At 44.8% G+C, this 144,179-nt stretch overlaps 2 protein-coding genes across 4 annotated transcripts; one reads left to right on the top strand and one right to left on the bottom strand.

Annotated features, from left to right (window-relative positions):
• Window positions 1-24,871: 24,871 nt before the first annotated feature.
• Window positions 24,872-28,167, top strand: LOC118502430. Its single transcript, XM_036034658.1, has 2 exons — window positions 24,872-28,023; window positions 28,101-28,167. The coding sequence occupies exons 1-2, from the start codon at window positions 24,872-24,874 to the stop codon at window positions 28,165-28,167; spliced, it is 3,219 nt and encodes a 1,072-aa protein (XP_035890551.1).
• Window positions 28,168-41,234: 13,067 nt separating this feature from the next.
• On the bottom strand, window positions 41,235-106,321 carry LOC118506469 (titin). 3 transcript variants are annotated; one of them, XM_036043645.1, is made up of 17 exons: window positions 105,086-106,321; window positions 86,252-87,111; window positions 61,457-61,798; window positions 60,903-61,013; window positions 60,597-60,800; window positions 60,364-60,515; window positions 57,275-57,419; window positions 55,079-55,209; window positions 52,242-52,401; window positions 48,768-48,937; window positions 48,390-48,513; window positions 47,747-47,907; window positions 46,290-46,431; window positions 44,255-44,378; window positions 43,860-44,095; window positions 43,504-43,694; window positions 41,235-42,961 (listed from the first exon to the last, which is right to left on the bottom strand). In XM_036043645.1, exons 2-17 carry the CDS (start codon window positions 86,502-86,504, stop codon window positions 42,719-42,721), a joined length of 2,889 nt encoding a protein of 962 aa, XP_035899538.1. In that variant the 5' UTR covers window positions 86,505-87,111; window positions 105,086-106,321; the 3' UTR covers window positions 41,235-42,718. The 3 variants fall into 3 exon arrangements, with proteins under 3 accessions (XP_035899538.1, XP_035899537.1, XP_035899539.1); XM_036043644.1 differs by having other exon boundaries at window positions 42,719-42,961; window positions 105,400-106,321; XM_036043646.1 differs by having other exon boundaries at window positions 42,719-42,961; window positions 105,648-106,321.
• Between the last annotated feature and the right edge of the window lie 37,858 nt (window positions 106,322-144,179).

Here is a 144,179-nt window from a genome sequence, read left to right as displayed (position 1 = left end):
TGTGAAGCTTAAAGTAAACATAGGATGCGGAATTATTTCAAATGAATATATCCCACCACCCATTACGAAACGCTCCCAGTACATTTGTATTACAGTATTTATCAAAACAAACAAAGCACACCCCCCGCCCATTTGCACTGTGATACTAAATTCTACTTCGCCTTCCCCCATATTCCACCACCATAATTGTTTACCGCGAGTGGATGATTAAAAGGTGGAATAATATGCACTAACAAGCAACACTAACCAGCCAGGGAGATCGCGAGTTGGAAGAAAAAGCAAACCATTTTGTGGCAAAATCCGAGCTGCAAATAAATCATACACCATCGCATCTCGTAAGCATCTCCCATCGTGTAAACAATCCAAAGCACCTTTCGTCATCGGAATGTTGGGCTGGATTTTGAATCGGTGAGAGAGAGAGAGGAGCTGAATGAAAGAAAAAAAAGGTATAAATTACCATTTTCTTTGCCACTCCGGGTGGCTGCAGCAGCTTTGCCGCCCACCGATCGGATGGTGGCGAATGGTCCACCCCTAGAATCAAACCACAGAGAAACGATGGATGGATGGATGGTACGGCTGCTGGCTCGCTCTGGCCTGTGCAGTGCGGAAAATACGAAAATGCTGGAAAAGATCATTCGACGAGAGCAGCGCTTAATCACTTCACGCCTCATAAGCACCTTGCAATTAATATTCGTTAGTAGTAATTAATTAGTGTAATAAAATTTTCCAACCTAGTGAGTCCAACCGGCCCTTGGTCGGTACATTTGCACCCTCGTTAGGGCGAGATACTCTCCATGGTGGTGTGTGAGCATTTTTCCTTGTTTTCTTTCCATCCATTTTCCTGCTGCCCACAGCAACATTCGACCATCGGGCGAGCCGAGGAAAAAAGAACCGAGAAACCACACGGATACTTCAAAATCAAACAAACCATTTAAAATCCCTACGTGGGGATGTGTGTTTTTCCGTTCTGGGCTCCAATACAAGCGGCCGGAATGTCGGTTTGTTTTGCTGTGCATAAATCGTAATAAATTTCGAACGAATCTTAGGTCTGTAAGTAGCAACCGAATTCACACCGACACGGATCATCAGAGCGAGGGAGTGCCTCGCGAAGCATTTCACAATGGCACCCGGGAAAACCCTCAGCTCGCGAGAACTGTTGCTGAGGGGTGTGAAAAATAATTGAGTTTTCTTTTAAAGACCGCTGTGGCAACTGCGGGCGAACCGTTCACGCGTTCACTGCCTCTCATTAATAAACACTTCAATAGGATTTTGCGTTTTCTTTGGCGGGATCGCTCCCGAAAAGATCTGTGGCCATCGCCCAAGACGTCGGTATCGAGCAAGACCCCCCAAGCATTCCACCACACGATTGATTTCCTCCTTTCATCTCGAGGGCCTTGCTTTGCTTCTCATCAACGCGCTTAAAGTTTGCGCTTGAACGAGCAGCCATTTCGTTCACGGTGTTGAACCAGTCAGGCAGCAGCAGCTCTAATAATGCGAGGGCCAAAAGTCCTTTGGAAGAACTCAGCTTTCCTCTTCTCATTTTCTTCGGTTCGATCATAAATTCATTTTAAAAATTCAATAACCAGGCGTGAGATAAAAGAAATGTGCGGGGAGGCGCAATTCATCGCCAGACGATGGCACGAGTCGTTTTTCGCCAAACGACGGTGCGCTCTCTCACGCTAGAACGCATAAGAAAACGGTTTTTTTTGCAATCCTCTAGGTGGGTAAAAAAAATTGGGAAATAAATTGATTTTGATCAATCGCGCGGGAAAAGCGCGAGTGCGGGTGGATACGCAACCGAGACCCGTTCGCACCAGCATACTTTCCGGCTGTGAATACATTGCACGTCACTCGAGTGAGCACTCAGTTCGCTTTGGTTGCAGTTAATGTGGAGAAGAAACAGCGAAAGCTCTTCAACGTCTGGAAGGAGAACCTACAGAAACCTTTTCTTTATCTTACGCTCGCCATCACACTATCATTCGGTCGATTCGGAACTAGCTAGTGCGCACCAACTAGCCCCCCCCTCCTCGCTACTATTGATGCCATAATTGTGCTCTATTGTATTGGTTTTGTCAGAAGGGACAAACACAGAAACTGCACAGTTATTTGTAATGAAATTTCTACGCTTTCCCCAACCCGCTGACAGCATGGCAAATGAATGGTGAATGGGGAGAGAAAAAAAGAGCGTGGAAAATTGTTTCCACTTTACACTGTCGAAGTGACAACACGAGGGCGAGACTGCTGAGATCGAAAGGGCGACCAAAATGGCGGAAGCGGAAGGATCTAAGCAAACGACCTCATAAACGCGAAAGAATGGATGCCACCCGCTCCCCTTCTCAGTATCGGAAAAGGGTGGGAAGAAAATCAAATGATTATTAAAATTGATTTCCCCATCGCGCCTGGGCTGGGCTCGGCCAACAGTTTCCTGTCCCCCACGTTTGGTACACGGTCGCTCCGATGCCATTTATTTGCACCATCGAGTTCTCCGTCATCTTATGAGCGAGCAATGCTTTTCCGTCGAGGATATTCGCAATTAGTACATGCGGCGGAAGGAAAAAGAAATGACAGTGGTTGGTGTGTGTTTAGGTGTAGGGTGTTTTTTTGTAGATTGGTGATGTACCAAAATTCGAAGCTTTTGGATTGGATTTTATCGTTCCGGGTGAGTTATCAGTAGCGTAAGTAGGTTTAAATTGACAGTTAAATTATGAAGAATTTTCTTTTGTGTTAGATTTAGGTCAATATCGAGCCACATTTATAAGGCTTTCCAAACGATCCTGATCCACTCATCTATTCAATCCATACTACTATTCCTTTTCTATAATGTTTTTTCGGTGTAAAAAAACCTTTCCCACTTCTGCCGAAATTGATGTTGGATCTAGTATTTTTGAAGAAAAAATTTTAAATAAAGGGCAGAATTGTACCATTAACTTGTTAAACCGTAATACATGGCTTTTTCGTTGTAAAACTTTAATCGAGGTGTCAAAGCATTTGTCAGAATGTCAAAGAATGCGCCGGACAAGATGAATTTCTTTGTAAAATGTCATTACCCATGTCTGAGATCCAGTAATACATGTGGCAATCTCTTAGAATGAGTGGTTGACCTGCCCTTATGACAAAAATTCTTTGACCGAGAGTATCGATTGACAAGACTCCTAGCAGCTCTTAGCATCGATCAACAGAATTTTGGGTCAAACATCTATTGGAGGACCTAGGGCTAGGAAAAAAAAAACTGAGCCAATGAAGTCTTATGTGATCATTGTCGTAAGGTTGCTGAGGACTTAAGGTCTTGCATAATGATTGTCGAATGGAGGATATTTTTATTTTAATTATCATTAAGTGTTATGTAAAATATTGGTAAAAAACGGAAAAAACAGAAGAGCAGGAGGTCTAGGTCTGGATTTGGACATATTATAGCTATACAAGAAAACATACATTTAACGTAAGATGAATAAATAAACAAATGAATAAACAGCCACTTGGAACGTGGAGCAATCGTCTGAAGGGCTGTGTTGTTCGTTGAGAGATCGGTAGTTATTTTATTCTGCGTCTTCTCTGTTATTATATCTGGTAGTATATTGCGTCTTCCCTGTTATTCCTAGGCACTACAACGTCGAGAGGTCTTGGCCTGCCATTTCTGGCTTTCTGTGACTTAATTTTACCCATAGTTAAGTAGTCAGCCTTACGTACGCGGAGGCGGTCTGGATGAGATTTGAACCCCGGTCCTGCCGTGTGAAGGCCGGCGCCGCTGTCGCCTCGGCCACCGGACCGCCCCCGTTGAAAATATTAAATTATACTATTCATAACGTTCTATTCTCATATACGCTTGCAGATTATTATTTTCATTCCTTGTAAAACAGAACTAGCTTTTATCTCATCTCTCGCCTCGACGGTTTAATTTATTTTTTATTTATTAACGCAAATGTGCCCCTCAAATGCTGTCCACAACTGTACATTAGAGCCATTGTTGTTGTCAACTCGCACTTCCCTCGCACGTTCGTTTATTCATGTTGTGATTATTTTGCAGCCGTTTGCAGTCCGCCGCCCGTGCTTTTTCCACCCCGGAAACTCTTCCACCCCTCCGAACGCCGAACCGAAGAACGCAGAATTAATAAACTCGCGCTTTATTAGGTTTTGTGTGTCTGTGTGTGCGCGTGAAGAAGCCGAATGAAACCGGAATCAAATCATTCGGTACGGAATTGGAAAAAGCTCACCGGTTCCGGCTTTCGTCCCGGTGGTAAGAGGTGGTGGTTTTCCGCTTCGAAGTGAGCACAAGTTGTTGTTTTTTTTTCTCTCGTCACTTTCTTTTCCACCGCTTTTTCCTCACCAAAACATAAACCGAACATGTGAATCATTTGCGGTTGAGAGCTGCTGGAAAGAATTTCTAGTTCCGTACCGTTCTTAGAACGCCGGGTGGTGAAATATTTCATGGCAAAACGCGTCAAATCATTAGAAATATTGGCAAAGAAGAATACGGATCGCGAACGGTGTTGGTCGCAGGGTAGCTTCCTTGTTACACGTGGGAGGTGGAAAAGTGTGTGTGTGTTTTTTCTTCGTTTAGTTAAATGTTTCCAATCACCGTTCCTCTATAAGCGACGACGAAATACGAATGGGAAGCCAAATAATAGAACAAAAAACCCTGGTAGATAGAGAAGGGAAAGGGAGAGGTATGAACCTGTGGGGGAGGGTGAAAAAAAAACACCGAATCCTCAAATAGAAGGAAATAAAATGAAATTGAAATGAAAAAGAAAAATCAATGATTATTCATGCGCAACAATAAAAAGGGAAAAATGAATAATCGGAATAACGCTTTGAGCGATATTCATGAAAGTTTTACGCGGTTTTCCGCCATAACGAACGGGAAATTGCTTTCCCCCCTTTTTTTCTGCGCTCTTCAGGCCCGTTCTTCCACCCCATCTTCCGCGCCCCCGTTTCACTCCTCTCGCCAATCCGACGTTGATGAGAACGCAAATTGGAATCGGCGCGCACCAATAGCGCCGGGGAAAAGCTTGTTCCATGGATTTGTATAGGTGTGTGTGTGTGGCTGGGTGGTAAAGGGTGTTTTTGCTTTGGTTTGGCTCACCGACACAGTCCTTTTGGCTGGCCGTTGGAGTTCCCGGGATCGCTGATTATGGTGTTGTCTTGTCGATTGTTTTATTCTCTTCTCTGTAATATCGCTAATGCGTAACGCGCGCGCATCGAGCTCGCTTAGCTCGGGCAAAAAACACCCGATTTTCCGATCATTTATTCAACCAGTTCGCGGGAATGCTTTCAAGCTTGAGATTTTTCAACCATACTTAATCCGCCAAATTGTGCTAAATTTACCACGCAGACAAACACAAGTTTCGTCGGGTTCTTTTTTCCACACGCACGAGGGATTGGTTTGGTTTGTCAAACTTCTGCGAAAGAATTCGCAAGAAAAGGCGGGAGCGTACGCGTGCCTATAAAGCGATGAAATACCGCATTCATGCCAGCCCCTTGACAGGTTGGCACACGATCCACCCAAAAGGACGGGCTGTATCCGGTGTAAAAGATCGGTAAGACAATTTCTGACGCACGCACGTACGCCCGGCACTTGGAACTACACCGTAGGCTGAGGACTGTACGTGCGTGTGTCTTCCTTCTGGCTCACGGCCGGCTGACCGACCGACTGACTGACTGACTGTTGGTGACGTACCGTGCCGTAACAGCAAACAAGTAAGCGCCTACAACTGGAGAGAGCGAAAGACAAGGCAAAAATCAGTCCACCGGGCTGACCAAACATATAATTTATCACTTATCGTGATTTATGGTTTTTTGATTCATTCGGGGGAATTTAATATTATTTATTTATTTAGGGCCGCAACGATAAATTTCGTTTACTAGGGGTTGTATGCCGGTCTTGCTTTTTTCATTGTGTCCCCTATATCTACCGTGTGTGTGTGTTTTCTGTTCCGTGTGGTGATGTTTCGTTTTTTTTCTTCGGTGACGATACTTGCTGTGCCGGGACAACGGTTCACGACGCATAAAGAAGGCGCACTCGGGGGGGAGCGCACAAAAACGTAGAGGAGCTCAGGAAAAAAGCTATCTCCCAAATGAAAAGGTATTTGGTGACCTGTGAATGGAATGAATGGCACAACAACACACCCCAGGTAACGGACGCCGATGACAGTGAGCATGTGATGGGGCCTACGGGGTTCTGGCTGTGGAAGGCACCAGTGACCATGTCACCCGGACCGGTCGGTAGGTGGAGCTTTATTTGGCTTTAATTGATCAATGGTCTTCCGTGGGGGGTCAGTTACATGTCGAAATAGATTCGGGTGAAGGGATGCTGTGACCTTGGACGGCGATGGTCAAGGTTTTAATCAGTTAGCTGTCAATAGCTGTTTATTTTTAGCTACCTTTTAATGTACTTTCAAATTGTCAATATTTATGTTTTGTGAAGATAAATCAAAATTGAGAGTTTTGAATGAGGACTTTTCATTGATGAAATAGGAACCACTTTTGAGCTGAGTTTGTTTTACAGTTCATATGTTAGGTTCATTATTGCGAGCGCTTCAGCTCCATTTTCATGGTCAAGTTTGTTGTCAAATTGAAGTGAACGAAACAAAATAATAAAAGTTATGAATTTGACATGTTCATTAGTTTGCCCAGGCCGTTATATGGGTTTTTATTACAAAGGTCCAGGTGTGATGCTCAGTAAATAGAACCATCGACTTATTTTTGGCTAACGACCCGTTTGGCCCTACCAAGCATTTGGTTTTTCTTTGAGATAAAGAAGAACCACGTGGAAGTAGCCTGAGCTTCGAAATAAGAGTTTCCTGGACTTATTTGCACCTCGAAGCCAGGTAGACAGTTTTTGCAACCATTTTAGATGCCTATTCTGATTTCTGGCTGGTTCTTCTGCTCTTGCTCTTCATGATTATAGATTTATTCTTATTAAGAATGTTTTCACAACACAAAACTGTGTTTACAGAATCAAAATAGCATTTCGCGATGCTTAACTTCAGGATGTAGTCGAGCCAAGATTTTTAAGATTTTATCTGAAGATGTGGATCACGTGATGCCTGACTTTAGGATATAGCCGAACCAGGATAAGGTCGAAGATCCTATCTGAAAAAAGGTAAGAGGATGGATGTTGGTAAGTTAAGGTCACATGTCAGAGCTTCTTCTTCTTCTTCTTCTTTGGCACTACAACCTCGAGAGGTCTCGGCCTGCCATTTCTGTTTCTCTGTGACTTCATTTTACCCCTAGCAAAGTATTCAGCCTTACGTACGGGGAGGCGGGTCTGGATGGGATTTGAACCCCGGCCCTGTCGTGTGAAGACCGGCTCCGCTGTCGCCTCGGCCACCGGACCGTCCCGATTACATGTCAGAGCTAGACGAATTTATTCTTCCTCTGTGGTACGACAACCTCGGGAGGTTTCGGTCAGCGATTCCTGGCTTTCCTGAGTTATCTTGCAATGTACTTTCCGGTTATAGAGTTAAGAACAGTCATATAAACCTTGTCTATAACTCTGAAGCCTATGGGCTAGTATTGAGGCCTTCAATGTCTGAGCAGGATAAATTTATCGAAAAGTTTAAAATTATTTGTCCTAGTCATCATGAAGAATGGAACTACTTGAAGTTTGATACGACGTACATCATAAAAAAAGGATAATTTAATTATTTGAATGAGATATCTAGAACCTTTCGAAGACTAATGTCCTTTTAGCGAACCTTTCACTCGCAGCGGCTCTAAATCTCTGTGCAAAACTAGGCATTAACTAAGCACTGAACATGTACATATTATATCTCATCTCCATATTCGCAAATCGCTAAGATAAATCACTTATCACTCTATTCTTTCGTCACCGTTGCCCGATGTCGCACCACATGCTGGATTTTAAATCAAACCCACGCTACTTCTCGCCAACGCACCGCAGTAAGGTGGTGACAGCGCGTTTCCCGTATTAAATTGCGTGCTGCGTCACGCGCTGTATTTTTTTGCTTCTTCTTCGCCATGCAGCACGAAGAATCGTTTACATTCACTAATTACAAGCTATCTGCCAAACGACCGCAGCTTCAGCTTGATTACTTCATTAATTTGCTGCAGTAAAACCTGGGTCTGTGCAGTGTCAGCCCGAGCCTTCCCGGTAGTGCTCGGCAAACCTTCTTCCGCCCTCCTTACGCTCCGCCGTGTACAAACACATGTATAAAGTGTCTCGTTTTTCTCTAATTTTCCCCTGGCCCACCACGATCTTTCTCGTTCTCTCTCTCTCTCGCTGTTGTTGGTTGCCCACAGCAAGGCGCGTAATGAAGCCAGTGATCAGGGACACCGACGCAACCGTATCGGTATAATGGCAGCCCGGTGGAAAGCGGTGTTGGTAATTCAAATCAACGTCCACCCACAACAAACAACGCCCCCCCCTGTTCCTGGTGCATGCCGCGTCCGAAGCTTTTGCCGAGCGAACGACCAAAGCCACATCCAAAAGCCCGCATTAAGAAGTGAAAATGGCCTGTCTCGTGACACATTAGTGGGAACGTTGGATTTCCGCGAAAAACCCCGCTCCGAAACGCACCGCTCAACTGACGGTGCCACTAAATGCACGGCGATCGGATCCCGACCAGGTTCTGCCACGCGAGGCACGCAATGCGAACATTAAAAAGGAACGAGCCAGATCTCCCCAAGGAATAGCGCACTCGAGCCAAAAACCATGACCTGGGCGACCCCTTTAATGGTGGGATTAGAGAGACAAAGAGAGAGAGAGAGAGCGAGAGAGAGAGAGAGAAGGAGAGAGAACAAACAAAAAGGAGTAACTCAAACCGCAGACACGAGCACCGTTTCGTGGTGTGGCATTCCGTAGGACATTTGCCGAACGTTCCAGGGACAGCGCCAACGCCAGCAGCCCTTGTACAAACCTCCTTCCAGCTCTACCTGGTACCTGGCTTTTTGTTTTGTTGCGAAGAATTAATGTCGCTCCGAAACAATTCGGACACTTCCGGCGGCCAGTATCAGTAACAATGGGAAATGGGAAAACGGGAAACAAACTACAAAAAAATGGACGAGTGACATAAAAAGCGCCGGCCAGTTGCAAAGCACAGGTCCGCAGTACAGCGAGCAGCAACATTCCACCGCGCAGGCCATAATCGTAAAGAGTCCTAAATTAAAAAGGACCTCAAGATACATTCGTGAATTAGTAATTGTTTCTACCTTTAGCAGATCTTTTACTTTTTCCGTCAGCCGTTTCCTTTTCCTCGATGCTGTCCCGTGCTCAGCTACAGCGCTCCCCACCTCAGGACAGGAGCGAGCCCCGTCGTTGGGTTTGTTGCTGGGGAAGTTTAATTTTACTGTAATTTCCACTTCTTTATTTCGCTTCCGCGTATCTGGCCGTATCGGGTGGTGGCTGACGGGGGTTGACGTATCTGGTCCGGCGTAGCGCGCGGTTTTGCTGCCCACGCAAAGAACAACCCGGGAATGAAAATTAAGCTAACCGAAGCGGCCACATTGTCTCATAAAAAAGGGACGAAATGATTTTCGGCGGGTATTTGGGGGTATGTGGTGCAACCTTTTTTTTGTTCTGGCAGCATAACGGTGTGATACTTATTGCGGCCCAGAATAACTAACTGAATTGTAGAAATAAATTCATCTGGTGGAATTTACAGGAACGAACGAAAAGAATCCACGAAAAACACGGATTAAAGCAGTAAATGGCTTTAACAGCTGGGTTGTTCTCTTGGCGCGTGTGGCACAGGTAGGTGACTGGGTGATCTCTCTCTTCACGAAAAGGTGTTTAGTTGCAATATTTTAGAATATTAGTTTGAATGATTGAGTCGAGGTTAACTATCAACAACCTTTCGCAAAATTCTGATTTTTAAAAGAATTATTCTGAAGTTTAAAGTGTCTTTAAAGTGCTACATGCTCAAGGATGGGTTCCTTTCAGTCGTACTACAGTCTGAGGAAACTTCTTTGAGGAAACATTTGTCGTGAAAGGCAGAATTCTCATACGCCTCTTAGACACGTCAGTCCAACACTGACGATACCCTTCTTATCGCACTGAGAGGAAGATGTTAAGAATGCTTTTTAGCCTCGCATGTGTTGAGAAACAAAATGGCTAGTCATGTCATGAGAATGCTACCGGACGACTAAGCTCGAAACATCTTGTTATGCCTTCCACTAAGAGAAAGGAGTCACAGTAGGCCCAAATTGAAAAAGCGTGGAGACGTCATTGATTGGCAGACGATGGATCTTAACCGTGGTTAGTATTGTGGACTTCAGGTGCAGACCAAGGCTACAAAGCGATTTAAGTGTCTGATAGGAAAGGAAGTATTTCGCATCAAACCTTGGGGGATTATTAGGGTTCGTTTGTGAATGTTAGTGTGAGCAAGGTCAAGCATGTGTCTGCTACGTACTGAGTAGGATATAGGAACTCGAATTAAAATTCGCTACTATCAGGATCATTCCAGATGTGATGATTACTGAGATATGCGTAGAACATTAATTGACCCCAAAGATACTCTTCACCAGCGCTTTACAGAATGATCAATCGATGGATGTCGCCTAACCCGCTTTACTAGGGAATTTGTGGTGCAATTGGCTATCAAGTCTACGATTCTTAATGGCAACTTAATATTGAAGTGAAAGGTTAAGCCGTGCATCCCAACTCCCCGCTTCAACCCCGGACGACTTACTTCGGAAGAGCCAAGACGCTACGCTAGTCATGGATAAACCAGGTCTTTGCTCAGTATTAAGTGGATAATTTGGAGGTTAACCTGGACTCTGTTACATTTTATTGATACTCCTCTAGTTTAAATTACGAACCATGTATGTCCAGAATCAAGTCATCCATAGAGAAATAAATTTAGTAATATATTTAATGATTTGATTTTTTTTATTCATGAAACACGCTGTAGTACCCTATTAGTTTTGGTAAAATAGGTAATACTTGTAAACCCTATACAACATCACCGATACAGTGTTAAATTGTGAACGCTAACGCTAACCAACCATTAAATAACATTTGCCTACTATTCGAACAATACCAAACGAGTCACGGGCCTCGCTGCCTAGTACCATCGCCCACGAGGGACCGTAGTGTGTGCCACAATCGAAGCCAAACGAAGCCCCCGAAAAACCATCTGAACCTTCACGAACACGGTAAGTGAGATGTTGTTTGCCGTTGATGGGGTAGCTAGCTGGCTCCCTGGTTGGTTGGCTGGTTGGTGTTAAATAAAAAGTCGCCCTACCACCCTTCCACGAAACACGCAGCCGGGTTCGAACAATCGGAAAAAGTTGATTGATCTGCCGCTGGTAACGATAATTTCAAATTATAGTTTCCATTTCCCTACCGTGGGTAGGGGCCATCGTTGCGGGTGGCGCAGGTTTGCTTTTCTTTTCACGCTGACTATCATCATCACATGCAATCACCGGGGGCTCACGGGGTTTGCACGGGTAGTCGCGATGCAAAATTGCGATTCCGGGTGGTGGTAGGTTGTGGGACCGAATCGGAGGTTCGATTCATTCTACTTGGCCGGTGCGGGTTTTGATGAACGGTACATAGTTCGTTTGATTTTGTGAGCCGGATTGTTTTGCACTTTCTTCCCCCTCTTGTGTTACGGGGCGAGTTTTTTTTCGCGAGCTCCTTTTCAACGCGCCACCGGAAATTGCCTTTGAACGTCTGACGATTGGGGTTGGCGTGAAAATGTCGATTGCAGTTTTATAATGAAGGTTTTAAAGTTGTTGGCAGAGTTGAGGTGCAAAAAAACAACCTCCTCCAAATTCAAACAGTCCTGTGTGCGCGGTGCTTGATCGGTTTGATGGACGGGTTGAAGCGTTGGCGTTAGCGGGAATATGTAGTTTTATTTGTGTAGTGTGGCATCCATCGAAACCCCGCCGGCCAAATAGTACATCGGGCTCCAAAATTAAGTCGTCACAGCCGGTGAATGGTAGGGCGTTGTGGTACAGAACTTCGTCCCCGTTTATAACTTCGTACGCTCATAAAGTTTGCTGTAATGTTGAAACTGTTGATGAAACGAATCGCTTAAGGTTGTGTGTGCATAACACAAAATGTAAACAAATTTGTTTGGACAACTTTAACGCGATGTTCGCTGGAAGCAAAATTCCTCGCCCAAAAAAACGCTATTTTAAACCGGCTTCCATCAAACGCATTACACGAAACGGGCCGATAAAACTCATTCAACTCGAATAAAACGGGCGAAATAGGAATATTGTATTATCGAGATGCGTTCCTCCATCTGCGTGGGCCTGCGTGGCGCGTAAGTTCGGCAAACGACCGACGGGGTTGGCCCAAAAGTTCTAGCTCAACGGCACCCCCAATTCTTCGGAAAACTGTTTAAAACAGGAAAATGGCCAAAGTCAGAGTTGGTTGTAGCGCGGTGAAATGAAATAACCGCAAAATATGACACAACGATGCGTTCGGTGGCGTACGACTCTGCATCTGCCCTTGGGGTCGTTCGACGCTGTGTCTTCGTGGCGCGGTTGACTTTTGGCACGCGGTGTACTATAGCTTTCGGTCGCTTTTTCGGTTCCACACCTCATTGCGATGTCTACCGATAGGGGCACTGATGTAGATGGCAAGATAAGTAATTTAAATTTTACTGCCCGACGATTGTGTTTTGTGTGTTGAGTTTCTTTAGCCGACCAGTTTTTCCTCGGAGGAGTCTCGGCGGTAGAGTGAATTCTGTGGGTGGGGTGGGATGGAAAATTTAAGCGAAATTCCATAAAATGAAAATGGTGAGTACGGTGAGCGGCCAGCTACAACAGACAGTACAACTTACGACCGGGAGGATGTTTTTGTTTGCGGGCCGTCTGCTTGCAGGGTTGATATGACACGCTGGAATAACAATGTGATGTGATCTTTGATAAAATATTTAAAATGGTAGGTTTCGGTGTGTTTCGGCAGGTGCACACGGCATACACATCGGTCGTGCCGGAGCTATCATTTACGGAGCTTTAACGAGCGGTTACGAACAATGCCATCGAGCAGAGGGGTTATTTGTAGAAGCGCTGTGCTTTAAGCTTCAACAGATGTCCTGTAAGGATGTACTTTAAGGGCCAGTAACAAGTGTCCTTTTGAATTTCGTTACTGTTTCGTCATTGCTTTATTGTTTGCCGATTCCTATTTGTCCAACAGTTAAATTCATTACGTAAACATTCGCTACGTTGATGCTCTGTCTGTTGTGAATTCTTGAAGCATATTATCTGTTGGTAGATCTTTAAGAGCTATGCAATAGCTTAAACATCTCTAGAAAAGCAACGTATTGTACCAGTGACCTAGTTACGCCTTTCAATAGACTCTTATAACTAGGATTTGCAGTTGGCTTTCGCTTGGTGGTTAATCAAGTAAGAAATAGTTTAAGACAACTCGTTTTATGGTGCTTCAATTAGCTTCGTTACGGATGCTGTTTGTGTGTTCTTTGCGGATAACAAGATACGTCCTGGATCAGGTCTTAGGTCTCTTAGTCTAAACGAATGTGGACGACGATCTCGAGGTGGTGTTGTAACCTTGGTACGATCATAGCTTCGGATGAATTCTTGAGCACCAAATTCCCGAAGCTCAACATTTCGGGACATCCGGTACGGTAGTCTTCTACGAGCATTATCCTGAGAGAGGACTTATCCAGAACAAATATCCTATCCGAAAATAAAGGCTTATGAATTCCATGGTTGGCCCTCGTGAGGAGCATGTTGTACATGTTGGAGACCCAACAAAAAGGTGCTAGTTAGCAAGAAGAGTAGAGCAGTCCTGCGAGCTTTCGATCCTTAGCGATCTAGTGAAGCCGAAACTGCCAGAGCTCGGACCATGTTTCCTGGAATATGATTACCAACCTGGTCATCTCTAAAAGAATAGCTTACATCGAAGCTGGTTAAAGAAAAATAGATATTATGTAGGCAACATTGTTAGGAAACGTGAATAGTATGAATCTTAGCATGAAATTTCAAATAAATCTTCTTCACATGACCTTCATACTTACTTACTGTAAAATGTATACAACTTCATAAATTTAGCATTACTTTGGAGTTCTAATAGAGCAACTCTAATAGAGAGCAATCGCTTAAAAAATTAGTTTTGCAAAAGTTTATTTATTGACGTATGTTAATAACAACAGCCACTTCTTTTATGCATGCTTTTTAGGCACTTAGGCACCACAGTCTAGGTGCTGTAAATTGCATTGGTCGATTAACATTAGCACCCGATTACAATGGTGCCTAAGCCGTTCTTGTCTAAAAATACCAAAGCCGCTTCCCCAAAAGGATGTTGGAATTTATGGAAGGGAAAACACACACACACACACACACATCAACAACAACAGCTCTCCAAACTCCCAGGCCGAATACGCAGTAACTTTGCCGTTCATCGATTTGCTCCATTTACACAACTTCTTCTGCAAGCGCATCCAGTCTAAAATTGCCGTCAAAGCACTCAGCGCCTTATCCCTTATCCCGGCCAGATTCTTTGTCAAAATCTTTTCCATAAACCTCCGGTCCCGAGGTTCCGCTTCCAACATCCCCCATTATCGCTAGTGTGTAAAAGCTTCCTTACTTACTCACGTGTTCCATTATCCACATGCCCAGGCAGCCGAGAGCGGTGTTGCTGACTTTACAACATCACCCCTTGCCGTTAGCTAGCTGTGCCTTCTAGCCAACCCGACTTACCGAAAATGGTTTGGAGGAAAACTTTTAAACAAACTTTTCTCACCAACTGCCGTTCTTCGCGTACCCTATCCACCCTACCGGTTCTAGCCGCGCGTGCAATGCTCGGCGGCCTCAATTTTGACGTTTCCCCCAAAACCCCGACAAGAAAATCATCTCCGAGCTCGGAGCAAATCTGATCCGCGAAATGGAATGTGCCAAATTCGGTGTCTCGCAACCTTAGCGTAATGAGTGGGAAATTCGGTGGAAAATGTGTGCTCACCGCCGGGGGATTAGCGAATGTTGCTGGATGGGGTGAAGCTTTTGCTTTTTTTTTCATTTTGCTATCCACCCGGTTGTCTCGTTGGCTCTTTGGTTGGAAGAAAAAAAAAATCCCAGTCATCCCTAAATGTGAACCCTCATTACGATGTCCTTTGTAATGGTGGTGGCCGAAAGAAAGCGCTTTATCGTGGTGTAAACGAGTTCGGGTGTGGAAAGTTTTTGACCCCACGATGCAGCCCGCTGGTTTCTGTCTGGTTTTTATGTTCTTCTGCGTTGGCGAATAGTTGGACCGGCACCGGCTTCTGTTCTCCTGCACTGTGATGAATTTTCTGCATAGGGCATAACACACGGAACGACGTTAATGCACCTCGGTCCCCGGCCGGTCGTAATCAGTTTTTAATCAAAGCCCACTGTAGCGAGTTGAAAGCGTTCTTTGAAATGAAATTTTGTACCGGCTTCCGGCTGAAACAGGCTGGGAGTAACGTTGGACGACCGTGTGATGATTTTGTTTTGTTTTTTGGGGTGTTGTCAGTGACTTTTTGGTTACTTTGTTTTACTGTTGCACTCAGTTATGTACACCATCTTCACCATGGGCGAGCCTATTCAAAAAAGGCGACTAATTAAGCCACTGATTCAACACGACACAATGCTAATAGCTGTTGGTGTAACGGTGCCTGTGTAATCATGATGACCAGCACGTGGATTATGCTCCCTCCATCATGCAGTGATTGAAAGAATTTTAATCACAGAAAGATAAAAGAATGAAAAAAAGTGTGTGTCCGGTGAGCGGATTAATTGTTCCCGGTCTGTTGTCTGTTTCAGCAGGTGTGTTTCCAATGTCATTGCAGTAGTAAGCTCGAATATTTTGGAAGTAAAGTCCAAAATACTGCGCCGGTACTGTATCGGCCACCGGACCACCCCAGATCGGTCTAGAATCTAGAAATTCGATTTTGAAAAGTCATTAGAGTAGATGCAGGATCAAAGTAAACGGTGTTTCGAGCTTCTTTGGCATGGTATGCTCAAGTTGAAGACGTCCTATAAAATGATATCAAGAAGTATGTGGGTCACGGATGAACTTGGGATATTCTTATATTCAATCACTCCCAACGTGTCCTTGAAGCTTTAGTACTACCAGTGGTGGGTCAAGATATTTAGAGGCCCCAAGCGGAAGAGCAGTATGGGCCCCTCTCATTGTGATATTAGAGAGAAACAACAGGATTTCCTTAGCCGACGAGGCCCCTCTAACCCACGAGGCCCCGCGCGGCCGTTCCATCCGCTCCTAGGTTGATGTGCCACTGAGTACCACGGCATGTCATGAGATCTCCGGTGTTAACAAAACAAGGTCGACTTTGAGACTCGGATACCACGACATAGATCATCTTCTATGGTCATAGATCACCTTCACCTTCTTCTATGGTGGGCTAGGAGAACGATTGACTCGCCTTCTTACGGACTGATCAAAACACTCGTTCAAGCACCGGTACAATGTGAATGGACGTCGGTTAAGAGCCATGCTATAGAAAAGACTTCTTTGAGTAAAGAATTATGGAATATTTGCCAAAGAATCGTTCGAATACACCCGGAATACGCCTTGCTCGATACAGACCCTGCTTGGGACAGTACTCTGCTCTTGAACGACGGAACAAACGAATGTAAAAAATTCACGTAAAAAAATTCTTTTGGATCAGTTAATACTATACGGATACACTATTTTCCTCTTTTATTCAATCCAGAAGGAAACTTAAAAAAGCTCTTCTTAGTATAGTATCTAACACATTCAATTAGAGAACCATTAAACACTCAAGCCCTTTTTATTTGTGTTCCTTTTCACCGGAAGAGGAATCATTCACCTGCCATCAAACCATCGATAAACTTCAAGTACGTGGTACGAGCTTATGCTGTGCTCTTAATTTGGGTTTTTTTTTTTGGGGGTCCTTTTTCCCATCTCCTGTCCGCGTGTAGCCCGTTACGCGTTTCAAGATCCTTTCGACGGTAAATAAAACAAGTTAATTTCATTAAATTTATAGCGTGGATATTTTATTAACCGGGCCCATTTTAAGCGAAGCGTCACAAGCGGCCGGTTTGGGGTGCAAGTCAAACAGGCGAGGGGGAAAAGTTCGAGCCCCCGTACAGTGTGTGTGTGTGTTTTAAGGTTAGGTTACGCTGAAGTTTATTTTTCCCTGTTTTCCATTCGCTCGTTTACCACTGTTTTCCTTTAGCCGCCCAGTGGATGAGGTTCTCGGCACTAACTGTGGCTCATCAGCACTTCAACACACAGCAGATCGACCGACCGAGGCCAGTGGAAGCAGAAGGTTGGAAGGATGATCGGAAAAGTTTATTGTTTGAAGTGTTTAATAAAATTTGATCCCCAACCGGGGTGACCCCACACCCAGTAGCAGTAGTGGTGGTGCTGAGAGTTAGCGGAGCAAACACACTTCCACTAGAGTACTCACAGCATCATCGGATATGTCCACGGAGCGTAGTGGATGGGCAACGAAGCCATTCAATTCAAATCCTGCCACACAGCATGGTTTTGGGGCGTAAATCAATTCAATTAGATTTAAAGTGAATTAAAATTTATAGCATCAAAATCGTCCTGGGTCGTAAAACGGCTGGACCGGCTTGGGAGGGAGTCACCATTGTCATCGGGAGTGTGTCCTGTGGAGGTGGCACAGCGAAAGAAGACACACTCCTGCTGAGTTGTTCAACGGTCTCAGCTCCCCCCCCCCCCTCCCATTTTTTTCTTCGTTCGTGTGGCTTTATTTGGTTTATGTTCCTTGCAAACGTCCCAATGTACGAATCCAATAACCACCACTTTCCACCCTCTTAGCAAGAGAGAAAAAAGAGGAAGCCAAAGCAACAAAAAAACACCCCTTCACTCCGAATGAAATGGTCGTAAAAGTTAAGCCTTTGCCTTCTGGTCGAATGAAGCGGGTCACATCCTGTTGGTCCTACCATATTGACTTCCTTCCTGGGACACTGTGGGAGAATCACGACACCGGCGCTCTTGATGATCGAAAATTCCAATATGTTTCGCTGCCACTGGTTCACTCCAGCGCCGGTGAATGAATGTTCGTGCCCAATCTGCATTAATGGCGCTCAAGGGTATGAGTGTGGGATCCACGCGGACACCATGCTCGCTGCTGGCGACGAATGTCTCAATCAAAACTAGACGTTCGCCATCAACGACGCTAGCGCACACCGAACCTAATCCGTACGGTGCCACAATATTGCGGCTTGTCCATATTGACAGGGTCCCTTCGCGTTGGCAACTTCATTTGTGCTCGGACAATCAGAAAAATTGTTGTCCCGTGTAGTTATTATTTGAGTAGCAGGGTGGGACGCCACGACAAACCGGACGTATTATGGTTCCCTTTCCCTGGGGGATCGAGGAGGAAATGGGTACGCTCAGGACGCCATTTCCTTCCCTGCTTACCAAGAACCTTGAGCGGTTGACATGAATGACAGCTCGCACTCGTATGCCGCGGGAATAATTCACCTTATGCTAATGTTATTAGAGTTTTGCTTTTTTTCACCCGTTTCTCTCTCTGTACACTCCTGCTCCGCAAAAAAAAAGAATGCGTCTTACAGCAAGAATAAGCGCTGGGCCTAAAGCCTGGTAGGACCCAGGTTTAGCGATACGTGATTGGAGGTCCATAGCTATTGGATAGGACTACCCACCGGTTCGGGCTAACCGTTCGGTTATTTCGGCACGGCAAACGCTGCCTAATATTGTGCGCCACGCGTCTAATTGTGTCCCGGTCCCGCGCAACAACAATCACCTTCTTTTGCTGCAACATATTTTTGGAGCAATTTATTAAGAGTCGGTGGAGTCCACTGGTCGATATTGTACCGGCGGTGTACACAGTGTAGTACACAGTGCTGTTCGGTTCGCACCTCGCCACCGAAAGGAACCTACGCAAATGGATATCAATTTGTTATATTGACACACAAATCTCTTCTCATGAGTAACGGCATAATAGAAGGAAAGTGGGTGGGAAATTGGACGTACCCGTTGTCCTCGTGCCCCCGTTGCTACCGCTGACGTCAGCATTGGATCAGTGAGCTTTTTTCTTTGCTTCCCGTTGTGGATAAAGTTGGCTGAGTTCAGGTTGGAGTTTTGTTGGGTTTTCTCGGTAGCTGTGAGGTAGTTCGGTTCAGGTACGTAATTAGTGCTAATCACTCTTGCCCAGGGTTCCAGTGGAGCGGGTTCCTGCGGTGGTAGGATTAAGCTAAAGAAGCTTAGATATTCTTTTGCTGCTTCTAGTTTATTGAGAGGATCGAATAACAATACGGTAGCTTGTATACTGCGGGATACAGCGTTTTGGAGTTCCGGAGGGCTTCAGTAGTTATGATTGATGCTGGAACTTCTATTGCCTTGCATTACCTATGAGTTGTAGATCTCAGATACAAATTAGATTTTTACTCTCTTAGAATCTCTAGAATTCTAGAGACTTAGCAGTGGCAATATTACTTTAAGTAGCCTCTAAATCTCGCAAGGTCTCATTCACAATATCCCATTAAACCAGGAGCATATGATAAATGTTTGTAATGGAGGAATCAATAACCCAATGATCAGTTTTTCACCGGGATGGGACTTCTATTCACCATATGCGGTACACCAATGCAAAAAAAAGCCTGGAAGCCCTTTTATACTTGTTGACCCACTTGCACAGGACAAACGTCGATTTTTTATCACCCCAGCTTAGGATACCACCCTCCACGCCCGGTGATGGTGGTTCATGGCATCGTAACCGAACCCACATCCGTATCCGCCCGGGAGGCGTTAAATTTGGCATGAAATTAAATCACATCTCACTGCCACTTCAAACAGAATCCATCTCACCGCGCATTGAGCCGTGAATATTTTTCCCATCCACCCTTCCGCTCTTCCTTTTGTCACTTTTCCTTCCCCGCTCCCTTTGCTACCACATCCGAGGTCGCCCGGTCTGACCATCGACCGTGGTCAACCATGGTCTACACTGCTGCGGCATCGGTCGGTTCAGCTTTGCTGTCCTCTCGCATACCATAACCCCGGAAACCAGCTGAAATTGATACCCAATTTGTCCCGAAAGGATAACGTTCGGATGCCGGTAGCGGAAGTTGGAACCAGGAACCCGCCAGGGCGGTGGGGCCCGGGTGTGTAATTGGCTTCGGATGACCTTTTCGGGCGCTTTGCTGTTTGTCGCTTTACGATTCTTGCGTCACGCAAATGTCACCGACGACGAACGGCTCAACTTTAAGCAGAAACTGGTCGCATGCCAATCTTCGCCCGGTGGACGCCAAATTAGAGATCTACCCGTTCCGCTACAGTTTGGCTGTTGGACTTTCGCTCGAAGTGACAAGTTCTGTTTTCCGGCCAAAAAGGGACAATGAGGACAGATCCGCAGGTGGAGTAAGGTTCGCCGCCAGAAGGAATAATAAATGGAAAATTTAATTCAACTACGAACAAGAATTTCCTTGTTGCTGTTCTGCTGGCACCGTGCTTGGGCGAAAAAGCCGGCAACATTTGCATATTGAGATAAGCGAACATCTGCCGAGGCTGTGAAATTCTTGTACACCGAGGTCCTCTCGCACACAGCTCCATACAGCTCCTACGCACATATACACATCCGCCTATCGTGCACCTGCCCTGCGAAGACGGAAGGCAGATTTTCTGAAGAAAACTTAGCCATGCCTTCCCTGCGTTGCCCTGCACAGACGGAGGGTTGGCTTTTTCGGTGGAAATAAATCACCTGACTGCGAGTCGGGCGGCAACTTTTCCCTGTGTTTGTGTTTATTGGGGAACAAGTTTTTCGCCTGCCCGGGCATAAAGTTTGCTTTGTCGTGATGTGCGCATGGTGTGGTGTTGTTCGCTTCGTGGGCTTCCAATAGTCATTCCGAACATGTCGAATGTTACCTCGCATTTCGGTTGAAGTTGTCTATTTAACGGGCCGGGTTGTATTAGGTTCCTTCCGGAGCTGCCGGTCTTGTTAGACCGCTGAGAATTGTTCTAATGTAGTTGGGTTCGTTGTGAGCGTGCCGTGTGCTCGTGAAGTGATGCATTGCCGTTTTATTGGTAACACTATTGAAAGTGATACTTTATTAATTTGTAGGAAAAGCAGAATATAGTGAAAGGTTTCTTCGTATTTTTAACAGTAAGCTTTGTTATTAAGCCTTCCATGTAGTATAGCCTATCTGTGTGAAGTTGTGCTACTTGAGTAGGAGCGATTTAATTGCTTGTACTTTCTGTGTATTTCTTGATCTCTGCGTATACAGATTATTACTATTGCCCCACTGTTGTCTTCTTGAAAAAAAAATTCAATGTAATTCGTGTTGTTTCACAATTCCTCTAGAAATTTACCGCCATTTCTCATGAACTGAAGGTCAGGAAATGTTGAACAAACGGAAGGCATTCTTTCAGAATGGGTTCGTCCCGGGGGATGAGAAGTGGATTCTTTTGAGCAATTCGTAGCGTCAAAAAAGCATTTAAATCTTCTGATGAGGCAAATATACATAGTCCAAAAGTTTTGTGAAGTTTCTGATGATTCAAGACCGGTGTGCTTTATTACGAACTCATCAAATAATGGGCCTCAAGTCAAATAATCTATTGCCGAAGTAAAATATCAAACACATTTGATGAGACTGAGTCTAGCATTGATTTGCAGAATTAAACCTAAATTTTATATAGTGAAAAACGTCACAGTATGACTTTAAATTCTTCAAATTCCTCTAGGATGATAAAATCAGCCATGGGGAACCTTTATTTGACGACATTGCTGAGATTTCAACCGAGCGCTTTAAACGCTCTTTAAGTCATTATTCCAAGGTCTTCATATACTAGGGGTTGAGCCGTCTCATCACGGGTTTTAAGTTAATAATAGTAGATAATCATTTGATTTCTCCCCTTTTTTTCTTTCGCAGAGTGCTTCTAATGAAATTACTTATTTATATTGAGCTGATGCAGCTAGATGCATCTAGACCCGGACATAGCGCCGACTCTGCCGAACCTAGAGACGTTTTAAACATGTCTTTAGTTTATCAGAACAGATTCAAAACTTTCAGGAACAGGATCAGTATGAAGTGATAATAATTGCATTGTCAAAACTATGTGTGTATGTATTGGTACGGAATAGAACTCCAACTGTAGTCTGTCTAATCACCTCGCACTGTATAATATGACGATTGACTGCTGGTGGTCATTACTGTCAACTTGTCAATTTAGTTCCCATTCACTTATAGTCGACCGTTATGTCAAAAGCTGAACCATTTCAATTCACGATGTTAAGTTTCAAAGAATAAAAAAAAAACACCCAAAGACCCTTATTTACTATGCAATCACGCTAATTGATCGCTTTCCAATAAATATTGTTCTTAGTGAGGCATATAAGCACGTTATTATAATCCAGGATTTCGTTCCATTTGCTCACAATGGAACGAGCGGCTCCGGCCGCTTAGCAGCAGCGGGAGCAATTGTGGTAGCAAATCTTCCACTTGGAAAGTTAATTGTGTCATGTGAGAGTAAAAATGAAAACAAAAAAAATGAATCCAGCATCATTGTGGGCAGCACTCGTATCCGGTCCGGAGGCACGAAATAAAAAATAATAAAACCCGGTAGATTGCATCCAACTGGCGGGCGAAAAACCCGGTCATCCCAGTTCCACTTCAATTACGGTTACGCTCAGCCTGCCTGCCTGTGTGTGCGATGAATTATTCAGTAATAATAAATATAAATATCGACATTAAATGAAAATGGAAAATTAACGAATTAGTGACGCAACCGTTTTCGCTACTTTTGCCAACGCTTGGTACAGTAGGTGGTCGCTAGCACCGTGTCCGTTTCACCGGAACGGGGTCACATAAAGCATCCACCCAGCCCTTGGGTAGGACTTGGGTTGGGTCGGTGGAACATCTCGGGGTGTAGGGCTGAAAAAAGGGCTGAAAAAGAGGGTGAGACCAGAATATAAAAAAATTCCCAAAAACCCACAGCAAAGGAAATGTGAGCTGCATCCAACCGACAGCACATGCATGCAGTTTTTCGGCCAGAGGATAGGGAAAATGGCTCATATAACAACACACACTCGCCCGCCCGGGTTCGGTGGCGCAGTATACACACACAACGACCACAGGATAACATTTGCTGCGTAAAGTGGAATCCTTCCAAGCATGAATCAGGAATTAATAAATAAAATCATATCCACAATATTAATTGCAACCTTCATTATTTTCGTTTCTTGCATTTAAATGGCATGGTGTGTTTGTTGGCATGCGTGTGTGTGCGAATCATGGCTCGAGTCATACATTTCGGGGTCGAATATGTATGCGTGTGTGTGTGTATGTACACCGGTCCCAAAATCAGTCGGGACGTATTTGCGAAAACAAACGACAATCATCATTTATCATTAAACGGCCGGTGTGATAATTATTATTTTAATTATCATTATGATTACAGGCCTCAAAAATGTGTGTGGGTGTGTGTGCGTGTTTGTATCTCTGTTTTTTTTTATCCGCCTCTCATACACTTCGAAGATCGAATGTTCCCGTGATGCACATAACCACATGCAAATGAATTCAACACGATCAATGATAATTATCGTAGCGGTTAAGGGATGTGTTTTGTTTTGCTGGATGTTTTTTGCTGCTCTTCCCTCTTAATGTGTGAAGTTAAGCTTCCTTTCCGTTATTATTACTTTCACATATCGGCCGGGGGAGGAAAAACAGTAATTCCATTGGAGAATCTCAAATCACCGGGTTTTTTTGCCACCGGTGATTGTAAATTATACGTTAATGGTGCGTAATTCAATTGAAGCGCTTAATTTAAAACAAAATTAGTGCAATCGCGCTATTAAACGTTTATTACGCTCATCATCAAGTACATGATTTATGGTAAAGTGGTAGGATTAGAGGAGATTTTTTCTCCCCGTCCTGTTCGCTACCGACACGCTAGCTCCGGTTACTAGTGAAGCAGATGGGCGTGACCACCGACTCTAACGAGGCAGTGAGAGAGAGTAGCGGCGACGAAGATAGCCGAACGCGCTGCAAGCAAGGCCGAGAGAGAGAGACACCCGAGCGCAAACTATCATCATCGTCATCATCAACCATCATCGAAACACGAGGATCGAGAAGCGACACTCGCAGAATCTTTCAGGAATGTTCTAGAAAGCGACGCTCGGAGATCTTTCTGGAATGTTCTAAATATTTGCGGGTAGCACTTCCTCGCGTATAAAAGAGCGCGAGGATCGCCGTAGAGTTCAGTTGGAGACCACCAGCCAAACGATAAAGTGCAAATATAGTACTACTACGAAGTAAAGGAATCGACCACGTCCTTCTCCAATCTGAAAGAAACCCTTTTGAGGCAACCCGGCGCCCCAACATTTGGTCCATCCCGAACCGGATACCGGCCTACAGTCCCCGGTATCAGAAGCCTTCCCTGGTCAACCAGGCGACTAGTGGAAGCAAACCGTTCCAGATTACCGATCCGATCGGTACCCAAGCCTTCTCTGGTTAACCAGCCAACCAGTAGAAGCAACCTCTTTTCTGGTCAACCAGGCGACCAGTGAAGTGGTGTCCCCAGATTGCCGAGCCGATCAGTACCCAAGCCTTCTCTGGTTAACCAGGCAACCAGTAGAAGCAACCTCTTTTCTGGTCAACTAGGCGACCAGTGAAGTGATCGCTGACGATTAGTGCGCTAATCGGCCAGTTCCCAGTATCAGCCTTCCCTGGTCAACTAGGCGACTAGTGGAAGCAAATCCTTCCTACGAAACCATCCGTTCCCAACCTCTTTTCTGGTAAACCAGGCAACCAGTAGAAGCACACTATTACTTCTGGTTCAAGAAGTGGATAGTAAAGTCGTACTACACCCTATTATTCCATCCAACTCTAAGTGAGAAGCGTTAGCGTGGCTTTGAACAACGCTAAGTGTTGAGTGTAAAGCGTGCACGTGGCTTGAACAACGTGAAGTGAAATTATCAATACCAGTCGTCTGTGCATGTGACAAAACACCATGGGTCTGGATCATACACCAGAGAAAAAGGACGAGGAGACAGACCTCAAGCTCCGGATCCACCAGCGTGGCCAAATCAAGCGGAGAGTCACGCTCATCAACCGAAGCTTGATGGAAGCCGAAGACGACGCGACAAAAATGTCATTAACGCTGCTAAAGGTGTTCCAGAAAAAACTCGATGTACACTACCAAGAGTACACCGCAGTGCATCGGGAGATTTTGGAAGCATGTCCAGCATCGAAATTTGAGGAGCAGGACGAAATGTTGATGGCATTCGATTCCCTCCACATCGAGGCTTTGGAGAGAATCGAGCTTCTCTCCGCGAAGCTGACACCAACCCTTGCTCCCATCCATAGCACGGTCAACGCCCCGGTTATTGTGCAACAACAACCACTGCGAGCTCCCATTCCCAGCTTCGATGGGAAGGTCGAAAACTGGCCAAAGTTCCGGACAATGTTCGAAGACATCGTCGTTCGCAGCAATGAATCGGATGCAATGAAATTGCATCATCTGGACAAGGCGCTCATCGGTGATGCTTCTGGATGGATAACAGCAAAAATCATCCAGGACAACAACTTCCATCAGACGTGGAAACAGCTGAAGGACCAGTTCGAGAACCCCCGCGTCATCGTCGATACCCATCTGGCTGGTCTCTTGGAGCTGAAGCCTATCCCGAAGCGGAACCACAAGGACTTAATGGAGCTGGTAAAGACAATCCACCGGCACATTGGAGGTTTGGAATACCAAGGCATCCAAGTCGACGCCATGTCTGGTCTGCTGCTGACGAAGATCATCACTGCACGGCTAGACGACCAGACTCTGCAGCTGTGGGAACGAGCACAGGAACATGGCCAACTACCTGACTTCAACGAGACGATGAAATTCCTACAGAGCGAGTGCCAAGTACTGGAAAGGTTCCAGAATCGACCCCAGGCAGCTACCGGAAAGGAAGGAAGTCCCAAACCATCAACCAGTAAACTTCCGAGCCAGCGATCACACGCCGCGTCCCCTGCACCTTCATTACATTCCTGTTTCATATGCGGAGAAAGCCATCGCCACTTTGAGTGTCCAGTCTTTAACAAACTGGAACCAGCGAGACGCAGCGAGAAAGTGAAGGAACTAAAACTGTGCTTTAACTGCCTTCGCTCCGGCCATCGATCTAGGGAGTGCCAATCAAACAAGACCTGCTCAAAATGCCATCGAAAGCATCATACGCTGCTGCATGAAGACACCAACCCAGTACCTGCGAAGCCTACCATCCCCATGCCAAGGGTGACTACAACTCCAGCCGTGCAATTCGAGCAGCATCCAGTACCATTTTCCCATCCTTCAGCAAACACCGCCGTACCCAATAACCGACCGATTCAGCAGAAAACTGCGATGCTTATGACAGCCCTGGTAAACTTGAGGAACTCCCACAATTGTACGATACCCTGCCGTGTGCTGCTGGATTCCGGTTCACAAGTCAGTTTCGTCTCAAAGACACTCGCCGACCGCCTGTCACTGCAAAGGATTCCAACGCTTGTGCCCATCACCGGAGTGGGTGCTGTCAGAACCTGCGCCCGCGAGAAGATCAACGTTGCAGTGGAATCCAGATGTTCCAGTTTCTCAACTACCGTTGAGTGTCTGGTGATTCCCAAAGTGACAGGAGTCATCCCGACGACCCAGTTGGACGTTTCGAATTGGCCAATACCCCCAGATGTGTTCTTAGCTGACCCTGATTTCCATACGCCTGGCCAAATCGACATGTTGCTAGGCGTGTCCCACTTCTTGCGTCTGCTTAAATCGGCAAGGATGCAGCTACGAGATGACCTACCCGAACTTCAGGAGACGCACCTTGGATGGGTCGTTGCAGGAGACGTCGAGGAGCAAAAAAACGACCAGCAATGCTGCATCGCAACCACCGCATCACTTCCCGAGACCATGAAGAGGTTTTGGGAAGTAGAAGAGCTCGAGGATGCCGACGAACCCACGGAGCATGAAGTATGCGAAAGGAATTTCCTTGCCACCCACCGCAGAGACGAAGACGGAAGATATGTTGTTTCCCTGCCCTTCCGTGAGTTTCCGCCTCAGCTGAAGGACAACCGAGAGCTGGCCCTGCGCCGCTTCCTGTCACTTGAGAGACGTATGAAGAAGGATCATTCTTTGAAGCTTCAATATGCAAAGTTCATCGATGACTACGAAGCCCTCGGCCACTGTCATGAAATTAAGGAAGAATTCGACGCACCAAACCAGGCACGCTACTACTTGCCCCACCATGCAGTTCTACGGCCATCTAGTTCCAGCACAAAGCTCCGAGTAGTCTTCGATGCATCAGCAAAGGCTTCTATGGCCGATGCAGCACTCAACCAAGCGCTCATGGTAGGAGCAACGGTCCAAAACGACATCTTCGTCATCCTCGTGCGGTTCAGGAAGCACTTCATCGTGTTCACGGCCGATATATCGAAGATGTATCGGCAGATCAAGGTGATACCAGCTCACTCGTGCTTCCAGCGCATCTTTTGGCGTTCCGATCCAACACTCCCTCTGCGCGTTTTGGAATTGACCACGGTTACGTATGGAACAGCATGCGCCCCTTTCCTTGCAACCAGATGCCTGCTACAGCTGAGCAACGATGAAGCTACCTCGTTCCCATTGGCCGCCAAAATCATCCGAGAAGATTGTTACGTCGACGACATACTGTCTGGAGCAAGCACCGTACCAGAAGCCATCGAATGTCAGACCCAGCTCCTTAGCATCCTGAAAACCGCTGGATTCCCGGTCCACAAGTGGAGCTCTAATTCACCTGAACTGTTACAACGCATCCCTGAAGCTGATCGAGAGGAGCTGGTAACCGTGAGCGATGGCTGTGAAGGAGTGCTGAAAACATTGGGACTAACCTGGAGTCCACAACGGGATGAATTTGCATTCGTCACAAATCATCTTATCGAGCAGTCAAAGACACCTACAAAACGATCCGTTCTGTCGGAAATAAGCAAGTTGTTCGATCCGATAGGCCTGTTGTCGCCAGTGATCATAATCGCCAAGCTCATCATGCAGAAGATTTGGATGGCAGGAATCCCATGGGACACCTGCCTGGAAGGAGACCTGCTTCAGGAGTGGCTGCAGTTCCGGTCGTCCTTGCAGAACGTGAACAGCATTAGAATCCCGAGGTGCGTCGTGTCGCCGAATCACATCGCTGTGGAGATGCATGGATTTTCGGACGCTTCTAAATCGGCCTATGGAGCAGCATTGTATCTACGTTGCATCTTTCCCGACGGAACTGCGAGTCTTCGTTTAGTCTGCAGCAAATCTAAGGTTGCCCCTGTGAAGAAAGTCACCATTCCCCGCATGGAGTTGTTAGGAGCTTACCTTCTGGCGAAGCTGATTTCGAAGGTCTTGGGATCGTTCGACTTCAACATTCTTCACGTCGTCCTCTGGCTAGACAGCCAAATAGTCCTCGCCTGGCTTAAAAAGCCGCTTGCAACCCTGCAAGTATTTGTACGGAATCGCATCGAAAAAATCCGCCAACTCACCGAACCGTTGGGAATTCAGTGGAGATATATCTCAACGAAGGAGAATCCAGCCGACATAGTATCCCGAGGACTATTGCCAGAAGCCTTGCGGACAAACGAACTCTGGTGGATGGGTCCCAAGTTCCTCCAGAGCGCTGATTATGAAGTGGATATACCAGAAGAGTTGCCTGATGAAGTCGTCCCGGAATTAAGAGCAACACCCATTATTGCAGCACCAGCCATGAACCAAGACAAACTCCCGGTATTTTCAAAGTACAGCTCGTTTCGGAAACTCCAACGGGTGATCGCTCTAGTTCAACGCTTCATCCTGAATTGCCGAGAGAAGAACACTTCCAAGCGTGTCACCAGTCGTTGTCCCACTGTCTTGGAACTTCGAAGAGCCCTGGACCTGATTGTGAAGACCATTCAGCATGAAACCCTGGCTGATGAAATCCACCGAGTAGAAGCCAACGAGCCATGTAAACGGATTTACGCCCTGCACCCCATAATCGTCAACGGCATTTTGCGTGTCGGAGGAAGACTTCAGCATTCCGACCTTCCATCTTCCAGTAAACATCAGATTTTACTTCCAAGACATCCAGTTTCCGACCTCATCATCCGGGCGTATCACCAAGAACTTCTACACATCGGACCGTCCGGACTGTTAGCAGCTCTGCGTTTGAAGTTTTGGCTTCTTGATGGAAGATCATCAGTGCGAAAGATCACCAGATCCTGCGTTCGTTGTTTCCGTTCAAGGCCACGAACTTCCAATCAGCTCATGGGAAATCTACCATCTTGCCGAGTTACCCAATCGCATCCTTTTGAGAAAACTGGGGTGGATTACGCTGGTCCCGTATTGGTCAAAGAAGGGCGGTACAAACCTCGTATGGTTAAGGCCTATATTGCTGTATTCGTGTGCATGGCAACAAAGGCGATTCACCTGGAGTTGGTGTCAGATATGTCAAGCGATGCCTTCCTTGCAGCATTTCATCGCTTCACTAGTCGACGTGGATTGAGCAAGGAGATTTTTTCGGACAACGGATGCAATTTCAAGGGAGCCAAAACGGAGCTGCACGAGCTGTATCAACTGTTCCAGAACCGAGCAACCGTCGACAAAATAGAGGAATACTGTCAGCCGAAGGAAATCGTGTGGCATTTTATACCACCCGAAGCACCAAACTTCGGAGGTCTTTGGGAGGCTGCAGTCAAGAGCACGAAGTACCATCTTAAGCGAACGTTAAAGGACGCCAAGCTAACGTTCGAAGAGTATACGACGGTGCTGACCCAGGTGGAGGCGATCCTGAATTCGAGGCCGCTGTTTGCTATTTCTACCGATACAACGGACCCAGAAGTGATCACTCCAGGTCATTTTCTGGTAGGTCGTCCGTTGATAGCAACACCAGAGCCAAGCTACGACACCATCCCACGGAATCGACTATCCCGGTGGCAATACCTGCAGCAGCTAAGGGAGAATTTTTGGAAGCAGTGGAGGAAGGACTATTTGCAGACGTTACAACCCCGCAGTAAAAACCAGCAAACACATCCCAACATCTGGCCTGGAATGATCGTACTGGTCGAGGAACGAGATTTGCCATCCCAGACATGGAAAATGGGCAGGATAGTCAACATCTATCCAGGAGCAGACAATCTTGTTCGAGCCGTCGACGTGAGAATCGGAGGAACAATTTACCGACGAGCAGTTTCCCGACTGTCCATCTTACCCATCGAAGACAACTGCAAACAGGATTGCAGTGCTTCAAAGGATTCTTCTCAGCCCGGGGGTGCATGTTCGCTACCGACACGCTAGCTCCGGTTACTAGTGAAGCAGATGGGCGTGACCACCGACTCTAACGAGGCAGTGAGAGAGAGTAGCGGCGACGAAGATAGCCGAACGCGCTGCAAGCAAGGCCGAGAGAGAGAGACACCCGAGCGCAAACTATCATCATCGTCATCATCAACCATCATCGAAACACGAGGATCGAGAAGCGACACTCGCAGAATCTTTCAGGAATGTTCTAGAAAGCGACGCTCGGAGATCTTTCTGGAATGTTCTAAATATTTGCGGGTAGCACTTCCTCGCGTATAAAAGAGCGCGAGGATCGCCGTAGAGTTCAGTTGGAGACCACCAGCCAAACGATAAAGTGCAAATATAGTACTACTACGAAGTAAAGGAATCGACCACGTCCTTCTCCAATCTGAAAGAAACCCTTTTGAGGCAACCCGGCGCCCCAACACGTCCTCCATCGTCCTTCAGCGGCGCGCCTTGAAAGCAATTCGAACCGGGCAGCAATCAAGTGGAGATGGCACATCATCTGGCAGTGGAATTAACATTTTATTACGTCTTATTTATCTTCCATTAAAAACACTTTCCTATCGGTGCCAGGTCCGCAGATGCTTGGAAAGCTGTGGGAAAACGTCGATAAGGAAAAGGAATCGATCGTAATGCATGTAAAACCCTGAATGGAGGATTCACGAGCGAGCGAGAGTGAGTCGATCTAATTACAATTATTGAAATGAAATTTTATACTCACACAAAAAAAGGAGGAGAAGTGATTGAGTAGCGGGCAGAGCGTGGTTCGATAATAATCGCGCGCCATTTACTCGATTTTATGCTTTGCTTTGCTAAAGGGAAATCCTAGGATGGCAATCTTTCTTTATCGGCACTGAGTGAAATAATTGTAGCACCACCATGGTTGTTGGGGAATATTTTCAAAATTTACCAACCAATTTTTACATTAAAAGGACAAAAATAACGACCATTAATAGCACCACTATGTTCAACGGATGCTAATACTCATATCAAAAAATTACATTAAACTGCATTTTAAGGATATAAGAAGCAAGTGTACGAGTAATTATTCCAAATTATGATTTGCATATACCATATGCAAGGGGTCATTTTCACTTTTTCTAGGATATACAGCTCAATTACAGCACTGTATCCACAAGTACAATATTATAGCTTGTTAAAGCTTCCCAACTGTTTCCCAACTGTAATGGATAATGATCCTTAGCATGTACTAATCAATCATTACCCATCAAAATGTTTTGTAAAAATCATGCTTTAGTCAGAGTTGTGAATCGTGCTAAGTGCCTGCAGCTAATTGAAGCTTGGGCTTCTACCAGATTGTTTCTAACAGTCATTGCTAATGAATGCTTCCCTTGACATGGAAAAGCTCAATGAATTATCAGTTTATGTTCCAGCTCACATCAGAACTGGGTTATTCGCTCCGATCTTGTTAAAAGTGTTGCCAATTTTCTAAACTATCAAGATTGAACCTCATTTCATTGGAAAAATCCATAATTTTCGCCGATATTGAACCGATTTGAGTTATCAACCTCTCTAAAGTTGTACTGACAGAGCGTCCAAGGCCGCTCCAAGAGCTCGTTGCTTAACAGAATATACTGAACATATCTTGTGATTGCTTGACATTGCAATTCTACAAAAGTTTGGGATGCTTTTCTCTGCTCTTTATTCCTTTACAAATATCTTTTTATACTGCAACATAGATTAGCTGCTCTTCCGGAGCATCGCAACCCTTATAGGCAATTTCCAAGTGAACTCGTCTGGCTTGATATTGCACGATGTTTTTGTATATTGCGACGACGTAATTATCCAAAGCGCTTAAGGTGCTGAATTCGACTTATTTATGTAAAGTTAGATAAAAAAGTGGGTTTGGATGCCAACATTTGAGTGAAAAAAGAGAGGGAAAAATTGTTAAAAAATAATAAAAGTGATGCTATTTTTATTTCACTCAGTGTAAAAAAAAACTCATTTCAATGACCAAATGATGTGAATAAAAATGCCACTCGCCAAGACGGGGATCGATTTTATTTCACCGTGAAGCTCATTAAAACTATTTTCTGAGCTGCTGCCCACCGAAAGTGGTAACAATAATTCTTCTTTCGCCCACGGTGCAGAACGATTGGGTTGGGAAAGCTCACCCCCCCCGCCCTTCCCATCGAACCAGGCATGAATAAACATATGCAAGGACTTTAATCCAATTACAGTATCCGTCAGCACGTATGGCCAGATTGCGCAAAGGTAAGCAGTGGAAAGTATGAAAAATCGACCATTCCGACTGTCGGCGATCGCTCCAGCTGCATCTCCCACGGGCTGACGCCAAACAAAAAAAAAAAAACCTTCACTACAAACAAACAAACAAGCAAACACAATCGAACGTACCGTCCCGTTCGTAAAATAAACATTTTCCATAACTTTTTCTTCCAATACATTTTTTCCATGTGGGCTACGACCGACAAAAAACGGAACCCAGTTAAGTGAAAAATGATTAAAAACATTTTGCACACGGATGAGAGGCAACTTTTTCCTCGTTGTTTTTTTTCCACACTGCTGCTGCTTGTTTTGGGCTGGAAAATAATGGGTGAAAACCGGCAACCCCATCGCCAAATCGATCGAGCAGCTCGAGTGTGCGAACGGTTAGCCAGAAAATCAAACGACCAAATGCACAAATCAAAACATAATACCAATCGCAACTAACCACACGGATTTTTTTAGCCGATCTCCCGCTGGGCTGGGTGGAGAATAAAACAACCGATGCAACAAACTATCAAAACCAAGCTCGGCCGGCGAGAAGAAAAGAAATAGCTAAAAATTAACGTACCCTCAGAGAATCATATCTCATTTGTTGTGTGGTGCTCGTTTCCTTTTCCTTCGATATTCGTTATTGTGGCCGCAAGCTTTCGACCGATTTGGGATGGAATTCGGTACGGCGATGCATCATGCATGGCCTCACATCGCATCACACCACACTCCATATGCCTGGAAATTGGGTGGAGGAATGCATAATAGGAAATATGTTTGTAGTTTTATTTAAAAGTTGATAGAGGGAGAGAGAGAGAGGGTGGTTGTGAGAGAAGGATAGTAATTCCGTGGTAAAGCCCGAGGGATGAATGTCGATGTGTTACGCTGGTTAAGATTCTGCATTAATCATGTTTATAGTTCAGAGGGAAAAACGCAAAGACATAAGGGACTTCATTCCTCCAGTGAGGGAACACGCACGAGCCGGAAAGTAATCCGGAAGAATGTTGGCAAGCAACAAGGTGGCGAAGGTAGGTGTTATAGTTTGCCGGCGGCTTAAGACACTCTTCGCAGTGCTGGTGTGGTTTGGGGTTTTTCATTAAGATACGGAAGCATGTGGGACACGCCATCAATGCAACGATTATTCCCCGAACGTTGGAGGAAGGTGTCCATGGAGCAGATTAGATTTTATCCGTCATTTTATTAATTGAAATTGAAACTTGTACGCAGCGTCTTGAAGTGGGGATTCCATGAAAAATATCTGGTTGATTGGACGCAGCGCCTACATCAAGCTATCCGGAGATGCTCGACTCATGTTCACTGTTATCCAGCGAGTTCAAAGAGTTTGTGTGAGTACTTTAAACTCAACAAGAGAGTTCAATTGAAGTAGACATTAGTTTCTTAAACTCATTACACCCACAGGATTGGAATTGAACCCCTCAAAATGGAGGACACGCCTCCATCGTAAGTTGAACGATGGATCGCGCTTTGGATCTAACAGGGGCGGACGCACAGATCAGATATCAGATCCCTCTCAGATGTTGTTGTTCCAAGTTGTGCCGAAGAATATGCATTTGAAAATTCCGATGAAAAAGTCAGGTCGATTGGCCAAAAAGAGACTTCAGTAGGGTCCTTCTCCGGTAGGAATATCCTACCTCAGTAGCACATGCGTGCCTCACAGTCTCTCTGCATGGCTAGGAGGCAGAGTATGTGTGACATAGAAGCTCGGGAGGTTTCTATATTCAATCACTCAATCACACAAGTGTTATTGAAACCTTGGCTTTATGACATCTCAGGAGACCATGCATTCATTCGAAGGTTGGTCTAACTATTTCGCATTGAACGCTCATCTCCACCGTTTAGGGCAGAGCGACTCCAAAGTATCCAAAGAGGCTGCTCTATCCACCTTGTTAGACGCAGTCCAGGGCATTGAAATGTTTATTTATTGATTTATTTATTTATTTAGTTCATATTGTCCGCCAATGGTTCAACAATGTTCATTAACACTTAAAGGGAAAGCGAGGATGACAGTCAGGATTAGGTGGCAAGGAAAGATACTTCTCGAAGACGGACACGAAAACGAGACAAGGAGACATTATAGTCGAACAGGTGATAGCACTTGTTGAAAGCCGACAAAGCTCGTAGCAGAGGAAATGTTGCCGAACACTCCGATTCAGGACCCGCAGAAACAAAGACTAAGCCTACCTGACGGCCATTTTTTTGCGTGCTAACAGACTATAGGAGTGATCCCGTCTATTCCTCGATAAAAGCACGTATCAGAAAAGTCAGCGAGAAAGGAGAAGGAAGTAACCCACGAACAGAAAACTTCAGGACACATCGTATCCGTTTATACGCTATGATCAAGAGCTCGAAAACGGATATCGGAATACTGTGCAATGAAGCGACCTTATACATCCAAGATACGGTGTCTCCTCACGATAAAGAATTTTCGCTAAGAACTGGTGAGATTTGAACCACCGATTAAGACTAATTCTTTAATATTACAGAAACTGTCATAAAATCTCTGGGTGATCCTAAAAATATGTATGAAAGAGTTAACTTCCGTAAGGATTTCCTATATACACGTCGATGAAGCAATTTTGAAGCATATTAAAACGATTAGAAAATAAAGAAAATAGCTGCACCTATCAAGGATTTTTCTATTACGCTCAGCGTTATAAGCAGTTAAATGGTTGGATGGCAGTTGTTTAAAATCAGAAATAACTAATTACAATTAATTTTCTTCTGAACAGCCCACGGTGTTTTCTATTACGAATCAACGATAGCTATTTTTCTTCGTTTTATTCACTGGTATAACCATTTCACGCTTTATGCTATCCCGGAACCTGGAACTTCTTTGTGTGGGCTCATTAACGTGGAAATTGCTAATTGTTGAAGACTGTGCACTGGGACAGGACTGGCACAATAACAACAATAGTACTATGGAGCATTTTAGCGAATGATTAACATTACTGTTCGATGAATTCCTCTAAACATTCATACGAATTATGGGCAACAAATGTATCTTTGTGTTCTTTAAGCGCTTCAGAACGATTCTATTTTCTATGGAACGTCGAATGCATTGAGCCCATGGTGCAGCAGACCACGAGGTGTTAATTAAAAATAGCGTTATTTACCATTTTGTACAATAAAGCAGTAACAGTCACATTGAAATGAAGACAAACACACGCAATCATAGAAAATGGGCAATTGTAGAACGATTTGTCAGGGAAATGATTTGTTTTGCCCAGGGTCCACACCCAATAACCTCATCCCCCCTATCTACCCAAAGGAATCAAGTTGATTTGATTGTTGATCCTTTCCTAAACGTCTCTCTCCCTCTCTCTCTCACCCGTTTTCCAATTTTTCCAACCCGCCAACCATCGAATGGCCAATCAAACTTTAAATGAAAGCAGTGTTGTTTATTGAGTTTCCGGTTCTTCCTTTCTGTTCCCCTGATGTAAGGCACTCTTCCTACCGGGAAAAGCGCAATCCAAACACAATACGCCCATGCACATACACTCCCCAAAACGCTCGGGCTTTCTATTGTTATTGTTTTTTTTTTTCGCTGCCAACCAGCTTTTTCTCCAGCATTGAATGAGGTGTGAAACCCTGAGGGGTGTAAATCGAGAAGGCTCCGATACGCGTTACCGGCGCCACCACACGGACCACCGATATCCTGCCTATATGCAATGGAACATTCGGCGCGTCTCAAAACCATCCGCCCAACGTGGCCTGGTGGAACGCCACCAGTCACGCAAGTGTCGTAATTGAGTTATTAAAAGTTGCAAGTTGTGTAGGTAAATTTTCAACTTCTCAATTTTGCCGACACTTGCCCACAGTTCCGGGGTTTTATACCCCACGCAAACACACACCCACTGAAGCCACGGAAGCCCAAGTAGCGTTTTGCCGTTTTTGAAGTTGGAATTTCCGTCAGGATGCAAAACTGTGCCACTATCCACTGACGCAGCTGTCCGGGGCTAAAAGTGCATACACTCACCGAAGTTTTGTAGTTTATCGCGCGGTATAGGATGTCGAACTGTCCGTCTGCCACCCGATGGGTGGTAAAGTTATCGTGAGCTGCTTTAGCACGGCTGGTACGAAGCGGCGGATGAGTTTGGACGGTGTGGTTGGCTGGATTCAACTGGCTCGACCCAACCTCGAACGCACGTCCGTATCGTCCGGAGGCGAGATTTCTTGAAAGGCAATTAACACTCGGCAATTAAAACTTTTCCATCGGCTGGTTGATCGACGCAGGAGTTTCCTCCGGGTTTTTTTTTGCGTTTGCGTTGCCACGCCTTGCCAAGCCGCCAACTGGCATACGGACGCCGGATTGTAACTGTTGAGGGGTTGCAAACAAATCAAACGGTTAAATAGTTTCTACCGGCGGGGTGTATGTTTGCGGGCAGTCATATGCACAATCGCATGCAAACGTTGGTTGAAAGCAGGATTCGTTCTTGATATGTTAGATTTTTACTTGGTTTGCATGATAAGTCAATGTACTGGGGATACAATATGAAGAATGTGTTTGAGCCGGATTGTCTCCTCAAACGCTATTTAGAGGCGAATGAGGTCTTAGAGGTTCCAAAGCCTTTTAAAATATCTTATATTAAAGACTTTTATTTAAACCAACAAAAATCTTAACTAAAAAAACCACAGCGCTTTAACTACTATTTATACACCAGGCACACGTCAAGTGTCTTACCAGCAGTCAAAACTTAACTTGCCGGTACGCTAGGCCAACCCATACCGGAGCGGGCTCTGTGAGCAGGGAGACAATGGAAAGCTGCACGGAATAATTTATTAATTATCGGAAATTGAAGTTTTCTTCAGCTTTCTTACAGAGAACCCCGGGTTTTTGCGCCTTCAAACAACCAACCCGCCTTGTTTGCCGAGCACGGAACGGAAAGCCCTTCGGTCGGTACGTTAAGCTGATCGGTTCGTTCGTTTGCTGCTAGCCCACCCATGTGCCACCCCGGAACGGAAGGCTTTGGAAGGAACTCGCTTGTGCTTCTACCTTCTTGTGTTCAAAAAGTGTTGTGACGAAATCGTACGATAACGACTAATTCTGGGTGGCTAGGGTGTTCCAGGCTGAACCTGCTCTCGACACGCTAGAGCAACGAGCGATGAGAAACGAGCGTACCAGAGACTTCATCTCAAATTCACACCGGGGTTGTACCTTGCCGTGCCGTTAGTCACCGAAAGATTGCTGCGTTCTTCAAGGGCTCAACGGGGACGCCTGATCGGAGGCAGGCTGGACTGGTGGAATGCTGTGGTGTGGAAAATTTGCAAAACCCTCGGTACGGTACCGGGCATTCAGGGCTCGTTCAGTAATTTTCTCCCCGAGAAGAAAGCTGATAAATAATTCAATGTATCGTCCTCCCTGCCGCCACCACCATCCCTCACCGTTCCTGAGGTCTTTTGGACCTCATGCGTTAGCTTTTCAGGAGAAAGTTTTCACAGATTTTGGGAGGTTTGTTTTTATTTTCATTCCCGTGCTAGCAAACAGGCTCCCGTTCGAAGCAGCAACAAAAAACACCGGAAATGGAGAGGAGAGTATGTGTGTATAGCGAAAGCAGCCCGGTAATCAATAGGCAAAGTGATTTTGATTATAACTCGATATCATTGATATGGAGCAGATTTCGGGCAGACCGTGCTTACTAACGGCAGACCTCGAGCAGGTTGTTACTTTGGAAGGGCGTCGGGCTTTTTCCGACAGCAAGTTTCCAACGTTGGCGCAGAGCAGTTTGAACAATCAAAGGAGTTTAATTAGAGGCAGCTTCTTTGCGGTACTCGGTGGAATCGGTTCTTTGAAGCAGGGTAAAGCAGTGCTTGCTATCTTGGGACCTGGAGTGGATGAGATTTTCCTTCGGCTGATAGTTAGTGTGCGGTAGCGGTAAGAGGCTTATCGGGAATGGTTTTGTGTTTTTTGTGGAGTGCTAAACTCCGGGTAGGGGCTGCCTGTTTGCTGAAACAGTAGCAAGCGGTGAATTCAGTCGAATTCGAGTGGAATTATAATGCGACCAAAAATTAATAGAAATTGTACGGGATTGATGTTGACTATTTATAGGAGCAGAGGGCTTTGTTTTTCTCGTTTAATGGTGTTTTTTCGCGTTGATGGTACATGGTTGGAAATTTGATACAAATTATGCAGATGAGAGGTAACACTGCGCAATATTAGAGTAGATTATGAATTGTTTCCGTGATAATCCGTGAAATTATAGAATTAAATTTAGATCAGTATGCATAACTATCTGTATATCTATCTGTCTGATGAGTTCATGATTACGAGCTTTTAGTTTTGTTATAAAGAGCCATCGCTCTGAACCTCCTGCAGATCAATGCAAGCTTTACAAGGTTTTGAATCATATAATGGAACTTTTAAATCACTCGGTGGAATGTTTTTAGCTGGATAAAGAAACATTGCAAGCCGCAGTGGAAAGTTGCAGGCATATAGTGGAATGTTGCGTTTCAAAAGTTTAAAATCCTGAAAGGTTATACAAATAAAGAATTTAATTAAATTCGCAAAGGATCCACGCAAAGGAAATAGTTTAAAATGATTAGTGGAATATTGTAAGTCTGTTGTGGAGCTTTAGAATCATATAGTGGAATCTTGTATACTGTTTGGGGAGATTGCAATGGAATCAGCAAATGAATCTATTAAATTTTCTGCCAAGTGTTTGATGTCTTGCTGTCATACTGTAAAATGACCACGCCCTATCATGCAAATTCGAAGGGACTTTAGGTGAAAATAAGTCGAAAATGTTATCCTAAATATACCTATCTGATATGCTCACATCTGATTAATAAAGGCTTTGTGTCTCTGAGACATCATACGCTTCTTACCTGTCTATGGTTACATATTTAGTTCAGATATTGAGAGTATGGCTATTGTGCTATGAATTTGAATTTCTCGGTACATGTTGTTGATCGGATGATAGTATGATGGCTCGGACGGTATCAAGTTCAAGTTCATGGCAATCGGTAAGGGTGTGGCAAACCGTTATATCGATGTCAAAGAAGCTGAAAAATTGTGAACAAGAGCATACGAGAAGGTAGGACTGCGTCAGGTGGGTGTGATCGATGCGAAGGTGGGAAAGGACTTGTTGGATGTGGCTGGCATCAAGATCGTCCTGGGGTCTGGTGGTGTGCTTGTTGGAGTGGAGTTTCGTTCCAGTGTTGGGCAACTGTTGCGTTAGTGAAGCGGATTGCGTCTCGACGTACTGTGTGATTTGGTTAGACGAAATCGACCTTCAACAGTGAGCCGGATCACACATTTTTACCCTTATAGTTTGCAAAATTCCACACTGGCGTTGCAAGTTTCCCCTAACTGAATGCAAACACAGACTTGCATTATTCCGTTATTCATTTGCAATCTCTATCTCTCTTCTTGGTTTAACGACCTCTTCTCTTAGACTATACCAGCCATTTCTGGCTTACTAGACTTAATGATATCACTAAGTTGGATAGCAAGTCCTCATAATGGGGTCCAGATAGGGTTTGAAGCCGTTTCGTGTGTTAAACGGAGCCGTTTTTACCTCTACCACCAGGGACGACCCCTTTGAGATATCTTCTCCAGGAATTTAAAAATTCCATTGAATGGATATAAGCCCTGAATTCTCCAATTTATTTTGTGCTTGCTTTGATTCAATCAACTATTAAGTATAAACAAGCTGATGTAAAAAGATGTACTTATGGATTTTTTATGGCATTTTTTTCCTCAATTGTATTAACAGATATAAGATAGGCTGTGCGAGCATTACAGCATTCCTGAAACTAACATTTACTTACCAGAATTAAGGTTTTGAATTTCGAACTAGAGTGTTTTTTTTTGGGTTTGAAAGAACGTCTAGGCCTACCAAAAAAGCCCACGCAAAAGGTAGCAATATTCCACCGTGCCCTGGGGTTTCGTTTATTTCGAATGTGTGAACGTTTACACCTCGCCTGAGAAGACCTGTGGAACTGTGGAGCTAAACTTTTCCCTCACATTCCCTTCCGACACAGCCACCGTTACCGGTTTTCCCGGTGTGCTTGAGATTTTAACATTCATCACCCACCCAAAACTTCCAACCACACATCACCCGGTTCGCGCAAACACTCGGGCCAAGGTTCTCGGCTGCTCAGCCGGAAGCGCACAGCGATCCCTCGGGATCATGTCCGTCCCGCAGCTGAAGTCAAGTGGATATATAGGGATTCCCCATCTTCCCGGAAGTGTGAGAGGTCGCACAAAATGTGCGCTTCTGCGTTCGTTTCGCGGCAAAAGATAACAAAAATAGCGCCGGTGTTGCTGCTGCGAAGAAAGCAACCACCATCCATCGGAAAACCGGAGTCCGGAGCGCAGCAAAACCGGAAGAAAATTCCACGACGCAACGATGCTCGGTTCTTGTGCTCAGTCCGGGGCAAAAATTGCTTAGGGCATTGTTTAAATTTTCTGGCGCATTTTTTACCAACTTGCCGCGTTGTCGTCGTTGTTTGTGCTGGGACCTCGGCGCACCTACCAGACATGCACGGGATGACGGGGTTTTCGTGTTGCCGTTGGTGTTTTTCTGTTCGGAGTGTGTGTGTTTGTGTGTGTGTGTGTGTGTGAGGCATTCACTAAGAAGGTGTCGTTTGGTTTTTGCATAGACTTTTTTTTTCCACGCCAGTGTTTCAGGGAATGGTTGAGATGAGCCAGCTGAGCAGAGGAATGTTTGTACTGTGGGAATAGTCTTAACACAATGTCCAGCCGGAAGCCCACTTGAAGCTGCGGTAGGCTTTAAAGTGAAGCAATTCTCAGTTTCTTTCAAACTAATGGCATTTTCTAAGGTAGTAAAACAACATCACGAAATTTGGAAATCATACACTTGTTTTGTTTTATTTTTCTTCGTTTATCCTTAAGAATGTTTTCCTTGTACGCAGTTGTTTTCTCTTTAATTTTTTTCTCCATTCTCCATTCATTGTTTGGTAGTTTGTCTTCCTCGTAGTGGAAGGTTTTTACATTTTCTAGCGCTCGCGCACTCCTAACGCTTTCGGTCGTTGATTCATTTCTTCTTTGTCTAATGTTTGAAATCATAATCCGGAACGTAAAGCAAACACAAGAATTTGCCTAGTGTTTCTTGGGGCCGGCAAGTAGGCAGCCTACTCAGAGACCGACCTTCCGCCAGAGATAGACTTCCGTCCCTTCCGCTCATTCGCGCTACTTACTTCCTATTTGTCTACGTACATTCCTTAGTGTGAGGCGGTCTATGTACAGTGAGTAGAAACAACGCGTGTTTGATACAACATCTGACCGGCACCGGTTTGTGTGCCGGTCTCCTGCGAGCCTTGGGTGAATAATTGAGACCTCTGTGAATTGAATCTCTTTGGAATTTTCACCGGCTCTCTGTGGTTTGTGTGCGAATATGGAATCAGTCAGTCGAACCTTTTCGCTCCTACAGCTGCTTGTGTACATCCTCACCCTTACTCACGTTTCCCGTGCACAACCAACACGAACGGAGAAATTGGTAGAAAGCTGATTGAACCCAATCGCTTTTGCTTGATTTAAGTTATGAAAAGTTGTTGCGTTCCAGAATGAAAATGTTCGGGGCTTGATCAAACTTTAGACACTTAATTAAAGTTTATTGCAGGAAATCAACTTGGAACCTTGAGGCAGTGGTAGTTTTGACGGATAAAACAAGAGAAAGACATCGGAACGATTTGCTAATTTTACTAAACTATTTTTTCATGCTTCAATCACTCACGTTCGTGTGGCTATGCTGCTGCCGTATCTATAACTTCCATCCAGGTTTTATTGTCCAGTCATTAACGCAATGTCTTGGAAACGTTTCGCTACTTCGATATGTGGCCGGCGAATGTGTGCGTGATTCTGCCGTCCTGTCAATCGGCGACAGTGTTGGCGGCAGACCTTGGAGGTCGCCCCTCAAACGCGTCCTCCACTCAATCAAAATCGACTTGGCTAAAATATGTACATCCTTCGGTATTAGGGGACCCCCTTCGAAGGCCCCTTCGAACCCTCTAATTATGGCGCTACAGTTCCGAAAAATTCGTTCCATTTCACTGTTCTAAAACAAAGGCTCTACGATAGCTATTCTGGGCTAAACTTACACGTACATACACTCACATACTCGCTCACGACGACGATGATGACGACGACGAAGGGATGAGGGGGGTGAATGGGGCTGGGGGGGGGGGGGATATGATTCGGAAGGATATGGTTTTTGACGGAAGATTCAGCAAAAGGGATATGTATGGCTACGGCTGAATATACGCTTCAGCCCCCGCTCTCAGCAAAACACTTACACTCTAAGCGGCGCCGGCACGCTCTACACACGTTTATATACAACTTTCCTGTATTCGGTTGGATGTGGTGACCACCTCGGGCCGAAACCGATACTCGTTCAGCGTCGACGTGACCAGCGACTGGGAGGCCGGACTGCTCAGCAGGCTCCCCACCGCACCGACCCCGGTAACGGACATCGACGGCAGGGGCAGCGTCGCCGTGGACGCCTGCTGACTAAGTGGACTGAGCGTCGAGGTGACGCTGCTATTGTTTGCACGGCCCAGCGTGGCATAACTCTGGGAGAAAAAAGGGGGAAAGAAAGCAGAATCGTTGTAGAGCTTTCGTGCTGAAGTTCATGGAAGAGTTAATCAGGAACAGAGATAATAAGGATCAGAGAATTTTAGGTGAAGTGAGTTCGATTTTCGATGGGTGTCCTGTATCAAGTTAATAAGCTAGACCGAAAGCATATTTGAGACCTGGAGTTAAAATTCTGGTGGGCTTTGAGCTAACTATTGATTTCAAAGTTACAGAACTGTCGATAAGTCTTTTTGATGAGTTATTTGACGCAAGACTATCAGACTGGCTAGCCAAGTATATTTACAAGTTGAACTAGAATCCTTCCCACTTTGATGAGTTTTTTGCAAGAGGACCTCAATTAGCTGAAACCGGATTTGACGCAGGTTCGGACACGGTAAAAGGTTCAAATTAAAAATTTTATTTTAAAAATCTCATGTCACGAACACTTGCAAAGGGCCTTCATCTCACTTCACCTAGAAAATCCAGAAGCATAAAGCGAAGATAGGCAATCAATAAATCCCAACGGGTAACGGTTACTTACGATTTGTTTACTAGGCTTAAACGAGTAATGATGTACTTCAGTGTTCGACCCGGTCAGCGACGCCAGACTGGATCCATCACAATGTCGCTCCTCCTCGTGGAGCAGATGCTCACCGCCGTTGCGGTGTATCAGTCTTGCTGACGGGCTGCGAAACAGCGGCGTAGGTAACGTCGTCTTCGGTGGCCTTCGCTCTGCATGCGCATCCCAGGCAGGTATCGAAAGGATGAAACAACAACAAACAAGCGAACATATTAAGATTTATGACAGATTGGTACTCCCCGACGACGATCCTCGACGATCGTCCCAACCAACCAATCGCGAGCCGCAGGACACGCAAACCGAATAGCACTACTTACCGTACTGATTCGGTATCACATCCGGATCAGTTTCATCCCCATCCGGAGGTTCGCCACCCATCGTGGGACTACCCCGCCCCCGACCCATACCGCCTACCCCACAGCTGCTGTCCACCAGCGGCGTCTGGATGCCGTTCGGATCGTGCGTCTGATGATGTACGGTCGAGTCGAGCTGGCAGTCGGGCGTCGACGTTAGCTGGGCAGTTTTGGTGGGCTTCAGTTTTTTGGTCGTGTTCCTGTATTCCGCGCGGGCAGGAGATAAGACCAAGGGAACAATGGGAAAGCAGATGAGGTGAGGTGTTAGTTTACCGTACGGGTACTGAAGCCGGATCCGATGGTATCCGGTAGCACTGAGGGGAAGGATATTTTACACCGGGTGCTCGGTAAGGACTTACTTGGTCGCATGTCGCCGGTAGATGGTCGCCAGTACGATGCAGACTACGGCAAACAGGATGGCCACGGTGAGTGTTAATGCGGCTAATACCGGTGATAAAGGAACATTCATAACGTTGGACACGCCTGCAATAAATCAGTGGGGAAGCTTTGAAAAACCTGGGATCGCAAATGGGAGACCGCTCGTAAGGCCTCGGAGGCTGCCAGGAAGCGTTTGCACAGGTATGCAGAGAGCTTTACAGTCGTAACGCAGTAGGCTACTGTTGCTATTGGTTGACGGTAGCAGCAGTAGCAAACAGAACATTTGCCCATTTTATCTTATCAAATTTATGTCTTTTTGGGTTTGTTTGATAGCTTAGAGTTCCTGGTTGGTGAACAGTGTGGCAGTAATTGGAGCAAAAAGTTAAACAATGTTTTATTAATAATTCTATCACAGTTTTAAAATTGCTTTTAGGGGTAAATTGCATCACCTTTTATGCTTCAATCAGATCGATTCTCACAGTATAACTATGATAGACCATATCCACAGTTCGCTGATCCAGCAGTAATCTGTTACGAAACATTTTATCACTGCAAATCTTTCGTCAGCTCGTATATCTTCGGTACGCACCCCGCCGAGCTAAATCTCTACGCGCACAGCACACAAAAATCCCACCAAGCACACACACACACACCGTACTGATAGGCTGCCCCGTTTGCACCAGCCAACATATGTCGCCAGCCGGTAAGCCAGACGGTACGGTTTGCAATAAACTATTTAGCCCTCGGACCCGGTGTCTAGCAGCTCGCTAAACGCGGCCCGTGGCTCATCTTCATTACCCTAACAGCACCCGGGCGACCGAAGCAAGCGAGCGTACCGTGTGGACGTGTTCGTGTTCGTCCCATCTGTCCGGACCTTTAAGGCCGGATAAGTATCAAATTTATTATTAACGTCCCCGGAATCTCATTAATTTCGCAGAGGCCTTCCCGAAGAAATTACCTTAAACACGGGCCCGGGACAAGATTTCAAACCGTTGGACCGAACGGCACGATGAAACACTCTAATCCCGGGCACAAACATGACTCCATATCGCCTTCCATGGCGCCCCCTCATTCCCGCGAAGCTGTCTAGTTCCGGTGGCGAAACCATTCATCACCGTGCTTTCTTTCACCCGTTGGCCATTGGCAGTGGCTCCCAGGAGCAGGGGATTTTAGTGGCCAGAATCAGAGCAAGAGATCCGGGCCACTGGACGGAGGCTTCCTGAAGGCCGAGGCAAAAATCGCTATGACAGTGGGTTGTCTCGCCCGGTCGGTGTGGAGCCGTCTATAATCTCTTTCGAGCCACCGGGAGCTTTTCTCAGGTGGCTCACAAACAAAAGCGAACCAGCCTGGACACGAGGTGTGAGTGACCGGTGGCCACTGTCAGAGGTCATCAGCGTGCAGGATTTTGTGCCCGAGTGGTCTGCGAGGAGAAGGATGGTGTGCGAAACCGTACCAGAGTTATCGCTACCGGCCGGCAATGGCAAAGCGGGTCCAAAAAGCTGGCCGCACATACCGTACGTTGATAGCGTACACGAGTAGCCACGACTTAAGTGTACGAAAAGATGACACACACACATGCACAAAAAAACACAGCCTCGTTGGCTCCTAAAAGTCTCTAAGCTTCTTTGGCGAAACGCACGTCAACCGTTTTTCCTGTTTGCGTTTGGTTTCTTTATCGCTGGGTTTGCCGGGTTGGCCGGCTGTCGTACGTACGTACGCCTTGGCCGATTCCGGCCGGTGGAAACCCACGGGGCTCGGGAAAACGTACCGGGTGTTAACGGATTAAGATGCAACAATGACTTTGATGTTCATGTGAGCAAATTGTAATAAGTTGCGAGCAACGGACGAGTACGGTGTGTGACTTGGTTGCGCTTTGCGGTATCTTCTGTACCGGTGACGGGAGTGACTTCCAACCTGATGCAATAACTGCTGAAGAGTTGCTAGCACTGTGACGTCTATTTTCTTGCGCACCGTGTCGCTACTATTGTTTGCGTCACATCCGGTGACCGTGCTTACCTGTGTATTTGGCCACACCCTTGAAGGTGATATCATCTATTATGACCGGCTCCGAGCGGCCTTTGGCGTTGGCGGCGAACAGTATGATGCGGTACGAGCTGCCCGGCTCGAGGTTATCTATGAAGAACTGTACCGGCGGATGCTGCAGACGCAATGGAAGGCAAGAAGAGAAAGCGAAGCATGAATAGAGCTGTTTTGCTGCAGATGGAAATAGAATTCACTGTGCATCGTCGTCGTCATCGTCCTCGGAGCATCAGCGTCGATTGCAAGCGGTATCGGTGGCGCTGAAGATTACAACGCAACCCCTCAAAGGTTTAGACAAATTGAGTTAAGATGTATGCATAATGTAGCTCGAAACGAACAACTGTAGCTTTTTTTTTGCGTTGGGAGATTTTTTTCCAACTGCGTAGTCAACTACACATTTTAGTTTTTGTTGATGTGATGATATTAGACTGGAATTTCTTGCGAACGGATTCCTAATAGTCGTTAACGCTAGGACTTGAAATGATGTTGCCCATGTATTGAATTTATATCAATGTTGGAAGTAATACTTTTCAACCTATAGAAACTTGATAAGATATATCTGGTCAAGCCTTTAAGAACTCTATCACAGCTGTTGTAAAAAAACACAGCTCTTCAGAGCCAGCTTTTATACACTAAAGCCCTGTTGGGAACATATCTAAGTAATAGAGTAGAAGCTAGAAATTCTTCGAAAAAAACTCAGCCAGTCTGTGTTGGTGGTCCCTTTCAAAACAAAGGTTGTTAGGTCTGTCCGTCTGCTTATGCAAACAATCGTTGGCCGTACAGAACTCCTTACATCCATTTTGTGATGACTTTCGGTTGAGCAAGTATCACAAACCACTCCCCACGTTTTTCATTCTGGACAAAAAAAAAGCTGGACATTGAAACGCTAGTACCAGTACAAGCACCCCGAGGCCACTTGTCACAGTGGAAGAATTTTACGTGAAAAAGAGCAAACCCATACAGGTAGCTGGTTCCAGGGAATTCTACCGAACCAAACCCGTGGAATGTTTCATATTTTACAATTTTTATGTTCCACAGTGCCCACACACACACACATCCGGGACCGGGGGAAACATAGTTTCCGAAACTCTGCGGAAGGGTTGCACAGAACAAAACGGGGCAAAAGTTTTAAGAATCATCTCAACAGCAAATGAACACTCTCGTTCCCACAGGTTCCTCTAGCCCCTGGGATCTTCCCCACTGCGCTCCTATTATTACTGTGGATGGATGGACTTTGTGCTGGGTGCAGGACGGATTGCAACCCGGTGCAGAGATGAAAATGAGATTTTTGCTCACCCGAGCAGAAAATGTAAGTGAAACAATCGACAGTGACAGTGGCTGCGTTGGATGGAAAGCACCGGAGTATCGATTTTGTTTCGGTTTGGCTGATGCGCCAGGTGTGATGCACGTGTGCTTTCTCTGCCGGTACATACCTGTAAGCTTAAATTTCTAACTAATCGCAGGACGGGCACCTCGACCAGCTCCAGCAGGAACATCTGCGGCAACCCACCGTCGAACCCTTCGATGCACTCGATGTGCAGGGAGTCGGCTGATTGATTCGACACGGAACAGTTCTGCAGTGCAAACGGGCGTCCTGTACACGAAATATATACAAATTGCGTTAAGCAAACGGTATGCGAGGGTGTCGGGCTTTACAGTGGGCGAAAGAAGACTGGCTCGATGGTGGTTGGAAAGGTTGAATGCAAGAGTATCGGTTGCAGAGCCGAACCCGAGTTCCAACCATTCTTTCGCAAGCAAGTTCGATAAGAATCTGAGCCCCGATGGGTGGAAAGCGATGGCTATCTTGTGTCTGAATGTTGGGCTTTTTTTTTGGGGGGTGGCGATCGAAGACTCGAGAGCCTCCCTCGTGCTCCTCATCGAAGCTGGTATGGATTATTCGTTATGTTTTGCAAACACCTTTCACTTTGCGCCATCCTTCGCCTGGCGTTGTATGGCGTTTTAATTAAATTCCAGACTCGTCCAATTTTTGCTCCCGAACCTTCGGCAACCCACTTGACCGGAAGTTCTCGACTCGACTGGACACTTCAATCCTTTAAGTGGGCCTTCCCGCCTTACCTGCAGCGACGACTTGGAAGACGCAAGGCGACTTCTGCACACCGATCGCGTTCCGTCCCCAGCACGATATCGTCCCGTAGTCCAGATCGGATGTCGGCGTGTAATTAAGCCTCGATAGACCGGTCTGTCCGAGTGGATTGGTCAGCACGGGAACACGGCACGCCGTTGGAGCGCGGGAAGAAAGCGAGATAAAAGGCAAAGAACGTTAGCGAGCGCTAAATTTCACCATCCAATTATCCGGCCCACAAACCGGGGGGGGGGGGGGGGGGGGGGAGGGCTGGTTTCCGGTGTCAGGGATCAAAACCGGGGGTCGTTTTCATTATCGCATTTTGAGATGTTTTCTAATTATTTGTCGGCCCCATCAGGGGTGTCACTTACCTCGCTCGAGTGGAGACGGGACGGCAGCTCGGTTTGCTCGCCGGACGAGTTGAACGTCCAGTGGAAGGATTCGGCCGGTGGAGACGCATCGACTTCACACTTCAGCTGCAGCGTTTCGTGCTTGAGAGCGCCCAACAGTTCCTCGCGGTCCACTGCACACACCGGCGCATCTGTTGTCGAACGGGCAGAAAAAGTGCATCTATTAGCCAAAGTGCATACCGAGGGAGGAAGAGGGGGGTTTCAGGGGGTCAAGAGGAGGTTTTTAGTTCGATTGGGTACATCGGGTGAAAAGGAAAATCTAGAACTCGGAATTGAGTCCAGCTGTAGTTGTGTCGTGAGATGTATTTTGTTTCGAGCGAGTAGTGTTTTGGTGTCTTCGGAAAAAGTGACCTCTTTGCTAAGTCTTGTTGTAGATTTAAAATTCATTTTAGCATAATTCTGTGTTCTTCCGGACGACAGTATTGCAATCTGATCTAGTTCTAGTGTTGAAGTTCGTCAGTGTTCTTTCTAACTTTTCAAGCAATTATTTAGTATTTTTATGAGTTGGTATCGTCGCTGGTCTTCACACGGCACGACCAAGTACTGAATCTCTTCCAGACCTGCTCCAAATAACAAGGTTTGACTATCAGGAACCGTGGGATCAATAAGTGTAGTAAACCAAACCAAATAGAAGAAGAGTGAGCTCATCGAGATTTCACCCTGCTTATCATCCCTTCGCTGATCATCCCTTACTATCCTGTCCGTTGCTGGTTGGTTAACTTTCTGTCCTTACAAGATCGCCATTATTTTTCGGAAGTCTTTTTCTAAGGAGGCTTGCTCCGAAGTCTCAACTCGCATCATAAATTCCTCTATAGGGCACGTCTCGTGTCCTCGAGTCTTACGAGACTTTAGCAATGTTTCTCATGAATGCAATGTTTGATTACCATCTTTCTCCTCAAATGTTCCATCGCTTCGTTCAGTAATTCCTTGATTTACTTATTTTCTATTCTTCCTAGTTCCTTTCTGTGTATTGTTTTATGTTAAACTAAAGCCTAATGCATGCTGTCAGGTTGGATACTAGTTACAATTAGTTTAGGGTAAGTAATACTCCTATAGCACCTATGTTCTAAATGACGGTCTTAACACCAAGATTTTTAGCTTATAAACGTAAACAGTTTATTACACCGAGTACCTTAGAGAAGTACCTAGAGAGAAGTAAGTAGAATAGACTAAGAGAAGTGTAGACTAGAGTAAAAACCAACAATCCCCTAAACGTTCTTCAATTAGTTCTTTGAAATTAGTTGAGAGCTTTCCAACAGTCCGTAAATAGTAACGCAAAGAATTACAGATATAAAAATCCATCCTCACAATACTGATAACTTCCCTACGCACAGCTTTCACACTAAAGGCTATTTATTATCGCACACAAAAAAACCTTCCCGTCCTACTACGATCAGCTCACCAGTTGTGTGCCAGTTTTGTGTTATGAACTAATTGAGTGTGAAATGTGCATCGAACCAAATCAGTGGAAATTTCATTTCAAAATAAACGAATTTTCATCGTTCAAAAGCACGGGCGCACAACGCTGCCCAAACTCGAGTCGCGTGTGCGTGTGCATGTGGAAGGGATGAAAAATCAAATGGCGTAAATTCTGATTTACAACCATTTCTGACAAACAAATTATCAGTCAATTGAGAGGGAGCGAGCGATCGAAACGCGAAGCTGGTTCCAGGCAGGATCAAGCACCCCAACAAGCACGCCCGGTCAAAGCTGCACACACGTACACACACACACCTGCTTCCGGCGGGCCCAGTACAACCCCCTTCCCAGCCGGTTGGAGCCACCAAGTATCCGTGGCACCAATGCGTCGCTTTTATTTGATTATTGTGACTGATTGCGGTACTATGCGAGGGATGCGAAATCAAAGCATCCCCTCGGTCCCATATGGAGTTAATGGGGTTGGTGATAAAAAGGGGGCACGGGAGGGGGAGCGGGGGAGTAGAGAAAGAGAGAGAGAGGGTGGAACCTTCGCCATTACAGTGAACACATTCTCAGGAACATCGAACATCGAAGTGCGATGCTTCAGCACACTTGAGCGCATCGAACAGCCAGGTTGGACCGGGTGCTTCAAGCACACATTTCGATGGTCATTGCCGGGCGATGCCGAAAAGTAAGTGAACCCTTGGCATTAACAATTATCGGAAAGAGTTCCAGAAAGAAAACAAGAAAATAAAAGAAAATTAATTTTTTATTTCCGTTCCTTGATTCTAGGAAGCAATTTCTTGACATGAGGTACTGTTTTAAGTTGAAAACTTTTAAAAAGCTCGTTAAGCGTTCCTGTAAATTTTACCATACAATTTTGACCTCATCATCCCACTGTGCAATGCTGTGGAGGCTGGAACGTATCGGCACTGGGTGCTTTACCGGGAGCGGGTTCCGTGCGCCATCGTTTGAAATCCCTGGACGGTTGTGACACTTCAATTACATTTGCACGAATTGTTACGATGCCCACAATTGACTACAAAGTGGAGCCGATTCCCTCCCGCTGTCCCGTCCTCACCCTCCTCCTCATGCTCTTGTGGAAGCTTACCACGTAAAAATACTCACACACATACAAGCCATCACGTCTCATCCATCCAATGAGGCAATCGACGGGGCTGGGCCGGAAAGAGTCGGCGCTCGTTTGTTTGCGCGAAATTTACGTAAAATACAATTTGAAATTCCCACCAGCGCGGTTTCGCGCCACCCGGTTCCCAAAAACTCGGCAGGGCTGTGCAAGCGGGCGTAAATCGAGCCTTTGTTGCGCCCGGTTAATATTCATGTGTGAAATTAAATTCGATGCGAGAACAAAACGCCGACCGAAGTGGTTGCAATTTGCGGAACATGATGCGGTTTAGTTAAATAAAAAAAACAGTTCACGCATACACACACACACGCTTACAATTGCTTAAAAAATAGGAAAGCTTTTCCTGCCGTGAAGTGCTGTCGATCGGCGTGAGAAAAAAAGCGGCAGCAAACAACAGAACCAGCCTGAATCCTCACGACGACGAAAGCCCCACCCCTACCGGTGGGAAAACCCGGTAGCGAAGGTGCGAGAAGTTAATGAAATTTCATTTCATTTACAATAATGCGTTCGCCAAATGAGAATCCGTTCCAGCCGTTTGGCCCCACGGCCCGACGGGTGACTTCATTCAATCGTGTGCCACGGTGGTGCGACAGGATCTGGAAAAACGGGACGAGAAAGCCACCTGAAAGCGATTCATCGTACCGAATAAAATGCGCTGTTTGCTCTCGCTAGTCAGCGGTTCCCTCTTTTTTCCAGTTCGTCAAGTGAAAAAAAAGCTACGGAATACACTGGAGAGGAGTCATTCATAAAGAGGAAACAAAATATCTCACAGCCGAGCGAAGAAAATCGAGGTCGCGATCAGCTGGGACGGGAAGGAGATGGGGAAGGGTGGGCACCTGGATCAAGCAAGGAGACGGAAGGATACTTACAGCGCACGCGAAGTGTGACGTGATTGCTCGTACCGCGGCCCTCGGTGTTGGCCGCCATGCAGGTGTAATCTCCGGACAGGCTGCGGGACACGCCTTGCAGGGCGAGCGAATGGTCCGACAGGATGATGCCGGCTGTCACATTATGATGGAGCTCGTTTCCCTGTTGAAGGAAGAAGAGAGAGAGAGAGAGAGAGAGAAAAAGAGCAATGAAAAAAATGGTTACAGTATTGTCAACATTGTCGCAGGACGACAAGGACTCACACACCGCAAAAAGGTGCTTTCGTAGGGTGACTTTCCACTGGGCGGGCCCGAACAGCAGAAAAAAACCCTTGCAAGAAAAGAAGGGACAGGAACCGAGAGGAGAAAAAAACAATCACATATACACATACAGCACTTGCTCAAACATCATCAACCTTGGTACATGGTTCCATCCGTCCAAGATCTTGAAGGCGAAGTAATTGAAGGCGCAAAAAAAGCATCCGTGGAGTACCCGCGAACAAACCCCAAATCTTGGGCGGGAATTGAATTATTTACTCAGACCGCTTTTAATAAGGATCAAGTGAAGCTGGTGCGCGAGGTAATCTACCGAACCGACCCACCGCCACCGGGAAAATGGAAAATGAACTTCGCAGTCACTGCGGCGTAACACCAAACCAGGACTGCCAGCCGGCAGTGTTGTGTAGCGCACCACGTTACGCATTCGGTTGTGTTGTTGCTGGTTGCTGGTTAATTGTATTCCCGCGGCAAGAAACACGATGCTTGGGTGGGTGGGACCTTCTAACGATTATGAATGTACCGTGCAGATAATCCGAATTTTCGACATCAAACAGGAGGATGGTGGTGGTGGTAGGATAGTAGTGGAGGCTCTTCGGTAACAACGACAACGGATGTGTAATGTGCGGTCGTGTGTTTCGGTGGGGCGGGGGTTTCGGTGGGTGGGCTGTTGTCTGTTTTTTTTTGTTATTTGGTAAGGTAAGGTTTTGTGCCTGTGGTGTTGTTGCTTCCCTGTGTCAATTAAATTGTTAATTATTCTGCTCGAAACATCATTCTAAAAGGCATCTGCTTATCGTTTTACCAGCGCGCATTGTGTCTGGTGGCGGCGGTGTAATGTGATTCTGCGGGTGTTGAGCAGAAGCATAAGTAGAGTCAGTTGTGTGGATGGGTGGTTGGGTGGGAAGCTAAAGGAACCAGGTCGGGTAAAGCTGTTTGTACCAGGTGGTGAGCTGTGAGCAAGCATGGGATAGGAAATGTGTATTTAATTGCTGCCTGTGGAAAGTGTTTCTTTAGCAGTTAATGCTCAGTAGAGAGAAATGGAGGTAAAAAAACACATATGTCGTACAGCTTACGTTGAGATAAATCGATAGTGGAATGATTAAGGAGCTTGAGAGAAATAAATAACAGGTGTAGAATCTTTTTTTTTATTTGCTTGGAGTTATTTTTAGTTTACCAATTGAGATGTACGATCAGATTCTTCAGATCAGAAGATAGTTAACAATTTTATAAAGAAATAATACAGCCAAATAAATAATGCGGACATGATTTTCCTATCCTCTTAAAGGAATTCTAAACTCTCACTATCTTTAGAGTAAAAGAGCTCATAAAATGAGTAAAAATATTTCATGCGATAAAACAGGACTAGTAATTTGATTAACAGTACTCGAAAGAGAGGGATAATTATTACGAAAGGATCTTAAGCAAACCTAAAATACAGACGGACACAGAAAAAATCACATTAAAGAGATATTTTGTAATAAGAGATCAATGCAAGAGTCAAACACATACAGGGTGTTCCATAAGGTCGCATTACAACTTGTTCATGGTAATGTGTTCATGGTTATGCAGCGTGGAAATTCTGAGTATTGGTTTCGGTGTCAAGTTTACAATGTACGTGTCAAATGTGAAGTTTTTTGTAATTTTTGTTTGTTTACGACGCATGATGAAAGAGTACTGCGACGTCGTATTGGAGTTGTCTGCGAGAGGTGAGTGACAAACCCCGGGGGTTGAAGCTGAATTTCAGTCATACTGCTATCCATCGGGTTTGGTCAAGGACCGTATGTGATTCGGGTGGAAAGGTTCGGTGATGACGCCAACAGCCGTTAAAGCGATGAGGTAGCGGGTTTGCCGAAAAATTCCTGAGTCCCCTGGAGCTTCATGTATGGTCGTATTTGCTGACTAGGCAAATGTCAATCAAGTAAGCACTGCGGAGTAAGTTCAGAAGCTAATTTGAAGAATCTGGCATGAAACGCTAATGGAACCGGTGAGTGGGAGAATTGCTTGTATTTTCCTTTTTTACCACATTTTTTAAGTATATTTGAACGTATTGAACACCCTGTCGACTTCAGATTAAATCTATGACCCATCTGTGATAAATGCGTAGTCAATGTATCGTACAACGTACAACGTACAATCGCAAGCACAAACTTTATAATAGAAGCGAATTGAATCAAGAGAATAATTATGAACATCTAATGTGAAACACAACTATCGTCAATTCTTGATATAATATAATAATACTGTGAGCTTCACGGGAGACTAACCATAATTTTATCACAAGTTGACTGTGAGCTTCTGGTTTAATAGTAAAGAATATTTGTCATATCAGCTTAAAATACAATCTGAAATATTTAAAACCAAAAAAAGACCTTATTCTGTTTGCCCTACAACAGCTCTTTAAGAAAAATGTGCTTATTTTGATCAAAATCATGCGCAAGCATCACTTTATTTTGAAAATCTATTCAAACATTTTACAACCAAAACAAACTCAAGTATTTGGATCCGTTTAACCCCGGCAAAATAACCGAAAGCGAAACATATAAAGCATCACCCTGCCTACTTACGTCGTGGTACCAGGCGAGTTTGTACGGTTTAGGGTTCGATTGGATGTGGCAGTCGAAGTAAATGTCGTCACCCTCCTTAATGTCGTCCGGATTAAGGGATGATCCCATTTTGAGCGTCACGATCGGCATGTCTGTTGGGGGTTGTAGAGATAAAAAGAGAGGGAGAGAGAGAGAGAGACACGAAGGGGTAAGTAAGCGTGCGTTTTATTCTTCATTTAATATAACCATTCTGACTGTTAATGTGGTCCCTATCGACTGTAAATAAATGAAAAGAGCTAACCGAGAGCGCAAGTTCTGTTGAAACTTTTTTTATCCATTTCCCCCTGTCCCATGCGCTCGTAAAAATGCTCAACGATATAACAAATTCAAAGTGATGCAAACAGCACCGAACCGAGCACCTCGGCAAGACAAAAGTCGGAAAGTCACGACTGGCAAACATCCATTACGCCTCTTAGAGCACCGTGTGGCGATTTACTTGTAAAAATCATCCGGTAATCAAAGCGGCACGAATCACTCTCCCACTGCTCGCGTTATCTGGTGTTGGGCTGCTGGGGATGAGCAGGTTCGCGGGTGCCTATTCTTCGCCCTTCGAAAAGAGTTGGTCCGAAAGACATCCCGAAAGCATCGCATCGTGCTTTTATTGTCGTTACCGGACCAGACAGCTAGAGTGAGGGGCTTCTTGATGCCCGTTTTTTCTCTCTTCGTCTCCGTTCGTATCGCGTGCGGCTGTAAGGAGACAAGTTTTATGCTACTTGTCGTTGGCTGAAGATTTTTTTTGTTGTTGCTCGTTGCCCTCTTGTCTCTTATTTATTTACGATCCGGTTCCGAACATCAGCAATGGCCAAGATACACCGAATGGAGAACTACACGGGAGACCCTCGCCCTCGTGCAGCCCAGGTTCTTAGATATCAGGCACTCGGCGTCGTCGTCGTGGTTAAGTGGCGTTTCTTCACCAAGCATCGGAAGGAAATGTTGGCACAATGCAGCGAAAAAGTTTCCCTCTCACACACTGAAGCGACGGAATGGAAAGGACTTTCGAAAGGACAATTTCAAGTGTGCTGCTTTTTATCATTTCACGGTTGCATAAACATGGCGGGCACAACACATAAATAGGCAGCGTACACCCTAACCGGATAGGAGATAATATAACCAAGAGTCGATGGAACCTGGCAGCTCTGAAGGGAGGCGACCGGTTCGAAATCTTGAATGAAAAGCTGTTCGCGAAAAACTTTCGGTCGAAAGAGAATAAGTTAATTTCCAGCTTTATGCTACAGTATTTATTAGATTTGGTTTCGTTTTCGTACGCGGTGCGGGCTTCCGAATCGTTGCACACCGGTTACCTAGTGGTGGCAGGTACGGATGTTTTTTCTTTCGCGATGACGATTTATACGGTTGCGTCTCAATTAGGAGCGTTCCGCGATGCTCCAAGGGCCAGGAAAAGAAGAGGTAGTGAAGGTGCTTCAGGTTCCTCGAACTTCCCCTCGCAACAGCTAGTGATGATGGCCTTAGTTGAAGTTTAGCATTTATTGGTGGCGCAATAAAACGCCTGTAACGGCTGTAACGCACCCTCGCGCTGGACTCCGGTGGAAACGTCCGGAGCGCAGTTTTATCGTTGCGATCGAACGTGGCGAGCGAATAAAACTGATAGGATGTTGTTGGGTGGGCTGTAAATGGAATTCAATTTCCGTTTTTTGTTCCGCTCTGTGTGTTTGTGTGTGTTTGTCCCAGTCTGGACCACTCGTTTTACTGCCTGCCTTCAAGCAGCACAGGTCCAGATTCAGAACTCGCGCTGTTCGGAAGTCAATCACGGGCTGCGTTTTCCTGGCGTAGCGTGGTAAGGGTGATTCAGTGTGTTTTTTTTTTCGGTTTTCACTCCAATGACGGATTGTTTCCATACATCTGGCCACGCAAAAACCAAAGACAGACGTTAATAAGACAGTAAATAAAGACGTTAAAAGGAAAGCTATAAAATTGTAAATACTGTTTTATGCATTGCTATAAACAAACCAGCGGAAAACGAAAATCTTTCAACCACGGAGCTTTGGAAAATGGGTTGGAAAATGTTCGTACTTTAATCGCTTAATTTAGAACACAGCATACGCTTTCTTTGCACTATTACAACTGCTTCCCTTACAAGGTACTGCCTGATCGAGATATGTTGGGGGGGCTGGATGGGACTACTCCCGGGCTACTTACAATGCACCACCAGTCGCCACTTGTCCTCGATAGCGCTGTCTGGGATGAGCGGATTCTCGGCCCGGCAAGTCAAATATTTGCCATCATCGTCCACCGTCGGCGTGTACGATATAACGCTGAGTGATTGGTTACCCGTTTCCGAGAACTGCAAAAAAATAAGAGGATGAGAGATGAGCACCGCTTGAATGAAGAATGGTGGGGTGGAGAAATTGTACGTGTAGTACGGCTATATGTGTAGAAACAGAGAGCTAGCGGAAGGGGGGAAAAAATACGAGATACGTAATGCAACGTTCCGATTCGCAAACCATTACGGCACAACCGATTCCTTTTGAGTCGCTGGAAAGTCCGCAATATTACACATTTCAATCACGTGCACGTACACCGGTACCTTTCGGATGGGGTTCGGTTCGGTGTGCGCCACTGCATCATGATCTTTGCGCCCTATTTATACTTTGTATTCGATCGAGCTGCAACTTAGTATTGCCCTGATTCCCGCTACAGGATTGCTGGATGGGCGCTAGCTAGATACGGGGCTCACCGACGAAGCTACGGTAGAGGATAGAAAGTAACACATTTGCAAAGGGGAGAAGTACTTTTTTGGGCCGAGTACTTCTAATACATTTGCTCGGCTGTGTGTGTGTATGATAATTTATTGAATAAGTATGTGCCTTCTAATGCACTTTAACGATGGTTATACGAGCGGTTAAGTTTTTGAGAATAACGAATTATCTAAAATGGGGAGGCCATTGTATTGTTAATTTGATGGTTTCGGAAGAAGCGCAATGTACTGTAGGTAGTTGTTTTTGCACGAAAAATCGTTTTGATCAAATATGGAATTATCCTTCAATTCCTAGAATATCTTAGTTGTTTCAATCATTTTGCAATTATAAATTTGAGTTTTAACGGATTCTTTTATATATAATACATTTTTTTAAATTATTCATGAATAACGGCATGTCCGTATTGCTAGAAAAATAGTTTAATCAACAGCATTAACCTATGTGGAAAACTACATTATAAATAAATGTTTAAAAATGATGAAACGACCAAGAATATGCTTAAGCTCAAACCAAAGGTCAACAATTCATCGGAAAAATTAAATAAAAATGCAACTAAATCAACAAGCAAACAGATAGAGAAGTAACGAGCACTTTACAATGAATCATTCAAACTCTGGGTTCGATATTTTCTCAATAGTCGGGGAACTCCTAACTAACATATATTCATTTAAGCTTCGTTCCAAAGTTTTTAATTATAATACGCACTAGTCTTTACTGATCAAACCACAAATAATCCAAATATTCTTTATCGAATTTGGCTGTGATAAATATTGCCTATCTGTAGGCGTAAACAACTCAATCCTCTATAACAAGTTTTTAGTAAAATTTTCTGGTTTAATTAAATTATTATAAGAAATTTTCCTATGTATAATGAAATCATTAAAGCAAAAGAGTATAAAACAATATTATAAAATTGGTACATTAAAAATTGGAGATTGAACATATTTAATGATAGGTTTGCATTTTTTTATTTTGTTCCATTATTCTTAGAAAGTATTTGAAAGCAATATTTATTGCCCATCTTACTTTTTATTCTTCTGTTTAGGCACTGCACCCTCTAAAGGCCTCGGCTTTTACTTTCTGGATTTCTGTGACTTGATTTTGCTAGTAACAGAAGAGTCAGCCCTGTGTTCGGAGAGATGACCTGGATAGGATTTGAACCTCGGTCTTTCCGTGTGAAGATCGGCGTTGCTATTGCCCTACAATCAGATCACTCGAATTAAAGCAAACCGCTAATCAAACAGCCTTACAGAGAAACTAACAGAGAAAATTGTAATTAGTACAATATTGAGCTTATTGTTGCTTTAGCTCGGTACACTAGTAAAAACTGTCTTTTTTTATCAAAAAAGTATGGCATGGACCTTGTTTCTCTATAAAATATTAACCATGCAAATAAATTCAAAACATTAAGCATTTTTAAGATATAAATTGTCAACTTCAGTAGAATAAAATGTTTTTGGGGTAAAAAAAGTGTCACACAATTTAATGTAAAATTAATGATCAAATAACCTCATCTAATTATCGCTTGTGTAGAACTATAAATATTCAAGATTTTTTCAAAAGTAAATGACATTTTCACAGCATTGTGAACACCAGGTCGATTCGAACTAAACAATACACGTTGAAATTAGATCATTTTCAAAAAACACACAGACAATAGCCAAAAATGAGCCTCCACAACGTAAACGACACACAACGACACACACATTTCGTTGTGCACGAATGCGAATTTATATCAGTTGACACGCCACACGCCGGCAAAACGAGCATTGTACGAGGTGCAGCGAAATAGAATTTCACAAAATCATTACCCGCTGTCCCCTGCGGCGCAAACGCAACAGCATAATAGGTATCGTGGAATTGTTGATTAATAATTATTGTCGATTGGTTTTGCTAATTATTTCCTCCGGGCAGGCAATACAATTTTGCCCATGCAGCACGGTAAGGTTTCGTGGCATCAATAGGTGAAATCAATTCAAAAATCGGGCAAGATAATTATGAGCGCAATTAGCCTGGTGCGAACACAACCCGTCGTCCTGGACGGGGCACGGAGGGATAGAAGGTGCAGAAGTTTGTGGTTTTATTCAAAAATTAATATTTACCAATTTCTATTTACTGAAAGTGGCGGATCGGTAAGCAGGATCGGTCATTCGATGTGTTTACCCGGTTGTTCGCTATAGCACAACTGTGTTTTCCTGCAAATTATCACTTCAAAGATAACGCCCACCGTATCAGCCCGGAAGGTATGCAATACATTGTTGTGCTAAACGCTTGCCAAGGGACGGTGCGCTCCTGTTATTCTGCAAACCGCATTCGGTGAATAAAATTGACATAATTTTCCTTTTTTGCATAAAAACGACAGTTTTCACGTGAAAAGTGAACATGTGAGTTTGATTCGAAAGACTTTCGTCGATTCTGGCCGTTGTTTTTCGGGGGGAAACGATCGTTTGCGATTGATCGAGCATGACGCGCCCGAAACCTGTAATTACAAAACCCTCCCGTTTTTCCCGTAGCGCGCCCATTACTTACGTTCTTTGTCACGCGCTTCAGCATGCGGGTGCCTTTCCACCACGAGATGGCCGCTTCAGGGCGGGAGCCAGAACTTTTGCACTCAATCTCGTACCGCTTGTCGGCGGAGACGAACTTTTCCTTGGCCATGATGTGGACGGCGACCGGTTTGACTGTGAAACAAGGGCCATCGCAACACGTTAGAAGCTCATTTCCATTCGCACACACGATGGGAGCGATGGCCAGGTACTTACGGTTGACGTCCAGCACGACCACTTTATTGTTGGGCGGCGTCAGGTTCGTATTGCTCGCGACGCACATCAGCCGGGCGTCCAGATGCTGTCGGCCAATGTTTGGATAGGACAGATGATTGACCGTCGTCCCGTCCGGTCGGGTTTCGAACGACTCATCGATGACACTGTTGTCCAGGTACCAGGTAACGTTTGGCCGAGGTCGCCCTGTGGGAAGCAACGAAGGAAACTCGGTAAGTAAACGTTTGCGTACCACCGCGGGGGAAACGACCTATCTCGTGTGGAGGTCGTCCAGCTAACGACACTTACCACCTTTGACCTCGCAGATCAACGCAATGTCGCTGCCCTCGCTGTACGGTTCGACCGTGTTGGCCTTTTCCCGGCGCCGCGAATCGTAGATGATGGGCCGATCCGGTGGCACTGCAAATGAGAAAAAACACCCAGCGGTACAATAGCGTGAGCACGAGCATGCAGTAGCCTCTCAATCGTTTGAGTGACATCGGCGAACCGATAGCTGCCTGTTAAATTATGGTTTTTGCTGATGCTTGAGGATTTTAATTGATGCAGGACGAACCAGAATTGCCACCAAGAACGACATCGTTTGTACCCTTTCACTCAAGTAGACGTGAGAAAATTTTGCGATCGCTTAGTACCCTCCCTCTTCCAACCTACTGAGTGGAAGTTGAGCACGTAATAAATAATTCAAAATTAAGCCTGTTTGATTGGGGACTGGTAAAATAAGAAACAATTATGCCGCGTTTGTTAAATAAAACTTTTTCACATCAACCCTCGTTTAAAACGCATGCGTTGTCATCGGAACCTTCATCGAGGTCCCTCATCGATGGAGGCGCCCAGTACCTTACCTATCACAGTGAAGTTTATTTTCAGATTTCGCGTAGGCGAGTTGCGAAAGTCAACCCGACACCGGTACATCCCTTCGTCCGACAGTTTGATCTCGTCCACCAGCAGCTGGGCCGGGTGGGAGGTGGCCCGGAAAAAGGCTCGCTTGCCAAAGTACTTGTCGGACGAGGAAAGCCGTGCCTGGGCGACCTGCCGGCCCCGCACGTCAAAGTTGTACAGCGGTTCGTTGTCGTCCTCCTTGAACCACAGCACCATGTACACGGCATCGTCCCGCTCGAGTGGCGTTATGTCGCACGGTAGGCTGGCCTGTTTGCCCAACACTCCGCTGACCGTTGTGATGGGAACTGCAAATGAGAAGTGGAGAAAAAAGCAGAAGAGATAACATTAAAGTCTCCGTACGTGGCGCCATTTTAGAGCACATCTACTTTGTCACCGATAAAAAGCAATATCTTAATTAGTGCCCAAAACCCTCGCAAGCACACCTCAGCAAGGTTGACAATGCGGGCGGAGGTTAAATTTATCCCTGGTTCTATCAAAATAATCTCATTTACGTCATGTTCTATTTCCCGAGCCCCGAATCGATCAGCATACGCTCGTCGCAAAGCCCCAGAGCTTATCACCACACTACGTCAATAACTTTAATTCTCTGCATGTTGAATTCATCCTTTGAAATCGCTCACTTATTTACGATGCCCGGGTATCCCGCGGGACGGGGGGATATCTGCTTGGGGCCGGGATGCGCCACCGAATGCCATCAGCGCCCGGCTGTTACGGGGCACCGTTAAAGGGTACGCGAACCTCTCAATGACGTTTATGGCCCGTCCCAAAACCCAAACCTGGGCAGCATTCAGGCAGGAACAGGATTCCGGCTGATGCTTTTGGCTTTCCGGCAATCGAGTTGGCCGGGATCACCCCCCAAACCCGTCGGTATTCGCCCGACTCGGGGAAAAAGGTTCTCGATCCGGAGCGTCAGTCCAGCAAGGGCGCAAGGTAAAGCCGACCCAAAGCATAATCCCATTCCGCACCGATAAGCCGTGAGGCTAACATCAGTCAAAGGCTGGGCTGGGCCTGGCTGGTCCCGTAACGTAGCGTAGTTGATGATTGGGTGCTGGCAAGAGGATGGGACCACCACCACTTCAAACCACCGTGCACCGTGCAATCTCGATGGAAAATCCTGGCACATGAAACGAAAATTTTATCCACCGTCGGTCCTTCACGACAACAGTCTGCGGCACGACTGTTCGCTCTCAAGAGGCACACTCATTTGGTTGACTAATTTCCGTGTGGCAACGAGATGTGAGCTGGAAGCCTGGGAGTGCCTAGGATTGACCTACCCCATTTCCCTCCCTCCCTTCCACCCTTACCACACGTTCGAATTACGTTCCACCGTTTGAACTTTATTTTATTACACTTCATTGTTATTGTTATAGCGCTCGTTGTCGTTGTTAGATGACTTCACTCACGTGAAGCAGGCTCCACTTGCTCACTCATCCACATGAGCAGACACGCACACACATAGCTATGAGAGCACACGCCCACAACCTTTCACATGGTGCTCGTGCACGTAAAAAACGACCATCATCAATTCATAAATACCACCTGTGCCACCCAAGTATGTGTGTGTGTGTGTGACTGGGAAGCGTGGCACGGGGAACAAACGCCGAGTGAACCGTGCAGCAACTGAACCGAATAACACGGCACTGGGCAAAAAAGGGGGTTTTTGTTTATTTATTTATCACTGACATTTTTGCCATCCCCGTTTTCTTTTACTTTATGTTTATCTGCTTCACCGTTTCTTATTTGCTGCTGTCGTCCGTATAATGGTGTATCCCTGTGCAGTAGTTTTTGGTCCGTACTGTCTAAGCGTGTTTCGGGTTCTATGCACGACAGTCGGCCGAGAGCGGTGGTTGAAAATCACTGATTTAAATCAGGGTTACCGTAACATGTGCTTAAATAGCTAACATATGTGCTCAGTTTAACTTAAATATTTGTTTTACTTTAATATTTTTTGTAAGAAAACTCAGGTACATTGTGTGAGGTTTCGATAGACCTTATCATTATTTAAATCATGTTGGAGTATGTAAAGTTTCTGTTGAAAATCTTTTTGTGGTAGAAATCGTGCGATTGGATCGATGAAGTTTAGCAACTATAAGAGTACATTTTGGATTATTCTGCAATTAATTTTTACTTGCCGTTTATATTGTTTAGAGCCTCTAGAATGTGGTCTAGAATGTTGTAGATGTTGGTATAAGCATGGCTCTTTCCTTCAGTTTAGATAGCATTGTTTCTATTGGCTTTTTTATGCTTACATTCGTTAAACATTAAATTTTATTTCCTGAACGCATTAAACACAGATATTATAGCAGGAAAATTCGGAGTTTTATTTCAGTCAGGAAATTTTTCTTAGCATCATTCGTAGCATTGTGAAACAACCGTTTCCCAGAGGTATATTACACTAAATCCGTATCAAACAAGGTCTGATTGTGAGTAAATACAGGTCTGTTCTTTGGTGAAAACGATTTATTTTTGTGAAATTTATCTGAGCTGTATAACATTAATTTTATATAATTACGCAGAATAAACAAGGTTTTAAAAATAAATTTAATAAAAGCATCATTTCTTCAAGCCCAAAATCATCCTTGTAAGGATTGTCTTGGGCGAAAGATTACTCATACAAAAATCTTAGACCTATTGACCACGACTTTCTATGATTTTCTTCTAATTTTGCCTTGTCAAATTAGGTTTGAAGACTATTTTTTCCTTGGTGCTGTTAAATGTCATCCAGTACAGCGAATTTAACAGCGACAAGCTTAAAGTTCTTATATCTTATAGCTACCAAACATAGAGAACAGAGACGAACAGTTTTCGTATTACTTATTACCAACGAGGGCCTCACCGTTTTTTTCGCAAAAGGAACGCCGTGTATCCCGGCTTGTAGAATGGGCCTTCTAGGAGGTATTAAAGGCCTATATTAACTACATAACTATAAGGCCCTTAATACCTCGGATGAAAAGGTTCCTTGCTAAATTCCATTTTGGATTTGGTAGGCCTCAAACTTTACCTTTGCCATATTGCCAAAGAGGTTGATCAGGCTCTGACAACTGATTGCTAAACATTTTAACTTCTAAATCTTGATGGAGTTCAAACTCAAGTACATTCTTGTATCTTAAAGAATGAAATGGTGTCTTCATAAAAATTCTAAGAGTGGTTTTAATTCGAAAATAATTTTTTAAATAAATGCATCAATTTTGAATATAAAAATTGGTATGTTGGCTCTTGAAGTAATATTTCTCTTGCTTAAAGCAAAAGTTTATTCTTGAAACTTATGTTCAATATAAATGCTAATGATAAAAATTTCACAGAAGAAAACCTAAGAACTGCTTCTTTTGAATTTGCAACACACGACCGTTACCGACAAGAAAGAAAAAACAACCCAAAACCTTCAAAAGTACTCCTGACTGTTTCCCTTTAAATGCAATAAGAATGTTTTACCTTCAAAACCACCGACCGAGAACAGCAAAAAATACAAACCCATCGCACAAAACCATGTGTTAAAACCTTTCCTGAAAGCTGCAGAAAGTTCGGCTGCCTCGAACCTTCAAACGCGGGCACAAAACCATTGGGCCGCAGCCCTTCTTGCCAGTGGCTTTAATGCAATTAAACCCCGAAAGCTCCGGGGTTTGGCTTCACATTCCGGTAAACCCCCTGCAGAATAACATTGTCCGCGTGGCAAGTAAGTACGAACGGGGTTAGGGGGGTTTTGGGCATAAGGTTGCTCGTTTGTACACCGCCAAGCATGGGTAATACACGGGTAAGATGTCTACCACCGTACGCTACGGTTACGGTGTATGGCCGGTCTTAAGGAACGGTCGCCCAAACTTTCTTCGATTTTTGGTCTCGCCAGCAAAGTTTCCGACAGTCGTTTTTGGTCGATTTTCATTACAATGTGTGGTACGGTGTGTGCTATTTGCTTAAGACGTCGCTTTAAGAAAGAAGCGACTGGGCAATGTTTTCCATAACGGAAAGGTCCTGCCTAACCGAAACCAAAAATCAGTCGAATGATTGGTTGGGTCTTATCGTTCTACTAACAACCATTCCGACTCGCGATTAGTTGCCAGTTGATGAAAATAAAATTTCAATTAGAACGCCTGGAGGCCTGATTCGGAAAAGGTCGGTTAGCTTTTTATACCTTGAAATGAGAACGTCCTACAGGAAAGCTTTCCAGAGTCGAGCCGGTTGACGCTTGGCCGTTTGATTTGTTTCTTCCAATCATACCCGGCGGTTGTTAATCAATATTTACAACGTACCCTTTTTTGTAAGGGGGAGCGCAAACCTCAAAAAAGGGACGAAGAACGTGACCATAAAGAAAAGGAAGAGGAAGAAATAAAAAAAATGGTAGCGTGGACCACCTTTTTGGCGTTTCCCGGTGTTTGTTTGCCACTTCCGTGAAATAGCGACAATGAGCTGGCCAGAGGAAGTTCACTTCCTGGAATGCTACCAGCTAGTGATGGAAATAACACTTCAGAAATTTGTAATAAATTAGTTGCTCCCTCTTTGAGAGTTAAATCTAGATGAATGAGTTGGCTCTCGCTACCGACTAATCACTCATTTACTGCGCTTGAACTCACTCGTGAGTTAAATTATAAGTTATTGAGATTAAACTCTTCGTGCCGATTCACCACTCACCCACTGCATTTTAATTCAGTCACTACGTATAAACTCACTCATTACATTTTCACTGACTAACCATGTTTTACTCACTCGCGAGTTAAATATCGTTCAAATAAATTGAATCAAGATAAGAAAATGATTTTAGTAAACAGTTAAAAATGTGAATTAAAAAGAGAAACGAGAATGAATAGTAAGTGAATTAAAATGAAGTGAGTGAGTTAAAACGAATCAGTGATTTAATACAGAGTGATATGAGTTGAAACAAAGTGAGTGAGTTAAAACGCAGTGACCCACTAAACGGTACAAGATTCAAATCATTCACTCATTCCAACTCAGTATGCACATCACTACTACAAACACACTCTCCCACAGACCCATTCTCGCTACCTGCTCGCTTCCCTTCAAAGATTGGAGGAAACGAGAAACATGCCGGAACAATTTTAATTGCCGACAGCCGAACCCTGACCGTTCCGGGTGTTGGATCTTTCTGGAGTGGCAAAGGTAGGCCGAAACGAAGAATCGAAACAAAACTGTGAAGGTGGCGTGAAAGAATCGATGAACCTTCCCCCGCATCTGATTATAGGGCACGATACACCTTACCAACCCCGAGGGACCTTTGCGAGAAGTAATAAAATAAAGCAAAAAAAAAACCCTTGACGAAAAAGCATCGATATTGGAAATGTGGTGGCATTCGTGAGTGGCCGGAGTTTTGCCAATACCGCACACAGACCGTGGTCGATTAATTAACGGAACCGTTTTTAGTTTTCCATTTCCCCGGTTCTCGCGATGGGTCTCGTTCCTATAAACCGCCATAAATCAAAGCTTCGATCCCATATTACAGGGAAAGGACTACATTCTGGGTGGGCTCGATACGATTGATGATTGAATTGGCAGGACGTACGGTTGTTTTTACGGAACCGAATCGATTGATTAATTTTTCCCAGGTATAAGGGTAAACGCTACAGAGTCCCCGTCTGCTACGATTGATTTCGGCTGATGTGTGCTGTACGCTGTCACATTCAAATCCATCCCGATCGACCTGAGGTTCGAAGGAAAACTGAAGTTCATGGAAATCGTTTCAGAAAAACGTTTAAAAACAGCCTTCGTTCTCCGATATCCGGTTTTAGTGTTCAACGTTCGCGCATTCAATGTCATGATTAATTCACGGCCCCTATCATTGCGGTTGTGAAAGTGTCAAATATTAAAACCGCTCATGCCTTCCGTTCTGCCCAATCCCGATCAAATATTCAACAGACTCGCTCCATCTTTCTCGCTTTCTCTGGTTGCTAAAAACCGTCCCAGGGAGCAAGCAGGCTCAATTTAGTCGGAGTTGAGTCGGCAAATGTCTTAACCTTTATCAAATTTAATCCATTGACCGATCTGGCTGTGATCTGACGGGGGTTGCCCGCATTTTTGCTTCCCACAAACAGACTCAATTCCAACTGGTGGTGGTGAACGTGAGCAGCCGGAAGAGTTCTAAAATAGACTTCACATTAAATTCCTGCCTTGTTCACAGTGAGTCGGAGGACCCCCCCCCCCCCCTGCACAACCGTCGTCTGATCGAATCAAAATTTGGTCAACATCTTCTTCAAAGGGGCGTCGCTTCAAAATTTCTCGGGGCCTCGATTCGATTGGGGTTTTCAGCATTGTCCCCATCATTTCCCTTTATCTGATCGATCTTTCCGTTGCATGTCGGTCAAAAGTTTGCAGCCCTTTATCTAGGCGTTTGTCTTCCTCGTCGGCAAAGGCCTCGCAGGCTCCCCTATTGCCTCCAAAATAATCCATTGCCACTTTCATTTGCACGGAAAAAGTTGTCCTTACTCAGGACCGAGCGGCCCGTGGACACCCGCCGAAGTGAAGCTCAGCAGGGTTTCGGTTTAACGAACCGCACAGAAAACAACCCTGCCGAAATGTTGACCACCATCCTGGTGCCGAAATTTATTGATCGTGCGAGCACATAATCTTGCAATCCAGTCCCGACCCAGCCAGCGCGGCAAAGCGCTAGCGAGGATAAACGAAAATCATGCTGCCCTTTGGGGCATGGCAACGGCGAACGGTGCGCTCCTGGTGTTGCCAGTGGCGCTTGTTGGCACTCACGCGCCCGTGTGTGTGTGCATGTTTGGTGCTAGTGTTGCACTGCTTTGCAGCCACTTTATCGATATCCTGTGCGCAAAGGAGCACGGGTATGATTGGCCGGACCAATGTCTGGCCGGCTGGTGGAAGGTCGTTGAAGTACTTCACGGTACTGCCAGAAGTACTGGACAGAAAATCGAAAAATTGATGTGAAGGCTGGGGAGAGGAGTGATGAGCGGAGAGGCGAAAGGGGATACACTGCACCACCAATATGCGCTCTGACCGAGATCTGAAAGTGGCTAGCGAAAGCAGTTCACTATGGCAAGAACGTTGCAGTTCCCCTGGCTGGGCTCTGCTCACCACAAAACACGCTCTATGTGGGTTTTCCGGTTCGAAACTGTACACTTTGGACTACTACTTTACCGGTTTTTACCACACACTCACCGGATCGATCGGATCGCTATTCGTGAAGTGAAGAAATGGAAAGCCCTCAGACCAGAGCTGGTGTGGTTTTTGGGCAGTTTGAGTTTGTAGAGAGTTTTCTTCGCCGACTGGAAAAAAAAGCAAAATAGCAGCAACCGGTTCGGTCCAAAATCGTTCTTGACGTCAGCAAACACACCAGCCAGCTGACTCACGTGCTCAAGATGGCGACAATTTGAAAATCTCCGTAATAGGGTTATCCTTTCCGCATCCGCTTCGGTGCCCGTGTGTGTGTGTTTATGTGTATCATCAGATGGTCGATATTGAATAAAATTCGCAGGAAATGCTTTGTGGAGCCATCGAGAGTGTGGTGATCCTTTTCAGCATGGATGAAGTTATGGTTTAGATTCGTTTAAGGATGAACCAGTTAGTCGTTTTGTGGGTTATTAAAGCATGCAGTTTGAAGTCTGATTGAAAATTGGATATTAGAAGCGATGACTTGGTTATTTTATTACTTCTTTTTCTTCCATGGAACTATAACCTCGAGAGGCCTCGGCCTGCCATTACTGGTTTTCTGTGACTTAATTTCCAGATTTTGTTTAAGGAATATCTGATAGAGTACTTTAAGATCACAGGCTCTACAAACCCATGAAGTAACATTCAATGAAAAGATCTCACGAGACATGATGTCCATGCACGATACAGACCCTCGCTGACAACAGAACTACGAATTTGGATCACCCAAGGATAAGGATAGGTCCTTACACGGTTAGGAGAAGAAGATGTTTTCAAACCAAAGGGAATTGTACTCTTCTTTGTAACTTAATTTAAAGCAGTATGGACAGGTTAGTAACAAAACTTAGCACACGATGTAAGTATTCATAAAATTTCAAGTTAAGTTGATGGAAACCAATCCATCAATCGATCGAATCAACAGTTCAAACTTCAATTGTCGCCCTGACACTCTTCTGTAAAATGGATGATCCTGATTTCTATCCTAAGCTCTCTCTACTTATGGACTAATGAAACCCTACCCATATCACTATTATTGAAGCATTTGATGATAACTTTCAGCTCAACGTGGACTTGAAAAGGCGTCCAAAGAATTCTAAACCTTTAAAATAACTCACAAAAAAAAACTTCATACGTCGGATTCTTTGTTTTAATTTCTATTTACATCCATCCATCAAACACAGGTCCAACCCCGTTCCATTGACGTTCTGCATCCGCTATCGCTTCCACTGATGACAAATGTTTCAGTGTGGTCTAATAAAACAGCAGCCCAACATGGCCCAGAAAAATGAGGGGGCCCCATCCTATACAAACGCACGAAAGACAAACAGTACAAGTGGTAGGTTAATAGCGACACAATACCAGGAACCCTGGTGCCCGGTGCTTTCAGCAGTGCTCAGCAGCTTTAGCAGTGGTCATTTCATGTTTTGACCGAGTCCACACTCTGCAACTACCTATGGGTACTGCAACTACCGCTACAACTCAATGGCATTATGGCAGTACGGGCAGGAATGGGAAAAACAAAACGAGCAAGAAAAACTCTAAAATCAGCTCTCTCCAGTGGGGCCAGGTTCATTGCATTTCTGGCTGCAACTGATCCTTTTTCCACCCTACCCTTTATCTTTTCTCCCCCCTCCACCCCCACCCTTATTCGGAGTTCCGTACCTGGAGTGCAGGGAAACCATTTACATTCAATTCACAGCCCAACCCGGTACTGGTGGGTGGCTTTTCCTGAAGCCCAACTGCCACATTCCACTGAGCAAACGTCCCCTCCCCCCAAAACTACGTTCGGTCATTCATGGCAAAAGCTGCTGGTTAAACCCGGTCACCGGTCGGCTTTTCTGCAGAGCCGTGGAAAACTGTCCTCCCCGAGCTGGTACGGTGGCGGTGGTATGAATTTGAGCTTTTGAATAATTAATCGGACGCTCGGCCCAATGCCACCCGACATGCAGCAAGTGGGTGTGGGAGGGGGGAGTGTTTCCGACCCTCCCTCATCGCTCACCCTACACCATTAAATGGGTGGCCCGCCCGGGGAACACCGTGTCCGGACTTTGGGACACCGGGAGTATAATCTCTGGCGAACAATCTAGTCACCGTTGACGGTTGAGTCCGGGGTAGTTTTTAGCTGGCAGCACACCGGCCAACCGGGGATTGTTGTGTGCCAGTATTCATGATTTCTGTACCACCGCTATCTTCTACCCTTGCTGGGCGAGGATGATGCGAGTGCCAAACACAAAACACTGCAGCGAACCAGGTTACCGTGCACGATAAGCATCCAAAAGCATAAATGTGGAGCATCGTGTTGCTCCTTTGCAACCAGGTGGGGAGAGGAAGGAGATACGGGCACCAACCAGCCAGCAAAAAAAGTGGCATGGCTTTCTGAGTATCCCGAGGCACCAGCCCGGACCACCCTAGACAGACATGGTGGGTGGGGGTGACTACCCCAACCCATCAGACGATGGTGCAAACGCTTAAAAAGCTTTCACAAAAACGGCGCTCGAAACTGCTGCTGCTAAACTTTAGTTGTGTTGTTATGGCTCGGGCCGGAACCTCGGTTCCATCGTGCTGCTCCGTTTTTTGCCCACCATCCGCAAAACATTTCGGAAAATGTCCCACTTTTCTGGGCGCTTTTAATTTTCCGTAAAACGACAACGACGACGACCCAGGGCTCTCTTGATGGTTTCGCCGCAAAAATGAGACCACACGCTCACCAGCACACAGCCAGTGTGTGTGTGTGTGTGTGTGTGTGGGTTGCCAACATGGTTTCAGAAATCGAGCAGCAGAACGGAGGTGGAAAAAAGCTGGAAAATACAAAAAAGTACACACGAAGATCACCTCAACACGTCGACATGAATAAAAGTCATGTACCCGGGGCCGCAAAACCCGGAATGTGTTCGGCCGACGTTAAGCAAAAATTCGCCGGAAGTTTATTTTAACCCGCCGCTGCCGTCACGCCACCCCATCCGAGCTTTCCCCGGGCACACCGGGGAAAACCACCCCAACCCCTCACCGATTCGCTCAAGCACCCTGCCATTGGCCACAATTCCGTTGGCCGCGTAAGAGGCGTCCTGTGCTGGGATCTTTTGTTTTCCTTGGCGAGTTTTGCACCAACCAACCGGTTTTCCGTCCCGCCAACATTTCGTCATATTTCCGGGCTGCTGGTGGCTGCACTTCCGGTCCCGGAGGGGGAATCTCGAGTTCATCCTGGCCGGATGAACCCTCGGCACGTAATAGCTTATGAAGATGATTAATAAAATCCATTATAGCAATTTATAGAGAGAGATAAGGATTTTTTTTTGCGCTCGGCCACCATCCAATAAGGAGCAAGAAGTCCCCGCGGGCCAGTCCTCAATCCCTCAACTGCGTTACCCACTCCACAGGGCGATTCAGGAAGAAGTTTTCCTTTTTTAAAGGTTTAGCGTTCGTGCTTGTTTACCGTGTTTACAATTAGGAATTTTTCATTACAAGACACCCCAAGGATTCGGGTCGGGTTCGGGAGCTTTGGGTGTCCCCTCTGCCTCCTGTTTCGCTTCCCACCCATTACACCGTGAGGGTGCATCCTTAGAGTGGCTGGTTAGAATTTTCTTATATTCCACGGTGAAGCAACAAATTTGGTGTGGCGCAAGTGATTTCGCGTGCAGAGTGACGACCAGCAAGAGCACGGGCGATTAGAGCTGGATGATAAGAATGGATGGATTGGTGCGCTGTGAATAGATGGTTCACGGTCGACGCAGATCAGATAAGTGAGCAACAACTTTCGTGTATTCGTGTGCCGGCTGATGCGTTGTAATGGTTTGTTTGCCGTTTTTTGAAGAGGTTTTTAATTAACCAACCATTAGTCAGATTTTGTTAAAGATAATTTATATTACATCTAGGGAGTCTTAGATACGAGGGGGTTCTTTCGTCAGTTACAGTTGTCTTAGAGTTCGGTCTGAGATACTGAATCGAGCGATAGACCCGATAAGAGTTTAATTTCAACGGGTGAAACCAAATTAGATCCAGTAAATATTTATTGGAATTATAACTAAAATATATTGAGTATCCCGTTTTCAGCTAATTTGGAGGACCGGGCATCGAATCCCGTCCGGTTCGCCTTCCTGCACTGGAGATTGACAATCCAGCTATGGGTAAAACTAAGAAAAGGAAGCCATTAACGGCTGGCAGAGCTGTTTGGAGGTTAAGAACCAAAGAAGCCAACGGGTGGCCCGATGCTAAAGGCCACAGTGTCTCAAATCCTATACGGACCTTTCCCCTGTAGTGACGACAGACTATCCAACTACGTGGTTTCATTAAGTTTAGTAACTCAAAAATGACAGCCATGACCTAAGAGGTCGCTAGGCCAAGAAAAGAGAAAGAGTCACTGTTCAATAATTGTAATTATTTAAGAAACCATTTTTCTAGTAACTGAATTTTTTGAATTAATATTCAAGATCGAATTAAAATTTTAAGCATTTTTTATTACTAAACAAGGTTTCTCGAAGAATTCTGCCGCCTTCTTGTTTTTTGTTCGGTTAGAACGCCCAAGTTTTTTCATTTTCCATTAGTCAATATTGACGATGGCCCAAATGTTGATGATACCGTGATCAATGTCTGCTACCTTTTCCCAAAGAGTTTTATTTTTTCCGCTCAGTTTTAAGTGGTTCCTAAATATGTTTTTTCAGCACCTGTTTACTTTATAGAACAATTTTTATCCAACTGTGTGGGCTGAAACAAATTCAAACGGTTCGGTTGGCAGCAAGAATTTTCCTTCAGGCAAAAACGAATAAAATTGTGTTATTAATCTAGAATTTTATGGAAAGCTCAGGAACACCTTTAGATTTAATTAATGTACTCATATTAAAACAGCCACAACTTTTAAACAAAATCCCATTGTTTAATTTTGCTCCAATTTTTGCCCCAAAATCGATTCTTTTAAGCAAGTACCCGCCGAAAAGCTGGTCCTAACCCACCATCGTTAAAGGCCACCAGTAGGCAGTAAACAATTAGAAACCGCTCTAAAACAATTCCACCGGTTTGCCCCATTATCCAGTGCTGAAATGGTACTACATTAGGGGCCTATCGTGGAGAGGAAAACAGTTACACTGGTAAAACATTTCCTTCAAACAACGCGGCAAAGAAAACGATGGAAACGACCACCAGCTCCCGAAACAGTACACATCACAGCCTCAAAGGCCGGTTTCATGGCCATCAATTAACTCGTGTCTTATCAGATGCACGAGCCCTTTGCGCTACCGTTCATACGCTCGTGGAAGGAGTTGTTGTTTGCGCGGCCAATAAAATCTTTCACCAGAAATGGAAGATTCGTTGGTCGTTAGCGGCACACGGCGTCCACGGCTAGTTTATGCCCCTCTTCTGCGAGTGGGGACACTAGGGACGGGAGGGACGGGAAGCGAGAGAGAGGGCCGTATGCTAATTAATGTTGCATAAATTAAGATGCGACCATCGCGATAAGTAATTACACTTTTGTAGTGCTCAACAGCAACAGTGGCCACGCAATCCTGGCCCGGTCTTTGCCAGGATTGCCAACACGAGCTCCCCCCGATGGCTGGCAAACCGATACAGCGAAACGTCAATCAGTCTTGGGCAAAGCAAAATCGTACCAGCAAAAGGATTGCGGCCAGTCTAGAATAAGGACTCATATGCCAACAAATCACACGAGATTCTAGCTGGGAACTTGACTAGCAGCGAACAAGGATGACACAGCGTGTGTGTGTGTGTGTGTGTGTGTGTGTGTGTGTGTGTGTGTGTGTGTGTGTGTGTGTTGGGATGTGTTACAATTTTCATCTGTTTTTTTTCCCCTGCTCATATTATTTATTGCGCAACGCCTGTGTTACACCATGGCTCGGCGTTACGCTTCCGCTTTTCCGGTCCGCTGGGAAAATGGACGTTTTTCACACACGGCTGTCTTCACCTACATCGTCCAACGTGGTGGTCCATTTGTGGTGGTGGTGAATGGTTGCAAATGTAAGATCCGGTGGTTCTCGAGCCTGCAGCGATGCGCGTGCTGGTTTTATGGTATCTTCGTCTGCCTTTACGCTTCATTTTACGCGAACCACGAGCGAAAAGCCCACCAGCAAAACACCCAGGCCCAAGTGTGGAAAATGGATCTTCCGGAAAGATATACGTGAAATGTAATGTGCTTCATGTGTGGCTGTGTTGTGCGAGAAAGAAATGACAGTAAAAAAAAGCTCACGCTAAAAACGGGGCACGATAAAGAACAAGCGGTCGGCGGATGATGGCAAAAGATGAGCCACGGGTGGGTGTAGGCGTAGTAGGGTGATAAAACGACAAAACCTTCCCCCACTCTCCTTTACCAGATGCTTTTTTGGGGTGGGTGGACGGTCCACCCAAGCGTCTGTTTTACTGCGAACTGACAGACGGCTGGTTGGTTTTTGGCCGGTGCTACGCTTGCACCGTGGTTCGGCGAAGGACGACAGTTAGTGGCGAGCGCTCGATTACACGGTGGGATTTATTTGTGCGCTAAAGTTATAATGTTGTCGCAACTGACACACACACATGTGTGTGTGTGTGTGTGCTCCCGTTTACTGTTACTCATAATCCTCCGGACAAAGTTTTCCCGCCCGGTCGAAGAAGCATGGATGCCACCGCGCTTTATCGTGCGCGAGTGGATGTGCTGTGGAGTTGTTAAGCTGGTGATAAGGTACATATACTTCTTCATAAACAGTGTCCAATTAGCTCATTGTCTAGCGTGAGTGCACCGTTTTGTGTGCGTGTGTGTGTGGAACAGGTGCGGGTTGGTTTATTTTACTATTATGCTGGACGTGTACATATGACACAAACGTTTTCTGTGTCTGGTGGCAAATGAGATGAGGCGGTGGATATGATCTAGTTCATGATGAGCGCGGTTTCTGTTACTTTCGAGGAGGGATGGGAGGGAGAAAAAAAGAAGATAAAATGGGGACATTTTTTTGTCAGTGACAACCCGACCGTATTGCTTACTGAGAACATTTAACAAACGTGGAACTGAGAAGATATAACTGACGTGCAATTTTTAACACATGTTTCTGTACACTTTCAAGCCAGAATTTTATTCTTCCAAGTGCGGGGTTACATAAGCGTTAATTCTCAAGCCCTACCTTTCCTAAATAGATTCTGTCCGATAACCATAATATCAAACGGTTAGTGTTAGTAGTATTGAGAAGTTAGTAGTGAATAATTATAGGGACCTTTAATAGCTTCTGGGAGTCCTTAAGTTTGTCTTACTTCAGCTTAAGGAAACTGAACCAATCCAATAACTGTCAAGCATACTGCATCAAGTAATTACAGTCCCTAATTAAAGTACCCATATACATTTAACAGGCAAGAATTCTGTCCAAAACTGATATAACTCTTTTAGCTCGAGAAGTTTGAGAGTTCTGAAGTAGCTCAAAAGGATGTTCAGAAGATTTTTGGCACCGTATGTGTAGTAGAATATTGTAAAAGCCGGTATAATGATGAGCTATGATGATAGCACCATCGTAGAAAAAAATAGACTCGCCTCCCGTGTGCTAGTCATGTCATAAGAATGGCACCGAACGACTCAGCCCGTAAAGTCCTTTAAGGCTGCTCATATGGACAAAATAGGTGGCCTAGTCGGCCCACACTCTGATGAACTGCTGGCGTTGATTCTTCTGCCAGAGCAACCTGGATAATGGATTGGCAGACGACGTAGTGAGGCCGTTGAAAAGCGATTAAGAAAGTCATCAATTTGATTTTTACAAAAATGAATTTGGCGTCAATTAACACAAGTTTATATAGTCAAAAAGGCTGTGTTGCAGAGATACCAAACAGGCAACTAGCTTAAAAGAAAGGATATTTCTAGCTTCGGTGAGCTTTTAGAATCAAATTTTTAATGTTAACTCCTATATTCCTTTACTTCTGACTCAAATGTTTAGCCTAGCATAATAGATCACTTCGCCTTACCGTCTTTTTGTAATGTGTGACAATTGCCCTCGTAGCAATCAAATCCATTCTTAGCATTAAACCTCTCCTCCAACTGATTACGTTGCCCTACAGAACACACTTAATTACTAACCTTATGCTCGAAGCACTCTACCTTTCCTTTCCCTAAATCCACTTTCAATTTCTTTCGAGCAACGTTTCCTTTCGTTCGCGGCTACCAGCCGGAGGAAGCCTGGAAGCCTTTACCTGGTGCCGGTAAAGTCAAAAGCAACATAAATCACTCCTCATTCATAGCGCACCAAATAAAGTCTAATTTATTTATGGCTTACTTTCTTCATTAAGGTTGGGTTGTAAAAAATCACTCAACCGCTCACTCGCTCTCTCTTTCTCCCGATGGTCGTCAACGCACCGCCAAGCAAGCCAGTTATAGTAGTGGCCGAGGAGTAGTACGCTTTGCAGTGACAAAAAGCGACTAAAGTTTTCTTACCACCCTTCTCCTTCTCGCAAAACGACCACAAGTTAATGCTTCAACTTCGGGGTGGATGGTCTGTGGTACAGTGCAGAGTATTATGAATTTTTATCCATGCCTTACACCCTGGAGTACTGGTGACGTCTTGAAGAAAAAGGGGCAAGAACACATCTTGCCGCGGAGTGAAACATAAATCCTGTAATAATCCTATTGCAGATAAAACCTCGACCACGACGCTGAATGAACGAATTAGAAAGGTGCAGCGAGCGCTTTGCGGCACAACTTTCTGTCGGACGACAGCCATCTTAGGTCCGCTCTCTTCAAGAAGGACTATCAAGTTGGATTCGGGTAAAGAGTATAGCACGCGATAGGGAGGTAGATGACGAAGCTCAACACAGCTCAACTCATAGGAAAGTCATTTGCAATCGAGACGCAACTAACGGCAGGAAAGTTCGGACCTGGATTTTCCTGGTGCCGATGCCCCGCAATGGCTGCCGGGCCGAGAAGAACAAAAGTGAAATTGTTCGCAAGTGCTTTGGCTCGCATTGCAAATCGGAATAAATATTTCAAACCCGTCAAAAAGTTGCTCTGCAGTTGGTCGTGTCTTGTTGGAAACGGAACCAAGCTTAAGGTGGGCTCTTGAGAAGGAAGTGAGTAGCATTTTCAGCAACCGGCTCTATTCTTCACAAGTTTCAGTGAGGTACAGTGCCAGCCCCAACCGTTTTGTGGATGCAAACTTGAGCATCAGCACAATTCTTCCCCAGGAAAGATGTCACTTCCTGGTGTGAAGGGTGATAGAACAAGAGAGAGAGAGAGAGAGAAAGAGAGAGATCACGAGACGGACACTAGAATCCACCGAAATCCTCACTTCCGTGCTCGGCTGTGGCTGAAATGTGTGTATTGTTTTTACTCCCCCCCTTTCTAGGGATGTCGACTTAATTCGACGGAAAACGGGCTTTTCCTGCCGATGCGAAAGAATGAACTTGTGGCTGCAAAACGCCCGCGACACGCATACCCTTGTCAAACAACTCCATTCCCGGCTGGCGGCAATGACAACAACAATCCACGACCCGGCCTTCAGGACTTGAAATTGATTTCCCGGGGCTTCCCGGGAAGACGACAACACACGGAAATGGTTGGGTTGAATTGGGCGACTCGAAGCTACGGCAAGAAATCTCTACCAAGAAAAGCAACATCCACCAGCACTTCTCCATTGTATGCACAACAATGATACTCTGCTGCCATTGGATGTGGATAGATAGAAACGAGAGCGTGTGTGTGAGTCGATGCACGGCCTGAGAAAAGAGACCTACGTAAACATAATTAAGAGGAGCCATAGTCCGTAACCGAACAAATCACTTTCCTTCCTTTCGAGCTAGTGGACCTCGGTGGTCTGCGGTTTCTAGTAGCGGACATCCCTGCTTCAAGCTCCCATTAGGTCTCCGGAACCGAACCGAACTACCCGACACCCACACACTCTCACACACCCGGCAAGGAATCGTTGAGCAGAATTGCCGTTGACTAGATAAATAGAAACAGGCCGATGCTCGCTTGTGCTTACGCAAACTTGTGCTGCGCATACGATGTCCGACCGAATCTTGCGATGTGGTAAAGTGTTTCGCCCAGGACTTCACCAAGTGCCGTGTGAAAACCCCGAGAAACCGAGCGGCGGGCAAGAACACACGTCGGAGGATTTCTTCCTTCGGGGTCTTTTGCCGTACCGTCTTCAGCGCCCGGCACGGACGAAGCTTTTAACACTCTTATTTCTCTCGCTCTCATTGAAACAAACGGTAGGACCCTTAATTGGTGGGTGGAAGTTCGAGCGGGTGGCATGCAAAAGGGCTACCGGCTGCGGTACGCGAATGGCCGTATGCCGTGGTACTCGGAGGCTTACGGAACCGTTCGCCTTGCACGGGTTCGGCAAACAATGGCGAAAACGAAACGGTGATTTATTATGCAGTCTGCAATTAACATGTTAAGAGAATTAGGATATATTATTCATCTGCCGGCTATTTTCTTTGTGTGTCCCGCTGGCGTGTTTTCGGTGCGGCGCACTCCGGATGCTGATGCTCGTTGACGCAAAGCTCAGTCAGCGCATTTCGTCTTCGATCCGGGCTTCGAAACCATTCCGAACCGGGCTCGAAAGTCGGCCGGCAGCAGCGTCTTTTCAGCTTGACGGTTTAAGATGATAAATGAGTAATGGCGCTCTCGGCGTAGTTCGCCGTCCGACGAGAAGGACGGCCCTTTACTACCGATTGCTGCAAAGTCAATCGATATCCTTGGCTCGATGTGCAGCGGACACAATGACATTGTGCATTCTTGGTGGATGGTGAGTGGAGTGGGAATGGATTTCTACGCCAGTAAGCCACCACCAAAAAGTGCTCCATGATTGATCGTCTCGATCGTCCTTCTTCGGTTGGCAGCGGGCGGATAAGGATATCTCTGTGCTGTGTTTGGATATGACAGGAAATACATCATCACATACACCTGTCATTTGAAGTGGAATATAGTGGGGATTTGGGTTATGGTACTGGAGGTATTGGATGGTTTTTGGGTATTTGCGATTACTGAGGTAATTTCAGTTAGTTTCCTAACTAATGATAAGTGTTATCAGTGCTTTTAACCGGTGCGCAGGACTGAATATCCATGTCTGCGTAAAATAGAGTGAAGGGACGTCAGATAATGCGCGGCTAGACCTATCAAGATTCCATTGCCAAATATGAAGAAGAAGACTGTCTCAGGCCTCTAGAGTTATCCTCAGAAATAGCTCCTAAAATCGTTTATAAGTTCTGAGTCATTTTCTTGTTGAGATACGTAGATAAATCCCCTATTCTAAGTATTAGGATTAAGTTGGAAATGGGACACGTATAAGTTTCTATGGTGGTACTTACTGGTATAATACTTCGATTGAGGTAAAAGGATTCTACCTCACCGGAAGGAAATCATGATGCCGTCATGTCTCTAACATATTTATTGCTTGCCGATTATAACGTGCTACTGTATGCCGACAAAATAAAACTGTATTTAGCTTTTGATGCCGTCGCAATCTACAGTCGATGTGCGTTTAAAAATAATATAAGTCCTTTCTGTTTCTGAGATCCATCTGTGTAATATAATTGGACTACAAAATTGACACCTGTTTGCTACAACATACTGAACGCGTTAGAGGTTTAGGTGTTCTTCTGGAAAAGACGCTCAGCTGTAGATCCAATGAAGACGTCCAGGCTATGGCACTCGATGACTGCTACTGGGACTAAAGTCACTGGCAGCAGGACTATCGACAGCGCAGTGCCTGTTTTAGACTGAGTTGATAAGCAATAATTGAAGCACCAGCTCTCTTTTGCTCTGTGAATTGTGCTGTACTGCTCAGGAGTGTAAGGTTACGAGCAACAATTCGTAACAGATACTGTAGACCATCACTCCATCGCTATAAAATTAGTTTCGTCAGTAAAAAGCATATTCCAGCCAGTTAAGCAATACAATAATTTATCTGTACGTAGTTGTTGATTTTGCTACAGATAGTCTAAAGCTAAACCGAGAAATTTGTAAAGAAATAAACTGGATTTTTTAAGTTCTTAACACACTTTCCCGGTAAAACATTTCCACAGCGCAAACATTCTTCTTCCGCACCCAAAATCTTCACCCAACTTACAGAAAACTCTCCTTTTCCAAACTTTGCTTCGAATTACGAACAAACCAGCCAGCCGTACCATCACCTAACCATTCCTGTCCGCACGTAAATCCTTACCACGGTCATAATTTTCCTTTCGCCTCAGCTCACACCCAGCGGGTGGAAAATCGCGGGCGTTTGTTTACAAACACAAACAATCCCCAAATTTCAGAAGGGGGGGGGGGGGAATGTGAGCAAATAAGGAAACTCTCCCGCCATCCGATCGGCTGGCCATGTAATAAAGTTTTCACTCCCAAAACTCCGTTGGCGTGCGTGCGTACGTGGCACACGGGAACCGCGGCTGCACTGGAGTGTGAGAATTAATCCCTAATTGTATACAAACACAAGCACAGGCACAGCAAACGTGTGTGCCTCCGGGGGCGCAAGGTAACCTCCGTGCCACCATGCACCAGCCATTTTAAACTGCACTTTTGAACGGCGAAAACCACGAACCGACTGGTGTTGGAATTTAAATTAGAAGTAACTGCACCGCTTCATGTGCGAGCGCGCGTACGGGAAGGTCTGCGTTGGGTGTTGCAGTGCGCGGAAAAGCTGGTTCGGTGCGGTTACCAAATTATCTTCACATCGTCGAAAGCAAAGCGCACCAGCACACAACGGCTCCCGTATGCGCATCCAGCTTTTTGAAGTCAAACTACTCTATTTGACAGCTCATTAGCGTACGGTCGGTAGCCGAAAAAGTCATGTATGCAGTTGGGTGGTTTGCGTGGTAGGTTTCAGTTTTTTTGCTTGGGGAGACCCGCAAATGAGTGTCCGGGTTGCCGGGGTGTAGGATAAGTACGTAAAAATAAAGCCAATACTTGAAGCTAACACACCGAAAACTATGGTTCTTTGTTTGCTCATGGTGGTCTTGCCTGGTCCGCAACACTGCACAACGTGCACTCGCACAAGATCAAACACGAGCAGCAGCAGCAGCAGCAGCACGTTTTCGAGGTCGAGCAGGGAGGGAGAAAAAAAAGTAAAACTGGGACTTTCCCAAACACCGAAACCCCGAGCAAGGAACAGTGGAAAAGTCCAAATCAAACAGACATCGTACCAGCGCACGGGATGTGTGTCAAAGATCGTCCCTTTTGATGTTCCACGAGCTTTGACGGAGAAGGAGGAAACAGGGTGGGAGACGGTTCGCTAGCAACATTTGTTGTTGTAAAGTTAGTTGCTTTAAACTGTTACTTGACTCGGTGCTTAAGGCATAATGATGGAACGCACAGAGACCGTTGACCGTCCTCCTGTGACTAATGTGCCACTACACTGTTGATTACATTCGCCCAAGCCCAGCAGAATGAAGAGAGAAAACAAACAGCCGAGTGCCAAAACTATTACAATGGACAACAATAGCTACAAGACTGTTACTCTTTTGTGACCAAGAAAAAAAAAGGTGCAAGAAATACTAATTAAAATTAGTTTCATAAAATTTCCACCGGACAAAGGCAAGGAAACTATTTCTGTTTGGCGTGTTATGCGACGCACTGCCAACAAAGGAAAGCAGCAGGAAATAAACTTTCACCTCAGTGCATCGTTGCACTCAAGGAGAGGCTGCAGTGGTTTCACAACAATTCAGTTTAATATTGCAGCAAAACAGTCGCCGAGCCGTATAAGAATTTCCATGCAAAATTTCACCTGTATATTCCAGACCGTTTTATTAGCGGGCGGCATTCGTACGCGGAAGGAAGGAATTTTTTGCAATTCCTGTCGCTTTATCAATGTCGTACCGTCGATAAGGGATGGGCAAAATTAGCAAAAAAGTGGAACCGGTTTCGAACGGTTCCAAAAATAAAACCTGAGCACCAGTTCCAGATGGTAGACACGGACAAACCGTCCGGAACCGTCGGAACCATGTGGAAGCATTGAAATATTCGGAATCGGATATTTATTTCGAAATTGGAATCGGAATCGTTAGAACAATTGAAACCGTCGGAATTGTCTGAGCAGTCCTGTAATTGGTGAAACCTTTCAGAATCCTCAGGAACCTAGAAACAGACTTTGGTAAATTTGGCCCACAATTTTTCATAAATTCTAAGGATTAGTAATTTTATTGACGCTCGACGTTGGGGACGATGCCAAACTGTATTGCTTGATGGATTATTAAACAGAAAGCAATTAAGCGATAGTAATTGTGTTACGACGGTTCCGATGGTCCCGGACGGATCAGGATTATTCCAAAAATTTTGGACGGTTTTGGACTATAAACTGAAATCAAACCGGTCGGATTCGGATCCGGAACCGTGGGGTTCATTCCACAGAACCCATCACTAGCATCGTTGACTGCTTCACAGCACTCATGGTCGGAACGGCAGGTTTGATTGTGATAAAAATTTAAAGCAAAGTACGCCAACGACATTAAATATTTAAAAACCCATACTCCATGCTCGAGCCGCGACGATATGTCCTTGGCGACCGGCGCCAGGGGCCCGCTATCGTCACCCGCCAGAACAGCACCGGGTTCCGGGGTGATATATCTGCCGGTGTAAGATCAAACATTTTCACCGTAAATAACTTTCCGCTTGCCGCCCATTTGCCGGGTCTTCATTTTCCCGGCAATTGTTGTGCCCAAATGGTTGGCGTTCGCTTGTTGTTTGTTGGTGTCGTTATGCTCGACTTTTTTTTGCGCTCGCTACGATTTAGTCACCTTTCAACGGTTCCAGCGGTAGTAAGGGTTCTAAACAAAAAACAAAAAAAAACAGGCAAGACTCGTTTGCTTGGTGAGTGTCCCGAGTCTTACGCGCGCGCTTTGTGCGGGCGCGTTATCGCAGCAAAGTCAGAAGGCGCTCGAGGTCGGGTCGCTCAAGACATGTGACAAGGTGGAAAAAAGGACATCTGCACACCGTGCCAACCGAGGCACGAGTTGAAGCCAGAAACGCAACTTGTCCGAAGCGAGTAACCTACGGAACGGCGAAGGGAGCAAAACAAAGTGGAAAGCTTCCTGAAAACAAGCAGCTAAATGTCAGCCAGCGTGCCAACCTGGTGTGGCGGCTTGATTTATGTACACGTGCGAGCTGTTCCTGCGTTCGGTGTGCCGCACAGGAACACAGACTGGCCATACCTGCCATACCGTTTTATCGCATTGCAATACTTTGTGTGACTTGGAGGCTTGAGCGAACTTGGGCTCTTTTTTTTCTTCATTCATTTGCTTCGCTTTTTCCACGAAAAACTGGACCGGTAATGGTACCGGTACGCGGTAGTACAGCATTACTTTGGCTTGTTGTCGAGAGTTTTGAGTCGCTAGGTGGGCGCGGGAGTAAATCACGCGAACCGTTTTTTTCCCCTGTTGTTGTTGCCTGCATCAACTTCACCTACCCTCGGAGTGTGAGTATATTCTCCCGTGGGCCCGGGTGTCATAACGAATTAAACAGAGCGTCAAAATGTCCGCTTCGGAGTCTTTTCTTGGCTGCCTGTCGGGAGGAAAAAATTTTCCTTACAATAAAAGATGAAAACCGAGCACGAATTCTTCCACACACGCACATACACTCTTCCCGATAGGAACGGCTGGTGTAGGTTGAATTATTGATAAATGGCTCATAATTACAATCGTTTTCTACCCTTGCAATCCCATCGGCTAAAGGCTACTCCTCCAAAAACCCGGTAAGCAGGCATTCGTTGCTTTTTGTTCCCCCTCCCATATAGACTCCATTGCAAACCATGGCACGAAATCGGAGGACTCGCTCGATCGACGCGTTTATCTCCACCTAATGCCGATGAAGTTGGCCGGTGCAATAATGTACGGTTCGTAATGGCTTCATAGGTTCGGATTCTCACGCCCACCAGTAAACACCAGTGCCAGCCCCGGGCTCCGCGTTTGATGCCTTGTTCCTCCGGGATGCTCGATTCCTAATGCTCGATTCTATGATTGAGCGTAAGCTTGAGGTCCACTCCACTGTGGTGGACTCGCTCAATCGGGACGGGGCGGATTGGGTAGCACCGATAACGGGCTATTAAAATCGTTATTAGTGACTGGTCACGGTTCGAGGCTGCAGCACGATTACCACGGACTTGGCCTAGACGCCCTGCGCCGGTTTGAGTCCTCAAGTCGAGGGTGTGTGATTTGCTATCGTTTTGCTGTTGTTTTGCAAGAAGGGTTTGGCGCCCGGTGTGAAGTTTATTGGTGCTTGGAAAGATGGTCGCTGTGAGAGCCAATTGGGACAAGGGCGATGTTTGATAAAGTGGGATAATTGAGTAATTCGTGCTGGGAATACTTTCAGCAAGCAATTAGATAAGCGAACTTTATAATATTGTTGCAACTCATCTTTATTGTGTATGGCTTGTTTCATGCTGGTTTTAAATTGTTGTTTAATCTTTCATTCAGGCCAATAAAGAGCCAGATTTATAAACTACCTTCAAATAAGCTTCAAAGGTCTTCAATTGCATAGATCTAGGCGCAAGGAATATTTCTCAAGGTTTTGACACATTTTCATTATGGAAATGAGTATTTAATCAGTACTCTTCAAGCTGAAATAACTTCGAGCTAGTAGGTGATTAATTTATCTATGTTTAATCTAACTAAGTACTATGGAAGATTATTTTAAGCTTTTTAATGGTAGATTGATTGAATCATTTAAAACTACTCAAAGTCTTAAGAAACCATTTTTGAAAGTGCATCACAAGTACAAATGATCCAAAATGTGCCCTGAAAAATTGTGTTATCTTGAGTTCCTGATGGGAGACTGCATTCTTAAAAAGAATAACAGACGCCTACGAATATATGTGGGGTTTTATGCTTTTCCATACCATGGAAAAAGATTCAAGCTCGCTCGAGTATTTTTTGCACTAATTTTATTCTATCTATTCTGTACTGTGGTGTTGGTGTTCAAAAAGTACTACCCAATTCCAAGCAATATAACGATGCAAGAGGGTAAGGGTCCTTAGCCTACACGTGAAATAAAACCAGTCAAAACGCTATGGAAATTGTTGACTCATAATGTTGTTGAAGAGTCATGGCAACATGCAACATGCAACACTACTCAGGTAATCTTATCAACGTGTTATAAACTAGATTAGGATTTGGTTTGTCTTAAGACTATCCATAACGATAGTTTAAAAAGAGGCAAAAATTGAACAATTGCATACTTTCAGGCGTTCCGGTTGCGTCCATTAAACCACAAATTCTTCAAAGAAAACAATTGTTTAAAATTTTTCTTTAAAACGGCTTGACATCTTTCATAAAGGAACGATTGAATTGATAGTATAAACCCTGTTAAATCATCTTATTTAAGTAATTTTTGTCCAACCATTCTTCCCCGTACAGCGACACCCTCCGCAAACTATATTACCGTTCAGCGAATTAATCGCTTAAGTACGCAGCCGAGCACCACACTGTCACAGATTAATCGACCATTAGTCAGAAGAAGTGAACCTTCGCTCCGAGGCCCGCCTAGGACAAGGGAAAACCCCATTATCCACCTTTCTATTCGCGCCGTGTGCGCCCTCGATGACCAAAGCCATTCGCTGAAGCGGCCCTACTGCAAGCCGGTAATACAATTTCGTCCGGCAATCATTGCGAGACAATTTGTCACCTCATAACAAAAAAGCGGGAATTGGCTTTTCGAGTGACACTCCTCGGCTACTTACTCGGTCGATCGAGCTCGTTGATTAGATCGTCCGTATCGGAGTAGGAAGCGCCGACGAGGCTGGCCACCGCCAGCAGCAGTCCACACAGCCCGACCAGCCGGCAGTCCTGGATCGCTCTCGTCACGCTTCGCCGTCTGCCTGACATCGTCCTTGAGGTGATGAGATGACCTTTCGAGCACCCGGCCGGTCCGGCCCGGTCACATCCGCCACCCTCGTCGGTGACACGCTCAGCACACTGTCGTGAAAATGTCATCGCACTGTTGTCAGATTTTCGCCATACCTAGAGGCGTGCATGGACACACGCTCGGGGCCACACAACTACATCCATCGTGGATGAATCACACACACACACACGCACACAAAACACTCGGCACCAACACGCTTTGAATCGATTCCTATTTTCACCACACTATGGCCTTTTTTTGCTTTCGTTTTCTTCCTGTGCACACCGACACTGACGAACGATTTTCACCACACTGTGAAGCACTCGGCGTTACCCGCCAAACAGAGACTGGCGAGCTCTTGTATATTTTCACAACAAGATATCAATTTTCTATCCACTTCCGCGCGTTCCACGCTTATCGCACGCTATCTTTAGACGGGTGAATTTTTTTTCCACCGTCCTTTTTTCCCTCACTCACGCACACACACACACTGCTAACACAAGAACTTTACCAGCTCGGGCGGGAAAACCGATGCGCGGCAAAGATGATCTTTCCAAATTCGTTGTTTATTTTTCCGGTCCGCACTGGTGCCGCTGTTGCTGCGAATCGGCTGGTGGCCCGGTTCCGAGGGGGGTTTTCCTTATCGCTAATGGATAGCTGTTGAGCTGTCAGCAAAACCCGTTGCTGCCACACGGCCTGAAACGAGCAAAGGGAAAGAGCACAGACCCACATGAAAAAAGTGATCGAAATTAAAACAAAAAAAAAACAGGGATAACAGGATGGCAAGATAAGCAACACACAGGAAGGGTGGATGGGGTGAGTGCTGGGGGGAAAATTCGAAACTCGTATCCGTTACCGTAACCAGAAACAACGGAAAGCAGACCGAGTAAAACCACCTCCCCCAGGAAACGATAACATTCAAACAGCTCCGGCAAGCATTTTCCACCCAGGTTCCGATTTCCTTTTCCCCGACGAGGGTTAAGAAAATTCTCAGTGTCTTTTATCGGTTTCAGTTGTGTGTGTGTGTGTTTTTGTTTTTCCGTGTTCAGTTTGTGCCTGTTTGAGGAGCGCGAATTGAGAAAACCACTCGGTGGTGGCTGTTTTCCTTCCCCATTTTCTCCGCAAAGGTTCATCGCGTTGCGTCAAAGTGTTGCGTCCTCGCTTCGTGCCGAGCTTTTCTTTTAAGCAGACCAGCTAGTTCGGTAACGAGCGGGCAGCAAGAAACAACAAAAAAAACTCTCACTCCTGGTGAGTGTTATTCGATTGTCTCGGTGCTTCCGCCATCCGTTTCCGCCCGGTTTGTGGAAAGCGTTGTGGAAATTCAGACACACTCGTGGTCGCCCTTGTTGGTTCCCTTGTCATGGGTATATATGTGTGTGTGTGTGGGAAAGAAAGCGCGCGAAGGGCACTCGGAAGATGAAGATGGATAGTTTCCGAAGGCTAAAGGACACACTTGGCGTCCATCCTGGTACCGTGGAATGTGGGTTGTGTAAGGTTAGGGCAGTGTGGCTGTACGATAATACGAACCGGGCGGCGAAGATACTCGTTATATGATAAGGATTAATGGTCGACGGCTGAGCGAAGGGACACTGGCTCGCTGTAAAAGTGGTGATGAATTGGATTTGTAAGTCAGCTGTTCCAGTGATGCGCAGATGAGAGGTTTTTTTTTTTAAACCAAGCGAAGAATAGAATGATTCCTTGAAGTGGTGGGTTTTGGTAACATTTAAATCAATTTTAGATGGATTATTGGATTTTGCACGAGAATGTCATATTTTTATTTTATATGCCCCTGCTAGATGGTGATGAAGTACTTTAAGTTATTAATTTTTGCACTCCAGCACCATACTGGATAAGCGATAATATTGAGGGTAGGACCTTGCTTGGAATTCTAAGAAGGTTTTTAATTTCTTCTAAGATCTTCTTGAGGGATGCTTCCTAAAGTCGCTAGTGCCTTTGATTATTAGCCAAATGTCAACAAATATTATTGAGTCAACAAATGTGGGCCAGCTGGGTGGCCGAGGTGACAGCGGTGCCAGTCGTCACACGGCAGGACCGAGGCTCAAATCCCTTCCGAACCACCTCTCCGAGCACAAGACTGACTACTTTGCTACGAGTAAAATCAACTCACAGTAAGCCAGGAATGGCAGACCGAGACCTCTCGTGGTTGTAGTGCCACTGAAGAAGAAAAAGAAGAAGATGGACTATCTTGGCACTTACTTTTGAAATCAAATCGATTATTATTTTAAGGTCCTATAGAATATTTCTTCGAGACTTCGAGATAAATTCAGTCCAAGAAGCCAAAAATGATAGGCCAAGATCTCATGAGGTTGTTATGCCAAAGAGGCTTTAACTTAGAATTTAGACTCCCAATCCACTAGAATTTCCCGGAAAAATCTGTTGAAGTTGTTGTTGCCCCCGAGGGTCATGAGGCATCAGAGTTTCATTTAAATTCACTCTTAACATGACATGTTGATACATCAGCGATTGATCCTTTTTTCAAAACTTAAGCTCTGGTAGTTTGTAAAAAAAATAATAAAACTCCATGTTTGAAGCGGTTTTTTAACAGTGACTAGTCGACTTTGACAGAAGGTTTAGTTTGCCTGCATAAAGTTAAAAAAATAGCAAACAAATATTTTTGTGCGTAGACAAACTGCAAAAAAAAACAGCCAGCCAACTTTTATCCTCCCCTAATCAGACCCATAACCAATACTTGTTGACGTGGGAATCACTGTAACCTGTCCGCCTCTAAAACAAAAACCCCCTTACGATGTCCCACGAATCAGAACACCGTCCTATCAGTGCCGGGCTAACAACGTTGCCCAATTTTCCCCTGGTACCGTGTGCGCGGGCGATCAATCTCTGCCAACGAAACACGTCACGAACGATCCATTTCACGTGGAATGTTCGCGTGCCGCACAGATTTGGCTTACCTGCCGTGTTGCCGAATGTCACCCATCCCAGCACCAGGATGCTTTCCATGGAAACATCGAGCAGCAGGGTAAATGATCGCCCGTATCACTCCACGTGAAAATGGGTGTTCCAGTTCATAAACCGACACCGAAACTGGTCGTGCATACGGAACTAGGATACGTACTAGTTTGTGTGTGTGTGTGCGCGCGTTTCTTTGGTAGGACATACGAGGACCGTTGCATAGGCCATTCGGAACCAGAAAAAATGACATACCGAGCGAGCAAAAATCACATCACGCGTTGCGAATAAAATGATATATAGCGCATAAAGCTTCGCCGGTTGCAGCGAGCGTACGGGCCAGACCCAAATAAGCTCATTCTTGTCCTGCAGCACGTCGGCCGATGACGATGAGGTAGGATAACGAACTTACACATCCAGTGTGCGATGTCTCTCTTGGCATTGGCGATGTTGCTTTCGGGCGTAGCGTTCTTAAGTTTGAGGAACTGTTTTTACTGACTTTCGCTCACTTGTTTTACGGCGGGTTTTTTTTGGGGGAATCTTCGTGTCAACTCTTTTTTCCCCTGGATGTTCATTAACTGTTCACTGTAAACGGAAAATTGGCCACGAGAAAACTACCTAAGTGGCAAGTGTCTTCCAAATATTTTTTCTCAATCCAAGGAAAGCATTCCAGGATGTTTCTTTGCTCAACTGATCGATCAAACCACCGGATGGATGGTTGTTGAAGGCCGGATTACTTTTGACCGAACGTAAACAGGGAGGGCGAAAAAAAGAAATAGCTCCCCCGATAATTCACTCAACTTGCCTGCGACTGCGTCTTGTCGCTTGTGGCACAACTGCCGTCACCGATCGATCGTTCGTTCGTACGCCGTTTCCATCAAATGCTGGTAATTAGGTTTGTCACCGCGGCACACGGCGTGATACAAGACTGTACTTTTTCCCCTGCGCGGTTGACATTTTCTTCAACTCGGACCCCTTGGTTGGACTGCGTGCCTGTTGTGCCACAATCGTGAAATAGATTATTCATGAGCACATCCCCTACAACTCCACAAAAGCGCCCCGTACGAGGGGGAGTGGGGCGATCCATGGACGCCTGTTCTTCCACCGCTCGAAAGTGTGATCCGAAACCGAATTTCCCCGTATCCGAGCAAAACACGGTCGACGATTGGGATGCGCCGATGGGATGCGAAGCGGCCCGTTTTCCCGCAGCCCAGCTGAAGCGTGGTGAGGCAAATGTTTCGACTTGCAAAATACTTTTCCCAACCCAGCTCCCCGAAGAGACAAAGGAAAACACCGGACCCGGGAGCGCATAATTTTTAAAAAGCATTTCATCCAACCAAAAAAGGAAAAGTTCACACGAACCACCCGGCGGCGATCTGCTGTTCGGTTGGAAGGAACTCCCTGCGGACCGATCCCGGGAGGTCGGGCGTCCCGATGGTCGGGAAAGCGAGGGAAATTTAGATGCGGTTTTTATCACGGTTTGCCATGACTTTTTTTTTAGCAGTAGGCTGTGGTATAGACCGCGATAATATTGTGTTACGCGGGGTTGGTTTCAATATTTGCCCGAATGCCTGGGATGTGTTGGTACATCGGCATGACAAATTGTCGCGAATTTTGTCATTTTTTTTGTTTGTAAAGTATTTTCTTACTCGGGGAAACGGGAACTCGGTGAGAGAAAACAAGGGCGCTTAAAATAGCGAGCATTTTATTGTGACAACCGGAAAACACGAGAAAGCTTGAAAGGAAAGTAAAAAACCTCCACAACTAATCAAATTCACAAAGGTAATTGAAAAAAGTTAACAATAAAACCCATAAAGCCTAATTACGGTGGCGAGTTTTGGCTGGTCGGGGTGGGTCCGGGCCGGGTGGAAAAACTAGATCATGATTCCAGAAAACCATGATGAACCCCATTCCCTCAACACCCAGCAGACCTCCATCACCTCCTCCTCCCCCAGGGGGATGCTTTGCGGTGTGAAAAGTTGCGGTCGCTAATCGCTCGTGAAGAGGGCGTCATTGTGCTAAGCAGCAGCCCCAAAGGACGGCGCTTCACAACCGTACGCCGACCGAGGCTGCAAAATTTTCGTGTGAAAAGAGCTTCACTCGGAGGACGTTTTGGGGCGAATTTTCACCAGGAAAAAAAAACCGTGGAAAGGCGCGTGAAAGGCGCGTGTCCCGCTGGGGTGCGTGGAGCTCGAGGAACCGAGACGTCATAATTCGTTCTTTAAGATGGCTGCTCGTTGGCGCACCAGCTTTTCCGTGGGCTGTGTTTCGACGGCGAGCACTTAGCATTTAGCGTTGCCCGGCGATGAAAAACGACAAGCGACACGTATATGAAAATGAAAATGGTTAACCGAATTAGTGTCGGAACCGTTCAACGAATTGGCCGGAGGAGGGTTGTTTTTTGTGCGTTGGGAAAAAAGAGCATCAGTAAGTGGATGGTTTCTTGGTGTCGTATTTTACTTGGTTGCAAGATGAAATAGGCTTACATTTAGCATTAAACTCCGCATAGAAATGGTTTACGAAAAACTTCAATAAAGGAAAAGTTGTGCCAACAACTTCCTCAACATTTATGGCAATAATCAACCAGCAGGTTTTAAAGTGTCTTCAGATTGGGCAGTAGATAAATCAGTCTTTCGATTAGATCAACAGTAAAACGATTCTTTTGTCTTACGGTTTAATGGCATGGCCGTTGAAAAGTTTCCACCCTCTCGCTAACGTAAACCATCACCGCCACCAGTTTGTATTGTTTTAAAGTTAATTTCAGAGCTAAATCCATTTCCCATCAGGAGCTGAATGCTCGACGAGCTGTCAACTGTTGCTGGTCGCTTCTTTGGAAACCATAAACTTTCCGGCTAAATCCACAGAATGCTTTTTGCTTCTGCCTGAATTATTGGGAATTGAGCAACTTTCTTCAGGAGTTATTAAGGAGCATTGCGGTAATGGAAAGTATGAACCAGACAAAGCTAGTGACGCTTTTCGGATGGAAGTTAGGCAAATGAAACATCACTTCCCCAGGAATACATTTGATCAATATGTTTGCAGGTTGACACTTTCTTAGGAATCGTATTGACCTGTCGCTGACTTTGATGGATGAAAAATTCTTTTAGCGCAAAAAGCACAATACAAATTTTTGGCATCGTTTTTCAATAGGTAATCGCACGTGGAAAAAAGCAAGATAAATAGTAAAGTTGGTGCACGAACAGATATACAGTGCGTAACAAAACAATGTCTAAGGCCACTAGTTTTTTTTAAAGAATAAATCGAAGTATTGGAAACATAGGTAAAAATGGTATTCTGCAAAGTTTTAGTGAAAAAAAAATTTTTTTTTAATAATTTGCATATATTTACAATTATCTGTTCACTGGGTTGAAAATTGGTTCATGTATTATACCTAAACAGCCTCTTACGAAAATCTATCGGTTTTGATGATAATTAGCATTTAAAAATTCGGTCAAAATTATAGGTAATTAAAGAGGGTGGGGCGGTCCGGTGGCCGTGGCAATAATGGTGCCGGTGTTCACACGGCAGGACCGGAGTTCAAATCCCATCCAGACCGCCTCCCCGTACGCAGGGCTGACTACTTTGCTACGGGTAAAATCAAGTCACAGAAAGCCAGAAATGGCAAGGCGAGACCACTCAAGGTTGTATGTAGTGCTAAGGGAGAAGAAGAAGCAAAGAGGTCTTCAAATAATGTAAAAACAATTGGAGACTTTTTTTATGGAACTGTTTGGTGAACCCCTTGGCTGTAAGGCTTACATTTTTGGATAGTTTTATAACCAAATTTTGTTTGTCGTGAAGCGCTTCTTTTGGTTCAATTTTTTTAAATATAAATCTACTGTAGTCCAATGCTATTGACAATATAGTAATAAAAAAAAGATATAAAAATGAAATTTCTGAACATCAGTTTTGCCTCTTAAACTTTCCTGGTTATTATCCAAAAATTAGACGACTGATTGTTTTATTACAAACTGTAGAACGAACATGAAGTGTAGTTGTGTTAGAATAACTTCGATATTGAAAGAACTAGAAACACACTATGGCCAGTCTGTACACGATAGGACAGAGGATCAAATCCCATCTAAATCGTCTCCCGGTATGCATGGTTTCAATACTCAGTTATAAGTTAATATCAAGTCACAGGAAGCTAGAAATGTAAGGCCGAACCCTTTGTAGGTTGTGGTGCTGATGAAGTAGAAGCCTTCGTAGTTATTTTTAATCTTCCATCAGATTAAAATGGAATATTTGCGACTGTATTTCAAAACAGACGAAAATCCGACTCAAAACATAACCCTGAATCAACAGAACTATTCACTAAATAGGCAACAACCTATGCAGAGGTCGGGAAAGGGGCTCAATAATTTTCCAATGAGATCATATCGATGAAATAAATGAATTTTAATGAGGCCATAATGAGGACCACTAATGAGTAACTGAAAAAGAATTCTTTACAAAGCAAGGATCGATTCCACATTCTGCTAAACATGATACATAATCATAAAATAAAGCCTAATAATCATTTTCATTTCTGGCACATTGAAAGTAATAAATCGAATTTCTTTTAAATTATTTAATAGTGGTCTTTATCGCATTGAACCTTTCATTTAACAAAAAAAAAGGACCATTAAAGGATGAATTCATCAAAATATTCAATTTGAAAATAAAATGCTATGGTTTGGTTCCAGCTTTAACTCATAATCGCTCACACTGATAGAAGCGTTTTATGAAAATGTTTTCATGTGCCAAACTCGGTTGCTATTGAATCTGAATTGCAAATTTTTAGAGTGCTTTCGCGAGAAAAAACCATTCCAGATACCCTGAGAATATTTTTTTACCCTATTAAGCGGTTAAATATCGACCCCAAACTAAAGCGCACCAAATTATGCGTAACCGGTTTTCCACTCAATACATTTCATTTAAATTTAATAACAATCAGTTCTCACTAGCAAAACATTCCACACCCGTGTCTGTCTATTTTCCGAGGAAAAATGTACCCGCTGGGTGTGATTTGTATCGCGCACGTATCGCACATTTTGCCACCGCTACACCACAATCAAACTCACATTACTGTTAATTTGCGAAAACGGGGCTAATCATTCTGTATCCGAGTTTTTGCCACCGAAGTTGCGAGGAAAAGTCGACGGCCACTCAACAAGCATCCGATCCGACACACACACAGCCGGGCCATCAGCGGGCCCGAAAGTAGCAATAAAACTATCATTTGTCCCAGATTCTAGTTCGGAAAAGTGGCAGCTGACATTATCGATATGCCATAGCAACGATGGTCGCTTGACCGAGGCGGAGTCCTCACGGGTAAAAAAACGAACTAGAAGGAAACAAAGTTCGGCCGACCCCTTACCGGGCACTAGGGGGAAAGCTTTTAGCCGTCGACATCGGTGACTTTCGGTGCCGAGGCTCTAGCAACAGCATCAGCAGCAGGCTGTTGGATAGTGTAATGACCATCATCCCGATTTGAGAGGTTTCGGCCGGAGCGTGGTGACCGACCGAGTTTTCCGAGGGCGGTTAGTGCTACTTTTGGCATAGTTCATACATTGATGGCCATTGTTATGACTGCAATTAAACGATTATGGAACACGCTTGCCCGGACGGACCGGGCAACCGTGCACGGGGTGGAAAAGATGTTTCGCCGTCCTTCCAATCTGTCAGTGACAGCTAGTTCTTACACAACTTGTGTGAGAGAGCGGAGACTGGGACGCGTGTGGTCCATGTGTGACGATGGCTGCTGCTTCATCAAGGATAATGGTCACTCGTTCGGGAAAGCAAGCGACCGAAAGGAAGATGCCGGTTCGCTCGAATGATCACCATCAGCGTCGATTTGATGTCTGGTCCGAACTCCCACCGCACCGCAACATTCGGACATCGTTACATCCCTTGGGGAACGGTGCTGGTGGTGGCAAAAGGACGGATGGACATGACACGACAAAATGGGAGCCGAGACAAGCACAGCAAAAAAAAAAGAAGAAGTTCGAATAAACTCTGCTTAACAGAATTAAACTCATATTGTACGTTATTACAGTTATGCTTCTTTATTACATTTTCATGGCCATGACAACGCGCCCGGCGTTCTGCTGACCGCAAAGAACGGCAAGATGTGCCACCGAATGGGGTAGTCAATTGGAGATTATACTGCCAGCTGCTTCACCGTACCCGGCCGCATAGATTTAGATGTGCCACGCGGTTGTGTACGTTTACTATTTACGGTATTTTCCTTTAGTTTGTTATCCTTTCAGGGTATACAGTGGTGGACGAAATAGTTGCCACTTTGGTCTCGTTGATAAAATTAGAAGGGAATTTAAATATTTTAAGTAGGGACGCGTGTTTTGCAGTTCATACAACAAATATTTTTTCGCTTAAAGCAGTAAACAATTAAATGGAAAAACTTAGCTAAGAAGACAGTAATAACATGATAAATTAGTGAGCTTCTCAGCAGAAATATGGTTGGCGCGTGCATAAGAGATCCAACGGAAATTTGCTCCGCTAATAACACTACGCAATAAGGCTACTTCCCTGGAGGGTCTCCAGAGTAAATTGTATGTTCGTCCTGAAATATCACAGTGCTTTCGAGTAGCCAGCCTTCTGGATATCTCAGTTGACGCTCCTAATATATCTCTCTTTAATTTTTGGCACCAACGAAAACTCTTAGACCATTTTACTATAACTGTTACATTGAAGTGATCCATAATGTCTCTGAACTATTGATGTCGGAGCGGTCCGGCTGAGACCCTCCACCTCGTTCGCAGAACTGACTATTCAACTACTGGTAAAATGAGTCAAGGAAACCTGCGAAGGTTGTAGTGGCAAGTATGATGAAAAAGGACTATATAATTTTGAAGTATCCGTGGAAGAGTTCTCGTACTGTAAGTGTCAAAGTGCGTATAGAAATTAAAATTTGTTTAAGAAATTCAGGAAGGCGATTATCAGATAAATATCTCTAATTAATTATAAAACTACAAACAACCAAACCAGCAGCACACAGATCAGAATAAAACGGTGAAGAAAATAAATTTGTAAAATGGGACGATTATGTGTTGAAATAAAGTGTAATAAATTATAGCAAGAAAATGAAGTTTATTGAGGACATGATTTTAACGTAGAAATTAGATTTTCGTATTGCACTTAAAAAAATGAAAAATTAAAACACGAAAGCTTAAGAAATGTTTTTAAAATTATTGCTTTCTACAGAAAGTTTCATTTTATCACGTAAAAAATTGCAAAGTGAATGAAAATATTTTTATTAACTCAAAAAATCTAACCGATCATGCCCGGGATATGGCAAGTAACTAGGAGGAAATGCCTAGTTAATTATGTTTATTTGTTTCTTTTCGTGCATATAATTCACAATCACCACATTCGCTGGTGACAATACGGCATCTGACCGTCATACTGAATAAATAATAATAACTCAAAAAAATCTATTTAGAGCTTACTTCGTAAAATTTTTCCAATAGTTTTGTGCCACACTGTGCCATACTAACTTGCCAGATACAATTACCACACGTGTGGAGATTTTCTTCACACTAGCTGACGCTGAAGTATTCAACGTCTTTGCCGGAACGTACACGGCGATGGTCTTCGGTTCGGTAAGTCGGTGTTTTTTGTTGCTGTTGTTGTTCGATGTTTTTTCTTCCATATTGTGTGTGTGTGTGTGTTGGATATCGTCCGAGAAAAAACCCCCCCGAAGAAGGAAATCATTATCGAAGGATGTGAGCAGAATAGTAATGCGTCTGTTGTCTGTCTGTGCGGCAGGCAGCAAAGCTGTTGTGGTCAAGCATCCAGTACCCGTAGCACATCGGTTACGTTTAGATAATATTTTGCTTGCTTGCTTGCTTGCTCACTTGCTTGATATTTATAATCCCTTGGAGCAGCAAGCTTCTTCAGCAGATAAGTGGTCAGCACCTCGTGAACAGTTAGCGCGCGCGTATGAATTTAATTTTCTTCCATTTTCCAAACGGGACGTGTGTGAACCGATACGTGCTGGCTCGTACGTTCAATTTTACAATTATTTTCAGCACTCGATAGCAAACCCAACCGGATGCACCCTGATGATCGATTTGAACCACGTGCGAGTAGTGAATTTGTGAACACTACTATCGAGCAGAGCAGAGCTCAAGAATGGTTCCCTTCGGGCGGGGCCGGGTGATTTATGGCCATTGTTGATCATTATGATGCTGCTCCGAGCAGCTACCATGTGTAAGTAAAAAAGGCTCTCATCAGCACACCGAACGGAATCACTTGCCTGTAAGAAAACTCAATTCTGGCCCGAACTTTTCCTATCATCAGACAAACAATGGAATGCAGCAAAATTAGAAGCCATGTTAGCGTACATTATTGGGTCAAAAAACAACTCACCCAAAAAAAAAGAGCAGGAGCAAACCCAACACCAGGTTCTAAGATCGAGTTCACTTTCCATTAACTTTTCTCGGAAAATGCCTTCTCCTCACCTCCCCCCCCCCCCCGCTGGCCGGGAAAAACAGCTCCCCATCAAAGGCTGGCCGGAGAAAAATAATTCACGCTCCAATTATTTTCCAACCCTCCACGTGGGCATCCAACCTCCCTACCAGGGATGAGAATGGCTGCCCACCAGCGACAGAAGCAGCAGCAAAAGCTGAACAAAAGGGTACCCCGGTCGTGGTGAAAAACAAAACCATCGGAGAAGTGTTGAAAAGGGTCAATTTTACTACGACGATGGTTCCTTTTTTCTTTTCCTTACTTTGAGTGTGAGTGTGTGTGTGTGTATAGAAGGTGCATAGAAGCCTTCTTCGATGGCTTTATTTTGGAAGGCAAAGGATTTCGGGAAGGAAAAACACGTGAAAAGCCCATTTGCCAATCATCCGTGCAGCGATGCCTGCAAAAACCACCGAGCGCCTATCTTGTGCCCCATTTTAAAGGCCTGTTTTCTCCGGGAGTGTTTTTTGGAGGAAAAAAAAACAACATGACTCTTTTCGTACGATGAACATTTTTCCCCGAGTAGTTCGGTTGTTCCACTCATAAACTCTTCCTTGTTGCAGATCAAAGCAAAACAAGCTTCACCAGCGACTACATTGTAATCGTGACGAGCAGCTAAGGAAAAAACTGGTGGCCAACCGGCCTGGTTATGCTGGCTGAATTGTGATGCAGAGAGAGAGAGAGAAAACGAGAGAGAGAGAGAGTAGAAAAAAACAAGATCACTCAAGTTGTGCGAACATAATAAGCATATATTCGCTGCTCTGTCCGGGCGAAGGCTTCCCACTATTCACTTTCATCTCGCGCCAGCTAATTGACAGGACCGCATAATTTCATTGGAAAAGCATTTTTTCTGGCTATACACATCTCATGGCACGATTCAATATAATGCAGTGTGGAAAGGATGCAATCAAAAAAACAAAAAACGGTGAGATGAAAAACAAAATACGAAAAACTATCATCAATTGCGGAACGGCCACTAGCCGCGCTGCTGCCTGTCATTTACCTTGACAGCGAGATGAAAGGAGGCCTTCCCACCGACTGTGCCAAGGCGTGTATATTGAGCGTGCGCTCGAGACTTCTTTTTTTGTGTGTTTTTAATGTTTATTGAAAAGAATCCGGCGAAGCGTAGGTACTATTTCAATAGTTCGCCGGTATAGTTTGCAGTTGGCGAAAACCGCAAAAGCGTCGGCTTCGCAAAGGACATCAAGGACAGTTTCGGTGCATTTATGGCACGGTCTCACTCGCACACACACACACATTGCACACTTTCGCGAACGCAGAGATGTGTCATTGTGGGCGAAGCGGTGCAACTGCAACAACCGGCCGTGTTTTGCGCTGCACTAGCTATGCCGTGAGTCGGAATAATTGATTAGTTAATTAAGTGCTCGGATAATGATGTGTCTCACAACACAGCAGCCCCACACACAGACACACATACACACAGAGACCATGGTGCACTGCACTGCGCACTGCGAGCGTACTGCGGACGGTTGGGACTTTAAGCTATTTTATGTGCTACGGGATCCCCGCACCGTAGGGATGTCTAATTTGCAGGTGGCTGCAGTGGTTGAAAGGTTTATCTACTTTAAACGGTGGGAAAACTAGATTGGCTGTCTACGGTGGGAAAAGTTTTTGCGATGGAGAAGTGAGTAATTTGATTTTATATTATACCCATCAGACTATTATAAAATGGCTAATGGTTGGATAATTAGATAAGGTTGTACTAACAAGATTTAAGCAGGGATGGTGTTAGGGACGGTCCGGTGACTGAGGCGATAACGTCGCCGGTATTCAACGTGCCGGGGTTCGAATCCCATCCTGGCACTACTTTGCTTCAGATAAAATAAAGTCATAGTAAGCCAGAGGCACGAGACCTTTCGTGATTGCAGTGCCAAGGAGTAAGGCGAAGGTGTACAGACAAGCGACCGCTGCCTTGAAGTCATCTAAAACTTCACCTTGCTGAGGCCAATCGATCGTACGACAGCCTGTGTAAACTTCTCAAATGACATGGGAATTATACTCATAAGGCTCCGGTGGGAGCTGAACATGTCATGAGAATGACATTGGACGACCCAGCCCGTAAGATTTTCAAATATGGATTTTTTTTTGAATGATATTCTATGCTCATTATCTGTCTAGACAAAAGTATGTGACATAGAATTCGAAGGATTTGTGAAGTCTTTGTGTGAGTGAAATAACCGCTGTCCAGATACGAGTCTGACTACTATCTAGAATTCGTGAAATACCAATAATATCATTCATATAGTTCTGAGCGTTCCCTTCATTGGAATTCATTGGAATCCATTTCATTGGAAGAGTCTTCGTGTGGCCTAACAACAAGTAGCGAGCTTTATAGGATGAAAATTTTCAGTATACTGGATTGAACAGAATTTACCGATAAACAATGTAAATAGAATGCGCCACAGCTTTCAAAGCCGCAACTAATAACACATTCATTGAATCATGACATTTAAGTCCAATAATTAAATGCACTCGCTATCAAACCTCACAAATCCACTGCTGCCTGTCGTCCAGTAGGAGCACACTGGCGGAACGTGCTCCATTGTGAAGCACCGAAGCCCGTATTAAACACTCGAACTTCCCGAATGTTGCACCGGAGCGCATACAAAATCCCGTCCTAATTCCATCCGTAAGCCAGGTGCATTAGCATCCGAAATCGGCAACCAGGCAGCGGCATATGCACGTGGGAGAACGTGCCCACCAGACGGTGCACGAACATCTGGCGCCTTACGAGTTGCCCCGGTTGCCCAAACTACTATTTGTCAAGAATTCCGGTACCCAACGCGAGGACTTTTCATCGTCCATTATTGTCGCAGTGTACGCGAGCGAGCGAATCACGTCCCTGTGAAGCTCAAAACTGTGGGCGCGCGAACACACGCGATGGGCACAGCTACAAACAAAGAGCCATACGAGGAGAGTCCACACACAAACACGCGGCTGCCAGGACACTCTGGGACCCATCCGGTAGCCAATTAGAAATAGTTTAATCACTCCCGCGGGACCACATCCACTTAATCGAACCGTGGCACGAAATCTCGACCAAGCTCCCCCAACGGGGGCTTTTGAGACAATCGTCGCCTGGAGAAAGCCATCGTCAGCAGGCAGGCAGTCGATTGTTAATTTTCGCCAGGAGAATTTACCTTTCGGCGCAACGGCCGAAAACATGACCGCCCACACGATCGAACTTCAAGTGACAATTAAAATTAATTTAACATTTTAACCCTAATTACTAACCAGTCTAACAGGGTGCGGCCCTGGATTGGGAGCCCGAAAATTGGAAACAGATGTTTTTGTCCACTTCTCCCTGGGATCGATTCTGGAAGACGTTTGGGAAGGAAGATGCCATGGTCGACTCAACATACGGAGAACAAAAGTTACGCCAACAGCTACAGCACTTACAAAAAGGTGACACACACACAAACACACACAGAGGCGAATTTTCCGAAGGGACCGCCGCATTGGACGATGGAAAACATATTTCATACGAAAATGGATAAAGCGTCGCTAGAATGAAAAGCGTGTCACACACGGCTGGTGAGACGGTGGGGCGGGTGCCCTGGTACGTCTCGTGGGAAAAGTTCGGACCCATAAATCTTTTTGTACTTCGTTGTTGGTGGTCGTCTTTTTTTTTGCCTTTCTTCCCCGGATCCGGATCGATTCTTTCGTTCGGAAGAGGTTTCTCGAGGGGACAAGGTTTTTCCCCCGTGGGCGGCAAAACATATGACCCAAAACCGAGTTGGGGGTAAGGAAAACTCACAGACAAAGAGAGAGAGGAAGAGAGGCAGAGAAAGAGAAAGAGAGTGAGAGAGAGAGAGACAAAAAAAGCTCTTAGCATGATGGTGGCTGGTTTCGGAGTGGAGAAATTATGTGTACGTGTGCTAAAACTGGTTATGAAAAGGCTTTCCCGGTGGGCCAAACGAAGTTGGAGGTTGGATTTGGCCAATCGATACTTTGGCTATGTAAAAGAGTTATTTAGATTCACAGTACGGACAAACACACACACGCATACAAACCCGCTGGTGCTGGTGATGGTTTTGTGTCGGTTGTTTTTCTCTCTGTTTGCTAAATAAATAACGATCGAATGTTTGGAAAACAAGCCTCCCAACACCCCTTCTTACTACACACATTTACACGTACGCACACACATACATACACACGCTTGAGTGGTTAGTTAAATTCCCTCTTCCCTTTAATCAAAAACGATCAAAGCGTACACGAAACGTGCGCGCACACACACATAGCGCCCGGGGGGCATATTGCGTTCGAACGCAAATTAAAATTTCGCAAACATACCACCGAACCGAACCGGGAATCCCGGGGCCGGAGCTGGCCACATTAGAATACCACCCCCAAAACCCACAACAACCCCCGTTCATGGGTGATGGATTTGGATGGAAGGAAAGTAAAACAAAACAGGAAACAGCCACCACGAGAGCACACAGAACACGGACAGTTGTGTTCAGAATTGTGGCAATGGCTGTTGGCGTGTGAGATTAACCTATAGCATGACTGTGGGATTGCTGAAGGAAGCTGATTAACTAGAAACGTTAAAAATGTAATTCCAGAAAATCAGTTTACTGTAGATTGATATTTGTGGATTGGTTTGGTAAAGAAATATTCTGTTTTTGTCTTTTCGTGGAATGCATTTTGCTGGGAGGTATTCATTCTTGGGATATGCTTCCAAATAGATATTCTTAGAAAAATTGGAAGATCATCATCTTTTTTAAGCATGTTCTTCCAAAAATGTATGTTACTTAGGCCATGCTCTGTCAAACATTGAACCCGATGGAGTTTAATGTAGGTACTCGGTAGGACAGTCTCGAACAAGACATCAATCAAATCAATATGCAATTGTTCGCCATTGTATTGTTGTGTGGTTTGTATACAAACCATGGCCAAGGTATTGATCTTTTGACAACAGTTGCCCGTATGATATTTATTTTCCATGATTTTGGTATATTTTTAACAGCATTTTATTACAATTGTTTTCCATAAAATAACAGACAGCAGCACCAGAGCACCCTTTCGAACTCGTTTTGCTCTAAGTCTTGTTCGATGCTTTTCAGAGCATATCCTAATTGAAATTAGAAGAAGATTAATTATTGTTTTATTTCGTTGACGTATAGAAGATGAGCATGGAAAGTGTGGCTTACTACCTAAGCTTATTCGGTCCACGATAAAATACTGGTAGAACTCATAAAGGGCCTCAGGACTTAAGAGTTTACTTTTCCCAGCATAACAGTCATACTTTTCGAAAGATAAATCAGTCTTAAACTAGGTCGACTAAGAGTGTACGAGGTTAGGTTAGTTAAGTTAAGGAAAATTTAGTAGACTTATTAATATTGTTTGGAAAATCATGCCCGTTTAGCTACTCTTAAAGCCATTTTTTTCTTTGCCGTTTATTTGTATCTTACTGTTTCTTTGCTGTATTTGTATCTTACTGTTTTGCTTTGCTACTTTACTGATTCTGCTAAGCCAATATTAATCTCCTTTTCACTAAGATATAGTACCCCAATAATTCAAAAATAAATATTATCTGATATTCAAAGAAATAAAATATCCCTTAATCATTCCCAAAGAGCGAACGCAATCTTGAGAATCTGATAAATCACAGGATTAAGGATTAAGTCTAGGATAATTGAAAATTTCAGACAAGATATCACAATGACCCTGTTGATACTATCAAGAGAAATCCTCGGAATGCTTATCTTCTTAATTTTCTTTTGCACTACAACCTCGAAAGGACTTGGAACGCCACTGTGGCTGTGATTTTACCCGTTACTGAATAGTCAATCCTGCGTACTACTCTGTAGGGATGTGGATGCGGACCGGAAAATCTTATGCCGGCTTTAAAAGTGAGAATGCCATTTTAGAGCAAGATTTAGACAAACACTGGATACTATGGTTCATAAAGTCCTCTTCAAGCTGTAAGGGGTTCTCGTAACTTTACAGTAACATCACGATTTTAATGCACTAAGTCACCACTTGTCACTACCATTATTTCTTACACAACTGTACACAAATACTCACTAGCGCTCGCATCCTCATGAACGTATGCTATACGTGTGGGATGGCGTCTGATTTTTTTGCTTGCATGCTTGCCTTAGTCAAAAACTTTATCCAAAAACTTAAACCGAGGTTTGATCGCTGCCGGGCTTGCGGAAAAATTGGCTCATCAAGGCAAACTTTTTCCCATTTCCCCGCTCCACACGGCCCGCCTCTACGACCCCATCCTCCTGGCAGTAAGCCTTCACTACATACGGGTTCCGCTATCCGTTCGGGTTGATAATGAAACGGATTTGGGCGGCCTGCGGAACCCTTTTACCGGGGCACTACCACCCAAGCGAAATGGGAAGGCAAAACTTTACACGCCTAGCATGGGGGTTTTTGCGGTGGGTCTTAATAATTCATCGAATCTTCAAACAGAGTTCAGGGGTTTTTGGTTTCGGGTTTTCGGCGAGTGTGGTTAAGACGGGGATGGGCGAAGAAACCTACTGGGACACGGCGGCTGCTCGGCCTGCACGGACTCGTTAACAATGCTAATTTATGCCAGCGGTACCAGCGTTTTTGGGTTTAGAGTTCGGGTTTCGGGGTGGCACAGACCGATCAGCGAGACAGTTTCGGCGTGACAATCATCGGCGCGGTCGACAAAACCAACATCACACGGATCACCGATCACACAGCAGTTCCATTTCAGCTGCCGAAATGCTTTTGTAAATTTAGTTTGAAAGTGGCCGGTGACAGCTGGCTGGTGGTCAACGCTGTCTGCAACCCAGTACCAGGCGTTGCAGCATTCAGCGTTTGCATACTGTCAACAGTAGGTGATTTGACATTGTTTGACTTCAATTATCTGGGCTGAACACGGTGACCCAGATCAATACCCGTTGCGTGGCACATTACACATCGATCGAATGAATTTCCGCTCGCAGCTCGCCATTAGAACGATTCATCTCCGTACGCCGTGTCCTGGGGCAGAGTTTCCCGTTTTTTTTTTCTTTGCCACCCAATGCCTCCCACCATCCGGGGCAACATTACGCCACCCACCCAGGCTTTGCATTAATTAATCGCTTAAAGCTTTCCCTGACATAAAGGCACACACACACCAGGCAAAGCGGAACAGTCAATACCAGTTATCGGTGACTCGGCTCATTATCTCGGACATCAGTCCTTCCTATTATCATTAACGTACACCACCGTAACCTCTCCCCTCCCAATGAACTGAACCCACGCATTGAAGCAGCCCGTTTTTCCGACCTACCCCAAAGTATTTCGTTTCCGGCGTTTCCTGCTAGAGGCGACGCTTTTCCGGCATTTTCTCGAGCACAAAGGAACCGATCCACGGTTCAGTATTGCGATGCGATTCTTATGCGGCAACACTGTTGATTCGGGCGCTTTTCCGTAGTGAAACACACACACTTATCTTCACAGGCACACGAATACGCTCACAGGGACGGCTGTTATGGGCCAATGAGAGCACGATAATCACCATTCACTTTAGCTGCTGGCAGATCGGAAAGCTTTTATCCTTATTATGCATCCTGTTTCACCCGCGTGTCACACACACACACCTACCATTCACCATCATCACCACCATCACCGCCCTCCCGGCGAGAATGGGCACTTCCGGCGTTTCCGGTTGTTAGAAATGCTTGCCAGAAGCTCATATGCGAAGACACCACACACAAAGGGAGAGAGAGCGAGACACACTTGTACATTCACTTAAACCCACATATGTGCATACGGTGGACACAGAGATACTTTTCTCACCTCACACCCAATCCCCGGCGCACACACAGACACACAAGCACGCACACACTTACTCTGTTTTGGCTTCCGTTTTAGCTCGCCTGGCGCATTCTCAGCTTCACGTGGTTTGGCAAAGCTGGCGTGGTTAGGATTTATTTCGTCCCAGCCGTCCAGCCGAGCTTAAGGGCCGGATTTCACAGACACATCCACCCAGAATCCGAAGCAGTCGGTAGCTCTGATTACATAAACACTTCCGTCTGGCACTCGGTGGTATGACGCTCTCGATACGTGATTGCATCAACAGGACCAATCATAAGGACCACGGCCCATTCGTCGGGTGAAGCGGTGCCGGGGTTTGCTGAGTTTTCTTTCACGCTGTTTACTTCAAAGCTACCGGAAAGGCCGGAACACTAAATGGCACAACGACTGAATTTTCACCGATCGCTTTCCGGTTTTGTTCACTTGCTTTCACTCGTCCCGATGTAATGTACTGTGCTGAACCTTCCTCCGAATGCGTTTTCCACACAATCTCGATTGGTGTTTCCTTTGTGGATGTTTTCTTTCAAAGCTTTGTTGCCTTTAGCACTGTGTCCTGCTTGTTTCACTTTCACCCTCCCAGAATCACGCTAGATGCGACCCAAAACCGCGGGGAATGAAGCAGACGGAATTTTCTGAACGCTACGAAACACGCACACGCACGTCCCGACGGTACACGAGCATCACGATGATGTGATGATGTGATCACGAGCGTTACTGATGGAGCTAGAAAATCGGCAGCAGCACCAAAGACCGCGCTTTACCCGTGAGCATCCGAACGTGATGCGGGAGATGCCATTTTCCCCTACTTTTTCGGCTGGGCCTGAACGGACCGAACCGTTCCGAAGCCGGGTTCGGGTTCCTGGTTCGTGGCACGGTACGACAAGCGCGCCTCTTTTGCGTGGTCGTATTGTTCGGGTTGCTCTCTGGTGCGTACTGGCACTCTGAGTTCCTTTATGCGCTGTGGGTGGGGGTGCGCGTGAGTTGCTGATGCGTGGCGTTGGGGTTTATGTTTTGCACCCCCCCTTTTGGAACTATGGAACGAAGTGGACATATTCAAACGATTTAACTCGCTGAGAAGGAGTTAAAAGAAGGAGTTGATGAATAATAGTGGATGTTGACCATAGCAAAAATTATTTTAATTTTTTTATCAATGTGTTTATTATAATAATAATTGATTCCATCATTTCGAGTGCTGAAAAATGCACGCCTCAGTCGATTTTTTCCTGTGTTGTGGAGCACTTGGAACATCGTACGTACGCAGCCGTTTTACTGGAGTAGAAAGTCTCTCATCTCTTTCGTGGCACTACAACCTCATGAGGTCTTGGAGTAGAAAGTCTTGTGAGTTTAAAAATTGCTTACTTGTTCGAAATTCCTCTCAAAAATAATTTTATTTGACACAAAAATAAGCTAAAAAGAAATTTGTTTAAAATATAGGCTTATTTATCTCAAATAAAAACATGTTGTAATACAAACCTTGAACATGATTTGTCGAAATCGTTTGTGTTTCTTGCTAAGAGACTGAAAACAATATCAATTCTCTTTTTCTATTCTTGACTGTTGATTTTACTAAAATATAATCGAAAATTTAAGAAAGGTTTGAGCAATACATTTATTATTAGTTTCAAAAGTGGTGTTATTCTTTAACAGAAGAGATTTTACTAGTTGGTTTTATATGTTTACCAATATTCTGCAGACCAAAGACGACCAAATGCACTAGAATGATTTTTAAAGAAAGGGATCTGATCACTTACTTACTTACTTACTTATCAGGTGGTCTAGCTCTTGATCAGTTGTAACAAACGGCGATACTGCTCAAGGTCTGTCCTAGAGTGACTAGGTGTAAGAAGCATCAACACCATCAGTTTATCTCAATTTTGGCCTACCTTGTCTTTTCTGTCGATGTAAACGGCCTTAAAGGACTTTACGGGCTGGGTTGTCTGGTGCTGTTTTCATGATATGGCTAGCCCAAACAAAACTGTCATGTCTTATTCGCTGCACGATCTAGCAGATGCGAGATCTAGCAGATCTCGTCAAAGTAACGGCTCCTCTTCTTTGTTCTTCTACAAATACTGGACCACAAAATCCTTCTTAGCATTTTTCTCTCGATATCGGTTAAGAAATTTTAGTTCTTCCGTAGCTATTTTGAGCTATTCAGCTATTTTGAGTATAACTTTAGTATAGGCTTTAGTATAACCGGTTGGCCTTAGTACGACCGGTATCTGATACGTTAAGTGAATAAAGTATCAAGTTCATCATTATAGCCGACCCAAAAGAGCATCTTAACGAGAATGCCTTCTATCGTTTGAACTCCGAAGATAATACTAGAGGTTGCACATTAAAGATCACTTAAAATCATCACCGCAAACCACACCTTTCTAGCTAAACGACAACAACTATCGAGCCTACCGATAAGCTTACCCTTTCTTTCTAAGTTCCATTGTGAGCATCAACTCCAAAGTGATCCATCTTCAATGCTGATCGTACAACGCATCAAAACCGCTACCCTAACCTTTGCCCTGTTGCGTTGCAGCCCGTCATCGCGATCGATCAACAACGCACACCCTCGGCGCTTATGCACTTCCTGTCCGCTATACGATGGGAAAAAACAGGGTGTGAAAATGATGACTGGCACCTTGTTGCGTGACGTCCTGTCCTGAGGCAAACTCAGGAACCGTTTAGCAACAGGAAGATCGATCGATCAATGATCGAACGTTTGCGATAACAAGACTGACACAGAAAACAGACGATGACGACGAGCGACGAGCGACGATCACTCTGATCGCCGGATCGGTTTGATTGATTGCAGAAAACCGGGACTTCGAACCCTCTCCACTCTCGATAGCACATCTATAAAAGTCAGTTCTCGTTCACTCATCAATACACTGGATGGGAAAAGCAGGCCATGCAAGACGTGGCCACGTGTGGTCGGGAGAGCAAAAAAAAAAAAAACAAGCGCACCGAAGTACCGCAAGTCGTTGGCAAGCGTGCATGCTAATTTTCTCGCCACTTTAGCCGAAACCACTCGACACCGGGCGGCCGGAGCCGGGGGATGTGAGTGGGTGCGTCTGGAAGCCTCCTGGAAGACGGAATGCTGCCCCGTTGTTGCAAACCCGTTGGGAAGCGGGATGGAAAAATCGTTTGCACTGCACGAAGCGTAAGCGATATGCAATTTGTGTAAATTACACACCTTCTTCAGCTGAGAGATGCTTCATGGTTGGCGGGAAGCGACATTTTTCATTTCCCACTTATCTCTCGCACGTCGGACCGGGCGCATATCGATCAGACGAGCTGCTTGGTCTTCGGTCTGCCAACACCGAACAATGGACAACGGTTGCGTCCGATACACTAGCACTACTAGCCCGGTGGATCCCACCAGTTCCTCGGTGAAGCGTCGAGCGACGCTCGTCCGGACGACAGCGTGAAACATTTTCTGAGTCTGATGGTTCTGATTTAACATTTACCGTGTTTTTTGAAGGAGAAAGATTTTCTCTCTCCCGCTTCGACAACATCCCCAACCCTCCCAAAAGACTTCCTCCACAGGCATCTGGAACAATATTTCATGGCCGTCATTGTCGAACCACCGTGTTGTGCAGGGCAGCACAAAGAGCTGTAGACAGACACCAGGATTTTCTAGTGTAGATGCTGGAATGATAATCCGCACACACTCTCTCTCTTTTTGCTTGGTTGCGATGCGCTGCGAACGTAAGGATGATCGGGTCTTGAGCACCGAGTGCAAAGAAAAAGTAACACTAATTTTATGTTATTGTCTTGTTAATGTTTCATTATAACCGACGAAGTTCTTTCACTACGCCCTTTGCAGAACTGCACCCAAAAGTGGGGGTCTTCGATAACAAAGGCCAGCAAACGGCCAGGCTAGGACGGAATTCGCCTCCTTAACGTGCTCAGATTAAACGAAATCGATAGCGGCGGTCTTCAAAAGGCCTGCCTGCCTGCCTGCCCGGGTCAGATCGGCGAAGCCACTTTATCGTTGCGCAGACTGTTGGCGCCAACAGTGAGAGGGAAAAAAAGCTATTAAAGCGTGGTTAAAACTATGCTGGCGCTATAATTGCAGTGAGTCTTGCTCATATAAGGAGACTTCTCATTTACCACATCATGGCACCGGAGGACCGCCAATGTCTGGTGCCACAGGAGTTATGCATTGCAGATCGAATGACCAACCGTGCTAACCACTGGTGAGCTGGTGGCGAAAGAATCCTTACCAAGTCTCATCGAAGGTGATAAATGTGGGCCGAGTCTAATTATTCGCGCCTCGATAGCAATATCGCCCGATCTTGTGCTGCCAAGTGCGAACAAATTGTAATTACCCCAGGCACGAAACGGAATCGCGACGAAGGAAACCCGCTAAAGGTTTCACTTGACCACAAGAATCGATCGACAAACAACAGGCTGGACAGGCGATATTGGCGAGCAAACAGGTGTTTTCGCAATATTTTCCATTTCGTTTCGTCTTTTGCTGGCTGCTCGTTCTCTCGCCCTGTTTTATCAAGTTATCGCATTTGCACGTTTGATTTTTATGCTCGCTGATTTGCATAAGACCGTTCGCCCGCTTTATCGGATCTCAATTTTCGATGAATATGCAAAACGGCGGCAAACAGGTCTGCTGATCATAAACGTTTTGCCACGAAACAACGAGACTGTTTTCTATCTGTCTGTCTGCTGGATCGCTGATTTAGTACGATCGGAGAATTAAACTTTAAAGTTTGAAGCACAAAACAACATAAAACCGATAAACATATCTTCATTCTAATCACTTTTTTCATAATTATTTTGATTTTTAAAATGGATGCCTTGAAAGGCGCGGGGCTTATTAGATGTATTCCTCGAATGCATTAGCCGGGCATTAAACACTTGAATTACGGCAATAAAGTATCCATCGAAATGATATGTTTCAATTTATGCAATAACATCGAAGGACCCTCTCACAATGTAAGACACACTGGCCGGGCGCGCTTTACGACACGAAAGCCGGGGCGAGTCAAATGGTTATAAGTCCAACAAACAATAACACAGCACGCTGTTTGTTGCGAAGATGCGTCAACATAACAGCTCAACCCAACATGGCGATGCTTGTAGGGTGCCTGGTGAGCGATAAACTTGTTTTCCACACTCGAGCACGGCGCTTGTTATTTTGGAAGCACTCGAGTACTACGGCAGCCGGACGAGAGTACGCACTGCATGTCATCTTTTAAGTTGAACATCAGCCGTTGAACTTTGGCGACCGGCATTATGGCACGGTTTCGGTGGCGTAATTTAGCGAAACTGTTCAAGTGGTGTTGTTTTTGGAGGTTGACGGTTGTTGGCGATCATATTGATTTTCAATTGATGCAATATGCGCATTGGTTTAAAAGTAAAAATAAGTGTAAAAATAAGTTTGTTTATGAGGAAGTGTTATTAAGCGTTTTGAAAATGAAATTTTATTATTGAGTATGTTTCATCTCCAGCACTTATTTAGAGGCACTTCGACGAATAGTTTAATAGCAGGAAAACTTAAGCGATTACTTCAGTAAGATCATAATTTATTTCGGAATAATGTCAATGTTTGAGCAATTATGGGCTGGTGATATCCTGAAAATAATTTATTGAAATAATTCAAATTTAATAATTTTACTCAGTGAAAGAAAATATTAAGGTTTTAAATACAAAACTCTCCCACAAGGCATTCATTCTATGCATTCAACAACTCGACAGGTATTAGCCACATTAATTTAAAAAAAATCAATCCACATCCAGAAGCTTGAAGTGTTGTATTTTTACATAATTTTTATGAATTGATTTTTTTCAGTCAATCAGCACTTAACTCAATTAACATGATAATAGATTGATAACGAAAAAATCTGGACTTCGATCGGCGCATTTTAAGCACATAGATCGTTATTCTTATCTTCTATTAGTTTTAATTTGTTTAAATGTCAAACAGAAATCAACGGGAGATTCTAGAGTGTTTAAGCCGTCCATTATTTGTGTGATTGGGTCACTAGTATTCTTTTCTATTCGCTAGTTCTATTTCTAAAGTCTGGTAGTCGTAACTGCCACTAATAGGAGCTAGCATGTATATGAGATTTAGAATAGTAGAGGAAAAGTAAGAGGTCTTGGCCTGCCGTTTCTGGCTTTCCGTGATTTGATTTTAACCTTAGCTGAATAGTTGGTGCTAGATACGATGGGGCGGTTTGGAAAAAAAATCATTTGTATTTCTATACTTCAAACCATAATTTTGTCGAGCAAATGTGTTTCATATTTCTCTATCTAAGTCCCTTGCGAGGCGGTTTGATCATAAAGCAGTAATGGGAACGGTCTTCACACAGCAGGACCGAGTATCGAATCCCAGTTGGACTCGTCTCATTGTAGGCAGGACTGCGGGATACAATTAAGTGAAGAGAGCCACAGGACAGGACGAAAAGACATCAGGAGGATTTTTAGCTAGAGCTGAAGTAGAAAAGAAGGGCTCAGTCAAATACTCTCATTTCTCTAGCTTTCTTTCCCTTAAATCGCACATGAAACCCAAAGTAAGTATGTGAAATCGCCTGGCAGTTTCATATTCGGATAAATGTTTTTCCATCAGGTTTTTCGTTAAACGCAATATTGCTATAATTATATGCTTATGCAACAGCATCAACCCCATGCTGATCGCGCACACACACGTAGGATTTGCCTGGACACACTAACGGCCATCGCCAGCTGTTGACCATCCGGTTGCCAATACGTGCCTGTTTCACGGGATAGCATAGCCTAACTGTTTTTCTTTAGCGACTCGGCAGCTCGGAGGTGACCATCCTGCGACATCCTGACGATGCCGTTGATGATGGTGATCGCCCCGTCCGTGCTGCATTAAAAGCGTTTCCACACAGCGCGATTTTACACAAACACGCACACCCTCTCCCCCAATTCCTCATAGCCCCGGCCACCCCTCGCCTATCCCACGCATGTAAGTGATGCTTCGGAATGGAGATTTAATTAAAATTTAATTTTTAAATAATTGTTTCATTTCATGTTTTCTCGCAAACGGGGAAAAGCCTGACCCCGGTCGGGTTTCCGAAGGCACAGCTCGCTGATGCACCTGGACCTCGGGGGCGATTAACGACGATAATGGGTTTTTGTGCCGGCAATGAGCATGGTGTTCTTCTTTTTCACACGCCTCCGTGTGTGTGTGTGGGGGTGAAGGGATTTGTTCAGTAAAAGAGTTTTAATGTTTTGTGGTTCGTAATGGTTTTTTTGTACTCTTCCTGTTGTTCCGCCGGGCCGGGACGGATCAAGCGTTGGTGATTCGATTTTAATTGATAATTGATCCATTGTCAATTGAGAACGATTTACACTCACGCACACACGCACGCGCGGCAACCGGGGTAAAGCATCCACGATTTATGACCGATTTGGGGTTGATTTTTGTTGCTTTCTGCTGTCAGAAGTGATCCAGCAAGGGGATACAGAGGTGCCCGATTAATAGACGGTTCGAATCGAATTGTCTTTACGGAGCTTTACTTCGATCCCAATTCCAAACGATAGGCGCTTGGAAAATTAATCTCTTACGCTCTTAAAAAGTGCGTTGCAGCTCGATTCACATCTTTTGCTGATCATTCATTTTCATCTTCCAATGACCCATGGGGGTCGGGTCGAAGGTGCGCTCAACTTTGGCCTAACCCATCGCAGTTTCCTCAGTCATTATCGTGGCCCGCCCAAAAGATTTACGAAACGCAAGTGTCAGCAGTGCTGGATATTTGTGTTTCCCCACCCTAGAGTTCCAGGAATCGGAAGGTTGCCTTGCTTTTTTCGTATTGGCTCGGGAACTTTGCTGGCCCGGCGTCCCCAATCGGGTCGGTGTTGGAGAAGAAGTTTGAAAAGTATTTCTTTCCGACTGCTGTTATTTGTGCTTCCAGCTGTGTTGGGAAGGATAACACCGGACGTACCGTACCGTTCGCACCGGAAACCGGAACTCTGCCCATTCGGGTACTTACTGGTTCTACCTTTTTACCGCGTTGCCTTCCACCCACCCGGCTCGGACCACGTGCGGCTTAGTCGATAATAGAAATTATTTGATTATAATCAGCTTAATTTGATTGGGTAATAATCGTACGTTTGTCCATCAACTCCTGGTCGCCCCCGAGGATCATACCCACCAGGCTTACCCATCATTGGGCGGTTGGTAAAAAGAAGGGGAGAAAGGTGAGGGCGAAAGCGGTGAAACGTACAAAGTTTTGCCTTCCGGAGAGATGACCCCACCCGAAACCACAATCGTAATAGTCCTGAGACGCAAACCGGGTGCAAAGAAAGTGGCAACTAACTGAACCGTCTCCTGGATTGCTTTCGTTCGCCGTACACCGCTGACTCCGACCCCTTTATAGGCCGGCTCCCTCCCCCTCTGATCCGTCCAACCGGTGTCGAGGAAAACCGATTTGAATTTAAAAGTATCGGAAACTTCACCAATTGGTGGTGAAATTAAATTAGTATAATGAGCGCGGATGGCTGAATACAAACAGGTTCGATCTTCCCACCCGGGCCAGCGGGAAGCGAGCGAGTTAAATGAAAACGCCCACCGAGGGAAGGATCGGTTGGAGGTTGGAAAAGTTTGTACAGGATAATGCTGCTGAGGATTGGGAAAATTCGGTTCGGGAAAAGTTGGAATCGGTTTGCGAGCCTGAAACGCGATGAAGCGTCAGCTGTTCGGGAGCTGCTAGTTTACAACAGTTTGCAAATGACAAGGACAGGCATCAGCATTTTCGGTAATTTCGGGGGCAAAAGTTTTACCGAAAGCTTCTTCAAAGCATTAGCAAGCTTCCAGGAATTCAGCGCGGAATGTTGGCGGAATTGAAATGTTGTGCACATTGCGTACGGTTTTCCTGGAGTTATTCTAGAATTGTAGATAATTCATAAAGAATACTTTGTAGTTTACCTTTGCTTGTTTTAGATAATCTGTTTTTTTTTTAATCAGGTAGAAAGCTTAATCTTTCTAGAGTTCTATCATTTCAGATTTTTGTTACACATTCCCATATATCTTTGATTTTGTTTGCTGATTTTCGTTTCAGTTTGATACGCTGCAACTTGAAACAAATTGTTTGTATAAAATTATGACAGCTCTTAGAGGCACTACTTACTAAGCTGTAACGAAAATATATACAATTTTTTAATATTTATCCTAGCTAACAGAAAAAACAGAGGGTATACAAATAAATGCGGCGATCCGGATTCAGACACGGCTTCAACGCCGGTCTTCATAGACTAGGACCGAGTATAGAATCCTATCCGGACCGCTTTCCTATACGTAGGGCTAATCATCCACCTATGAGTACATTTAAATGAAAACCCAATAAAGGTATGCGAACACCTCTCGAAGCTTTAGAGCATATACAAAAAAATAGAAACAGAGGTATTTTGCAAGACTAAGTTGGACTTTCCTATTACAAAATCCTTATTGGCAGCGTTTATCGTATCGCAAGAAAACACAGGACAAAATCAAAAATATATGAAAACTAGTCAAAAACTTCAGGACAGGAACAAGCATAGCTGGGAATGCTTAAAAAACCATGGAAATTCCTTGAACATCACTGAGATACCCTCGATCATTCCATCTCAAATTAAGGATAAATTTGGTTAAAATATTTTTAACATTACGTATATTGTCGGGCCGATACTTTTTGAGGTTGTAGGACCAAATTGAGGCAGTACGGTGGCCGAGGCGACAGCGGCACATGTCTTCATATTGTCTACTGATGTCACATTCACATGTCTACTGATTGTCAAATCCCATCCAGACCGTCTTCCAGAACACAGGGCTTGACTACTTTGCTACGGGAAAAAGTAAGCCACAGAAAGCCATAAATGGCAAGCATGACCTAAGAGGTCGTTAGGCCAGGAAAGAAGAAGAAGAACCTCTTTTCATTCGATGGACATATCAATATATTTCGAACAGTTTTGAGCAAAGCAGTTGAGAACCATTCATCAAAAAAGGTGGAAATAGTGAGGCACATTCTGAATGCACATTGTAAAACAAAATATACATCGTCTAAGACTGAGACTCAAGAAGACTTCCGACTTATCTTCTTAGCCTCCAAATAGAAAAGGTTAAACTTTTAACTATTAAAATAAATAAGCAAGCATCTCGTTACCACTTGAGTACCTAATTAACAACATAAAGCCACCGAAATATTTAGATTAGCCATCACAGGTCAAGTTACATTCACGCTCAAATCTATATTTATTTGCGATTCTCCAAAATTTCGTTAATTATAAAATTCTAGCTATATAAAACTGCTCAATTTCCAAGTTAATAATTTCCGTTTCCCTTTTCCCCAATGTGTGGTTTCATGGTTCATCCTAATTTGTGCTAAATTGATAATTTATCGAACTATTCAAATAAACATTCAAATTAGCTATTCCGCGAAACAATAAACAGCGCATTTTCAGCGCAATTTTCCCTCATTGTTAGAACAATCCTGTGCTACAAGCTTTAAACCCTAAAACTCCAAACAGTTTTGCATTTCTATTGAAAATACATCCAGCAATGGATTATGGCGAACCTGTCACCATAATTACTGTTCCCTGTCACATAAATTCCCAATTCATTCGTTATCGATCTACGATTATTCGTGTGCGTGTGTGTGTGTGTGCATGTTCTGGTTTTCCCAGTGAAACTGTACCCACCATCAGTGGAAGAAAAATTACATTGCAGCAACGAAACCCACGTATCGCAAAACCGGCAGTGAAGTGAATGGGGTAACATTTTCTAATTCAATTGCACGTTTGGATTACCATTGGCAATGTACGTGTTTTACACAATTACTGCCTTTTGGCTACGGGCGGCTACAGGATTTGCCAGCTCATCTTGAGCCAGAGCATCGAAATCAATTCAAAAATGATCGTGAACACACACACGCCTTAGATCTGTGGGAATTCAATTTCTTTCACCCAGTCACCGCTTCACCGTAATCCGATCAGCAGGTCTCGTTTTGCCTCGATCCAGTCGTGCCGTCGTAGATAGGGTGCCGAAGAAAGATACGTACCATCCCGCCCGAGTCTGATGTCTCAAGTACGCGAGCCTGAAGGTAAGATTTGGGGTTCACTTTTGGCGAGCGCACACACCTCTCATAAGCGGCTTGTCGGCGGGCCAGGAAGTCGACCATCAGCGTGTGTCCCAGACACGCCCGATGCGTATGTTTACGCTGGTGCGCTGTTGTTCAACGACGTACCCTGTATCCCGAGCACCCCTGGGCTTGAAAACCTTTCCACCGTGGCTTTGATCTGGATCAGGCACGCGTTACACCCTGCCGTCGTTACGCCGTGTTTATGTTTCATTTTCCGTCGCATCACAAGACATTCTTCTTCTAGGGTGCGCTGCCCCACGACGCAACACCGTGATAATCTTCAAATCTCGTTTTGTGACCTTCGTGGCTTCGCGTGCTTGTCGCACTGGCGGTACCGGCTAAGGTCACACCGGTGACATAAGCCGGATCGGGCCCGGCACAGCCAAACCAGCTTCCAGAATAATGTTGCGCGGGAGACGATGGTTGCGAGAGGTGGCCCGTGCTGATGGAAGTTTATCTTTCGCATTTTCCATCTTCCGTGGCGATGATGGTAATGTGTTCGGAGTGGGAAACGAGATGTAATCGTCCGAATCCTGGTCCAGGGTGCAGAGTTTTGTAGACAAATTTTCTGGCGATACCTTCAAGAAAGCAGTTTTGTTTATTTTTGATTAGCCTGACGTTTGTTTTGATAGTTTCGAGTGTTTTTAGAATGCTCCTAAGAATTCTGATGATCTTTTGAGGAATATCTGAAGAAAGCTTGCTTAACTAAAGCATGTTTAAAATATTAAATTCTCAAAGAACTTTCTCGCACTAACGCTAGGACTCCGGTTGATGGTGGCGAAGTTGTACAAGAAATAAAAATTTATCAGACCGTTACCACCTTCACCGATCGTCAAGTTGTTATTCTAGCGTTTCATGCGTGATGCGCGTGTTAACATCTTCATTCGGCTTAGGACCTGTTCACTTTCTCCTGCCCATCCACGGCGATGACTTACTGTGATCCAAACACCCTGAAACTCCGAGCGGAAAAGAGACCGGAGACAGCGAAGAAGGACAAAAAAAAAACACCCAAAATCCTCCCGAACAAGAGACAACGACCGGAAAACCGATTATACCACGTGCTGCACGCTCTCTATCAGGTTGTGTTACCTCACGTACAGCCCTGTTTCTCCAACAAGCGCACGCACCAAGCATCGATGTCAACGACGCATTCAATCACGGTTCCATCTCACCCTTCCGTAGCATCTCCCCTCGAGGGAGCCGTGTTGTACTCCGATTAGCGTGAAATGTTATTAAAATTGTTTACAAGACACAAAACACCGCATCGCACCAGGTTTTTCGGGGCACCGGGAGACCGCTGTCAGTTGCCGTTCCAGGCCGCACCGTGTCTAGCCCATTTTGCGGTACGACGACGGTCATGAAGATATTGGAACGGATTAGTGTCCAAACGTCGTTTCGTTCTCCGCGCGCCACTCCAGCGATGCCCGGGGCTGGATGTGGAATGCATGGGCACGCTCGGAAACTAACCGGCCCGTAGTCATCGCCGTGTGTATTCGGAAACTCTTCAAAAGCTGGTGTGAACCGAAAATGTGGCAAATGCGGTACCGTAGGGCCGCTGTACCAGATCGTTTCCAAAGATGTGGTCTGGGATGGGTTAACGCTAAGCGACCGACCGATCGACCGACCGATGATGGTTTTTAGAGGATTTTCACTTTCGGTACAACGAAAGGGAGCTCGGAAGATTTTCTTAATTGGTCACCACGTATGTATGCAGGTTTGGGGGGTTTGATTTCTCAATTGACGGGCTGGGCTCAGCGTGTGCGGTTGTACGTTAAGGTGCCGAGAAAATGTTGAGTCCCACTCAACACTTTCGTCGAGAGCGTGTGTCTGGCGGTGAGCAAATTAAGGAACGATATTATTTTTATCTGTCGAACACTTTTCGACCAAAGCGCCGACAAACGACAACACTCGGTGCCATGGTGGTGAATCACCGTGAATTGATTTCGTTTGCGGTACTGTTTAGCTTAACGAGTGTGATAAATTTATTAGGCGCTGTAGGGACGCTTGCACAACGATGCTTGCGGGGTTCGATTTATGGTGCATTCGAGCGTATTTATGGTACCGGAGGCATGAGCGCTGTAATGCACATGACAATAAGGAAAAAAAAAATCACCGCAAACGGTTGTATTGTTTTTAATTGAAACATTATGTAACATTATCAGAAAACTTGTCTCAAGCAAAAACACTGTCGCTATTTTTTAAATAGGAATTTAGAGAACAAACTTATGAAGAAGATTTTAGAAGTTTTTGATAAACAAACTCCATCGTTTCGCTGAAGAAATTAGCAAAAGCTGAAGAAAACGAAATAGAGTTGTAAATTTGAACAAAACAAAACTATTAAATGATAATTTTAAGAAACAAATTGATTAATGTTTCTTATAAGAAGCATAAACATTGACAGAATTGAAATTACATAAACGAGATGAAAAAATATCAATAATTCCAATAATTTTGAAAATGCAGAAAGGAAGGAGAACTATAAGTTTAGAAATCAGATGGAATAAAGCTGAAGCACTTTCTTTTGATTAATTTCTACTACTATGTGAAGATTACGATGTGATTGTCCAGGCCAATTTTAGTGGTTGTGTTAGAGTATTTTTCAAGGATGATCGATGTTTTGGTCCGGGTTTATTACTGTTTGATAGATGTAATGGCGATAGTGTTGAGTGTGTTTGTAATTGACAGCACAGACATTTGCCTGCGCATCGTGTTCCTCAAGCATCTCAGCGGTGGTAGTCCATGCTCGACCAGCCCAACACCGAACACAGAAACTATTGGCGAGTTCCTTCTCGTAACGGGAAAGTTTCTACTAATCACGAGGTTGGACTCGCTGACAACTTCCAAACCAAATGCCAGCAAGGCAGAACTGGTCCCATCTAGGCTAGACTGAAATGAAAAACAATTAATGCTGTTTAAAATTAAAGAAAAACAAAAGACATCATAAGACAGCTGGAAAATTGCTTGAAATGTAATGAAATCAGAATAAAGATAAGAAAAGATAAGAGAAATAATATTAAAGTTACAAACTCAAGCGACTGATTGACTAGCCAATCAAAATATGAAAAATGCTAATAAAAGTGTAAAGTAACTGTAAATGGAAAAACATTAACTGTTATTTTTTTAAATGACTTTCTCTTGCAAAAGGAAACAAAGAAAAAAAAGTCAAACAAAACACAAAACAAAAGTAAAAAACACCATTTTAATATGGCTCAAAATATCTAAATACTGTTGGCCAAAAGTAATTTTTTTACTAATAAAAAAACTTGAAAGATTATAAAACTCAATCAGGACAGCAAGAGTAGTTAAAAAAATAATAATAAAATTAAAGGATAAAAACCAATACCAAAACGACAAAAAATAAGAAAATCATTTGCAAAGCAGTTGGAAAAATAAAGCAGCAAAATATATCGAACATCAACTTCATAAAATAGTGAATGGTGAGTAAAACCACAAGACCTTATGAAAATGAAACTATTCAACTAATCTCAACCAATAAAATAACTCTCAAAAAACCATACTTTTAAGTGCTTCAAAACAAGTATCTTCTCCTAAAACCTTTTCCAGATGCAGCGAAGCTTATTTCAGAAACATCCTTTGCCACCTGTTCATCGTCATCCGTTTGTCGACCAGCACCAGGAGTCTAAATCTAATTATTCTTTCATTTTCCTGCCACCTTCTTCACCACCACAAACAGGACGTCCCAAAAACGCACAAACTTCTTCATCCGCAGTGACAAAAAACATACAATCCTAATCCTCCCTGCTTAAGACGCCTTCCCACCATGCTTCCCACCAACCACTGCACTTCCTCTTGGTCGATTTTTATTTCGTCACACCGTCCCAAATAAAAGCTTAGATTATTCTAGCAAAGAACCCCCTCCCCCCATCGTACTAAAGCTACCAAACGGTGAACGGATCTCGGTTTGAATGCTGGTGTTTTGTTTTCGCGATTTTCGCACTCGGGGGATAAAAAGGTGGGAAAACCGCCGCATCAATTATTTATTTCATAACAACACCGATCGCATTGCATAAATTACGGCAATGAATAATAAACAGGCAAAGTGGGCGTGTGAGAGAGAGACAGAGGACAAACCGAGCAAGTCCGCATTCCGACAAGAAGACAATTCCACGTGCCCCAGGAACCCAGGATTAGCGCGGAAAGGTATTTCGCGGACATTCGTTCTCCGGACAGCGCGATTTTCCAGACGATTCCTTTCTGGCAAGTGTCATCTCACTCTCGCCGGAGATCAGCAAATTAAGGCGCGTAAAACGGGCGCGCAACTAATGAACGCACCTCACTAAACACGAAAGCCTAAGAAATTAGCAAAAACCATTCCGCGACACTTCCCCGACCACCCATGGCTTCGAGTTCGTGGTGATGCCTTACGGAGGTGCAAATAAAACACGGCAAGGAAAGTTTTTATTTCTTCTCCCACTGCTCAAGCTTTTCCGGAGCCGAATAATTCCGGTGCATAAATTAGCCGTCCCTTAAACACAATCAAGGTGGGAGCCAAGGGCTTAGAGTCGGATGATTTGTCAGCGCAGCGCAATTCGACGGGCTAAAAATGAACCCCGGTGAGTGAGGCGCCACAAACAATCCCAGATGTCAGAACTGTAATCTGCTTTGCCAACTTCTTGCTAATGAGCGGCTTAGTCTGGTGATGCTTTTTTCCTCCCTGGTGATGGGGAAACACGGAAATCAACATTCTCCATCATGCGGGATGCATGTTTGAGGTGAGCTCCAAGTCCTTTTCCTAGAGTCTGCGTTCGGGTGGAGTTTGTGGACTTCGATTTATCTAGCATTAGCTTTGGAGCTTTTGCCAATAATAAGGCTCATTATTCCGAATCGCCAATACGATGACATGACCGTCAGGGTCATGGATGCTGTGTCCTACCGAGAAGGTAGGGTCAAAAGGTTTTATTTTGATCCTTTCACCTCACTGGACAAGTGGGGACAGTCATCATTTCCATACGGTAACCTGATAGATCATTGTTGCTAAGGATTTCCGCCGAAAATTGGTCTGGCGTGGTTTGGATTGGCTAGGGAAGAAAAACTTGTCCGTAAAAAAGGTAAAGCCTTCGCCAGAAAGAAAAGGGGAAAAGTTTTACTTGCCGAGTTTGTCCGTTAAACCTCAACCAATCGGAGGGAAAAATCCTTTCAAAACTATTACTGGGAGCCTCTTTTACTTTTCTTGTGCTTCTTTCGTTTCACCAAACCGCCAGTCCCCATTCCTTTCAGCAATCTTGCTCACTGCTCTCTGCTCACTTCAGGGTTTCGTGAGTCAGTTTCTTGATTTGAAAACTTCATCCCTCGAGCGATAACAGTACCGGGGGCTTCTTGTGTTTTATCAGACGTTGCTTGCTTTTCTAGTCCTTCGACTTCTATCCGCTCGCTTGTGCACATTGTGGTAGTGCGTTGGTTAAATTCCTGCATCCCAATGGTGGCCCTCAAAATGGTTTACTTTGCCCCCTCCGCCCTGCTAACCTCACTTCGACACCCCTGCCAATATCCCTTCTTCGACAAATATACTGCCGATTGAGCTGGGTGGCAACTTGGATGGCTTGACCGTACAATTTTTCCTAGTTCACTCAACCAACTCAACCCCCCATCCTTTCGGCAAGAACCGATGTACGATCGGCACTTTTTCGGACGTAGAAACCCCAACAGCAGCAGCAGCAGCCACAACCGGCAGATTAGTATCGGTCGAAAGGGAAAAATGGTCAATTTACTTGTGCGACCGGCTAAACGCTGGCCAAAAAAGGATAATGGCGGTCGTGCGGTGCGGTATCGACCCTCTCCCCCCCGAAAAAGTGGAATCTTGGAGCAAAGCTTCTTTTCTCGGTCGCCTTGGAATGGCCAGAGAATGGAATGGAATGGACTGCACCGAAAAACAAAACAGCCATCCTCAATGCCATACCGGCGTGGTCCGGGACTCCTTTAGTTCGAAGGATTCCATCACGCCCCGATAGCGAGTGCTTTTATCTCGCTTATCCCATACTCGTGCGGTACAATTTCCGAGGGCTGAACAGAGAGGGCAGGGAGGACGGTGAGATGGAATTTTATTTGAATTTTGATAAGTGAAATGTTATTCTTTGTTTCTGGCAGCAGATAGCACCGATTGCAGGTGTGCCCGGCAGGTTGCGTTTTCAGATGCTGGACCGAAATTAAAAGCACCATCCCAGCACACTGCACACTGCGTACGAGTGTTTGCCGAAACGAGTGTGCATCCTTCAGGCTGCCCTGTGGTGTTGATGCGAGTTTTAGCGTGAACTGCCGTACAGTGGGCTAGTACGAGGTGGGTAAAACTCTATTTCGAAATGGACAGTGAGACTAATATTGAAGAATGTTTGCGCTGGTTTATTTGAGTTTTCTCGGAAGAATTATTTTGAGGCTTTGTCAGCTTATCTAATATAATATATTGGCGATGGCCAATGACGTTTCACTACTTTAAGTCCGTATAATCCTCATGTTTTTGCTTAAACATCATTATAAATTCAACAAAAATGCTCATGTTTATCCGGTGGGACCCTATTTTGCATAGCATATTGTGAGCCACAAATATCCGTATTTTACATATGATACAGATAAGCATATCCTAGCGTCTTCCAGCGATCCAGAGAAATACAAGTCAAATATGACTGCTCTAACTTCATTCTTCATTCAACACAATAGATGGTGGTATCTAGTGGGACCCTATATTGTGTAGTGTAATGTGAGCCGTAAATATCCGAATCTAACATCTGATACTGGTGAAAATATCACAGTGTCTGCAATTTATCTGTTCTAAATTCTAATTGTTCATTTTAAATTCAACAAAAAAAGCTAAATGCACACAAAACGGTCAGTTGTATTCGGTGGGACCCAATGTTGCGTAGTTTATCGTGAGCCATCCGTATTTTCCATTAGATGTCTGTTCTAAATTCTAATTTGAAGTCAAATATGTCTGTTCTAAATTTATTCCTATTTAAACAAGAGCATTTAGATATGTAAGGTGGGACCCTATTTTGTGCAGTGTATTGTGAGGCATAAATATTCGTATCTTACATCAGATACCGATAAGAATATACCAAAGCCTTCCTTTGATCCAGCTAAGTATTTCTCAGTTTTCCTACTCTCTCAAATCACTCCTGTTAGTTTATCAAGCAATTCTAATTCCCACCTTGTCAGAACGTGCCACCGGTCTAATCCCACTGTGCGTGAAAAGCGCCATTATAGGATAGCTCCGATTTTCGCCGGCACAGTTAATCGTTCGACCTTCGGCCGGCCATTGTGCGCGGTAAGGTGAATAGGTGGGCGGCTAAATTGATAGTGTCCCCATTCGAGCACCAGGTCCGATGCAAAGCGATCTTCTATCAGGATTGCCGCCACCATCACCATCATCATCATCAACATCGGGCAACAGCATCAAACGCTTGACGCTCGTTGACCTGGGCCATACTTACGCAATGGCACATACGAGCATGTGGGCCTGTTTGTTTTCCACCTCCATCTATACAGCTTACTATTTACATTCACTCAATTTCTACATCCTCTCTATCCACCCTAACACACACACACACACACGTGCGATTTTAGAAGATATACGACCCGCTCTCCCCCTCCCTGGTTTGGCCGATACGCCATGTTTTCATTCGTTTGTGGAAGCGTTGTTCTAGCGTTCTATGTTTAAATGGAAAATGGATAGAGCTGGATATCGAGATCGGGCTCGTGTGTGCGTATGTGCGAGGACGAATCGTTTCTCTTTTTTTCCTAATGAGATTTTTATCTGATTTTAGGTCGGCGATGGTCCGGTTTTAAGGCGAAACAAAAGCACACACACACGCACAACACGCTTTCAAATCCAAAACGGTCGAGTTTCCACGCAAAGGGAATTGATGATGTGGGGCGCTATCGTGTGTGTTTTTTTTTTAATTTCGCTGTAAAGAAAATAATAATACCTAGCAGCAAAACTCCTGGGGAACGCAATTTCGGAAAATGAACCGGTCACCTAATCGTTTACCTTAAGAGCTTTCCACAAAGCGGGTTCAAAGCGGTGGGCGATAACAGAGGCGTTATAGAGTTCAAATGAGCTAAAAGCTAAACCACATCATATTCCCCCCGAGACGGGACATTTTAAATCGGTGGACGGCTGGCAGAACAAACAGCTCGGTGTGTGCGAGTGTTTTTCCTATTTTTATTCCCCGCTAAAAAAAAGAGTCATCCAAACCCTGCCGAGCACTCCAACTCCAAGTCACTCCGAGCTCTGTGAAATGGAGAACTTTATTAACGTATATGGATTTTTGGCTGTTTTATAAATACTGGATGAGAAAAGTTACTCCCGCCGACTGCCGGTGAACGGCTTGCCGGGAGGAATGTCCCAAAGCTGGCACGAGAGTCTGCAATGGGTTGCCACGCTTTTCCCGTCTAAATGTACAACCTCAAAACCTCACCACCGTGCACAACACAACGCTCAAAACGAAAGCACTAAAAATTTTATAGCCTCTCAAGCAGAACGCGAATTTCCGACCATTTATTTATTGCTCGCTCGACGTTCAACACCACAACCAAACAAACACACTTATATTCACCTTTGCAACTGTACACATCGGGAGTGTTTCATTTGGCTCCAGCCCGATCTTAAAGATTCATCCCGAAGACGTGTCGCCCGCCAGAACGCTCCGCATCCTTTGGCTCAGCGGCGCGTACGTCGCAGACTTTCCAAATTTCGACACCTTTTGCGGTCGTCGCGAATATCATAATCATAAAAAATGTACAACCGGTGCGAGCTCGTTTTCATTTCCGTGCGGCCGATGATTTTATTTGCCGGCTGTATGTGTGTGTTTGGTTTGAGTCCATGAGTCACTCCCCGTTACTGTTTGTCCTGTTGCACGGCATCCGTGAGCGTGGAATGCTCCACCACTCACACGCGGAATTAATTGAAATGCTTCAGGTGCCCCGGTGTACACTCCGGCACGGTAAAATGAAAGCTAAACAAGCATCCTACACCACCTGAAATTGAATGAGTGATAGGTGGCAGGTGATTCGAGGTTTGGCGGGATGCTTGGGCAATATGGCAATTAATTTGTGTTGATGCATGAACCAAGCAAACAGGTGCATAGGTTTGGTGAGTGGTAGGCTAAGGGGTGGAAGGCAACAACCCCTCCTGTACGGGATATGTTTGATAAGCGCGGAATGAAAAACGGAACTCCGATGTTGCCTGTTTGACGTTCTGACACACCGTGGTTCTTAGAAAATCAGTTAGGCAGCAAAACAGTCGCACCAGAAAACCTCTGGGCCGCAGAACACCCCGACCGAGCAGGATATGGTTTGCGTTTGCTTTTCTAAGGGCCACAGTTCCACAGAACCCGAATGTGAGTGGTCAAATGAAGGCTGGTTTCTAGGTAATGTTGTTAAATTAAGTTATCGCTGCGGAGCGTATGTGTTTCTGTGTACTTAAACATCGAAATTTTGCACTCGGAAATAGTATGTGATTGATTGGTATAAATTTAGGAGTTGTTTAGCAACGAATTGTTGGCAGGCCTGGGACAAACAGCAAGTTTGGGTGGGCAACAGCATTTGAAAACTATACCGTGTGTGTCTACTCATTTGCTGGATTATGAGTTTGAAGAGACAATTATTGATTAATGCATCATAAATTGCTATAACAAACTTTGTTTATCTTCTTTTAACTCCAGATGGCTTCATGATACTACAGCTCAAAATGTAAATTTTTGCAGCAGATAATAACTGCTGTTGGATTTTCGCATGGCAACACACGGGTTCAAATCTAGTCCTGGAATAGTCTAATCGGTCGAAGAACCGACTATCATACTGCTGGACCACTACTTGAATAGTCTTGGAGTCTTGGCCTTGGATAAATTATCACTTCAAAATAAAGTTAGTAGGGGCAGTTTGGTGGCCGAGGGGACAGCGGCACTGGTCTTCACACGGCAGGACCGGAATTCAACTCTCATCCAGACCACCTCCCCGTACGTAGGGCTGACTACTTTACTACGGGTAAAATCAAGTCACAGAAAGCCAGAAATGGCAGGCCGAGACCGCTCGAGGATGTAGTGCCAAAGAAGAAGAAGAAGATCTGATGGAAAGAGGCTAACCCATCTTTAAACCAATATCGTTATATTAAAATTTTAATTGGAGCATTTTTATCGAGTGCCCAATTTGCAAAAACTAGTCGATAAACTATTCATTAATACTCAATCATCCATCCAAAACATACACACACACACACACACACACACACACACACACACACACACACACACACACAAATGTTCGTAAAAGATACTGATTGAATGAAGCTAGATTCTACGAATTCTCCACCAACAACGCTTCCCTCGCTTTCCAGCCACCCCTCCAACCCATAATTGTTTGTATGACATCCATTTTGGCAAATTATATTGCGACTGCCAACACACAAAGCCGTTCGATCTGCTCAACCACTCAGAGCCGCACACAAGCTCTCTGTGCATACATCATCCGTCCGAGCCATTCATCAAAACCGATCCCCGAGGAAGGCTTCCAAGAACTGAACGAACGCAATGGAATTTCGATTGGTCTAGTTCACCAACGAAAGCAACATGCTCCGGCTTCGGCCAGACTCTGGCATCCGGCAGTTCCGAGGGCCGGGCTTACGACTTGGCCCAACTTGGTAGCCGGGTCGCTTCGTCTGGGCTGACGAACTAACCGAAACCATACGAGGGGCTAGTAGTAATTATAATCTAAATATTTTTATGCTGATAGATTTATTTATTCTTCTGGTTGGCCATATTTTGCTGTTCAAAGAGATGAGACCTTCGCCCGGGTAACAACCACCACCACCATCACCACAGCGTTCACCCACTCACCGTGAGTTGAGGGTTGAGCTGTTCCTCAACCTAATTCTACCGTCCGTACATCAGCCCACAGCCCCGCTGTAAGGCCTGATGGTCGGATGCTTCAGTTCGGGTTCAAAAATAGAGCAGCATGAGCGAAACCAAAGCAACGGCCGAAGGGATCAGTTTTCCTTTGCGCTTCTAGACAAATCACTGTCATAAATAACGAGCCATCACGTGAACGAACGGGAACGAATCGCACTCAGTCACTGAGATGGAAAATTGAAGCGGAACAGCGGAAGAAGGAACCTGGGCGGTGAGGTGTTGGACGGAGAGAGAGCGAAAAAAAAACGTGAGTGAGTGGAGAAAAACCAGATATCCACGCATGGACATGTACGAGTGCGCCGGGGCATCTGTAGATATTGGACGTCGTGCCCGATCGGATCTGAATTGAATCTTTGTGCAGCTCATCACGGGCCAGCTCGAGTTTCTTTACCCAAAGTGAAGGATTCACTTTTTATGAGTTCAAAAACGGCACACCGAAGGCCGTATTTTTCTGCCCGTTGGTGTTAATTCCCAACTCTCCCGTTCATGGGTGCAACGGAAGAAAACGGACCATCTTCACATTCTTCGGTTTCCCTGCCAACGGAAGGAAGCGAGCCCGAAGGGGCCTGAGTGTGAAAATGGATATGGAAACTCATTTAAATACAAATGACATCTGTTAATGAAACACTAATTAGAGCATGGCCAGCCGGTCGACATATGTTTACGGGTGGGATCTTCGACGAGATCGAATGCAAATCACACCCGGAGCTATCTCCTGCAAGCCAACCGAGCACCGGGTGCAATAGAGCCTAACAAATTTGGTGCGTGTGTTTGTATGTTTTCCAATGATATTTGATACCTGAAACTGTCCCGACGCTGCCGGGAATGATTCACCGAGGCTGGAGGTCATAAAATAATTGGCTTTATTTCGGTGAATAGGCCGCGAGCAGCTAGCCTTCTGAGCTGCTAGTCTCGCTCGTCGAACTGGTGCCACGCGTGGCCAATCGAGTCGTTTAACATCTTGACTTGCATGGTAGCGAACAAGCGACCGTAAGACAAAAGTGTGGTCCGTCCGGAATGGCCGTGTGTAACGGACGGTGTAAATTGATTTCCATGGACGGGGCTGAACGTTTATGGGCTGGTTAAAGCATAACAATCGGACCGTGGTAAATATTAACGGTAGGGCAACCATCGAACTGTGTGCCGGTGGAGAAAAAAGAGAAGAACGTACCCGGGACATCAGTCAATAGTTCCAGGAAGGCTTAATAAAAAAAGAAGAATTTGTTGAATGTTGAGCAGATGTGAATGTGATAAAAATTTGATAATTCTTCTGAGCGCAAAAGAGCGAATAACTGACGTTCAAATGTAGATCAAACAAAAATTGCCCAACTTATTTATAAGATAAAAATTTATCACACAATAATTAATTGTTGTATTCGAAAGATTCCTGACACGTATTCCATGGAGAAAAAGCATCATAATAATAGTAATTAAATAAAAACCAACAAACAAACACCTGGGCAGGTATAGCATAATAGTGATTCTCGATTATAATTACGCCTAATTACTGACTGATGCAAGAGAACCAAGTGCTAATTAGTGACATAGTGAGCCTGCTTTATTTTCTGCCTATTCATAGCAAAACACACATTTTTTAGTTTGTTTATTTTTAAATAAATTTATTACAAGTAGTAAAACCGTTTTGTTCCTACACTTTCGTATCTTCGTTCCATAATTTCTCATTATGTAGTTCCATTCCATTGCTTCATTATCAAATTATTGTTATATTTTTGAATTATTATAATATTATTAAAATGAATGCTCGAGATTATAGGTCGACACCATCTTCGGAGCTTCGTCCGTACCCTCCGTAACCAACCATCCACAACGTTAAATCCACCTTTTTTGGAAAACTACCTCCCTGGCTTTCATTACTATGAAGAAGATTCTTTTGCATCTTAAGTTTGTGTTTCATTCGTTCTGAAAAAAAATGCATCGTAATTCTCAACACTACACATTAGTCCTTTGTAATTTTAGAACGATTTTGTGAGTAGACGTCAAAGTCTGGAAGTTAGATAACCGAAAGGGCTCACATAAAATTAATCACAGGGTGTCCCAGTAAGTCCTTACACAATTTGAAAATACCACTTTGAAGATACCAATTTTGAAAGTACAGACTCCAAGGTATAGAATTTGATCGAACACTACCCTTTATCTTTATAACTAATTGTTAACCAGTAATTTTTGAAACTTTTTGTAATTTTTTTCTTACCAAGTTCCTATAAAACGAAATATTTTGCTTGACCCGTTTACACAAATAAGTTTTGTCTGAGAGCTCAAAACGAATAATTTATTCTTGCAAATAATTCTTCGGGAGGATTCTTGGGTATGAATAATTTTATGATGGTTGTGGCTATTTTCTATCCGTTGTGGATGGCCTGGCCGTATTGCTACCTATGATTTGGTTTACTCGGTCAAATTTACGTCTAGATTTCCTTCTCATTTCGAAAGGTAGTTTCAATTTAACAACCACGGGCTTATGTTTTGCTGAACAACTGCACTTACCTGCCGCAAATTCGGACACTGGAAAAAACTGTTCCAAATCAAGCAACCAAGTGCAAGTTACAATTCCAACAAATTATGACTTCATTTAAAACAGTGTTAAATCGGATTAACTCAAATAAAACACTCATCTGAATATTATGTGCCATCCATCAGCTCGTCAAAACTCAGCTATTGTTCAGCAAAAATCAAACCCAAACGATGTATGCTCTTCGATGTCAACGGTTGAAAATATGCCAGTATCTGTGTGTGTGTGTGTGTGTCAGTCCCACTCCAAGTGGCAGTAAAATGTCATACATTTCCATTTAATGCCCGTACGACAAAAGGCTTTCACTTTCGATCACAACACGACCATCAACGACGCACCATCTTAAGCATTCCGATATGATTTATTCCACTGCTCCGTACCGTACCGGCGTTTAATCCATCGTAAACAGATAAATTACCATCGCGACGCCAGTCGATCGTCAGCTGCCGCGATGACAGCCGGGAACTCTTACCGATTGGGGAAAATGAAAACCTTCCACACCCAATCCGTTTGAGGCGGATCCCCATAACCGGGGAGAGATGATTTGGTTTAGACGGTTGTCGTTGCTACATTTGCTCTAACTCGGCTACGCGATCATAAAAATTCCATGCGACACCAGACACCGCGGTGTGTGTGTGATTCGAGGCCCAAATGTGATAACAAAGGGATTCTAAAAATATGTGCCTCAACACTGAAGAACCTTTCGTCCACCTTTTTGTTTGGCGTTTTTTTACAGTTTGATCGAGATGCCGGGCTCAGATGTTCGCCTAGGTGAGGCAATTTAATTGCTGCTTGATGGCCACTGGGGCATTTGATAATTGACTACTAAATCAATCCCGGCGGCGCAATAAACGGGGGCCACCCTTGCCGCACAGTGGACGCCTTTTTGAAGTGGAACCATTTTTACGAGGAACTCGGTTGCATTAGGCCGTTAAAAATGGTCTCTTTTGGGCGACCAGTACAAACCATCGCAGTACTGGCTTTACGAAATGACGGTTGGGTTCCGATCAGCCGGTAACACATCAGAAGAATTTTGCTTTCCCCGTTTTGAGTTCCCTAGCTCTGGCGCACTGCCGTTCTAAGAAAAGGTGAGTTTAAAAAGCAGCACAGTTGTTCGTAGGTTTCGTTGCGTGATGGCAGATCAATCCTTAAACTCGGTTGAACAAACCAAGCCCGGTTCGATTTCTTCGAAACGGCTCGTTTACTCCAATCAAAACACGAAATTATCCAACGACTTCTCCCGGCGAGCAATTATATAGCCCCGTGGACATTACACATCTGAAGCAAAGACGGCCAGGTAACAGGCCAGTGAAGACACGAGCGAATTTTGCGCTCCACGGACACGTACGGACCACCCACGGATGGATCCACGACTGGCATCGCGTGTGCGGTCATCCGTCGACCGGCCGCTGGTCTCTTGGCCGATCATCTGCGATCCGCCTATTTTCCCGGCTTCAATTGTCGCTCGAACCGAATCATTTCGTCGCGTAAATGTGTGAGCGTGGAGGGTTGTTTGGTCAGAAAATAAACCCACCCAAAACGAACGACTCATCCCAGCGCGGTTCGGTGGTGAGATAAATGGGTTTCGAACTCCAGCCGCGTTCCGATCACGAGTGATTCTACCGGCCCGTACGCGGATTATTGTTTTGACTGTTGGAAATGGATTTTCGAGCAATTGTTGATGTTTTGCCTTTTGAGCGGCACGCGCGACTAGCACGCACGGAAGCTACGCTTGCCCCTCTCGAATTACGATGGCAGTGTAAGGGAGGGAGACGGTTGTGGTGGTGGCCAAAATAAGCAAACAGGCTGAGTGCGTGGTGGAAAATTAATGGAGCGATGGCCGGATCGGGATGCGGTGAAAGCTTTGCTGGAACAACAGTCCATAATTTACACCGCTTTAGCACTAGGCTCAGCGCATTCGGACCGGCCCGGTCATAGTAGATCATAGAACGAACACGAACGAGGAGGGTGAAAACATTCGTCGAAGCAGTATTTTCACAACAGATCATCAATCGTTTCTCAGGCCTCATCTCGTATATATTGGTACGGGCTGTGGTCATTACTGTTTGTGTTTCAACATTCCTGCACGGTGCGTTCCTAATCGTCCAGACCAGTGCAGGGAATGTTTTGTACGTTTGTATCATAGTTCGGTTTTATGTTGGTTTTAAGAGAAGATTCATTTTTATATGCACTATTTTGAGCTTGCCTAGGGACAGTTCTATCAATATGAAATGGTAGGACATAAAATATTGTTGATCGTTGCTATCGACATTATGGTTTCGGATGTTTAAGATAATCTGCAACCGCTTCACGATCTTAGTCTCCTGTAAAAGTCCTCGATATTGATCATGATCCAGGACAGGCGCTAGTCCAGCCATTTCTCCGACCATCGCTTCGAATACATCAACGCCATCACTTCATCTCAGTAAGAGTCAACCGTGCCCCATCTGTTCCTGTGGACAACTTAAAAATAAATTATCAGGCTGATTCGTCCAGTAGCATTCTCATGGCATGACCAGCCCATCAGTACCATCTTCTTTTTTGACACTACAACGTCTAAAGGTTTCGGTCTACCATTTCTAGTCCGCTGTGACTTAATTTTACCCTTAGCTGACTACTTTAGCCCTGCGTACGGGGTACCAGTGCTTGGTAAGTCTAATTGCGACCAGTAGCACGATGGTGAGATCAGCTTGTAGAACACTTCATTGCAGCGGTGTCTTCACAGAAAAGAGGAGTTCACCGGTATACCACCAACGTCCTTATCCCAGGGTTGCTTGTAAGTACTGGCAAGTTAAATGCTCTATACAGCTCCTGCTTGGTCGGTTGTGACGAAATTGTCTAGAAAGGAATACATTTTTTTCCCCCTTCTGCATTCAGAGGCCGTAAAATGCACCAAAAACTGGTGACGAAATTCCAGATTTTATCATCTGGTGGCTTTGTCGTTCTAATCCTAGGGCCAGAAAATTCATCTCAATAGCTACAAATACCCAGGACATAATGTACTTTTATATACAAAACTCGTCTTCAAATATCGAACCTAAGTTATCCAACAAACAATGCTCAAAGTGTGGAGGTGAGGACTCTAGTGAAGAAAAGCATATCGTTTACTAAAGAGACTCGAAATTCCCCACAGAAGTAACCAATAAATTTTTTGGGGAACTCCGCATCTTTGAGACTTAACTGTCAGGGCGCCAGAGGATAGACAGAGGATCTGCCGAGATATAGGAGATAAGAGATGATAATTAAGTTTTATGACAGCCATGGCTCCAATTCTTGAAGATGTAGTACGCCTCGGTTTGAGTAAATTTTTTACATGCATATGCTACAATTCTCGTTGATTATACTGGTATTATTGCGGACTTTCAAACTATTTGATATGATCAGCGCTGCTCAATATCCATATAATGTCAGAAATACTGAAAAAATTACATCAAAAGAGGAAATTAAAAACCTTTTTTGTGGTGCCTAATGCTGAAATTAACATTTTAGGCCTCAATTTCTCATTCGTTTCATGTAAACCCATTAGCTTCACATTAAAACACAACCCGTTCATGAGGCACAAGTCACAACAACAACGACAGCAAATAAAACCCAACTCCTAAATTCCACCGTCACGGCACGAACGCTCACGATCAAATCAATTGTCTGCCGGTGGATAATTAAATTACCGATCGCATTTTTGCCGCGCTCGAATCGAATCGCTCCATTCGGGCACGATTTCACACCCGTATTAGTGATGGTTTACGTAGCAAAAAAGAATCTAAAAGAAAACGATTCTCATGCGTCCAGATCTTGAAGGTCAGCTGTGGTGCAAACAGCATGACTTCTTCACAGCAAACGTGTGTGTAGACCTGGCGCGAAGGCACTGGTGAGTTCGCGATCAAATTGTATCTGGTCCACTTCGAATGGGATAGCTGTTTAGCTTATTGTTTTCGGTATGATTAATGATTACAGCCGGTGGACAAGTAAACCCCGAAAAACATCACCGGTAGCATCTCCCAGTTCCGGACGGGTTGTACTAATCTGGCAGCCGGATCTCGAAACCCGGCGTACAATCGCGTACGACAATAAGTGAATAATAATCGTGTTTGATTGATTAATTATGAAGCCCTACCGGCCGGGTTCACAGCCGGGAAGATCGAATTAGCTCCCTTTTGAGCGGCGATTAAATTATCTCATCATCTCTTCCCGAAAACGGGAAGTGCCCTCGGCCAACATCCGTGCTGTGGATGATGCATGGCGTTCGGCGTCGTGGATGTTCCCGGTTTCCTTGGTGTAAACAGCTGCCTCCGTTTACGGAAGCTGCCACTTTCCACGATGATGACGATGATGGCCTACTGACCGCGACCCGCTCGGTTGACGATAATCCGACCGATTACCTGCTCGGTGCTGCGTAATCGTAGCTGACAAGTCGCGGGGGCGAGCTAGTTCTGCCGATGATTTACGCAGGGCAAAAGGGAATTCCCAACAGCACGAGCAATGCAAAGGGGGGGGTGGGAAGTAATCCGGCCCGAATGCGTTGCCAGAGCTGGACAGAGTTTTGAGAAATAAATTAATCAAAATACGCTACAAACGTCAATCGCCGTTGGGATGTTGGGTGGAGGTAATGTACTTATCTTCTCCCCATTCTGGCTTCCCTTGGAAGATGTTTCCTGGGTTATGGGTGGGAAAGTCCCCACGCTGCCCATCGGTTCATTAATCTCCGCTTCGATGAGCGAGAAACCGTTCTGCCATAACTCATCGTTATTTATTTATCAAGATCTTGTAAACACGATGTCCCATACTGTCGGTACTTACGGTAGAAAGTGGAGCGGATCGTACCGCTGACCGGAGACAGTTGGGTCAAAAGCGCGTCGGAGAAGGAAGAACTCGTAAAACCAGCTAATGATAGAAAACCCCCCCGACATCGGATAGCAACGGTCGCGCGCCGGGATGTATGCAAACATCTTGCTTCTGGCGGGCACGAAAACCCTTTTAAGCTGATGAACATTGTTTACACTTTCGTCCCCCATCCCCCAAACGCTGTGTTTAAACCCTTCTTTTTATATCATCTTTTATCGGGGTTTTTTTTTCTTCCTTCGATCAACCACGGCGGCGGCTATCACAACACGACAGTCAACACGAGATGCAAAACATGCTGAATCAATAAATCATGAGCATCTGTGGCCGATGACGATCTTCATCTATCGATTACAACCCGGTTTTTGTCATTCCCTTTCTTTCTTTTTCTTTTATTTATTTTCTTCCATTCGTTCGTTGGCTGCATTGAATGGTTTCAGATTCCATTTGACGGAAGGAAAAAAAAAGTGGGTGAAGCATGAACGCGCCTCGAGGAGAACCATCTCAAGACAAAAATGCTAGCAAACGAGATGGAGGATGATGCATGCAACCGATCACTGACACGGTTGTTTACCTTGTACGGAATTGGACCAGCTCCGTGCAACGTTGTCTGGATTGAGTTTATTCTTTGCCAGCCACACGCTAGTAGCAGACAGCTCGGAGGAAAGGGGAGTCTTCGTCTTAAACATCTTTAAGAAGGTTTCTTTTAATCTCTTGGTGCAGTTTCTGGACCAACTTTTATCTCCCAAATAGTTTTAAAAGATGATGGAGAATATTTAGTTTAGTTTTAGGAATATCTCTCAAACATGACTGCTCTTTAATTGTAATTCAACTTTTGGACGTGACCCTTTTAAACTAGGTTTGTGAAGCAGTATAATTTAATTGGTTAATCTTCTTCTTCGTCTCTGAAAGGTAACCCCTCGGTACGACTAGATAATCTAGCTTCCTGGACCTTCCTAAGCTAATCCGCTAATATAAGAGTGCAACGCACTACACAACTACCTCAAAAAAATTTTTGAGGACCGGCAACTAATGGCCATATGTCCTCAATAAGTCGATCATAATCGTGCATATTAGCTAAGTGATCTCCAACAGTAAAGAAAATAAAAGACATTTGAAACTCAGGGTTCAATGTAAAATAATAAGGATTATGGGTTCAAACAAGGAAGATCAAGACGACACACTTGGCTCAAATGTCGTAGACTAATGTAGGCTAAACGTTCACCAAGAAAAGAATTTTTTTTTTAGAACCAGTTTCACAATAGTTTAATTTCATTTGCTTTTTTGCGGTGCTGGAACCATTTTACTGGGACCAAACAAATGAAGGGTCAACCCCTAGAGGCTGCAGAATTCTTACCGGCTAAAACAACCATGACCCCTTACCACCATTGCTAAGATTAACGATTAGGGCATTAATGTCAGAATGATGATATAGACGTATTTGTTGATGAGACACGGCTAGACGCCGCGCAATGACCACCTGGTTACGGCGTCTGGCGTGTTAGTTTATGCTCATCACCGGTTGCAATTTGAGCTAGTGGGACCTCAGTTAAGTAGGTGACAAACTGCCTATACCCCATAGGAGTAAAATACTTCAATGCAGCTTACTGCTCAGAGCCTGTACCAGCCGCACTACCTTTACTTTCAACGAGAATGTGTCACTGTTACGGTCGGTACATGAGAGTAGTTTCTGCGATACTTGGCCTGTTACTACGACTAGAAATCAGCAGTACGGTGATATACTTCGAAGATACTTCCGTGTTCAATTGTTTGGACATGCGACAATCAACAACGGTAAATTCTGGACGTTGAGATTTCCTGATGACCTGATGATGGATCCAGTTACCAAATGCATGGTGTAGAACCTCGGGAATCAGCTTGCGAGTCCAAACACCTTGTGAGGATGCAATCCACTCTTACTGCCACTGTAGGAACGACTTTGCCCTCTACGCTTGCCTTGCCGTTTTGAATAATTTCGTTTGCTAAAGATATGCTTTATTTTCTCATACCTTGACTCTATTTTCTCGAGAGAATAATTCAAAACTCTATAATAATCGTGTATTTTTCCTTTCCATACACATTTTTTTAATTCTTTGTCTTATAATCCCTTGTAAAAATCGCTTCCCCGGAACAAAAACCTTTTCATCAAATTGCGTTACGCAGTGATTATCTTAACGCTTCATCATCCATCGGACCCGGCCCAAAGCAAAAGACGATGAGTATCACAATCAATTCATTTAAATTGTCTTTGTTGTCCTAATGTCAAACACGCGAAGAGAAAAATAAAAAACTCCCCACCGTCATCTGACATTCAGCAGCGCTACTGAGGTCGCTGAATAAGCGCTAATTAGCTGCCCGTTGAAAACCGTCCGCCGTGTGAAGCTTCTGGCTTCCAGGTGCTTGAAGACATTTTCACACGTTCACGGTCCACGGATCCATCGAAATAAGGCTACGGCATCGTAATGGCGTAATAATCATCGCTCAATTACCGAACCGGGCAAGGGAAGCAACACACACAGCAACGGTGGACAATAATTGGGCAACATTGTCCAAACATGCTGCCGTACAACGCAAAATGCTTTGCAGCTTTGCATACACCATTGTTCAGCTCTGGTGGAGAGTTGATTGCCGCATGGTGGGCGAAGATCGAGGAGCGATGGAGGTCCTGTTCACTGTTCGGGTATTAGCCCATCGGGTGTAGCAATCGTCTAATATCTCTTTTGCTAGCCATTTATCACTTTGCCGGTGGGCTTATCCCTCCTCGATGCCTATTTATTTAACAGATTAAGCGCCAGCCTCCGATGCGTTACGTTACGTTTCGATGCTAATGAGCGGTATCGACACCGCAAAAGGCTCCCAGCATCAAGGGGTCCCCGACAAAATGGGGAGCTAGGGAATGAAAAATTCTCCAACTCTGGTAAGCAGAGACAAGAACCGACACAAAAAAAAAACGAGTGCTACCGAAAGAATCCGGATGAAAAACGAAACACGATCCAGGCGGACGGTTGCCCAACACTCTTCAACAGGCTGAAACCAAACAAAAAGCTTCAGAACTGGGCAAATATGGAATGATTTAAGGTCTTCCTGCTTAACCTCCGAACCGTGATGGATCATTCGTTACCGACGCATGGGTCCTGAGATGTTGGCTCTCGTCCCAGTCGACGTTCCGCTCGAACGTGCTGCTTGGCGGGGGCGGGGGAGGTTGGATGTAATACGCTAATGGGTGTTTGTTTGGGAACGAGAATTTAATGATTTCCAAACAATTGAATTGGGATAAGCACTGTTTGCGAGCTGGGCAGTGGTTTAAGGAGTCCGGATGGAAGGGCCGGGTTTGATCCGGACCTCTTCTTGCTTCTCGGCCAGGCCCCAAGAATGGACGGGTGTCGGTTAAGTAGTGTGCTTCCATACGCTTCCAAACAAATACGCAAGCTAATTTGATGCCTACCATTTGGCTTATCCGAGGGGGGGTTGACGCCACCGTGACAAATGGATAAGCTTAAATGGGGAAACCCGTTTGGGGGGTTTTAAAAAGGCATAAGAATAAAAAGGTCCCTGTAAACGTGGTTCCACTACCGAAAAAAGGTGTTATAAATGGTTACAAATTTAGTAGAATCGTTCCCTGACTTAGCCTGTGATTAATTTCGCCCATGTTGACATCGTCAGAAAGTCTGCAGCCTTCCGGCCGTACCGTACGGGCGATGTATCATCGCTACCGACTTTGGCTACATCAGTTCTACCATTCAATAAGTTCGATAAGCCACGTTCGCACAAGCATCTTCAGGTCTCAGCTGACGTACATGTACATGTACAACGCACCCTGGGTAGGCTGCAAAGCAGGAGCTTCCCAGCCAAAAACACAAGCTCCCGGAAAACCCGGCCTGAGCATGATGAACCCATAAGTCATCCCATTTGGGTGCCACGTGTGCGGGTACTTTATTCGCTCGCACGAACCTTCGCAACGGCGGAAGCTGTACGTAAAATGTCACGATAAATCGTTCCAGCCGCTACGGTCGACTGACTCGCCCAAACAGTCGGCACTCTCTACGACACGGCGATGGGACCGAAAATTGAACAAGCCTAGCCATGGTACGCCACGCCGTTGACGATGGTCCGAGGCAAAAATCCACTCCGCCTGGGTTGGGCCATTTTCAACTTCAACACGTCCGGAAGGTCGTTCGCTGCGATCGGGTTATCGTTACGCTGAATTATCGCGCAACGGTTCGCGGTTGTTAATATTCCGCCGTACTTTCCGATTTCGATCGAATGCACGCACACCGCCAGGATATTGGCAGAAAGGCTGTGTAACGTTTGGGAACGCATTTCCTTTCGCTGATTTTTCCTCTGTTTTTATGCATGCTGGCGTGTGTGTGTGTTTATGGGAGGAAAAAAAGGCTGCAACAAATCCCGGCCTGCCTTTTCACCGGGATGCTGTACCAGGAATTCGTTACCATGCGAGAAGGATGTTACTACACTCCACAGCGTGCTCGGTTTGTGAGGCTTCACAATGGCAGCATTAAATTGCATCTGCCGTTAGAGCCCGGGTGGTTTGGGTGCAGATTTGGCAAATGTTGGTACAAAAAGTGGGCAGCATTTTTTGTTTTCATGCTGTTGCGAGAAACCAATTGTTCTGTGTTGCTTTTATTTGTAGCCGTGCCGTACTGTGTCGTGCTTTTGTTCAATATGTGTACAATTGTGGAAAATAAAATTCTGGGTAACAGCATCACAGAAAGTAAATATGCTGATGGGTAACAGCATCACAGTCAATGCAATCGCGATCGTTTGATCTCGAGCAAATAGAATCAATCCTGGAAGGCTGAAAAGTGTGTGCAGGTGTGTGTGTGTGTGTGCTGTGCTGGGGCTTCATTCATTCGCATTTATTGATAGCAGAGTTTGAATAAATTTGATTAAATTTGAAGCGCTGTTAGGATGTACTTGAATACATCAAGCTTGTATCATGAAGTGCACTAATCGATACGCTTTGTAATGTGTCCATTTAACGAAGTTTTACTGGCGATTTAACGATTTTCTTATCAGGCACTGTCCTGCTCAAGTCCTGGATATTGCAAACGGCCGAATATAGAGCTATCGTCTGAAATCTCAGTCAGTCAGTCAGTTTATGGTGGATGCACCAACACTATTCTCCATTATGGAGTGGATCATTCTCCTGACATGATCAGCCCACCGGATCCTGCCATACACAGTGGTAGATAATACAATAGAACCACGTTTGTATTCAATTTTGCATCTACTGCTTTCGATCGAGAAATTTCGAATAGGTAGAATCTTACAATTAAATTTGAAAAGCTTTATCAACACTTCAATTTTCTTCTTCTCTTTTGACACTACAACCTCGGAGAATTATAGAGTCAATGCTTGAGGACAAAAGACATATTTTATTTAAGAGTTAGCCCACTCTTAAGTTGATTAAAATAGTTTTAAAATCATTAAGTTGAAGCTGCTATTTTATTATCAATTGTAGGTTGGCTATTTGTTTATCAGTAGCGTAAGAAGAGATTCAGAATAGATTTACAATTGATCCAATGGTCTGATGATTTTCTTAAAAATCCTAGTTAGTTGTAGTAACAAAAATCTACGTTGATTTGTTTAAACTCAGTGCAATAACCTTATTTTATATATTTTTACAAAAATGAGCTTGTTTTATATTATTGTCCGTCACTGTAATATACAACACTAGAAGACTAAAAGCTAGCCTACAGTCCTTAACAGAATTATGCCATCAAAATAGTATAGAAAAGCTAACTGTGTTGCTTTAGTAAATTGGAGAGAATAACAAACCACGCATTTTGAAACAAAATTTATAATTTCAAACACATTTAAAAAAATGTTCAAACTCCTAGCATATAACATAATTATACGAACTTCGTCTTTTTCCTTGACACCACATCTTTCTAAAGTCTCGAATTGCCATTTCTGGCCTTCTGTGACTTGATTTTACCCGTAGCAAAGTAGTCAGCTCTGCGTACGGGGAGGCGGTCTGGATGGGATTTGAACCCCGGTCCTGCCGTGTGAAGACTGGCGCCGTTATCGCCCCTGCCACTGGACTGCCCCATAACAACAATAACAAGCAACTGGAAAATCAGAATCAAACCCGAGTGTGTTACGAAACAAATCAAAACCTAATTTTAATAAACTTTATTTCCACTTGCCTGCGCACAATACATCACCGCTAATAGAAATAACCTTGACGTGGAAAGCTTTTGCACGGCTGCAAAGAATGTGCACCATTCATCAAACTCGTCCCAATCCGGCCCGGCCGTAATCCGGCACAGTCGTCACAATCCGACACCGTTCAATTTGTACGACAGAATAACGCACCGGAAAGCAAAAAGAAAAAAGAAAACTCTTCATGGTTAACACCCCAACCTATCCCCAAACCTACAGAGAGAAGCCGTCGGCCCACAGCACGTCCACCAACCACCCGGGCCGCTGCTACTGCAGTGGTGCAACACAGTACTCGATCAAACGCCTTACGGATCAGGGCGGGGAACGCGAGCCTCGGCGAGTCTGATCAGAGCCGGACCGGTTCCGTTAAAGGCCTCCCAGCGGTTCGGTGTAATGGGTCGGCGAAAAAACTGACCGTTCATCAAAAATAGGAACCACACCGTACCGTTTTTCATCGGCCGATTTGGTTTTCCGTACCCTTTCTTGTTCGTTTTTCCATCACACCACAAGCTCCATCGTAAACTGCGTGCCTTTTGACCGTTCGTCTCTTCTCTTTGCTCGCGATGTAATTCCGTCCAATTTTGCGGAAAGCGGGATTCGATTTTTTCCCCCGTCCATATACGAATCGCAACACACACCCACAGAGGGGTGAGAAAAAAATGTTTCCATCGCTTATGTGTGTCCGCCCTGCTGTCGGTCGGTGCGCGGAAGAAGATGGAAGGTCACCATGATTGGACGCAACGTGGGATGAAAATGGCAGAAAATTATCGTTTTCCAACCAACGCGCTACCTACCACAATGTAGCCGACCGCAGCTCTCCCTAGCCCGACATAACAAGAACATCGTTCTACGTTGAGTTAGAAAGGCAAAAAGGAGCGAGAAAGCGAGAGAGACCCAAAGGGAGAAAAAAACCATGTCAGACGACATGAAGCGAAAATTCGTTGACCGATGATGTCATTAAAGGGCCTCCCGGTTGTGGACCGGGTGGACGGTCCGGTCGGCGATGTAATCTGTCGCAAATTTTTCGGTTAAATATTTGATAGATTAAATCTAACAACCTTACTGGGCGGACCCCTTCCCAACCCCTGCTTCCGCTCCCTGGCCGACTGATCCATGGTCGCATCTCGTCGACCCTTACGCCGGATGGTTCGAGGCGTGCCAAACCAATCAGGAATCATTTATGCAGCCCTGGGACGGTTGCGTGGGAATTGGGAATACGAATTATGATAAATATGCGCCGGGCACGCTGTTGTGTGTGCCGAGTAATGTGCGAATGGACAGATTTTGTTGGCTAAGGACACGGAAAAAGCATTTGCCGAGAATGCTGAGATGGTTTATGAAGGGCTGATTTTTCCGGTGTGAAAATTGAGGAAAAAATCTAAAAGCGATGATTAAGTCATTACCCATCAGCTTAGCGATTGTATTGTATGCAAATGGCATGCAGTAAATTAATTTAACACTAATTACAACCATCAATTAACGTAGTGTTTTTTGTGGAAAAAAACTCTAACGAGAATTGTTAACAATGTTGTAATTATTTAAACAATAACCTTCCAAGAATCGATTGTTCTGTGCAAAGCTCATTATAGATAAATTAACATCTGACATGGGAAAACTTTCAGCAGAATTGTCATTCCGTTCCGTTTTTGATTCCATTCGAGTGAATTTGCAAGGTTAAATTGTATTTAAACTTGCAGTTCTGTTCCTTTGAAAATTATGTACGGTTTTAGCATATCGTTTTAAATATTCTTTGAATGAGTAATAAAGTTCTTGAAATGGTTATAATTTCCGAAAAAAAAAACAAAATAAAAAAAAAGATTTTTCTTGGACCAATCAACGGTTGGAGCGTGGAAATTGAACAATCCGCTTGCAATGGCGCATCCCACCCGGGGGAAAAACAACGATGGGGACGAATTTATGGGCACGCGATCACATTTGGAAAAGTTGATTTAGATTTAAATTGAAACCGGTACCCGTTTGCCGGTTGAAAACGTTTGCACTGCATCCCTTTGGGCTGATCTGTTTCATTTTCTTACTCGCCTAGGATTCAGACACACACAAACACCAAAATGGACAATGGAGGTGAGATGTTGTCTTTTCCATGCCACCGTTCCGGCGTGTTTCAACCGAACTTGTCCGCCAGAAAAACGGTCCCCAGCAAGGGATCTGTTTTTTTTTTTCGGAGGACATGCCCCACATTGCCTTTGTCGCGTGAGAGTTCCGAGGAGTGCTTTGTTTGCTTTTCTCTTGTTTTCATCTCCAGAACCCGCGAGAACTGGGACCAAAATCGAAGGTAATAGATTTCAAACAAGATGCTATACTCCCTGCACAGGGACTGCCGCCGGTAGAAGATTTATTTGACACTGATTAAATCTGGAAGATGGGTTTTCGTTATTGCTTGCCCAAGATCTTGGGCTATGGTGGGCAACGGATGGGCGGGAGTCGCTTGGTGGAATGGGCGGGACGTTATAGCGATCAGAGTAAAATACTCTTACGGTAAACATTGGTCGCTAAATCGCGGAGGAATTGGAAACTACTTTTAGAAGAGAAGTATTCGTGTATCATTTTCTGCAACATGACAGCGGTTCTACGGGAACAGGGATTCGCTAGGTCTCTAAAGTGAGGTGTGCTAACAATTGAGAAAGGTAAAATTGCAATTTCGCCTTACAAAATGTTTGGGTGGAAGTGCAGGAATAATAACTGAGAGATATCCTTAAGAATTCTTATAGAGAGAAAAAAATAGAAATCAGTTTATTTTTTAGATGCTTTTGTACACCAACTATGAACAGTAACCGACGATTAAATAAGATTTGAATGCCAGATTGTTTAATTCTTATAAAACAAAGTAATAACTGAAGCAGGCTAAACTGAACGCGCAGTCAGCGGCTCTAAAGGAGCCCGAATTTAAAAAGAACTTGCTCCCTGAACAGCTCATTTGATGTAGTGGTCTCAACTTTCTTTTTACTAAGCGGCCTCAACCGGGTCATGATAGTCACGATGGCGATT

This window comes from Anopheles stephensi, chromosome 2 (genome assembly GCF_013141755.1).
Source record: "Anopheles stephensi strain Indian chromosome 2, UCI_ANSTEP_V1.0, whole genome shotgun sequence".
NCBI lineage: Eukaryota > Metazoa > Arthropoda > Insecta > Diptera > Culicidae > Anopheles > Anopheles stephensi.
This window is presented reverse-complemented; position numbering and strand designations above follow the sequence as displayed.

Excerpts from the sequence above, each read along its gene's own strand:
- LOC118502430 (XM_036034658.1), top strand. The coding sequence starts at position 24,872 with ATGGGTCTGGATCATACACCAGAGAAAAAGGACGAGGAGACAGACCTC. Across the intron at positions 28,024-28,100 it reads AACAGCATTAGAATCCCGAG|CATTGTATCTACGTTGCATC; the intron begins GTGCGTCGTGTC and ends CCTATGGAGCAG.
- LOC118506469 (XM_036043645.1), bottom strand. The coding sequence starts at position 86,504 with ATGACATTTTCACGACAGTGTGCTGAGCGTGTCACCGACGAGGGTGGC. Across the intron at positions 43,695-43,859 it reads TGTGATACCGAATCAGTACG|AGCGAAGGCCACCGAAGACG; the intron begins GTAAGTAGTGCT and ends ATGCGCATGCAG. Across the intron at positions 42,962-43,503 it reads TTAAGCCTAGTAAACAAATC|AGTTATGCCACGCTGGGCCG; the intron begins GTAAGTAACCGT and ends TTTTTCTCCCAG.